Source organism: Carex rostrata, chromosome 17 (genome assembly GCF_964058835.1).
Source record: "Carex rostrata chromosome 17, lpCarRost1.2, whole genome shotgun sequence".
Lineage (NCBI taxonomy): Eukaryota > Viridiplantae > Streptophyta > Magnoliopsida > Poales > Cyperaceae > Carex > Carex rostrata.
Genome location: NC_135934.1, coordinates 9,529,297 through 9,669,963, shown reverse-complemented (window position 1 = coordinate 9,669,963; position 140,667 = coordinate 9,529,297). Strand labels below are relative to the sequence as shown.

At 34.3% G+C, this 140,667-nt stretch overlaps 12 protein-coding genes and 2 long non-coding RNA genes across 22 annotated transcripts; 5 read left to right on the top strand and 9 right to left on the bottom strand.

Annotated features, from left to right (window-relative positions):
* Positions 1-23,788: 23,788 nt before the first annotated feature.
* Positions 23,789-26,433, bottom strand: SDH7 (succinate dehydrogenase subunit). Its single transcript, XM_078318543.1, has 4 exons — positions 26,240-26,433; positions 26,074-26,142; positions 24,918-25,020; positions 23,789-24,102 (listed from the first exon to the last, which is right to left on the bottom strand). Exons 1-4 carry the CDS (start codon positions 26,279-26,281, stop codon positions 24,059-24,061), a joined length of 258 nt encoding a protein of 85 aa, XP_078174669.1. The 5' UTR covers positions 26,282-26,433; the 3' UTR covers positions 23,789-24,058.
* A 9,744-nt stretch (positions 26,434-36,177) lies between these two features.
* Positions 36,178-41,397, top strand: LOC144567907 (factor of DNA methylation 1-like). The gene is made up of 8 exons (XM_078318088.1): positions 36,178-36,386; positions 36,482-36,629; positions 37,412-38,326; positions 38,518-38,699; positions 38,981-39,070; positions 39,527-39,814; positions 40,029-40,241; positions 40,875-41,397. Exons 3-8 carry the CDS (start codon positions 37,432-37,434, stop codon positions 41,109-41,111), a joined length of 1,905 nt encoding a protein of 634 aa, XP_078174214.1. The 5' UTR covers positions 36,178-36,386; positions 36,482-36,629; positions 37,412-37,431; the 3' UTR covers positions 41,112-41,397.
* Positions 41,398-41,508: 111 nt separating this feature from the next.
* Positions 41,509-43,393, bottom strand: LOC144567909 (xyloglucan endotransglucosylase/hydrolase protein 2-like). The gene is made up of 4 exons (XM_078318092.1): positions 43,091-43,393; positions 42,364-42,464; positions 42,091-42,284; positions 41,509-42,004 (listed from the first exon to the last, which is right to left on the bottom strand). Exons 1-4 carry the CDS (start codon positions 43,314-43,316, stop codon positions 41,611-41,613), a joined length of 915 nt encoding a protein of 304 aa, XP_078174218.1. The 5' UTR covers positions 43,317-43,393; the 3' UTR covers positions 41,509-41,610.
* A 7,109-nt stretch (positions 43,394-50,502) lies between these two features.
* On the bottom strand, positions 50,503-56,102 carry EMB2004 (RNI-like superfamily protein). Of its 3 annotated transcripts, XM_078318089.1 has the most exons (17): positions 55,698-56,102; positions 55,029-55,235; positions 54,669-54,727; positions 54,332-54,469; positions 53,895-53,969; positions 53,703-53,786; positions 53,565-53,626; positions 53,410-53,479; positions 52,784-52,856; positions 52,565-52,695; positions 52,417-52,476; positions 52,035-52,109; positions 51,843-51,947; positions 51,641-51,736; positions 51,157-51,237; positions 50,973-51,074; positions 50,503-50,875 (listed from the first exon to the last, which is right to left on the bottom strand). In XM_078318089.1, exons 1-17 carry the CDS (start codon positions 56,026-56,028, stop codon positions 50,807-50,809), a joined length of 1,818 nt encoding a protein of 605 aa, XP_078174215.1. In that variant the 5' UTR covers positions 56,029-56,102; the 3' UTR covers positions 50,503-50,806. The 3 variants fall into 3 exon arrangements, 2 of the variants coding, with proteins under 2 accessions (XP_078174215.1, XP_078174216.1); XM_078318090.1 differs by lacking the exon at positions 51,157-51,237 and having other exon boundaries at positions 50,580-50,875; positions 55,698-56,097; XR_013515541.1 differs by lacking the exons at positions 50,503-50,875; positions 50,973-51,074 and having other exon boundaries at positions 51,174-51,237; positions 51,641-51,732; positions 55,698-56,097.
* A 6,309-nt stretch (positions 56,103-62,411) lies between these two features.
* Positions 62,412-67,622, bottom strand: LOC144568280 (Glycosyl hydrolase family 47 protein). Of its 2 annotated transcripts, none has more exons than XM_078318572.1 (15): positions 67,343-67,616; positions 67,199-67,241; positions 67,044-67,109; positions 66,549-66,610; positions 65,984-66,083; positions 65,440-65,622; positions 65,129-65,177; positions 64,869-65,048; positions 64,613-64,733; positions 64,442-64,523; positions 64,273-64,358; positions 63,825-63,925; positions 63,591-63,732; positions 63,353-63,506; positions 62,412-62,772 (listed from the first exon to the last, which is right to left on the bottom strand). In XM_078318572.1, the coding sequence occupies exons 1-15, from the start codon at positions 67,474-67,476 to the stop codon at positions 62,557-62,559; spliced, it is 1,719 nt and encodes a 572-aa protein (XP_078174698.1). In that variant the 5' UTR covers positions 67,477-67,616; the 3' UTR covers positions 62,412-62,556. The 2 variants fall into 2 exon arrangements, with proteins under 2 accessions (XP_078174698.1, XP_078174700.1); XM_078318574.1 differs by having other exon boundaries at positions 62,634-62,772; positions 63,301-63,506; positions 67,343-67,622.
* Positions 67,623-73,197: 5,575 nt separating this feature from the next.
* On the top strand, positions 73,198-74,560 carry LOC144568556 (uncharacterized). Its single transcript, XR_013515683.1, has 4 exons — positions 73,198-73,407; positions 73,794-73,845; positions 73,932-74,047; positions 74,192-74,560. It is a non-coding gene; the product is annotated as an uncharacterized LOC144568556 (long non-coding RNA).
* Positions 74,561-77,958: 3,398 nt separating this feature from the next.
* On the top strand, positions 77,959-79,621 carry LOC144568442 (peroxidase 65-like). The gene is made up of 2 exons (XM_078318798.1): positions 77,959-78,651; positions 78,728-79,621. Exons 1-2 carry the CDS (start codon positions 78,294-78,296, stop codon positions 79,375-79,377), a joined length of 1,008 nt encoding a protein of 335 aa, XP_078174924.1. The 5' UTR covers positions 77,959-78,293; the 3' UTR covers positions 79,378-79,621.
* Positions 79,622-81,626: 2,005 nt separating this feature from the next.
* Positions 81,627-86,719, bottom strand: ARL1 (ARG1-like 1). Its single transcript, XM_078318607.1, has 11 exons — positions 86,169-86,719; positions 85,567-85,690; positions 85,386-85,468; positions 85,174-85,285; positions 84,653-84,757; positions 84,247-84,297; positions 83,978-84,064; positions 83,795-83,903; positions 83,503-83,705; positions 82,818-83,079; positions 81,627-81,885 (listed from the first exon to the last, which is right to left on the bottom strand). The coding sequence occupies exons 1-10, from the start codon at positions 86,342-86,344 to the stop codon at positions 82,834-82,836; spliced, it is 1,296 nt and encodes a 431-aa protein (XP_078174733.1). The 5' UTR covers positions 86,345-86,719; the 3' UTR covers positions 81,627-81,885; positions 82,818-82,833.
* A 6,010-nt stretch (positions 86,720-92,729) lies between these two features.
* LOC144568741 (DNA glycosylase superfamily protein) lies at positions 92,730-95,674 on the bottom strand. 5 transcript variants are annotated; one of them, XM_078319116.1, is made up of 5 exons: positions 95,319-95,674; positions 94,388-94,588; positions 94,088-94,153; positions 93,775-94,005; positions 92,730-93,195 (listed from the first exon to the last, which is right to left on the bottom strand). In XM_078319116.1, exons 1-5 carry the CDS (start codon positions 95,622-95,624, stop codon positions 93,172-93,174), a joined length of 828 nt encoding a protein of 275 aa, XP_078175242.1. In that variant the 5' UTR covers positions 95,625-95,674; the 3' UTR covers positions 92,730-93,171. The 5 variants fall into 5 exon arrangements, with proteins under 5 accessions (XP_078175242.1, XP_078175244.1, XP_078175243.1 ...); XM_078319118.1 differs by having other exon boundaries at positions 93,775-93,996; XM_078319117.1 differs by having other exon boundaries at positions 94,088-94,144.
* Positions 95,675-106,116: 10,442 nt separating this feature from the next.
* LOC144568490 (U-box domain-containing protein 39-like) lies at positions 106,117-107,945 on the top strand. Its single transcript, XM_078318853.1, has one exon. It carries the CDS (start codon positions 106,289-106,291, stop codon positions 107,777-107,779), a length of 1,491 nt encoding a protein of 496 aa, XP_078174979.1. The 5' UTR covers positions 106,117-106,288; the 3' UTR covers positions 107,780-107,945.
* Positions 107,946-110,894: 2,949 nt separating this feature from the next.
* On the top strand, positions 110,895-112,355 carry LOC144568103 (U-box domain-containing protein 39-like). The gene has a single exon (XM_078318332.1). It carries the CDS (start codon positions 110,895-110,897, stop codon positions 112,353-112,355), a length of 1,461 nt encoding a protein of 486 aa, XP_078174458.1.
* Positions 112,356-113,650: 1,295 nt separating this feature from the next.
* LOC144568519 (Pyridoxamine 5'-phosphate oxidase family protein) lies at positions 113,651-115,235 on the bottom strand. Its single transcript, XM_078318881.1, has 6 exons — positions 115,024-115,235; positions 114,687-114,722; positions 114,384-114,585; positions 114,126-114,204; positions 113,910-114,027; positions 113,651-113,825 (listed from the first exon to the last, which is right to left on the bottom strand). Exons 1-6 carry the CDS (start codon positions 115,182-115,184, stop codon positions 113,807-113,809), a joined length of 615 nt encoding a protein of 204 aa, XP_078175007.1. The 5' UTR covers positions 115,185-115,235; the 3' UTR covers positions 113,651-113,806.
* Positions 115,236-131,103: 15,868 nt separating this feature from the next.
* On the bottom strand, positions 131,104-132,606 carry LOC144568322 (protein JINGUBANG-like). Its single transcript, XM_078318628.1, has one exon. It carries the CDS (start codon positions 132,489-132,491, stop codon positions 131,268-131,270), a length of 1,224 nt encoding a protein of 407 aa, XP_078174754.1. The 5' UTR covers positions 132,492-132,606; the 3' UTR covers positions 131,104-131,267.
* Positions 132,607-136,163: 3,557 nt separating this feature from the next.
* Positions 136,164-139,894, bottom strand: LOC144568478 (uncharacterized). 2 transcript variants are annotated; one of them, XR_013515667.1, is made up of 5 exons: positions 139,424-139,894; positions 139,209-139,326; positions 136,857-136,917; positions 136,642-136,746; positions 136,164-136,445 (listed from the first exon to the last, which is right to left on the bottom strand). It is a non-coding gene; the product is annotated as an uncharacterized LOC144568478 (long non-coding RNA). The 2 variants fall into 2 exon arrangements; XR_013515668.1 differs by having other exon boundaries at positions 139,209-139,316.
* Positions 139,895-140,667: the final 773 nt, after the last annotated feature.

The following is a 140,667-nucleotide window of genomic DNA, read 5'->3' as shown; positions in this document are numbered from 1 at the left end:
TCTTGGGACACACCGGTACCAGTGTTTGTATTGGTACAATGAACTGCATGTACTAATCTTCTCAGTGTGTAAATCTCCTTCTATCTAAACAACAAGGTCCCAAACAGATAAATTTTCCTACTAACACGTCCTGTCTCGCACCACCTATTTCCAATAACTCTTTTTTTTCTTAATAGATTTAACAAAAATATTTGGACTGTTTGTATTTATTGTTTCTATATAAAACAAACTTATTTGAACAAATGCATCTTTGTCACTGAGATTTTTCTTTTTTTTTCCCCTCGAAACTCTACTTAATTTACGAGATGATGAGAGATATTCAGAGAGATCAACAACCATCAGATGCTCAGGATCACGAAGTAAGTACCTTTTCATGATCCCAACAGTCAGATGCTCTCACACATGGCCCGAGATGACCATGATCAAATAAATTCTGGAGAAAATGCCTTGCAAATGACCGGAACCAGGAACAAAGAGGAAGTGATAAGAGAAAATAATAAGAGTCATAAGAGCAGGGTATGTTTAAAAAAGATGGATGGGAAACATAGAAGAAAATGAGAACCGTAAACTGATTAAAACGCAAAGAGATCAGAGGAGGGAGGAAAGGGTTAAAAATGTCATTTTATTTTTTTATTAATATTAACCACTAATTTTTATTGATTAAATCAAGGAATGGAAATATTAATAAATTAAAGGAATTTGGATGAAAAAATAACTAATTTTCAACTTTTTTTTGAGCCAGTTTTTTTTTTTTGAGCCAGACTAATTTTCAACTTTTGATGGGTAAATATTTAATTGATGAAATTATGATGGACATATATCTAAATTTCTCTATTATTATATACTATACAGTATACAGCAAGGAAACTCACTTCTGCTTGGCGGCACTCTATTAGTTGGTTCACTTTAGCTACAATTATTTACTAATATAACTATTAGTGTCAGCAGATAAGCGAAAACGACGCGTCAGTCTAAATTTTCATTGTCATGTATATTAGTTGGTTATGAGAAGTCCAAATTAATTTAGTTGCTATCTCACTTATTTTTGCACTTCCAATTTGAAAACATTAATTGATGGATCAGTATTCAGTAGTATACAACCAACGGTCCAACTAATTTGATTATGACTTTACAAATTCAATAGTTTTGAGGGGCACAGAAGAAAAAGTTGCTAAAATACACATGCCCGGAAAAGAAATTAGCTAGTACGTACGTGCCCGGAAAAGGAAAATGGCATGAGGTGATACGAAAAGGTGCAATGATTTATGATTGTTGGGTCATGTGGCGTTGTGCTTGTGCGTGCTCGTAACTTTTCTGTTACGGAGATGAGATGGGAAATAATGTCGGAGAAATCATTGTCTTTCTGGTGGCAATTGTGGAATTTGTGGAGGAAGATTTCATTCCAGAAGGTGGAATTAAAGGCAGTGGGTGGTGTTGGTGCCACTGTGCTGCTTATCTTACTACCTTTGTCGTTTGTCGTTGGAATGCATTCAATGTTTGAGGCTTTGAGCACATGTCTGTAGTTTAAAATTAACTAGTAGTTCAAAGTTCAAACAAAAAGTATAAAAAATAGAGACAAATCAGATCAAAAATTTATACATTTAACTATATTTATCTTTTTATAACTTTTCTTTATTTAATAATGAAATGAAATATTTTGTTAAGGATTTGGAACAGTTGAGCAAAAAAAAAAATACTAAATTTCTTTCTTCCTCCTCTCCGTCAGAGTTAAAAAAAGCACATGTTTAACTCTCACTTCTCTCCAATTGTCATGTCTCTTGGTTGCACTCAAATCCCATGTTTGGTTGTGGCCTAAAACTAAGGCGGTTTAAATTGGTTATTCCAACTTAGGCCAATATAAATTATTCATGTTTGGTTGAGGCCTAAAGTTAAATCATAGCTTTAGGCCAATATAAATTATTCATGTTTGGTTGAGTCTTAAAGTCAAATCATAGCTTAAAGTATTCTTTGTTTGGATAGAGTTGGTGAAGGACTAAACTTTTGAAAGCCTAAATTGGTTAATTATTTATAATAATATACTAATTATATAATATTAATATATTAATAATATAAAATATTAATTATATATTAATAATAAAATACTAATTATATAATTATAAATTATTAATAAAAAGATACTAATTATATAATCTTATTAAAATAATTATTTAATATATTAACAATATAAAATATTAATTATATAATATTAATATATTAATAACAACTATAATATATTATAATATTATTATAATAATTATTTAATATATTAACAATATAACATATTAATAATAATTATAAACAAGAAAATGCTAATTATATAATATTAATATATTATAATATTATTATAATAATTATTTTATATATTAACAATATATGATATTAATTATATAATTATATATTAATAATAAAATACTAATTATATAATATTAATATAAGTAATAACTATAAAATATTATAATATTATTATAATAATTACTTAATATATTAACAATATAACATATTAATTATATAGTTATATATATCGTTAATAAGATACTAATTACATGAGATGGGCTACGGTGAGTTGCGAAGTAAAGCGACTATTTTACTTCACACTCATATTTTGCGATTTGAAAATCTAAACGACCGATCCGAACCGCTCAACATGATCTCCTTATTGAAATGTGCTTGGAGATCAAATTTTATATTTTTTGGAATTTTTTTACTATTTATTAAGCAATTTTAAAAATCGCTGATCCGGTGGTCCATAAATTTTTACTGTTTTTTACTGTTCACAGCAAAACAGCAATTTTCAAAATTGCTTAATAAATAGTAAAAAATTCCAAAAAATGTAAAATTTGGTCTCCAAGCACATTTCAATATGGAGATCACATTTAACGGTTCGGATCGATCGTTTGGACTTTCAAAATAAAAATACGGTGTGAAGTAATGACGCGTTTTACTTCTCAACTCACCGTAGCTCATCTCCTAATTACATAATATTAATATATTAATAATAAGGGAAATTTTCTTTATGCCACTCCAAAACTTGGAAATTACCAAATTGCCACCCCAAAACTTAAAATTATCAAATTGCCACCCCAAAACCATTCAAATTATGAAATTGCCCCGTTTATACATCTAATATAGATAATTGATTAAATTTATTCTGGAAAGCATTGTATTAAAAACGTATTTTGATATTTTCAATTTTACCCTTCATTTGAACAGATAAAATTAGAAAAACAGACTCTCCAGTACCCTTCCCTTCCAGTCAAATTCGCCTCTCCTTCGCCTCTTTTCGCCATTCTCTTCGCCTTTCTTGTACCCTTCCCTTCCAGTCGGAAAGCTAAACTTGAGAATCTTTTCGCCTCTCTTTCACCCTTCCCTTCTCTTCGCCTCTCTTTCACCCTTCCAGTCGAAAAGCTTGTAAGAGTTGGAGAATCTCTTCTTCTTCGATCGGAAAGCTAAACCTGAGAATCTGGTGACTTCGGCATGGAGGAGCGAAATTGATGCAGCAGGGTGCTCCAGTAGTCGATCATTATGGTATTAACTATTAGAGTTACTGTTAGAGTTTGTTACTATTAGAATTTCCATTACTCAAAGTTAGTTGTATTAGTCTTAATTGAATTTTATGGACCAAATATAGTTAATTGAAATTTATGGTGCTCAAATTGAGAATTTGCTCAAAGCAATTGGCCATGTGCTTTTGAATTTGCTCAAATTGAGAACTTGCCTGTGTCTGTTATTCTGTTGTACTCAAAGCAATTGGCATTTCATAGCCAGTTTATGCAATCTTGCTACCCAACATCTATTTTATTTTAGGGATCGACTAACAGTACTCCCATATCAGTCTCCTAAACGTCCTCCGTGCTAAAAGACAAAAAATGTGCGACAGGGGATCTTTAACTGACTTGGACATCAGATAACTGTCGGCAACCTGCAGGGCTAACGCGATTTTTCATTATTAACAGGCATAGTATTCATACCTTTGGACTTAAGTAGTTTTACTTATTATCCATAATATCGGTCAAATGTAAATACAAACTATTGGGGGACCAGTAATGTCACACCCCGAGACAACCCGCCACGTATTTATACGTAAGGCGTGTGCACATCACATACATTATCAATAATAATTACTCATGCAACATCTTAAATTCAAACAAAGTCTTCTAACACCACAAATAGTTCAAGTACATGAAATGCATTCAACATGAGATCAAGACAAACATGGCCAGCAAACCGATAATTTCCATGTTAGTCAATGTATCCACTTCTAAAGAGAGAATTCAAGGTTTAACTAAAGAAATTAAAAAGATACTTGAGCCGTCAACTCGTTGACTTTTTGATTTGCATCCCTCCTATTCGTGCTCCTCGTAGGCTTCATCATTTCCTGGAATTCACATAAAAGTGGAACGGGTGAGAGATCAAACAGTCTCTCATGATCGATATGAAATAATAAATAGGATATAAATATTATATCCTTACATGTTATGCAATATTTAAAACACACACACACACTTCTTTAAATGTCTTTCAAGTTTTCTGTTAATCTATTTATTTGCCAATCCAGTGGGAAATCCATCCAACATTGGAAGACCGCCACTCCGCTGGGAAATCCATCCAACAACGGAAGACTTCTCACTAGACGGGGAATCCACCCTACGCTAGGTCTTGACCCGTGACGAGAAATCCATCCAACGCCACGTTGACGAGGGGTCTAGTCGAACCCAGACCCAATGTATACATTCCAACATGCATTCAACACATGTTGGCCCCTTTCCTTTAGCATATCTATTACCTTTTACGTTCGTCATTTAACACTACACGATATCATGCTCAACACACCCTACTTACAACTCATGATCGATATGAAATAATCCTATTGTAATTCTAAACAAGCCAAAGGGATCGTTTGATTCAACATGCACAATTCCAAACAATTAAATAAATAATATGCATACAAAACGGTAAGTATAATTTGACAAGGTCCAGGAAATCCGTACCTGCTATTGTGGTGTAGTTCGCTACCACTTCTTCATCACTCTTTACTTCAAAACTCAGACCTAGACCATATAACACGGTTCTCAAATTAATATCTATACATTTTATTTGTCATTTGTCCGTTACTAGACCGACAGTTATGGAGTACATATGGTCCGAATATATCACTAGATATAATTAAGCAGTATAATGTTACCCTAAGATTATACATATACTAAAATTGATTTTGATCCGAACGTCTGTACATATATGAATATAATGGAATTTATTTCAAATGATATATTAATGTATATCTAATGGAATTGATTGACCAGAAGGTCTGTACATATTTAAAAGTTGATTAAGATCATACATATAATGGAAATTATATTCTCATGATAAAAAGTATATATTATTTATAAGTTTTAGACTATAGTTCTTTGTAAATAAATAAAATAATTCTAGTGTTATCGGTGAAAATTTTCATCAAATAGAATAGTAGATGTAAATCAAAAATAGTTATTTGTAATAAAATAGTTCTAAGGTTATCCGTGAATAAATCTCTAGAGTTGTTGGTGAAAAATTACAATCTAATAAAATAATAGATGTAACTCCATAATTTTGATATATTTCGGTAAAGTTTAAGAACAATTGAATCTATATAGGATCTTTAACAAGATAATTACTAGATTATATTATAAGATATAAATCTGACAATCCGTGCAACTATGAAATTCAGATAGTTGAATTTATAAGAAATTGAGTATATTTTAATCAACGTAAGATAATTTCTGACAATCCAAAATCATCCGGAAGCAAATATATCACACAACCTTTCATTAAATTCTCGAAAAAAAACTTTAAGTTTATCTTCATGATAGAAATCAAACAATAAATTCAGTTCACATTTAGATCTATATAAATAATTACTTCAATTCTTTGAATTGCAACATAATTTTTCAGAAATTCCATCTAAAACAAAATAATCAATATAACGTGTGTGTATATATATATTATCTAAGTTGGCACAAAATAATTTATACCTTAAGTGTCAAAAGTTTCCAACCAAAGAAAGGGCTCGATCTACTGCTTGGCTTTTTCTTCTTGATCGGTTGTGAAGAGAGAGAGAGAGAGAGAGAGAGAGAGAGATACGGCAGAGGGAATGAGAGTTTGGGTTTTAATTAAACTCAAATATATTTATACAGATATGGGGTACGGTTATGAGATGCAAACAAAGAGGTTTTGATTTATAAGAGGCGGGAGTTATCAGGGGGGGTGCGTATATGGGAGGGAGTGTTTCAAAATGAAGGGGACAGGAACAGAGGGACGCGACGCAGGATTGAACCGGAGATTAGACGGTTTCAGGCAGAGACTTGGTTATATGTTTTTGTTATTAATTTTGTGTTTGTTATTTTGGAGGTAGCGATATTTAACTTAGAATAATTGCTATATTATTCGTGCCTGTTGAATCAATTGGTTATATTGAGCATCTTTTATTTAAAATTTCTATGGTCTATTATACAGACTAGTAATTTCATGATATAAATGGAACCTATGGGTTTTCTGTTCACGGTATTTTAATTTTGTTAATTTGTTCAAATTAATCTATTTAAATGTGGACAAAATAAAAATAAATATATATCAATTGTTTGCGTCGTATCTTAATTTAGTGTTTTCAATTACGTGGTGTTACATAATCATTTATATTTTTAAAATGAAATCTTCAATTAGATCGTACGTACATAAAATTACATGATGTTACAAGTAACGACCAGGGGACCACTGACGAAAGATCGCAACCGTCTGAAAGCAACATTTGTCAAGATTGGGGACCGCCAAGATTGGGGACCACTACAGCGAATCTATACAATGAAGTATTCATATCAAACTAATGAAATATTCATATCTAAATAATAAAGTATTCATATCTAACAAATGAAATACTCATATGTTGACAACATGAAGTATTCATATGTTAACAACATGAAGTATTCATACATATAAGAAATAATTTATACAATTCAAAATTAGACACCTCTTTTTTTTTTTTTTTGCAATCAAAAGCCCGTAGGCATTCTCATTAATAAATCACCCACAAAGGTAGCATTTTACAGATAGCTAGGATTACTCTAGGTGACATATCAAAAATTACAAGAAAAATCAGTTTCCAAACATAGGTAACGTGTACCCTGTATGATTCCACCCTTCAACTCTGCCCTTCTTAGCAAGAAAGTCAGCCAGCTCGTTGTGGCTTCGATCAACATGCATAACACTATACTCTGGCATTTCCCTGAAAATTTTCCAGCTATAGAATACCTCAGATGATGCTCTCCAATCCACGTGCATTGGGGGTGATAAATCTGAGCATGCCTTTGCTAGGATTTCACTATCAGTTTTGAACAGGCAAGATTGCACCCCCATTCCTTTCACCATGTCAATTGCCAGCTTGAGAGCACTTGCCTCCGCTTGTAGAGGGCTACAAACTTGAGCTTTTGCCGAATGGTACGCTACCAACTCGAAGCCTTTTATGAGAACCAAGCCTACGCCACCCTCCCAATCCATGAGCCACGACCCATCCACATTACATACCATTAGAGCCTGAGCATCATTCAAAGCAGTAACAGGTGCTGCCTTGGAGCGTCTCAATGATGCACTTATAGTAGTCTCATGTATAATACCACCCAAGAACTTAAAAAATTCTTGAGAGGTTGACTGTTTTGACGAGTAGACCATATCATTCCTGCATCTCCACAATGACCAAATTACATTAGCAACCATGGTCCAGTGGTGATCATCAATGTCATTGGAGAGTTGGGCAAGTCTTTCTGCCATCGTTCCTTGAAGGAAGTCAGATCTGAAAGCTAGTGGTGAAGCAAACCAACAGAGTCGCGCAAAATGGCACTCAAAAATCATGTGAATCACATTTTCTTCCTCCACACCGCAAGATACACACCTGGAATCAATTTTGATGCCCCTTGCAGCTAGGATGCCTCCAAGCGGGATGCCATTGTGCATCAGTTTCCATAAGAACAACCTAACACGGGGCGATACATGACCTTTTTTCCAGATGCCACGCCAGAGCTGGGAAGCTCCCTGTGCCACAACTGCACCCGATTCACTTAGGCTATTACAGGCTTTCTTAACTGAATAATCCCCATTTGTGGTTAGAGAGAAGATAAGTGCGTCACCCGTAGGGGCATTTGGAGCATGCTCATTGCTAGGAGGCCGGATTGAGGAGAGGATGGTCATGCAAGCCGAGTGCCCAAAGAGATCCACCATTAATTGAGCGTTCCAGCAACCACTTTCCTCATCCACTAGATATCTAATTTTTAACCTCCCCTGAGAAGCCGAGCTTGTCAAAAACTGCATGGCATTAGGAAACCACGGCTGGCCAAACACCGTACAGCTACCATCAACTATGTGCCACGACACCATAGGCAGCAGCTTGGGTCTAAGATACATGATGGATCGCCAAAAAATAGTGCAATCATATGTTCTACCCAACTGCCACATAAGAGATCGCGAAAAATATTTAGCTCGCACTACATCCACCCATTGAGAACCATGCCCTTTTGCCACTCTCCACAACATTTTCATCAGCAATGCTTCATTCACCATCGCCAAGTCCCTGATCCCGAGCCCACCCTCATTGATCGGTTTAGTGATCTTATTCCATGATACATACGCCATGTATTTTCCGATATCAGCTTTACCCCAGAAAAATCGCCTAACAATACCAGTTAACTTATTAGTGACATTCTTTGGCAGCATGGAAGTTGACATGTGATAAATGGGGATAGATAAGAGTACGGATTTGATCAGGACCACACGGGCAGCAGGGGACAGAAGCCGCCCCTTTCAAGCCTGTAGCCGTGATGAGAATGCATCGATAAGAAAATCATAAGCATCTCTACCTTCAAGAATTGGAGCTCCCAAGTATTTCTTAGATTGAGTTAGCTGCGACACCAACAGCAATCTAGAAATATCCTCACGTACCTGACTGTCCGTCGCATGACTCAACCATATGTCACTCTTCTCTGGCCCAATCTGTTGACCAGAAACCGCCATGAAGGCCTGGATGCTTTGCAATAGGACCCCCACCTCTTGTGTAGTTGCTGCACCAAAAAGCAACAAATCATCAGCGTACAGACAGTCTGTGATAGGGGCTGCTGTAGGTGCTATTCGAATCCCTTTGAGCTGCTTTGTCTCCACCATATGACTAAGACCTCTTGAGAGCAAGTCCATGCCCAAAATAAAAAGGTACGGAGAGAGCGCACAGCCCCGTGGAAGCCCGTATTGAGGCTTAAAAAATCCATCCCCACGGCCATTAAAAACCAAAGAGAACTCCGCTGATGTTACACACCCCATTATCCATTTAATAAATTTATCCGAAAATCCATATAGCGGAAGAAGCGCCTTGAGATAGTCCCAATCCATGCGGTCGAACGCTTTGGAGAGGTCTAACTTTAGGCAAAACTCCTTATTATTGTACTTCTTTTGCTTAAAAGTGTGAAGGATCTCTTTAAATAGAATAATGTTCTCTGAGATGTCTCGGCCCGGGATAAAAGTGTTAGTGTAATAATTTAGAAGTCAATAATACGATAATTTATCATAAAACTTTGTTCATGAATTGGATGATTAATATCAATTTGTTGCCTTGAGTATTATTGAATTTATGGATCATTTCGAGTTCATGACTGAAATTGTGAAACTCCATAATATAGATAATATATACTCTTAAAAGTCACTGACCAAGGTAATTAGCAGGAACACTAATTACCGCGATAAGGTTAGTATGTGGATTAAAAGATGGTTAAGTTTTACAAACCACCTGACACGAGATGTCATTTTAATCACATAGATACATGTTCTAGGAACATGGTATTTGACAGACCCCGAATGAAACATTAAATAGAATTGTGTTTGTGTCATTTATGTTTTCATTCAGTGTCACGTTCTACAGTATGAGGTATTTATCGTTCCCATTGAGAAATATGTATGTGTGATTGTTATCCACCGTTGTCCGTAAAAAGCAGTCATAACGGTAGCTTTTCCATATGTATAGCTTAGCTGAGGAAGTGATAGTTTACCAAGAATACTATTTGTCCCTCGTATCTCTATACGAGCTATAACATCACTGGGCCCCTTGATAGAGTTAGATTATCTGCTAGCGGTATAATTACAAGAGTAATTATATTTGATAATCTGCTCAAGATCAAGAAAAGATTCAGTTAGCAAGGATGACACACATCTACCTTGAAACTGATCTGATAGCTATGAGACAGAAGAACAGACACAAGTAAATTGTTTACTGGATCGTGATATTGTACAGTACAGCATCATCTGTGTAATTGGATGGTCATGATGTGTTGCCAGATGCCACCCATGATTATAGAAGTTAAAACAGTTTTAACTCTATTTACCAACATAACACAGATCCTATTGGGTCACACCATATAGGAGTTAATCGGAGAATCTTATTGTTATTGATTATAAATTGGTTATGATCAATAGTAAGATGGTTATAATTAATTATACGTGTTATAATTAAATTATAAATGTTATGTAAAAATAACAAGCAAAAACATTGGTTAATTTATAAACGTGTGTGACACGTTGTATAAAAGTTAACCGGTTAATTTATAAATGTGCAAGACACATTGTATAAATTATCGAAACAACAACCGCAAGAAAAATATATATAATTGTTCAGAATAATTATACGAATATTATTTGTGTTCGGGCCGAGGGCATTCGGGTCTTTTCAGATTCGTCCTTATCCGCATGACATGTCATCGATCCTATCCAGATGACACGTCATCGATACCGAAACAAACAACCGAAGAAAAATATATATAATTGTTCAGAATAATTATACGAATATTATTTGTATTCGGGCCGAGGGCATTCGGGTCTTTTCAGATTCGTGCTTATCCGCATGACATGTCATCGATCCTATCCAGATGACACGTCATCGATCTTATCCACATGACACCTCACCCCCTAGGTGGCATGCCTTGTCATAGGGGTATTTTGGTCTTTTCACACCATTTTAGAGGCTATAAATAGAGGGGTGCATGAAAGGATTAAATAGCTAATTCATTCGTACCGGTTTCGTGTCGAAACGGATCGGTATTTTCTCTCTTTCTCGGTTTCTCTCTCAAATAGTGTTTCGGTTGAGAAAAGAAAGTTATACGTAGTTGACGTATAATCTTGCGGGTTGTTGTGGAGTATATTTACGGGATCGATGAATAGTGTTTTACCGAATTTAGCGGTATGTCAGTTTTGCATATTGATGAAACTGAGCAACCGAAAATTCGTGTTTACGGGTTTTCGTCTTTTCCCCGTGAATAGTGTTTTTGCAGAATTCCGCGGTTTACGGTATTTCTGGCAGAAGAAACAAACCGCTCTCTGGTTAGTCCTGGTGGATAACCGATAGAGGTATCACACGTGTGATACTCCGAGTCGATTCCTTCCCTGGTGAGGCTCTACTCGCTCGGTCTGCATTCCAACTGTGATTTGGAAACAAGGTATAAATATGTTATATTAATCTATTTAATTTGTAAGTAGATTAAAGTTTTAGAAATCAATCATGGAGTAGATCTGTAAAAGGATTAAATTGGGTTTTGATGCCAAAGGAATACTGAAGGTGGACCGCCTTGGAAAGTTTCCTGACATACCCAGTTTAATCCTGAGCTTAAGTTGGTCATAGAAATTTTTGTTCTACGGTCATTCCGCACCTTAAGCCTAAAAGGGTTTTTGGTTAGCACCGCGAAACCCCAACAAAAAGCACATTGCGACCTCGAGATAAGGGACTGAATAAAAGACTTCATCCTTACTGTTAGGATCTTGGATATCAATTTGTAAGTGATGTTACAAACTGAGATAGGTCGAAAATGCCCAACTAGTTTAGCCTCTTCTGTTTTCGGCACCAATATCAAGTTGGACCTTGCCACTTGCGATTTCATGATCCCAGTTTCAAAAAAATTTAAGACTTCATTGGTAATAGCTGGACCAAAGTTTTGCCAATTGTCTTGGATAATTTTGGCATGGAATTCGTCAGGCCCTGTAGCTTTGTAGGGTCCTAAACTCTTCAACGCTTGCTGAATTTCTAGCTGTGTTGGGTTCTGCACTAACAGGTCTTGGAATATACCCGGCACCTTTGGCAAGGCCGAGAGCAAACAGGTTGGATAGGTATTTGCAATGAGGTATCTGCAATTAGACACCTCTTTTGGGACATCTCTTCCAATACATCTTCAATTCACTTAAAATCTTTTTTTATAGTAAGTATTCACACCTGACATTAACACTATTCATATTGAAGGTATAAAGTATTCATATCTAACAAATAATGAAGTATTTATAACTAATTAATGTAGATATGAAGTATTTATATCTAACAACATGAAGTATGCATATCCAACTAATGAAGTATTCATATCTAACTAATGAAGTACTCATATCTTGCACTCTGACAACCTTCGCTGGGCTAGCATGGACCCCCTCCAATGGTGCACCATGCTCTTCCCACCAGATCTCAACGATGCACCACGCTCTCCTCGCCGGATCTCAATGGTGCACCACGCCGAGAAAGAGAATAGGCGGAGGCTGTGAAGGCCGTGAAGAGCGCGATTTTTTTTTTGTTGATCGGGAGAGAAAGAGGGGTCAAAACAGTTAGAAAGACTAACTAGAATGGGAGAGATAGTTACCATAAGTAGTTAATGGCCATGGGGACTGTTAGGGGACTAGAATGGGGGGTGAAATAATTACTCTTTATTTTATACCCATTTTTTTTCATCCAACAACTTTTAACATGAAACTGGAACTAGTACGATTAAATACTCGTTTCTTGTTCAATTTGTACTGGGGCAGTGCCTAAAACTGGAACTGGTACGGATTTGGTACTGGATGGTGACCACAACTGGATATGATTTTGTTACTGGTAAAAGCAAAAGCATTCGGAACTGATAAATTAGAATTATTTGCTTCATTGAAACAATTCAAAAAAATGCTTAAGTTGGGTGGCCTTTACACCTTTGTGCAGAGAACACTTTAATAAGATTTAATTGATGTCAGTTTGAATGCTCGCTTAATTTGATAGTTTTTTACTGTTAAGCATTCCTTGTGAAATTTTCTCTTTTGAACTTAAGAAATTTTCACTTTGAGTTTTTGTGACTATTGCGTGTAACAATTCTCTTTAATTGCAGCTCACCATGACTTTGCCTTCCATGTCAATAATCCTGAACTAGCTAGATGCAACACTTTTAAAGCTGTACGAGTGCCAGTGGTTGTAGTACCTCCATAAATACTGGGAAAAAAATTTGAGGCACAACTCAAAACAATCAGTTCCAAGGAAACAAATGAAGAAAAGGCTTTTCGGTAGAAGGAGAGAGAGGACAGTGCTCCAGTTGAAGTACCAGTTTTGTATAGAGAGAATAATATTTTGTTGTAGAGATGCAACTTGTGTGCCATACTTAATTTGTGTGGTTTTAATTCAAATTGTTCTATTTAGTGTATTTAATCATTTTTTGTTACATGCAGTCAATGCTTGTATGAACTCTTGCTATAGAGATATTGTATTATAGGCTTTTATCCTATGCATTCTCTATTTGTTTTTTCAATGGATGATAGGTACGATATTGAAATTGATTGAACTATCTCATCTGAATTCATGCACAAATGAACAAAATTATTACTTGCATGAGAATTATTATTCTAAACTGAGTTGGTTTATGAATCGGTGAGAAAGCAGTGCATGTGGAGGATTCCTGAATAGTGTGTTTGTATACCAGTACTAGTTTACTACTTTTTTTTTACATATTGTCTCATTTTCAGGTACTTGTTTACTGTTGCTTTTTTGAGAGAAATTGTTTACTATGATTTTCAGAAACAAAAGGGTTCATTGTGTAAATTTCACAATACCCTTGTGTCAGAACTTTGCATAAATCGTGGAACTCAAAATTATTGATGAATGTTGATGGTTCTAGCAATTTGAATTGAATTATGTCATATATATTTGTTCCAGGGTGCAAGATCATATATATATTTGTTTTAGCAATTTAACTCAAAATTCCTTTAACTTATTCCATGGTGCAAGTTCATATATATTTGTACCATGACAGTGGACCTCTTTAGAAAGATGACTGTCAAAAGAAATAGAAACAAATCAACAATAATACTCTCAAAAGAAATATCATTTATTTGGCATCTCATTTTTTTCCTTTTCTTTAACATCTTTCATCACCTCCAACTCGCCTTCCTACAAAATGGCACTTGGAAGCCCACATAGAAACATGATATTCAAAAAGTGGTACCATAGGGACATGAAAATGGTACCAGTGTCTTAAACAAGAACCATCTCAAAATTTAACACACAAGATAAAATTATACACATTTAATCTATTCTACAAACAATAAATCACACACACTTTAAATTGTATATGATAGTAAATTATATTGAACATTGCGCAAAAATTACAATAAATTCATCAAATAGACATCAGTCTATTCTCCAAACAAGAACCATTACAAACAAATTAATCATACAGTGTAAAAGCTTGAGACCATTAAGCAACTAATTCTCATATATGTCTAGAACAAAAGCGGGACTTTTCACAGTTTGCCTCCCCAATTTCTTGCCAGAAAAGTAAATAGAAGGAATTATTTGAAGAAGCTTTTCTTCAGTATCGTTACTGGTTTGGCACTACAAAAGTGATACACAAAAGCATGCATACATTAAAATTAGTAATATACATTTCTCGTACAACACCAAAGTAGGATTGCATATCAATTAAATATAAATACAAAACAACATCATCCCTCGCCATTCATCATTCAGTGTCTTCACTCTCCATGCCATACTCTTATCCACATACCGACAATTCAACAAATGTCAGATTCAAGCAGCAAATTGATAATTGATGTGTATGGCAAATTAGAATACAATAGTTCTTAATTAGTACAAATGAAGCCAATCAAAAAGAAAAACAGAATTGACTACATGTAGATTCTCAAATACTAAAAACAAAGGGAACCTTGCATATTTTGCCCGGTGCAGTACCTACTACATATCAAATATTATTCCTGACATGAAATTCTTGTAAAATAAGTTTGTTTGTGGTCTTACGTTGCGTAAAATATTATCCCTGACAGCAGAGGAGAGACGGCGGAGATAGGTCGAGCAGAGACGGCGGAGAGGCGGAGGGGTTGATTTCGGAGCAAGAGAGGTTGATTTCGGGTTTAGGGTGAAAGAGAGGCGGAGGCAGTGAGAAAGACAGAAAGAGAGACGGAGGAAGGGTGAAAGGAAGGGTACTGGGAACCGAATCCTCTGCCCACCGGTGAGTAGGAAATTTCTGCCTCCAGAGTCACTGCAGAGTGGGCCCCCATTTAACTCTAAACCCAAAACTATTTTAACCCTAAACCCTTTAACAGTAACTGGGCCCACCCCGCAGTGACTCTGGGGCAGGAATTTTCTGCCCATCGGTGGGCAGGAAATATGATTCTAGGGTACTGGAGATATCAAGTTTCTAATTTTATCTATTCAAATGAAGGGTAAAATTGAAAATATCAAAATACGTTTTTAATACAATACTTTTCAAAATAAATTTAATTAATTATGTATATTAGATGTATAAATGGAGCAATTTCATAATTTGAATGGTTTTGAGGTGGCAATTTGATAATTTTAAGTTTTGGAGTGACAATTTGTTAATTTCCAAGTTTTGAGGTGGCATAAAAAAAATTCCCTAATAATAACTATAATATATTACAACATTATATAATAATTATTTAATATATTAACAATATAACATAATAATTATGTAATTATTTATTAATAATAATTATTGATAAAAGGATATTAATTATATAATATTATTATAATAATTATTTAATATATTAACAATATAAGATATTAATTATATAATTATATAACAATATAAGATATTAATTATATAATTATATACTAATAATAATATATTGATTATATACAAATAAAATATTATTATAATCATTCAAGTTAGGTCACGAGGTAGAATAAAATTAAACCATTATGTGAGGTGGTTTAATTTAGGTCGGCCTAAAGATTGGCTTATGCCATCTTAAGTCGGCTCAATTAATGCTCGTTTGATGGAATAATGAGACCTAAACTCCTTGTTTCACCCTTTAGGGAGAAATTAGCATAGGAGTAGACTTAGAGACGATTAATGGAGAGAAGGTAGCCTAAATTTTATTCCAGGCAGTTCTCCAGTGGTTCACGCATTTCATCGAACAGTTGTCGAACATCTTCGTTTTTCTCCGCATGATACTTCAATCTTGACTCCTCTTACTTCTCAGTTCGCGCAATCACACCCTCATTAGTCATTACCAGTTGACCATTAGCACTGTACCCTATTACCCAGACAAAAGTGCAAAGGGAAAAAAGGCAGACAAAGAGCTCTTGCATCTTTTCACCTAAGCAAAATTGTCTTTTACGAAATATCAAAGTAGGCGATATTGATCCGCTTCTCTCATTTTAAGATTTTCTTTTCTATCTAATTATTTTTTCTTTTGATCTAAACTCGTTTTATTAAGAGTTGTCTCAGAGAATCTAAACTCTGAAAAACCGGCCTGTAAGAATTAGTTAATGCACTTTGGCCATAGATGTGTTTATTTATGTTTGTACTCACTTGTCTCTCTAGTTGTTTTCAGCAAGATTCTAAATAACGTTTATAAGTGTATTAACAAAACCCGAGGCGGGCAGCCCGTGCCCGAGCCCGGGTATAGGACGGGTAAACAGGTACATGGGTAAGGGCATTAAACGGACCAGACCCGGTTTTTTGGTAAAATATCCGGGCATACCCGGACCGTAGTACCCGTACCCGTGCCCTTGTACCCATGTACCCTATACCCGTGTACCCATTTATATTCAAAATTTCCTCCACCCGTTTATATTGTTTTAATATATTTTTGATCTATATTTTATTTAACCTATTAAAAATAAATGAACATTTAAAAAATATATTATCAATTTAAAATGAACGTTTAGAAAATATATTATCAATTTAAAATGTAAACTAAAAATTTCGAGATATAAATAAATTATAAACACGTGTAAAGAAATAAATAAATAGATTTGTACTTGGCTGAATAAATATACAAATTTTTCGCACGAATAATTTTTATATATAAGTTACAAATTTTATTTATTTATATACACTATTTGATATTGAACTATTTAGATTTTAAAAGTCGAATTATAAACACGTAATAATATTCGTACAAGACTGTAAAAACAAAACAAAAAAAAACCGGACCGCCCGGCCCCCCACGGGTACAACAGGTACGGGTATAAGACGGGCAGGACAGGATTTTTGAAAAAAAAAAAAACATGATGCCCAGCTCGTGGTACCCGTATACCCGCCGTACCCGTGCTTGTGCCTACCCATGCCCGTCCCCAGGTATGCCCGTGCCCTGCCCGTGATCCAAACCCTAGCGTTTATAGCAGCATAGCGGGGAGTCAAAAAAAAATTTTTAGCGAATAGCGCAACTATAGTGGAAGCTATCATAAATAGCATTTTTTTTAGTTCAAAAATTATATTTTATATTTCTACTAATAGTAAACATGTCTCATCAAGAAAAAAAAACACTAAATTGATTAAGAAGTTATAATATTCATATTGAACCAATACAAAATTCAAATTGTCATTCAAAATATCTATAATTCAAAAACTATTGATATATTTTATATTCAAAATATACCACTACCATATATTAATGCATGATACAAAATTTAATTGATATAGCGGTATAGCCCGCACATGTTCCATTGTATTGATATAGCTTAATAAAGTAAAAAAAGCCCATATGAACATTTAAGGCCCATTAAAATGGCAAAATCATAAGTCCATATAGCATAGCGGACCGCTATTGCCGCTACGCACTACGTGCTATAGCGACCACTATTAGCGCTATAGCGGCCGTAGCTCGATTAACGCAGTTTTACCCCGTAGCTTAGCTTTCTAGATCCAAAACCGTTATAGCGCTAGCTATTTAGAACACTGGTTTTCAGTGATTTAATTTCGATCGATTAGCCGGGTGAAAATGGCAGGCTGGCAGCCTCTGGTAGGATTTTCAAAAAATAAATAATAGCGATTAGCTGAGTGAGGTGAGAGTTAAACAACTGCTTTTGAGAGAGGAAGAAGAACTTTCGTTTCTTTTTATTTTGCTTAACGGAAAAAAAAAAAAAAAAGGCTAAACGTCAAAAGCACATCTGTTAGTTTAAATTTGATTAATTTGGATCGTGCGGTCTGGAGACGCTTTGGAGAGAATGTCCGAATGACTTCTTAAATAGGAAGATAATCAATATTTAGTGAGTAAATATATCAATTACTTTTTTATTTTGTTGTAATGAATAACATAAAAATAAATAAATAAATAAATGTTATAAATTAATAGTTTTTATAATAACATTCGTATGAAGAAATTGCAAGGAAAAAATAAGTGTAGCGAGTGTTCAGAGGACTAAATATAAACTTCAACACAATAAATATCAATATATTGTCACATAAAATCACAATTGCATAATATGTTTATCTTAACCGTTCAAAATTTAACAAATTAAATCACAGTCTCTAGCGGATCATGACATCTACATACTTTTTTGAAGATAACAAGCCGGGAAGAAGACGGTGCATAGAAGCAAATACTGGAAGATGGCGCATAGAAGCAAAGATTTTATGTTTTAGACTACTCTGCAGTATGGCCAGCGACAAAAAACAAGCATGCACAGTAGAAGACAAATGACATGGGCAATTTTCTCATCAAGGTTGAATAGAAGAACAATATGGGCAATGATTGTTTGTGGACAAGTAGCAGCAACTTGAAACACCCTATTTGGATGGAGAGTAGAGAAAGGAATGAGAGGTAAAGAACAGAAGGGAATGGAATGGAATAGAAAGGAAGATTAACATATTTAACCTCTTTGTGTTTGGATGATTAATGATAGAAAATAAATTTAACTTTCCTTTTTGTTTTATTTCTTATTTGGTTGATTAAATTTTAGGAGGTTAATGAGAAATTCGGTGACTATTGTAGGTTTGATGAAAAAATCTTGTATGAGAATTATATATGTAAGATATAGAGTATGTCATTTGTGTCATTTTTTCTAAAAATATTTGTAACAAAATTTATTTCTATACGTTACACTCCAATTTGAGAGAGAAACCGATTCTATTAATTATAAGGGGAAATTATATCCATGCCACCCCAAAACTTCAAATTTAGAAAAATGCCACCCCAAAATTTTCCTTTTGCTAAATGCCACTCCAAATCACATTAATTCATTAAATTGCCACAAATACCATACTCATTATAATTTTAACTTAATAATTTACAGTAAAAATTAACTGACCGAAATACCCTTCTTCAAAATTGATTTTTCTCTTCTAATTAACGCGAGTCCGACCCTTTTCTCTTCTAACGCAATTCCCCCGTTTCTCAATCCGTGACAATGAGGATTCCTTTTCTCCAACCCTGAACCTCGCCTCCTCTCCGCTCGCTTCCTCTCCGCCCACCTCTTCTCCGCCGTCCTCTCCGCGCTTCCTCTCCTATAAACATGGACCTGTCTTGGGTACCTAGTGGGTAAGCATTAAATTTGTATTTCAATTCAATTTATATGAACTGTTAGTTTGCAATTTATATTTGATAGCATTAAATTGCATAGACATCGGTTTAGATCGATATGCTTTATTTTATCTCAAAAAAATCAGACTTAATTGAAATGCTTTGTTTAAACATCGGTTTGGAACATGAATTATGGATTTCTAAATTTAGAAATCCATAATTCATGTTCACTGTGCCTTGCTTTGTTTACTGCTTTGTTTAGAAATCCATAATTCATATTCCAAAAAATCGGACTTAATTGAAATGTCATTGTTTTTTTTAGAAATCGGACTTAATTGACCCTAATTTCTAAAAAAAACTGATTACTGATTTTTCTATTCTCCTATAAATATCTATTTGAAGAGGGTTTAAATGTCAATATTTTTTGTCTTTGTTTGAGTAGTTTAGATACTGGTAAAAGAATGAGACAGTAATGGAAATAATGAATCTTTTTATTTCAATTCCTTGATTTTACATGATTATGACAGTGCCTTTATATAGGCAATCTACATCGAGAGAGTGGTTAGCACTAATCAATCCTATAACCAACTCTGTTACAATGACTAACTATCTTTGACTAATAGTCTGTTACAACTAATCAACCTTTGACTAAAAGGTTGTTAGCACTAATCTAATCTGTTACAACTGTTGTTGGTTACAACTAATAGTCTTCATTATGTTTTTATTTTTAAGGCTATAATAATTGAAAATTTAAAATTTAAAGTCAAAATAAAATCATTAAATATGATATGTTAATTTTTTTTTTTATGCACATAAAAGATTAGGATTTTTAATTCTACAATTTTGTATAAGTTTGACCCGGAAACTGCTTTTAGAATAGAAATTAAGATTGAAGCATATTGGAACAAGCAAAATGTTGGTACAAAGGAATATGTAAAGGGAAAATTATTAAATAGGGTGGTGGATCCGATAGGTTTTCTTTGTGTGATTTTCTTAGTGATTTAGTCGAGCAGATAACTTGGGGGAGTTGTCAAACACCTAAGATTTGGTTGTTTGACAAAAATGAGAATAAGGATGTAGGAGTTTTAACCTAGTCTCAAATCTCACATATGTTTGAGATGTACAAAAAGGAAAGGAAAATCACATTTCTTGTAGTAGTGTGTGATTCTGATGGAAGTTCAAAGTGTAGTAGGACAAATGTCACTAACCCATGTACTCCGTCTCAACCATCACCAAGTATTGCACTTAGTAGCCAAGTTGGGAGCACTCAGGGATGCAATATTTTTGAGCAACCCGATGAAGTTGTTGATCGTGATGAATATGTCAGGATGTAATATTTCTGAGCAACCTAAGCATTTGTAGAACACCCTCCCTGGATTGTCGTCTGTACCGCTCACGAGCCTTAGCAATTGCTTCCCGCAATTCGGGCACCTCATACTCGCTTGGGTGGCTGCGGCTGGGAGGAGAGGTGGACAACAGTGACTGGGAGAACATGATCTGGGAGGAGAGGTGGACGACAGCAACCATACTAGGGTGGCGGCGACTGGGAGGAGAGGCTCGACGGAACTTCTTTTCGACTGGGAAGAGAGGAGACGAAGAGAGGATGCACAAATGGAAAGAACAACGGGTGAGGGTTTTGTACTGTTTAACCTATCAAATTTGGAACGGATCGGACCCATTAATGGTGTAGAAATGAAAGGGTAAGGGAATTTGTGGAATATACGAAAATACCACTCAAAATATAACATTTTATGTTTATTTTTTATTACAAATGTATAATAATTTGGTAATGGTGGCAATTTTCTTAATAAGTGAGATTTGGAGTGGCATTTAACAAAATCAAAATTTTGAAGTGGCATTTTTCTAAATTTGAAGTTTTGGAATAGCATGAATCTAATTTTCCCTAATTATAATGATATAAGGTTAAACATTTTACCTCATGTACCCTTCACTTCCGACATAATTTTATTAATCAAACATGATTCAACGAAAAGTTTTTATTTCTTTCCATTCCCTCCCTCCCTCTACTCTCCATCCAAACAAGATGTTAGAATGTTCCCACCGAACCAAAATCACTTCTGAGCTTATTTGAAAGGGGAGTGTTATTCTAAGAGTACAAATTAAAGTTTTGAGTGGTGAGAGAAAATTTTCTCCATAAATTATTTTGCCCTTTGTCTCTCATATTAAGTAAAGAAATTAATGCAGCGAATAAAAGAAGTGAGAGAAAAATCCGTTTTTAGGATATTGTCAAAGAAGACATTATTATACCAGCTACTAAAAGAAGATTGCAGTTTTGTCCGAAGAGTGGGCAAAGTAAATAACATTACAAAGAAAAGTTTCTTCATTGAACAAAGAGCAATCTACTTACTGATTCCAAAATACGCTTTGACTTTGAACAAGTATGAAAGACTTTGACAATTGAGAAAAGAATATGAGAGCCAGAGGGAATGATCAGTGTGGTATGAAAGATGAAAAACTTTGGTTGAGAATGTGTTGAGCAGAGTAGGTCCGATGAGCATTGAATCTATTTTTGGGTTCAATAGACTTCAAGATCTTCTCATTTGCTTTAAGATTTGTATGCAAGGAAAATAAAGCGGGTGAGCACGGATATTAAATAGGAGTGCACAAATCTTAAAGCAGACAGTTAGTCTTGAAGCCCATCTCCGCTCTAGAGAACATGGGGTATAACTAATTTCTTTGCTTCGTGATGAGGTCAGGTTCTCGGTGATGTCGACGTCAAGTCTCAGTTCTACTTTATAGGGTGCTGGAATTTAATGACGGAGTTCTTCCATGAAGAGGAACAAGAAGAATTATGAACACCAATTTCTACACTGAGATTGACAACACACGGCTACACTGGCAATTGCAGTAATTGCTCCATCCTCGCTTTTGTCTGAGAGACACCGAGCTGTTGCAAATAACTCTCTTTCATCTGGAACAAGTGGTATAGATTTTTTTTTTTAATGAAAAGCAACGTCAGAAGATGGAGTAAAGCCACGTACTAACTTCAAAAAAAAAAAAAAAAAAAGACATCAGAAGATGGAGATGCTAACACATATGAACTAGAATAGAATTACCATAGCTAAGTAGACACATGATTGAGGTAGTCTGATAGTGAGTGGTATCAGAACAAATCCAATCCAGAGGGTTACATGCCAGAGCTTACGGATGGTATTGAGCACGTTTGTAACTGTACCTTGATACCCTCTCGAGAACAATTGACTACAACTAGGATTATTGTTTGAATTGACCACATCTAGGATTTTAAGGCGAGCTTACGTATGCGATATATCTCACCTGAATTGTTTCAGTCATTTGTCTAGTTATATGCTGAGCTAAAATCCGGAGTAGAATAACAAGTGATCTGTTAAAAAATGATTTATCCGGAAGTTTGTCCTTTGTTGCATGAACTGGTGGATTTTGCCGATCAGAATGCTATAGCCGTTGTTATTATGTAGTATGCTATTGTTAATGTAGATGATGTTGAACACCTTACGTTATGATCCGAACATGCTTCAGTAGTTGAATATAATATTTAGTTCATAATAATAATATTAGTTAATATGAGAGAGAAAGGGTAAATTAGGTATTTGTATATAAAGTTTTCTCTCAACACTTAAAACTTTAATTTGTGATTTTAGAATAGCACTCCCTTATTTGAAATATGGTGGGGTCCTCTGCATTGAGATTCGTGTTAGAATAAACCAGACGACTCATATCACATACACGGTCCGGTACAGTGCTGGAAAGACCAGAGAGAGAGAGAGAGAGAGAGCTTAATAACTGTAAAACAACAGAGCGATTGGAGACGAATGCCGCAGAACAAAAGCATTAACAATTTTGGGATTAAAAATAGAACAGTAGTTTGACACTATTGAATGCCGCAGAACAAAAGCATTAACAATTTTGGGATTAAAAATAGAACAGTAGTTTGACACTATTGAGTCCGCATCCTCTACATTAATGGACTGTTTGAGTTTAGCTCCGGACCATCTGATTAGAATTCGGACGAATCCAGCCCATGCATGTAATGCTTGGTGTGACCTTTAAGATTCGTGCTAACATGTAATGTATGGATTGGATCTAAACTCAAAGGATGCGTTAATGCAGATGATATGAATTCATATCACAGATCGCACCAATGGTCTTTATAGGCCCCATAATTGAACAATGGAATTTGTTAGACACAGACCCAAAATGACAATATGAGTAGACAAGGAAATAATACATGTGAAATAACCAGAGCAGCCTCATATATCAACAATATAACTGTATATGATCAAAACAAAAAGGCAAATGAGATCATTTTTATTATCAAGTTCAAAACTAGCAAATTTTCTGCATAACCAGACAACTAAAGGTTTGCCCCATTTACAAAGGGTAACAACAAAGCTTTTCAAACATATCCGGAAAAATGAAACAAATTTGACCGAATTTGCCAATTTATTTTTTTGATCCAGCCACAGCATATCAGATTCATACTTCTTCTTTATCAGTTTTTGGTCATTGCTCTGACAACTAACTGGTAGCTGCAAGCTGAAAGAGAAGTGACTAAAGGAATTAGAAAAATGGAGAAACTTTGCACTACAGGTTAAAAAAATTAAAATATGTAATGGGCAACACTTTCAAATCTTATTTCTTTTCAATTCTTTTAGCCCAAATTGTTGTATCAAATGCTCAATTGAGATGCAACAAAGCATAACATCTTCGAAAGCATATCCTTTATCAAGGCTATAATAATAGAGCTCATAAAAAACAATAACAAAAACCGGAGATAAAATTGTAGTTTGGTTTTGAGTATCATAAAAAAGAGGTAAATTGACATTTTCATTTAGCTAACAATTTGAAACATGCAAAAGCTATCTGTCGTGCGCAGGGGCGGATCTTAATGCAACCCAAAGGGTGCTTAGCCACCCCCCTATGGTTTTAAAAAAAAATTAATTATATATATTGAAATTGAATTGAATTTTTTTTTCACAAGTTTTTATATAGTTCAGCCCCCTCATGAAATTTCAAATGCGTGCTTGTAGTCTAGTGGCTAGAGTTCCTCATTTTAGTTGTGGAGACTTGGGTTCAAATCCCACCTACCACACAATAATTTTTTTACATTTCAGTCCTATCTAAATTTTCTAGTTCCGCCTCTGCTCGTGCGGATAGTATGAACAGAAACATTGGACTTAGAAACTTTTGAGATCTACTTCATTATATCTGTACAGATAAGCTTAGTTAATTCGCTCCTAAAAATGTGCTATATAATACAGAAAATCATTCCTATTGGTTCCAGTTCTGAGTCATATGCAATTAGTTATAAAATAAAATAAAATAGACAAAGCAAGAAGAAGACGAAATACCTGTAACAGCGACAACTGTCAGTACATTCCCTATTTTCGATGCTACCTTGACACTGTTTTTGTATGATTTGAATTTCATCAGAGCTGGATCCACTTCCAAGAGCTGTCAAAAATGCACCAATTAATCAGATTTCTGTCACTACAAAGAATAAAAAGTACCTGATATTTATATGCCAAGGAAAGAAATCATGTGAGAAGTTTCTCTTATTGATAGGCAACCGGAAGAAATCATGCGAGTTTTGTATAACATGTAGGTTGACAAAGGACAAATTAGAAGTTTTACACACCAACATACTAAATGTGCATTTTAATTTTTTGGAAATCTACATTTCTACCACTCGAGCGTACGGTAATTATTCATTTTAATCTTGGTAATGCAAAATTTCCTGGATTGCTTTTTTTTTTAACTTTTGTAGACTTAAGTTAAAATTTGGGGCATATCAGAATATCTCATATGAGATTGACTAAGTAATAAACAAAATAGAAGCAAAAAAGAGAGAGAAAAAGAATATCTCATATGCAAAATTTCCTGGATTGTTTTTTTTTTAACTTTTGTAGACTAAAGTTAAAATCTGGGGCATATCAGAATATCTCATATGAGATTGACCAAGTAATAAACAAAATAGAAGCAAAAAAGAGAGAAAGAAAGAATAAGACCTGTATAGTAAGTTAATTAATCACCTAAATACAACCAAAATTTCCAGATAAATGATTAAACCAGCATAGGATATGAGTCATATGACACAGGTTAAGAGTAGACGGGTAAATCATAGCATCTATAGTGTCCTAAAAGAGTCTGTATCCTCTGAGATATCTCAAATTTTCAGTTTATCCAATGCCGGGCCAAAATTTTTTCGGTACCTATTCTGCTATTCAGAATGCAAGGAGACAAGTATTATTGTGTTTTGAGATCGTGCATAAAGAATTTGAACGGTCCGCGATTTCCACAGATCCACTAACAAATTTGAGATATCTCAGGGGATGTGAATTCGTCCTAAAAAAGGGATCACATAAATGGTGATCAATTTAAATATCTATTACTCAGATCATCAGAACCTATTCGTCAAACACCAATTGTCAAAGACAGCGAGTTTAGAAAAGAAAAATTATAAAATAGTGAAGAAAAGGAAAGAGGAAGGGTAAGTAAGGGACGAACCGTCTTCTCACGAGCTCCGAGTTCAACATGGTAATTGCGGCTTGGGAAATTGAGAAGAGGCCTCTCTACCTTTTGTAAAGAAGAAATTCAGATCAACACTCGCTCAAAATAGAAACAGCGAAAAAGAAGGGAAGAGGAGCGTAAATAAATGAGATCGATAGTTGACCTGAGAGGAAGAGCGCAAGGCGGAGAAGAGAGGAGCAGCCATGTCGTGTCGCGTCGTGTCGTCGGCGATTGAGAGAAGATGAGAGAGAGAGCGCTTAGCTGATCGGAAATGGAGAGGAAGGCGTGTGTTGGTGGGACCGCACTAGGGTTGTGTTGTGTCGAAACTATTATGCAGGATTATTTACGAATTCTTTTATTCCTGTGGGCGGTTATGCTTATTACGTAATACGTAGTAGGGCTGTAAAAATGAGCCGAATTTCAACTTGAATTGAGACGATAATAATGAGCTGTAAAGTTAATTCGAATTCAGTTCGTTATTAACTCGAATTGATTCGTAACTCGTTTATAACTCGTTTAATCAGTTAAGTTCTTAGATATTGTTATACACTATATATTTATCTATATACAAATAATTGAAATGGACCAAATAGCCTAGTAATAATTTATCTAAATACAAACAATCTAACACAGAGATAATATGTCAATTCAAAGCAAACAACAACTTAGAATCCAACAATTTTTACTTAGTACATAAATTGAGTTATAAATGAGCGAGTTATATAACTCGAGTTATAGATGAGCGAGTTGGGCTCAGCTCAAACTTAGCACATTTATTAAACGAGTCAGCCAACTCAAGTTGAAACTGACTCGAGTTGTAAATGAGCGAGTTAAAGAGAGCCATTAGCGAGCGAGTTATGAGCGAGTTGCGAGTTCAAGCAATTTTGTACAGCCCTAATACGTAGGGTCCGGTTTGAGCAGTTAGTCGGTTCGTTTCAGTTCAGTTCGCTTATATTCAGAGAACAGTTTTATCTGGTTTACACAAAACAAGAATAATAACATTTACCCATTAACCGAACAGTTAGGTTAAAATATTCTAGTATTTTTGTGTCTTCATCATGCCTCATATTTTTGTTTATGTTTTTATAGTTCAAATAGTTGATTCAAACTACTCAACTTGATTTACATATATAAATGCGCTTTAAGATCAAATTTTATATTTTTTTGGAAATTTTTCACTATTGTTTTAGGAGAGTTTAAATGCCTCTGTTATGCCTTCATTTTTTAAACATTAATAACTTAAAATTTTAACTCAAATATCAAAATAAAACTGTTAAATATTATCTATATTATTTTCTCTAGATCCACTTAAAAAATTATCATTTTTTCAATTTTATTTTCGTATGAATAAATAGGTTGAAAAATCAACGTTGGAATATATCAATATCAATGTATTTTTGCAAGATCTTGATACCGATCAAACAAAGTCAAAATGTCGTAATCTTTTATATGTACATCTCTGAAACAACATCAAACAAACTTTATCAAATTTATAATTTTACAATTTGAATCCTTGAAAGTCTTTATGATTTCTTCAGTCCAAGCACTATACATTGCAATTCTAATTGACTTGAACCTGCATATTTTTCAAGTAGAAGAAATCGTAAAATTCAATAATTGTATGTTTTTGCAAATTAGTCAAATAGATAAAAAAAATTATAGCTAGAATAACAATAATAAATTTTAATTGCAAATATCTGATCAAACTATCCACTCTTTTTGTTTTTTTCTGGGTTTCTCAAATTATGTGAAAATGGTTTGTTAAAAATTTTGTTCGGTTGCGCAAGCTCACATGTATTGCGTAAATTTAAAAGACACATGGCACTTTAAATTTAATTTTTTTTGTCACTTTTAGCACAAACCTAAATACAAACATAACAAAAAGGAAAGTTACAAAAAAAATAATCTAGACTCCATTCCTAATCATCAAAATACTTTTAAATCACATCTTCCAGAAGGTTATAGAACTGACATTTAACATGTATATCAAAATTCTGATTCGTTTTTAAAAAAATAAAAATAAAAACGAACTCGGCATCCGACATGAGAATAATAAATGAAATGAAACCTCAGTAAAACTAGGCAGAAAAAAGCCTAAAAAAATAATGTAATTAGCAGAAAAATTAAATTACCATTGCATAGCTTCAAGATTCATAGTAAGACTTCTCCAATTTTACAGAAATAAATAGCCCAACGTTTCAGTTAAGTAGACAAGACAATTAGACAAAGTTCAATTTATGATTGAAATGAAAAGGGAAATAAATTGGGTGCAACTCCTCGAAAGCATATAAAATATTTTGTTACCAAATTTTACTGAGTTTTCTGCCACATCGTGAGAGCTAGAAAGCACGTTTTGTGTTTCAGAGATGTAGAAGGGGTTTTTATAAGAATAAAGATTTCTTTTTCTCAGTCTATTTTCTCATTTCATCTCCCAATTATTAAAGGGGACGACCACAACTTTCAGCACAAAAGATAAAAGAAAACACGTATCAATCATTAATAATGTAGGGGAGCACTAATTATCTAGGAGACTACTTATATTTGAAAACAATTTATAACTGTCATGCGTAAATATGTATACTTATGTTAAGTATTCATATGTAAGATATCAAGTATTTCTTTAAACAATCTCTCTCATTACATACTCATTTTTTACGCATTTTTAAAGGTGTTTTTTTTTTCTTTGTTCAATGTTGCCCGTATTTCTAACGATCTATGAAAATTTCTACGAATCTACAATCACAAACATCTTCTACACAATTTTCTATTTCAAATGAGATTTACGACGAAGTACTTTTGAGTTATCTGTCACACAAGTATTCATACCTCGTCGTGCAAGTATTCATAACTCGCCGCGATCCTGAACCAGACTGCATCACCTCTGACTTCTTATTCGCCGGCTCCTATCGATCTGCCGACAACTAGGCTTTTCAGGTTGTCACAGGTGATTTATGAATACTTGCCCGGCGAGGTATGAATACTTGCATGACGAGGTATAAATACTTTCTCGACGTGGTATAATACTTGCTCGACGAGGTATGAAATTTGCATTACGAGATATGAATACTTGCGCGACAGACAACCCGAAAGTATGTCATCATGGATCTCATTTCAAAGAAAAAATTACGTAAAAGACGTTCGTGGTTTAGATTTACAAATTTTCTCACAGATTGTTAGAAATATTGGCGAGATTGAACGGAGAAAAAAACTCACTTCTAAAAACGTGCAAAATATGAGTGTGCGATGTGTACATTTTTTTTAAGGGGAAATTTCTGGTGTACCTATCCAAACTTTCATAATAGCCAATATCCCCATAAAATCACCATAATATCCAATATTTCCATCAAAACTTAACATTCTTTCTTATCTCCTCTTTTATTGATTTAATCTTTTATTTAATTATTTAAAAAATACAATTGACAAATATACCCTTCTTCTCTTTTGTTTAAGTCCCCTTTCTATTATTCTCTTTGCCAACGATTCCTTTCTCCGTTAGTCTGTTTACCTTGCTCTCACGCTAATTCAATCCAAGCAAGCTTTATTCTTCTTCTCCAACTCCAACTAACTGATCTATTATTCTTTTTGAAACAAATAAAGTGTGTCCGGTCTGTACTGACTTGCTGGCAAGTCCATAATTATTTACCAGACTAACGGAGGAAGGAAAATGAGACTTAAGATTGCACGGTATTGTAATTACTTTACTTGTATCTGCCACTAGATTCTTGGGTAGTATACATATTCTCCGAATAAAATTTACAAAATAAACTATAGATTCGAAACTTGACTCATTAATTATCTCCATTTTTAAAATTTGAAGAATTGTCTCCATTTTTATTTAAAAAATAATTTACAAAATGAACTCCGTAATCATGGTAGCATCATTGAAGATTGCACGCATTTTTATTTAAAAAACAATTTACAAAATGAACTCAGCAAGGACAAACTGATGCCACTCTACTTGATACATGAGTACTGGTATTGGTTACTATAGGAGTTCGATGGCTTGGTTAGTTTACAGGAGATAGATACTAAATTCCAGTGCTATGTAAACAATCTGTTGTAATCCGGTTTCTTTGAATGAATGGAAAAGTGCCTACGGGCTGCTAGCCAAAAAAAGAAGAAGATTGCACACATTTGAAGCATACAACCTGGCATTAGTCACAATTAAGCATGTAATTGGCAATTCCTTGTCCCGGGTCGGTATACCGAGTTCCTACCAAACTGTCTGTGAAGCATTAATCACATTAGGGGGGGCATGGTGGTTCGTAATTCTGATCAGCCGTGCAACCATTAATAATCACACTCATCCACCACCTTTGCCACCACCGACTTCCCATTTCCGTTTATTCTTATCTTCTTTAGACACCGTAGATACCGAGTTTCCACTGTTGTACCAACCAGTAGGCAGCGCAACTACCAGTTCAGTATCCTCGTGATAATTACCTAAGAACAAACAGGCGGTCTGGCAGCATGCGGCGTAGTTCTCGGTGGTGCAGAACCCGGCCTTGCCGGTAAGGAAACTGCTTGAGTGGCACGTGCCGACAAGTATGCGTATGGTAGCTCTGTTGAGGCTAGAAAGGGAGAGAAAGATAAGCAGAGAGGAGAGAAGGATGAGGGAATTAGAGTTTGGCATAAGTTTGATGCACAGTTGAGATCAATTTTTTGTAATTAAAAATCTAAAATTGAACAAAGCATCAAATTAAATACGAACGTATTAGAGAGTTAATCACTCAAATTCTAGATAAGAAATAAGAATGAAGGAATAAGATGGGGGTATATTTGTCAATTATATTTTTAAATTAACTAAATAAAAGATTAAATCAATAAAAGGGGATATAAGGAAAAATGTTAAGTTTTAATGGGGATATTGGATATTATGGTGATTTTATGGGGATATTAGCTATTATGAAAGTTTGGATGGGTACACTAGAAATTTTCTTTTTTTTTAAATACTTGATATATTAGATATGAATATTTGATATATTATATATTAACACTTGCGTGCATAAATATTCATATTTGCACGCGTCAGTTGTAAAATTTATAAAATATTAGGCTGTCCCTCAAGTAGTTAGTGGTCCACCCAGTAAATGAGTGGTTCGTTCACTTAATAACTGATAATGACTTATTTTGTTTTGTCTTTTAGTGTTGGAAGTTGTGGTCCCCTCTTAATTAGCAGTCAACAAAGATAATTATTGACCGGAAGATAATTGAGAGAAATGAAGTGAGGGAATAATTATTCGATCTCTTTTTATAATTAGACAATTCACAATTAAACTATTCACGTGTTTCCATTTGCATATATGATAAGAACATTTTGAGAAGGTGTTTAATTGTATTGAACGCAGATGATATCGTCTTTGAGTCTAATCATCAAGTTTCAACTGTGTTGTCAAAATAATATTATGTAGATGATAAATAATAAACTTTATATTAATATAACAAGTCATAATTAAATGGTGCTGTAGAATTCGATGTCATAAATTAATTTTAGTATGGACTAATAAATTTATTTTCAGTGCTGTAAAATACTATTATTAAATGGTTTTGTTATTTGAAAAATGTGTTATGACTTTGTCAGACACTAATTCCAATTTTTATGGGGTTGTTTGTTTTTGCAAATGTAATTTAATATGGATTCTTAAATTTATTTTCTATATTGTAGCTTTTTAATATTTAAAAAAAATATTTCTATACATAAAAATTTGAACGCAGCTATTCCATTTTTGAAATTCTATCCTACAATTCTAGAAACTTTGATTTCGAAATATACATTAAAAAAAAAGTTTCGCTGGGCTAGCACATTAAAATTGCCGATAAAATAGGTCAGTTAGTTTATTCCTCCATATTTCTATAAATCTTGATATTGTTGTGTCATGCAGAGAAGTTTCTTATTATATGTAATTTAATTTTGCTGAAATTTTTATAAATACCCAAAAAAATATCAAATTAGAAAATCTACTCAGTTTCTGAATGGATTTTGAAAAATACCGTACCCCTTCCAGTTATTAAACAACCAGATATATTTCTTCTTTCCGGTTACTAAACAACCGGATATATTTCTTCTTTCCGGTTACTCAACTGCCGGATATCCAAAAAAACTTACGGTTATTTGATAAGCGGAAATGATAAACGGATCCAGTTATTTGGTAAGCGATTCCTATGTTCGGTTACCAGATTAGCGGAAAGGCACTTTTTTAGAATAATTATATGAAACCCCCCACTCCCATCCCCCCATTTTTCCCGCACTCTCTCTCTTCATTAACTGCCATATATCCCTCCACTAATTTCGTTAAAAGTTTTCTTTTATCCCCGCATTAAATTAGACTATCATTTAATACCAATCCCTGCATTAATTATGCCTTCCTCTAATAACAATTCCCGCATTAATTATTCCTTTAAAAACAATCTCCGCATTAATTATACTGTTATCTAATAACAATCCACGTTAATAAATGTTTATCTGTTAATTGATGTTCAAAAAAGTATTTATCATTATTTTTTAGAAGTATTTACCCTTGTAATATAGAGTATTTATCCATGTAACATAGAGTATTTATCATTATGTCTGAGAGTATTTATCATTGATGTTTTACTGTAAGTTGCAATTATGTCTTAAAAGTATTTATCTATGTAATACAAAGTATTTATCCATGTAACATAAAATATTTATCATTATGCATGAGAGTATTTATCATTGATGTTTTATTGAAAGTTGCAAGTATGTCTGAGAAGTATTTATCCATGTAACATAAAATATTTATCCATATAATGTAAAGTATTTACTCATGTAACATAAAATATTTATCATTATGTCTCAGAGTATTTATCATTGGGTGAGGGGATTGTTTATTTAATGGTTTCCAGTTGTGCGGGGACGATTCAAAAAAAAAGAATTTTTGTGCGGGGACAATTAATGGATTGATTTATTCTTTCATAAATAGAGATCATTGCATAGGGTTTAATACCTGACAAATTCAAGTTAAATACTTTGATGCTTCAAGTTAAATACTAACAGTTTTTTAAACGCTCATTAATGATTGAGAGGTCCCCCCATGTTTAATGGTCCCCAGTTGTGCGGGGACGATTAAAAAAAAAAAGAAATTTTGTGCGGGGACAAAATTGATTGATTTATTCTTTCATAAATAGAGATCATTGCAGAGGGTTTAATACCTGACAAATTTAAGGTAAATACTTTGATGCTTCAAGTTAAATACCTGCAGTTTCTTAAACGCTCATTAATGATTGAACGGTCTCCCAATGTTTTTTTTGGCAATTTCTGCGGGAATAAGTGCGGAGTAGAGGTTGCGGGAATTGTTATCAGCGTCCTTTTTTTTATAAAGGGAATGATGACAGAAAGAAAGGCATTTGTTTGGTTATGCATAGTGGGTCACAAATACTTCTTTCTTAAGAAAAAACTAAATTGTATTTTATATATAGCATACACATGATCATGTGAAAGATAATTCTTGAAATTTGATATTACAATTTGAGGCTAGGTAGGCGCGTAACAATCACAATATCTCTAATTACAATAATAATTAATTCAAACTATTTAACATGATATTCATAGAAAGAAAAATGTACTTGAATATCAAATTTTACATTTTTTTAGAATTTTTATTTTTCTATATTGTTAAATAAAATACATGATCTAAAGATTTTCAATCATCGAAAGTAGTGATTTTTTACCTACTTAAAAAAATAGTAAAAATATTTTAAAAATATAAAATTTGATTTCTAAATATATTTTCATATGAAAATTATATCGAGTAGTTCAAATCGACTATTTAGACTTTAAAAACAAAAATCCATAGCACATATTATTCCACATTTTGCAACGTACGGTAGCTATAAATTCTAACTATTATATTAATGACCCATTTCAATGTTATTGTTATTTTTTTGTTAAAAAGACAACACATACCCCTTTCGTTAAAAAAATGAAACCACCAGTGTTTTAAAAATCGGCCGAATAGGCCGAATATTCGTATTCGGTTGGAATTCGAATAGAAAATGAGTATTCGGTCCAATATACAGTTTTGAATATTTGGCCGCATATTCGAATATTCAGTCGTATATTCGACTGTATATTCGAATATTCGGTCGCATATTTGACCACATATTCGAATATTCGGCCACATATTCAGTCGAATTGAGATTAATATATAAATATTTCAGTATTTCATTTAGTATGAGATGAGGATCGGTATTTTAATATTTCATCACCAGTTTAACATGTACAGTCAATCATAAATACTTTCTTTGTATACAAATTAATATGACTTTTTATTTTAAAATCCGCATATATAAATCCGAATAAAAATCCGTATATGCAGCCGCATACCGTATATGCAGTATGTGGTGGCTTTCCAAATACCGAATAAGAACCGATTATTAAAACACTGGAAACCACTACATACAAAAATGGAATTTCACCTAACAAAATATTAAAAAAAAAATCCAAGCAATAACCCAGTGGAAAAGTGATAAAAGGTTTTTCATTAATGTTTTTTTTTTAATTATCAAAATTTGTTTCCTTTTACTAGACATCAGAATAAAAGTATGAATATATACATGCCTAACCCATGACCCCAATTTTGATAATACAATTTAATGCGCAACTTTTGATATATTAAGCTGCAAAATAAAATTTGTGTGTGCTCCTGTATTTGCTCCTTCACGCCATTAAAAACTCATATGAATTAATATTAGAACAAATATGTCCCTTTCAACGCGCTTTCACAATTTTAATTTGATTGGGCTTCCCCAACCTTACTAATTCCTCTCCATATTGGATAACCGGTTATTAGATAATCGGACAATCTCAATATTTTCAGTTATTGGATAATCGGACATTTTTTTCATTTCCGAGAATTGAGTCACCGGAAAGAAATTGAAAATCCGATTGTTTAGTAAGCGGATTGGGTATTTTTCGAGATTCTTTCAAAAAATGGGTAGATTTCTTAATTTTGTTTTATTTTTGAGTATTTATAAAAATTTCGGTTAATTTTGTGTGATAATTGGAATTTCATTTGTTAATTACACAATTACATATACCAAGATAAATAAAATGTTTTGTTATAAATTAAAGATAAAAAAATAAACAAGATATTGAGAATGTATAAAAAATGACTATTTTTTATTTATATGCTTCTTATGTGTATAATACAAATTTACAAAGATTTTACTCATAGAGTGCAAATTGTAAAAAGTTATGGAGAGAGATAAAACATATTACTCTGAGCTCGAGGGAAATTTTTAAGATTAATGTTAAGAGTTACTAAACAAAAGAATTACAAATACATTATACATTCATTATTGTTTACTTGTAACTATAATTACTGTAGCATGTAGTAACATGTGTTCATTAGCGAAATCTTTATTTACCGCGAAATTGAAGCCTCCATTTCGATGAAAACGGAGAGAAAAAACCCCAAAAATATTCTGTCTGGAGAGGAGTTCGTGTCCTCTCAATACCTGAGGGAGTGAGGCTGTGAGGGATGCAATAAATGAACAGACGAACCAGATTAATCTCAGTCAGCTATGTCAAACTCAATCTGGTACCTACGGAAGGAACCACAGTCTACAGGGGTCCGTTTTGAGAATCGTCTGGAGAGTGGAATTCCGGTGAGACGGGAATTATTGAATGCACTTCCAATTTTCACTATCTACATATACCGCTTCCATTAAGAATTTTGGACCCACTTCTCAGAAGGTATGGTGGTGCACCAACTGGAATGCCATGTGTATAACAGAAAGTGAGGCTCTAAACAGAAATATTCTGTCACGTCAGAGGATATGGAGTCATGGACTCGTTCATAATATTTCTGCTTATATGCGGACCTTCCGATGAGAATCCGCACGAATATTTAAAGAACCTGTGCATTTCACTTCGGACCGGATTGGTCCGAATTCTGATCGGACGGTTTTGATCTAACATAAATATTCTGTTACCTCAGAGATAATTCACCGACATGCTCAGACCTCAGTCACAGCTTACAGCTCCTCGGTGAAATTAAAAAAGAATTCGGATCCCCTAAACCTCTTCACTCTAGTCGCCCGATCAACTACTTAAACCCTTATCGCCTGATCGGAAGCAAACGGAGGGAGACAATTTCAGTCGGGGCGACCTTTTCCCACGGTTCTCACCGTCAAACTCGAAATGGATTGGCGACGCTCGCGCGGTCGCGCCCGCGCCCTTCCTTCCGGTCGTTCATAAACTGGTGGTAGTATCAACGATTGTAGCTTCTGACCTCCGATAACATCGTCTATTTCTTCTCCTCCTCCTTCCTCCTTCCTCCTTCCAGGTAGTGATTTCGTTATCTGAATATTCCTCATTAGTGTGATAGTGTGATCGGAGCCTCAAATCCCCCAATAATAGCTGACGCCCGTTTTTTTCCAGCGATACCCTTGTAACCTTTCGCTCTGTTCAGTGTTCTCTTCCCTTCTACTAGTTTCTGATCGCAGCAAGGAGGAAGTAGTTGGGAAGAGTCCTACGAGCTTGACCAGCAAGAGACCCTTCTAAGCAGCTTGTGCGGTTCTTTAATCAGGTACGAATACCTCTTCTTATCCCTCATTATTTCTATTTGGTTAATCGATTATTGTATTTAATATTTATGAAATTAATTTGTTGTTAAGTCAATGGGTTATTGCAATTTTTGTCGAGATTCATTCAATTAACCAACTATGTACACCCGATCTGGTGCCAGATTAGTAAATTTTGCTTAAGATATGTATCATTTGTGTGAAAGAATTTTAGATTGATAGTACACTGTTGTTTGGACTACAAATCTGAGTGGAGAGGATCTAAATCCTTATTAAAGAGTTGGGATAGTACAATGTTGTACTTGGAAAAGGATATTTTACTCATTTGGCCGAAAACCAGTTTGCTGGCAAATGGAGGAACTTACCAGTTTAGAGCATTATTGCAATTAGGACTTCAACTCTGAAGGAAATAATAATGAAAGATAAAAGTGCAGATGAAGGCTAAAATTGATATCTTAGTTAGTTGTTAATTGATTAAGTATAGATGCTCAATTTTTATTTACAGTTCTATTAGTCTACCTTTGGTTCTTTCTTGCTTCATACCTGCAGAATTTTAGTTTCTGATGGATTATCCCACTATGAACAACTTTAGTGTATCTCAGTGGTATAACTAGTTCTTAAACAAATGAGTGTTGCAAGCATCTTTAATGTAGCTTCCGATCAAATAAAGTCAATTTGAAGTAAACTACATTTTATTATATTTTATTTTAATGAAATCAATTCAATTCTAACAGATTTAGCTTCTGATCAGTGTCTAATCCCCCCCTTATATCTTTGTCTTTGTTAGGTCTTGTTCTCTCTAATCAGATGGCGCATAGTGACTCAGAAGAATCTGAGGTCAGTGAATCGGAGATCGACGACTATGCTGAGAAAGCATATTCTAACCTGAAGGAAGGAGGGTTTAAAGTGAAGTACGGGGACAGTGCTTACAAGTGCCCCTTCTGCACTGGCAAGAAGAAGCAGGCCTATAACTTCAAGGACCTCCTTCAACACGCCACTGGGATCGGTGCATCCAACAGGAAAGCAAAAGAGAAGGCCACACACCTAGCCCTTGCCAAATACATGAAGACTGACCTTGCGGACCCCTCACTCTCTCTTCAGATGGTGGTGTTTGAACCGCCCACTCCTCCTTCGAGAGACAGGGATGAGAAGTTTGTCTGGCCCTGGAAAGGTGTAGTCGTCAATGTTCCAACTGAATTCAAAGATGGTAGGCATGTTGGTGAGAGTGGAAACCGGCTCAAGGAGCAACTTTCCCGGTTTAACCCTCTCAGGGTTCATGCCCTTTGGAATTACAAAGGGCATACTGGAAATTGCATTGTTGAGTTCTCAAAGGACTGGAATGGTTTCAAGGATGCCATGTCCTTTGAGAACCATTTTGAGGCAGAGAGGCTTGGCAAGAGGGACTGGAAGGAGAGGAAGTCCAAGACGATTGACCTTTATGCATGGGTTGCAAGGGAGGATGATTACGACGGTGTGGGCCCCATTGCTGATCACTTGAGGAAGAACGGAGATTTAAAAACGGTCAATGATCTGGCAGTGGAGGAATCCCGCAAGACGGAAAAGCTGGTTGCCAACCTGGCCAACCAGATTGAGGTGAAGAACCGGCACTTACACGAGTTGGAGTGCAAGTACAATGAGACCACGTCGTCCCTCAATACTATGATGGAGCAGAGAGAGCAGCTGTTTGTTGCTTATAATGAGGGTCAGCAGCTCTTTCATTTATCCTTTATTATGTGCACTTGTGTGTTTACTATTTATTTTCAGCCAAAACTTGGGGATTAGGGGTTATTTTGGTAAATGTTGAACTTTTTCTCAGTTTTATCATACAAACCAGAAACCATTTGCTCTTTTATGCTTGTCTAATCACATTCTATTTTTTTTTGCACTGTGTAGAGATAAAGAAGATGCAACAGCTGGCTCGGGACCATTCAAGAAGAATAATTGAGGAGAACGAGTCATTGAGGTTAGAGGTGGACAACAAGAGAAAGGAGTTAGATGAGAGGTCTCGGCAGCTCAACAAAATGGCCAACCAAAATAATATTGACAAGAGAATGCTGGAGGATGAGAAAAACAAGGTATGGGTTAATTTATTAAAGCATTATCTTGGTTAGGTCAAATTTTTAGTCAGCAAACAGACACCTAGCACTATCTTGGTCAGGTCAAATTATTGAGTGAAATTATAAAGCATTACTGGCCTTTTGACCCCTCTTATCATCATTGGTGGAAACTCCAGTAGCAGTCCTTTCTTAGCAAAACCCATGTGTTCTTTTGATTCCGTTAAATGAAGCTATTTATATTCATTGGTTAACAACAAATTTGTAAATATCTCTTATTATTGCTATTATTATTTTTGTAGAATGCAATGAAAAACAGTTCCCTTGATATGGCGGTGAAGGAGCAAAAGAAATCTGATGAAAATGTGCTCAGGCTAGTTGAGGAGCACAAGGTACAGTAGTGTGTAAGGGACTTTGCAATTATGTTGCTTTTGGTAGAGAATGACAATGAACCTTAAATTGTAATCGGCCTTGCTCCAGTGTAAAAATTGAATCTTTGTTTTTTGCTACATCTCTGAAAATTCGTAATCTACTTGTTTCAGCATGTATAGTCATTATGAAACCTGTACTTGTTTAGTGAACAATTGGATTCTAATTGTTGGGATGTACAGATAAGTAAATTCTTTCTATAAGATCAGTAAAAGCCCCTACAAATTGCCACTGTACCCACAATAGTACAAGTTCCGAGTACCACATCACCAGTATTTTCCAGTTTTTACCATTATGGAATGACAGCATCGTAGTCGACTGCGATCACTAATTATTTCACGCAATTTCACGAGTGGCAAGGCCAGAACAACAATTTATTTTACCATTAAATTAGAAGCTGTCTATTGATTAAATTGCAGAGGGAGAAGGAGGATGCACTTAAGAAGATTCTTCAGCTGGAGAAGCAACTGGATGCAAAGCAAAAACTGGAGTTAGAGATCCAGCAACTGAAGGGACAACTCCAAGTCATGAAGCACATGGGAGGCGATGAGGATTCAACAGTCAAGGAGAAAATGGAGGAACTCACTAGTGAGTTGAATGAGAAGATCGAGGAGATGGAAGACATGGAGGCCTTGAACCAAACCCTTGTTGTCAAAGAGAGGAAAAGCAACGACGAGTTACAGGAAGCCAGAAAGGAGCTTATCTCTGTAAGAAGAAGGATCATTAAGGCTAAAAATATTACTCCTAACTACTTACCTAATAGTATCTGTAAAAGTAACCCAAGCAAACATAAATCCAGAATACCAAGAAACAGACAGTTATCAAAACACCATACATCCGAAACCATACAGAGACCAGTCCTTTTTGCAGCAAGCTCCATTTTATTTTCTCCTATTGTAATGAAAATTTTTGCTGATGCAGGGATTGACTGACCTGCTGACTGGTCGGGCATTTATTGGCATCAAAAGGATGGGCGAGATTGATGAGAAGGCTATTCTTGAGGTGTGCAGGAGCAAGTTTCCCAAGAGAAATGCTGAGTTACAAGCTGCCATGATAAGCTCCAAATGGCAGGATGAGCTCAAGAACCCGGAGTGGCACCCCTTCAAGATTGTCACTGTCAGTGACAAAGCACAGGTTATTGTTTTTTAAATATATATATATATATATTTTTTTTTTTTGAGAAAGGAAATAAGCTCAATTGCATTACCAGTATAGTATGAGTCTGCATCCTCTGCATTAACGCATCTTTTGAGTTTAGCTCTAGACCGTCTGATCAGAATCCGGACCTATCTGGCCAGCCCATGGCTGTATTGCACGGGGCCTCTTTAAGATTCGTGCTAGTATGTAACAAACGGATCAGATCTAAACTCAAACGGTGTGTTAATGTAGAGATGTGAATTCGTTAAGTATTACATTAACAACTAATTTACTAAAAACTAAACCCAGTTAATAAAACCCAATGGGACACACAAACTAGCTACTGAACACATCTGGCTGAACAGATATGTAGCAAGGTTATTAACTTTTTATCAAGTTTTGTTGCATCATTGGTACTGGTGTCCCTCAAATTCAACTTCACAGTATCTGTTTCATGCAGAATTTTAACAACTAAAGCATCAACACAACGAAACAGCAACTTCAACCCTTCAAATTATTACAAAAACCATTCATTCAATTACTGGTACCAGTGGTATCATCTCACTGACACCATTTGTTGCTGGCAAGCATTTACATTTGCACACTGTATCCAACTGGTTTGTATTGTAGGAGGTGATTCAAGAGGATGATGAGAAACTGAGGGAACTGAGGGAGGAGCTCGGGGAGGAGGTGTACAAAACAGTGACAACTGCTCTACTGGAGATGAATGAATACAATCCAAGCGGCCGTTACACCATCCCAGAGCTGTGGAACTATAAGGAGGGGCGCAAGGCAAGTCTCAAGGAGGTCATACAGTACATTCTCAAGCAATGGAAGGCTCTCAAGAGAAAGAGGGGCTCCTCTTGACCTTCTTATATATAACCTTTGATGATCACTTTCTTGTTTTCTGATCTGTCTTACTAACCACTTTGCTGTTCTCTTGCACTTTCGTTCATCTCCTTTGGGTTGATGAATTTATCGGGATATTTAGGTAAATAACTAGTACGTGTTCATTCCACATTAGTGTATGTAATTACTTGCTGACGTTTATAAACTAGTGAAGTACTTTTGATCTGTCTAATTTCTTGTTGCCTTGCGCTAGATGCTTGTGTCGCTTGTCAGAAATGTGTTAACAAATTGTTAGATGCTGCTAGTTGTGCGCTCAAAAAAAGAAATAGCCTTAATTGCAATATTGACTTGTTCTCAATTTTATTCTAAAACTTGTTTGCACCACTAGTGATGTATTTTGTACATTTGTGCTTGATTTACTCAACTAGTTCTCAGCCATAATAAAGATACAAATGAAGCACAAATAATTTTTCAAATCACAAGTTCCCGAAGTTAATCAATGAGTATGAGCATTGAATTAATGCAGAGTGCATTCAGGTGGCAGGGTAGGAAACCTTGCTTTGTCGGTACAGTAGTCATAGGTCATGTAATTTTTCTTCACATTCTCATAAGCTGCAGTTTGAGCTGGGGTAAGTGCTTGATATTCGGCTGTATTCCACCAGTGGCCGGGAGATGCGCACAAGTTGTCTTTGCTTGTGTAGGCCAAGGCGATGCAACCTGTTACGTCGAACCCTTGAAAATGGGCTGTGAAGGGTGCATAAGACCAATTTGTCTTGGTTAGGCCTCCATCTGTGGCCCAACCATCTCCATTCCATAGACTTGCAATTATTTTCATCGGTTGGGACGGGAATTCAGCTCCTTTACTTGTTAAGTTCCTCAGAACCCTGATAGGTGTTTCATCCACCCAAAACCTGTGATGCATTTGATTTGATTTCATCAGTAACTTGTCGGTGCATGACACGTACACATGTACAAGTAGATGAAAGCAGGGACTTACACAACTTGATAGGGGTTCCAAAGGATTTTGTAGTCGTGGAAGTCGGCGGTGGGGTCAAACCAGAGACGGAGCCTTTGCTCTCTGCCTCCCTGGCCATTCATGTAGATGTTGGTCTGAAGAGTGATGGGCTTCCCTTGTTTGTTTCCCAAGAACTCAAAATCCACTTCGTCATGATTATTTGTGCTCGATGACAACTGTGAAATTTTATAAGAAAATTCAGTTTTTTTTTTTTTTTTTTTTTTTTTATTAATTTTATAAAAATGAGAAACTTGCATAATAGGCTGTGACAATTCCAGCAGTGTCTTTATTGGGCAGCTTTATTCTCATGTGGAAGAACCCAGAGCTATACGAAGAACTCGAGCTGAATCCCGCACCTGAGAAATGAGAATTTTGAATTCACAAATAGAGAAGGTAGCCAATGTAAATGTATATTAAAAAAAAAAAAACCATATATTTTTAAGGTGATGAAAGATCTCACCAGTTCTAATGTAATTCGATCTTTTGTGGTACGTTCATTTGATGTATTAACATTATCATGGAAACTAGGAATTTAAGATTGTAGAGGACTAGACTTGCTTTTTATTACATCTATATAAGACGCATATCAACTTTGGACTAATTTGAAAGGCTGTGAGGTTTCAATTAATTAAATAATAAAAGATTCCTACGATCTGTAAGTTCTAGTTATGAATTTAAAATTGCCACCTAAATATTTTATTCAGAAATGATTTAGTTAATTATATAGTTAATATCCTTGTAATAAGCGAGTGGCTACGTCACTAACTTAATTCATAGTTTGTTCTGACTTGTTAATTAATTAATTTGAATTTGATATATAAACTAGTATCTTAATTACATGTGAAGGTTACTTGCGAACTAGTATATCTTGACAAGAACATACTGCATATACATGCGTACGTAGCCCTTGCGCATAAAAATATTTAACGAATTTGTTAAGAGTCAAAATACAAGCACTCCAAGAGTGTATAGATGAATATACCTGAAGTTTGATCCATGTAGAGCTGAACTTCATTACCTCCGTCGAGATACGTCACGTGTCCGCCACCCCATGTGACCATGTAGTTCTCGTTGAATCTAATGCCGCTACCGGTACCAGAGCCAGAACCTGATAATATTCTGCTTGTCACACTTGCACTTGCACCACACGTGTGGTTCACAATAAATGATGTGATGAGGCACAGCCAACAACTAAGAACAAAACCCATATATGATGTGTGTGTATGCAAATTAATTATGTATGTCAAGCTTCTGCCTTTGTCTCACTAGCTAGTAAGCATGCACTGATCGATCGATAATTAATCCACACGTACAGTGTGAGTCTCTCCCTCTCTCTTGTTATATATATAGAGCTAGAGAGATAGAGAGAGGGTTTGGGTTTTGTTTGTAGAGGCGTCATGGTCACTACCAATTAGACAATTAGACAGAGACTTGGGTGTGAGCTGTATGACTAACATTTGATATCTACCTCCCATCCACGCAACCAATTCATTACTTAATTAATTCTCTCCTTTCGTTTCATCTCCATCGATATCCTTTTCTATGTAATTAACTGCATGATAGTTGAGTCTGATCGCCCATGCACGTAAGAAGCATCTCCAAAAATAAATGTCTAGAGAAAGTTCTTATATATTTTAAAAAGAAGTTATCCTAAAAAAGCAACTTCATAATTTTGATTGTTATATCTAAGTTTGTATCGGTTTATGTACTTGATTCAGACCGTGCGATAAAAATCGTGACAATATGTCTAGGTTATCCCGCTCAGGATCATCTCAGTTTCTTTTTTTTTTTTGAAGGTCAGCAAAAGCTGACAATTTGTGTCGTGAGTTAGGCTCAGGATCATCTCAGTTTCAACTTTCAAAACAACTGAGGTTCAGATCAATTTGTATCGTGAGTTAGGTCCAGAGGCACAACCAAGATTTGAACTACCAAAAATTGGGTTCGTTTTTTTTTTTAACAGGTTCGGGTTCAAATTGCCTTCATAATTCTCTTTTCGTCTCCATCCGTCTACCAAATTGTATATTTGTCTATCGAATCGGTTGTAATTTCTAAATTACTAATTGATATCAAAATTACTAAAACAATTACTTATAATTTATAAAACAATTGATATTAATTGGGCGAAGGAGAATCGCTGCTTCAAATTGAACAAAGATTTAAAATACCTTTCTCCCCTAATTAGATTAAACAACTCACACATCTATTTATGAAGTCTAAACTGATAATCGTTACTCCGAATTGAATCCAAAGGTAGGCAAAATTAAATTCAGATGTAAGTAAGACTAATTGAAGAACCTAGTAAAAAAAAAAAAAAATCTAGAGGTAGACAACTGCCTAGCTCTACAGCACTGTAGCTTCGCCCTTAGATCGATCCAGATCAATTTGAATGGCAAATCATCTAGATTTGGATCAGCTCGCGTGTTTGATCATAATTTGAAGTAATAATTAGAGATGCTACGGTAAAAATACTATGCATACTGCAAATCAATTTGTATTGTACCTTCATATCTCCGTATTTAAAATCCAAATGGTCGATTGGAACCGCTTAACATGATTGAATGCACTTGAAGCTCAATTTCATATTTTTCAATTTTTTTTTACTATATGTTTTTAGATAGATTAAAAATTACTAATTTTAAATAGCACATGATCTTCATATCAAGTGATTTTTTCACCTATCTAGGAAAATAATAAAAAAAATCTGAAAAATATAAAATTTGAACTCCAAGTATATTTTCATATAGATTTTCATATAGAGATGATATTAAGAATTCGGATCAGTCGTTTGAACTTCGAAAATAGAGACTAATGTGCGCTCTGCATAGTATCGTAGCAACCACTCGTTACAATTTTACTAATTTGGTTTGAATGAATATTATTTTTTTTACTAATATACGATGATGATGATGATGATGATGATGATGAACTGGGATGTTTTCCATTTAGCTCATTAGCTGGTGACACTGCATATATTGGGCCAAAGAAAACCTGAAGAACCGAGAAAAGCTCAACAAGACAAGACAAAGACAGCACAACTGTTAGTCAATCTTTACTTTTCGATAGGCGATAGGATATATAGGAGATGTATTGTAATATCTTATTCAGATATGAAAGAACCTCAAAATCTCAAATCTATAAATTTTGTAGTTCCACATAGTAATTAATTTGAACTGCTCTGCACCAGCCTTTTCTTCTCCGTGGTCAGTGCAACCATTAAACTTTCCAATATATATATGTAACAGTTCGTTGATACTTGATTGCTAACATATATAAGGTGCCGTTTGCGTTTGGTCATTTTATATTCTTCCATCGATTTTTGGAAATAATTTATCCACTCTATTTTTCTTTTTGTAATGATGTGATACCTTTATTTTGAAAGGAAAAATAATTAATTTTTTTATAAAATATCATACTTTCCACATTAAATTTTTCTGTGGTTATTATTGTTATATAATAAATAACAATAACAACAACAATAATAAGTGGGATAACTTAATAGTTATAATAATAATAATAATAATAATAATATTTTATATAATGACGATAACGATATGATTATTATGACCATCATTAATATAAAATTTCCAAATTTTATTAATATGTAATGAAATAAACTATATATGAAATATTACAACGCATTTAGATTATATTTATTATTATTTATAAATCTCTATAAAACTTTGTATTTTGTAACATTAGTAAACGTATTCATATTCTTAAATCATATTTTGTTCGAGGAGGGTTTTTACGGTTTAGGGTTTAGAGTTTAGAGTTTAGGGTATTTTGTAACATCAGTAAACATATTCATATTCTTAAATCATATTTTGTTTGTGGTTCATGGCTCGCATCTGACTCGCTTGCTAACAACTCGTTTGTTATTGGATCGAGCTGTTAATGAGCCAGCTCGCCGCTAGCTCGGTTTAGAATTAACGAGTTCAAGCTGGGACCTAGCTAGCTCGGCTAGGCATCAATTTGTGAATTTGTATGAATGTGTGTGCATTTTATACTGTCTAGCTCGGTTCAGCTCGATTCAAAAAGTTTGTAGAATTCATTTTCTTCTTAAAACAATCCAGTCAGACCCAGCTTGTCAACTCGCGAGCTAGCTTGGGCTAGCCTGTCACGATTTCAAGCTGAGATTTTAGCTCAGATGCCCTAGGTCTAGCTCACTCAGCTATAGCTCGGTCTAGAATTAACAAACTGAGCTAGGACCTAGCTCGGATTGAGCCAGCTTCTTGCCACCCCTAGTTCCAATACCTCATTATACCTCATATTTTATATCTTCGTTCCTGAAGTCCAAACTGTCGATTCGAACCGCTCAACATAATATTAGTACTAAAATTTATCTTGAGATGAAGTTTTATAATTTTTGAAATATTTTTACTATTTTTTAAGATATGTACAAAATCACTCTTTTGGACCGTTCAATAATAGTGTTTTTCTACCCATCTTAAAAGATAATACAAAAAAATTCAAAAATTCAAAAATTTCATTCCAACCGCATTTTAGTATGAATATCATGTTGAGCAATTTGGATTGACAGTTTAGACTTTAAAAATGAAAATATAAAATATGAGATATGAAAGGTGTGAGATATTGGAACCCCTCATTTTGTTTATGTATGAAATATTAATAACTAATTAAATACATGCATGGAATGATATAAAATAGATCGTATCTTGATTATATGGCCGTCTTTGAAGTGACTACATGTATGGATTGCTCATGATCCATGATATGATGAAATGAGGATATGTAGTTACCGACAATGTGACAACTTAACTGGAAACGACACCCGACCTCCAGTCTTTATCCTTCCACTTGTACAAGACAAAAATAAACAAATAAAAATAGAATAATTATTTTTGTACCCGTGCTACAGTACTGCACAGTATCTTCGCTACAGTAACCGCACAGTATCCGCGCTACAGTAAGAGGAATAATGTATTATAGTCCCCACTAATTATTATTTTAAAAATATATTATATAGTCTCAACTAATTATTATTCTAAAATCTCAGCAGCACCCTTTCAAAACCTCGGCACTAATTCTGCATCAACATTTCTCTAACAAAAATAGTTGACCTCATTAAAATAAATACTTCAGTGCATAGATATAAATACTTTCAATACTTAGATATTAATACTTTCAGTATCATATGTAAAAAGAGGAGGGATTCAATTACAACATTATGGCAGTTTAGGTCCCCACAAGCAGTTATGTAACTATATAGATATAAATACTTGTGTTTTTTGAACTATATACTTCAAGATTTGACTATTAATTTTTTTAAAAAAAGTTATAAATCTGGAAAGATTGCGGTCTCCACAAGCAATTATGACAGTTTAGGTGCGAGTATGACGTTAGAAATTTCAAAAAAAGGTGCGTATATGATTATTTAAAAATAATTAATTTATCATTTACATTGTTTACTATATATATATAAATACGTGTATTCTTTGAACTATATACTTCAATATTTGACTATTAATATTTTAAAATAAAGTTACAGATCTGGAACAGTTGCAGTCCCCACAAGTAATTATGGCAGTTTAGGTGCGAGTACGACATCATAAATTTCAAAAAAAAGTGCGGGTATGATTATTTAAAAATAATTAATTTATCATTTACATTGTTTACTATATAGATACAAATACTTGTTTTCTTTGTACTACATACTTCAATATTTGACTACTAATATTAAAAAAAAAGTTACAGATCTGAAGTGCAGTTATGACAGTTTGATCTCCACAAACAATTATGACAGTTTAAGTGCGGGTAGTCATATCAGCTTCCATAAAAATAATTGATGAACAAAATCTTCATTTATTCCAACCCTACATCATTGTTATTGTATCATTTTCCTAAGCAAAGCAAACAGCTGTCCATCTTTCATAATAGATATTTCTCATGAACAATCATTTATTATCCTATTTTTTTTGGTCACATAATTTTAATTTTACATTATCCAGTGGTTTTTCAATCTCTTAGTATGATAGCTTTTGTTGAGGGGTTACATCCGGACGCGCAAAATTAAGACGGATGATGCCACAGGTACCTAATATACATATACAGCCATCAATGCTAGAATTCGCATACTGAGATATCTCAAATTTTGAGTTGATCTATGAAATATCCGGACTGTTCAAATATTTTCTACACGGATCTCAAAGCATAAAAATACTAACCCCTGCATTACGAGTAGGCTAGTGGTTTGCAACTCGGGCGGGTACGGGTACCCCGGGTATACCCATCTCGGGTACGGGTACGTCTTGGGTACGGGTATACTCGGGTACAAGGGTATTCGGGTACGGGTATACTCGGGTACAAGGGTATTCGGGTACGGGTATGGCGGGTATAATTTTCAAAACCCATACCCTACCCGTCCTATACCCTTACCCGTGTACCCTTGACGGGTAAGGCGGGTACGGGTACGGGTATTTTTTTTTTTTTGTTGGTTTTTTTTTTTTTTTTTTTTTTTGCTGTTTTTTTTTCTTGTTTTTTTGTTTTTGTTTTTTTGTTGGTTTTTTTTTGTTTTTTTTGGTTTTTTTCTGGTTTTTTCCTTTTTTTTCTGGTTTTTTTTGTTGGTTTGGGGGGAAAAAAATCAGATTTTTTGAATTTTGAAATGGGATGAACAGTGGTCGGGTACTCGGGTACTCGGGTAGTCGGGTACGGGTTTAGTCGGGTACGGGTAAACTCGGGTAGGGTATGGTCGGGTATTGGTCCAAAATAACGGGTCCGGTCCGGTTTTTGCCCGTACCCGCGTACCCGAGTACCCGACCCATACCTGAGCTCGGGCACGGGTACCCCGGGCGGCGGGTACGGGCGGGTATACCCGACTGGGGTAAAATCAATCCACTACGAGTAGGCACAGAAAAAAAATTGGCCCAACTTTAGATAAAATGAAAATTCGAGATATCCCAAAGGAGGAAATGAATCTGCTACGATCCTAAGAAGATTGTAAGGTCCTAAAATTTCTTTTTATTTGAAAACTTGATAGTAGCTATCAAGGTTCGTGAGGGGGAATCGAACTCTCGACCTTTGGATATAACAACTTTAGAACATTTTCCTAGTAGGGTCCTAAAATTTCAAATTCAATTTTTCATTGGTTCTGGGATTCACACATAAAAAACTTCTATAGAGATTCGTACAACTCAGAAAATAAAAGAATGTATTTCAACTTTTAGAACCCTACAATCCCTGATCGTAGCAGATTTATTTCCGCCAAAGGATACAGATCCGCAATGCCACACAAGGAAATAGTAGACCCAGATATCTATCTTATCGGAAAAAAATAGTGACGAGTCATTTTAATTTGGCAATCCCGTTACTTCTTATAAGCGAAGTAAAAATATTTGAGATACCAATAAAATCAGACATTTCAATTTTAATCCACGAAAAATCTTTTAGTTAGAAATGACATATTCTATTATATATATATTATGTATATGAAAAATGATGAAGTATAATGCTTGTCGTAATATCCATCTTCTTGTTCAAAGTTTTTATTCTCAAACACGTTCATATAAACTAGAAATAAATTCAACTAGAATCAGCAACACAGACTTCTCAGGAGATCACCCATCCTAATATACTACTCTTGCCCAATTCAGTTAGGGTTTTGATTTTCATAAAGAGGTGGTTTTTTTTCCCTTAACATCCATCGAGTGATTAAAAAAAAATTAACACGTGAACTCGGTGATTTGATGCATCATCAAAGGATAGTTCGCTGGCGACTTGACTCGCAATGATATTCATGTCCAACATGTCTATAAAAAATTAAAAATACTTCCGATTTTGGCTTTTATTTTCGATTATTTTATGTATTGTTGAACATGCTTATGTAGTTTGCAAGTTACTTTGTTTCTATATGAAACGATCCTAGTGCCTTATTTCCAAAAATATATATATATATATTGTTGAACATGCACAAGTTATATCTTTGCTAATAATTATACCTCTACTTATTAATAGGAATAAGATTAGCCATTACTGGTAATTAAGGGAGCATCAATTAACAAAACTAAGTTACCTTTTTCTTTTTTCTTTTTTGCAACGATATGCATTGCTTCGGGATGTACCATATTCAGCTATTATCATTTGGACAACCAACTAGAAGTCTTAAATTGTGAGTTGCATGAATCATTTTACACTTGTTAATGTTATTGCAATTCTTTGTGCTGAAATAGTTATTAATTGTGTTTAAAAACTAAATAGGTTGGCCTCCGATGCATCGATTGAATCATACATCAGATCAGTGAACACATGCATCAAGGTTCTAGTCTAAACTTGGAAGCTTCCAAGTAATTTGTTTCCATGTAGGCCTATATCGGGTTTTAGTTGGGTCTTTACATAGTTTTCTTGGAAGAACTCAACCTAATTGCCTTGGGTTGGTGCTTTTACGGTGGGATTGAAATGCTGACGCAGGTCTGCACCTCTTCAGATAGGTATTGCAGTTACTGCTAAGCCATCATATATACCAGAAAAAAAAGCTCCTACAGCAGATTACATCCTGGACGTTAATCCAGTAGTAAACCTGAACAAAATTTTCCTAACCATCCAAATACCAATCTCTTGTCAATCATGAGATATCCCCCCCCCAAACTAAAATCTACTGATCACTAAAAAGAAATGTTTTGCTAGCTTGTACCTTGTGCCTGTGAAGCTAAAAGGGCAAAAATGGTAATAAAACAAATGGAGGCTAGAAGGAAATATCGATCTCCCTGTCGTTCATTTCATACACATGATCTATAGCCTCTGTTAGAGCAACCTGCATTTATTCGAGAAAACATATTTAACTCCACATTATCTATCATGAGAACAAAAGTAAAAACAAGATTTTTTTTAAACCAGCCCCCAAAGCTGACCTGTCCGTATTTTGTGAAGAAATTATTCCCGAGGTCTAGAGAAGTGACTGCAATATCTTCATTAGCCTTGAGTGCTTGTGCCAAGGCGAATGCCCCTTTGTCCTGTAACGCATGAATAATACAAGTTATATGTTTTTGTTCAATTGGATTTATTTTGGGACAAATAATATTTTCCTTGCCATACCCTTATCTCATTAAATCCCAAATCAAGAGAGGTTAAAACCTCGTTAACAACTTTTAAGCTCTGTGCTAAGCATATTGCTCCCTGCAAAGAAAAACAGGGAACAAAAAAGTATAAAAGAAACAAAATCAGACATCATAAAATAACTATGAGCGAGAGGCTATGGTAATATGCATATTATGGATCAACCCATGCTATGAATCCATATCTCTATTTTCAAAGTTCATATAGTCGATCCGAACCGTTAAACATGATCTCGATATGAAATTGTACTTGGTCTCCAAGTACATTATAAAATTATAAAATTTGGTCTCCAAGTACATTATTATATGGAGGTCATATTTAACGGTTCTTATCGACTGTTTGAAATTTAAAAATTGAGATATGGATCCATAGCATACGTCGATCCGTAATATGCATATTACCATAGCCTCACTCAACAACTATTTGATTAGGTATATCCCCAAGTATGTGTTTAGAAAATTACTTCATCTCCAAGGCCGTTAGCCCGTAGATCCAATGTAGAAATCGTTGTATTATACTTTAAACAATCTGCAACATACTGTGCACCTTGGGCACCTATCTGCAATTAAAGTTAGTACTAGTAATTTTGTACCACATTCATAAAAGGGATTTATTGTCTAAAGACCCCTACAAAATAAAGAAATGAAAATGGGATGAATGAATACCCGACACCAGCTAAGTTTTAGGGTTTCTATCTTTCCATGAAACTTGAGAACATTGCAAAGAGCTTTCACCCCGTCAGCTCCTATCGGGTTGTAACTCAACTCCAGCTGCATGCAATCCATTTCACATCAGTTTGATAATTTAACTAGTGATTAAAAAAAGATAAAAAAAATTACAAAATTATTTGAACTCACTGATTTCAACATAGCATTATCCTTCAAAACCTTAGCCAATGCAATAACACCGCTTGAGTGGATATTATTACCACCCTAATTAAAAAAAAAAAAAAAGACTTCAGTTTAGATGTATACTGGGGACAACAGATATTCCTTTCTAACGTACAGTGATGATTTGTTTTTCACCAAATAACATTATTTTCCCTTGTACAGTTTAACATTTTTCTATGACATGCTTGCATTAGACCTACTTTGTAGGAAGATAAGTACTCAAGAAGAACATACAACAATTGGAAATAAGATTAAAAGCATTGCCAAAATATTACATTCTGAAAAAGCAGCTAGCAATGGTAATTTTATTTTTCCAAGTGACCTAAAAAGGGGCAAAGGCACTAATTACCAAATCAAGAGAAGTAATAGTTTGATTCTCCTTCAGGGCATCGGCTATCTTTTCAACTCCCTACTCAAGTTCAACAAGTATCGAATAAATCAATCAATAGACGAACCTAGAATAATAAACAAAAAACGACACATATTTATGTGCTTACCTCATCACCTATATCATTCATGTAAAGGTTCAACCACATTAAATGCTTGGTCTTCCGTATGTACTTAGCAATATAAAAGGCACCCTGTGAGCCAATATCATTGTTCCCAAAATCTAGAAGCTTCATATCTCCTACAGTAATTCCTCTTTAAAAAACTGTGAACTCTTGTAGCAGAAAAGAAAACCAATCTCCTAAAAAAATGTAAAGAAAGGAGCTCACCTCTATGTGCCAGTCCTTTTGTGATCAATCGAATACCTTCGTTTCCAATGCCATTCCCGTGCAGATGGAGTTGCTGTAAAAGGAAAAGAAAAAAAAATGCAACCTTACATGTTTTGTACTGGAGTAGGGTTCAAATGCCTCTAGTCTTTCATGCCTCAAATACTTATCTCTGTTTTCAAAGTCCAAAAAGTAGATCCGAACTACTCAACATGATCTCCATATTAATATGTGCTTGGAGACCAAATTTTATATTTTTTGGAAAAAATTTACTATTATTTTAGATAGGTACAAAATCACTGTTTTTGGATGGTCCAGTATTTCTGGAAAACAGTGATTTTGTACCTCATCTAAAACAATAGTAAAAATTTCCAAGTCTCCAAGCACATTTTAATATGGAGATCATGTTGAGCGGTTCGAATCGACTGTTTGACTTTGAAAACGGAGATAAGGATGTGAGGCACAATTGAGGCATGAAAGACATGAGGCATTTAAACCCTTCTCTTTGTTCTGAACTAATAAGCATGGAGTTTTAATATAAAACAGGGCAATGACCCAGCATTTTATTAAAAGAAAATTAAAAAGCAAAAAATGAGAATAAAAAGAATAACAAAAGATAAGACAGATACCCTCAAAGAAGTGTTTAATTCCAAAGCTGTCCCTATACTAGCAGCACCAAGCGGTCCCCCGTAGTTACCACTAAATAATTTTCAAATCATATCACTCAAGTATCCTAGCTATAACAGCAATGAGAAATAACATTATTAAAGTAAGAGGAACTCACTTGAGATGAATAGATTCAATTTTGTTATTCTCCAGCAGTGCTCCTGCTAGACTCGCAAAACCCTATTTTAGTATTCAAAATCATGTCAGAAAATTTAACCAATCTTACTATTCAAAAGGATAAGCAAGAATGCTGTACCGGGTAATCAATATTGTTGTTGTTAAGTTCTAAGACACGAATTGTTGCATTTTTCTTCAGCATTTCTGAAAGGGCCTTTGCTCCCTGCAAAAGGTATAATATAATATCATTTCACTTAAAATTGGGAAAAATGTTTTCACTACATTTATTGATTCAGTATGAAGTTATTATTAATTACTAATTCAAACAAACCTCGTCTCCAATGCCAGTGGCATTCAGTTGCAGTTTTTGAATGCCTCCATTTAACACCAACAAATCTGAAAGACACTGAGAACATTATGAGTGTTATACTTGGGTATGTTAACTTCGAATTGAGATTTCATTGAAGGAATAGGAAAATAAGTAATTTCCTCAAGAGTTATTCTACTTGGAACAATCATACTAATCAAGATCATGGGCACATGTAATGATATTTCACTTTCTCTTTTAAAATACACACACACACACACACACAGCATGGTTTGAATTGTATATTATGGTTTTCATTTGAGCAGGAATCAGAGGCAGGGTAAATTTCTTTGAGATGTAATGATGCAAGTTGTAATACTCTTTTTTGGTTTAATATATCACTTGGCAGCATCTGCCAAGGTTCAAAGAGAGAGAGAGAGAGAAGTTAGTGAGAGAGGAACCTTTGCTCCTTCATCACCAATAGGGTTGCCAGACAAATCCAGAGCTTTTAAGGAAGTGTTTCTTTGAAGAACACCTTCAAATGCTCTCAGTCCATTTGCCGTGATTCCATTCCCAGATAAGTTTACATCCTCAGCGCTCTGAATTTTTTTTAAAAAATGTGAAAAATGAGAGCTCAGATCCCACAAAACATGATCAAATTTACTTAACAAAATTCTTCCATCTCTATTTTTCCATCTTAAATTTCCTAACACGGACATTTATGTAACCTCCAGTAACTGTATTGCATACAACTTCAAAAAGTTACTAGCTTTATAGCTGATGTGACCAAATAATGACCTGATTTTGAGCCAAGCTTTCAGCAAGAAAGAAAATACCATCATCACCAAAGTTATGTCCTGTACAAGTAATGCAATGTCAGAATCAAAGTTATAATCCCTACCCAAAGAGGATCTTGGGTTTTCTGATGAGTCAATAATATATTATAATCAAACATCACAGCAATTAAAAATGAAATTATGTAAAAAAATCCACATTAGAAAGAGGTTGAAAAGGTCAAACTTGCTGGTGCTTGAAACAAATAACACATAAAAATAAAAAGTATCAAGGGTGGGGATTGAGAGCTCAGTGCCCATCTTTATACTATTTCGTATAAAATGCATCAAAATGTTACATAGAAACATAGCTAAATTAACTCACCTGACAAGTTTACCACTTGGAAGTATCTAAGCACTTGCGCAAACTCATTTAGCTTCTTCCTTGACTCCCTATCATGCTTCATGGCAGGGCTAGGAGACAGGTTTGACCCTGGTGAAAATGAAAATGATATCCCTCGAGATACACTTTTTTTGGGAGCTGGAACTTTTGCCGTTGTCACGAGCAAATTGCCGATCACCTTCCATGCCACTGTACTCTGGAAGAACAAATTAGTAGCTCTCCAGAATATTAAACTATTGAAATATACATGATTTCTGGTAGGGGTGTCAATGGCACCCTTTTATCCATTTACCCGACCCATACCATATTCGATAAGATGGGTATGGTTAATTTTTTTTTTTTTTGTTAGCTTATAGGGTGTTGGTAATCCTAAAGTGGCTTTTTTTTCATTTTTTTTTTTTTTTGTTAACAACGGGTACGGGAATGAAAATACTTCCATCCGACCAGTATCGTACCCATTGACACCCCTAATTTCTGGTGTATCTGGTCTATTCATGCGCATTGGTTCAAAAGGGAAGATAAATCATAAAAATGTACATTCTAGTGCTTGATATGGCTTAATTAACTGATGTAAGCTCCTATTCATGCAACTAATTTACTGAAAACACAAAAGAAGAATAAAGAAGAATTGACAGCGAGCAATCACCGTACCAAAAGAGAAAATGAGAATTGCTCCAGCAGGGAGAAGAGAGGTAGAGAAGTCCTGTAAGCGTGGAGACGGAGAAGGAGAAGGAGAAGTCGCCTGGCCTTGAGACAGGACATAGACTCGCCGGGAACCACCTCCGTTGAGCGCAGCTCTGGACACAAGAGAGGCGAAACCTTTCCTTCTGCTCCTCCTCCAAAGAGAGAGCTGATTGCGAGAGGGATGACAAATCGAACGGCGCGATACTTGAAAAGAGGAAGAGGAAGAAGAAGAGGCGACGGGAGAGGCCATGCGAGGGGAGGATTTGAAGTAGGAGAAGAGAAGGGATGATGATTCCATTTTCCTTTTTGCAGAACACTCAGAACAGAGATGGAGCAGGGAGAGATGAGAGAGATGAGAGAGAGACGCATCAGATGCGTAGCGTGGGGGTAGGGGAGAGCAGAGGTTTATAAATGGGCCGAAGGAATGGCCCATAAAGTGTTGGGCTTTCTAACCCACTGTGAGAAGGAATTGGGTAAAGATTTTAACAGAGAATTTTGGGCTTTAAGCAGGATTTTACAGTCTTTACCCAAGGAATCAGATGGGCTTTCAGCTGGATGATTTCTAAATTGAATATCAAACACCCTAATCTGAATACAAAATTCAAAACGGAGATCAAACCTATCAAGAGTTCAGTCACACTTAAAACTGAATTCGAACATGTTAAAAACCCAGACTTAAAACTTTCTCACATTTCTGAACTGAATTAAAAACTGTCACATCATCTTAAAAATTCTAATAGTTTCAGGGATGTAAATGCTCTCATATCTACTATATAAAAAATGAAGGTTTTTGTTGGACCATTTAGTGGATCTTGACCCTAAACAAGCATGAACGCCAAAAATTTATATAATCACATTAGTTGAGGGAGGATATGCAATGCACGAATAGGTGTGTACTATGAATCAAATTTCTATTTTTAAAATTTAAATAATTGATTTCAACAACTTAATATGATCTCCACATAAAAAGATACTTGCATACTAAATTTTTTTTAACCTTTTATATATTTTAAATAGACAAATAAAAAAAAACTACTTTCAGATGGTTTAGAAATCTTTAGATAGAGTGATTTTCACCTATCTAAAAAAATAGTAAAAATAATCTTAAAAATGTAAATTGTTGTCTCCAAAAAAAAAAATTCATATGAAGATCTCATTGAATAGTTCGGATCAACTGTTTGAACTTTGAAAAAAATTATGAGTTCATAATATGAACCTATGTGCGCATTATATATAAAGTCTTATAACCTTGTTCTCACTCTCATAAATAGCTTGAAGAACAATAAATAGAGGTCAATTGATTTTCATTTTTAAAAAAAATGTATTTATTTATAATTTTTTGTATAATTTAAAGTAAATGTCATGAATACTGTACTTGACTTGTATTCTCATCTTGGAAATTTTATATGATACATTCGTAATGTGTATTTGATCCTGACAATTCGAAAATCTAGCCTGACGTGCTCACTCTTACACTCTTATCGCTTGTATATAAAGTTTGTCATTTTCTTAGTTACTGACTGACTGTACATTGAAGACTTACCACTTTTATAATTTATATTTTATCTATTAAGATGATGTAGAGAAAAATTAAGAATCGTATAGACATTTTAAAATATTAGACATGGATACTTGCCTAAACTTATCTTACCTCAAGTACCAAATATGTAAAAGCTTTGAATTTTGTACAAAGTTCGTACTTATTACATATAGTGACACATACCAATTAACAATTCACCACAGCAATTAGGGAATTAATGAGTGTAGGACATTATGTCCTCAAGTCATTAGCACCCCTCAAGCAAAAATAAGATATGTATGATCAGATCATACTTTTATGCAATTTATTTGCAAGACCAACTTTAAACAATATGCATAAATAATAGTTACTTACATGGTATTATCTTTTAATGAGGCAAAAAGATCGTGTAACAAATAATTTGCAATAGTTATTCCATTGAACAAAAATATATTAAAACGCTTTCAAAATTGTTATCATATATGTAATTTTTTTTTTTTTTGGTTAAAATTTATTTCGAGATAGCAAAGAATATTATAATTTTTTTCTTATTTGTCACAATAACTAGTGTATAAAATCAGCAGCCATCATATTGTATTATTTAATCTTATATAACTATTAAATATCATTTTTTTTAAACTTAAATACTATCATACACTTCCAAATTAATTATCATAAAGACAAATAATATGAGATTTTATCGATTCAGCTACAGATTTATTACCATAATGAAAGATCATACGAGATTTTATTATCGTTAAAAATTCATACAATATTTATTTATCACCACTACAATAGAGGAATTGCCATTTTTGGATCTAAAATTAAGAAAAACATATAATAGATAATTTGGATTTCGTTTTGGTTCTGAATTGTTTATAAAAAGATTCATATATATCTTAATGGATCTTAACATGTATTTTTCCCGAGAACTTTTATTGATAGGCATAATATTTCTTTAATTTTAGAATTTTGTTTCCCCAACAAAAAATAAAAATTAATAAAATATGATTTTGGTTGGTTGTTTGAACAATAAATATGGAAGAAGTGTAAGAGATTAGAGAAATGACCAATTATATTTGGAGTAGACAATATTTTGGAATTTAACATCCTGGTTTCTACATTTTATGTTATATATAATACATAATGAAATTTGAAAATAAAAATATGCTAGAGAAATTAATCAATTTTCATTTTTTTGGAATATTTATAATATTGTGATCTAGTTTATATTATTATATATACTTATTTTCAAATTTATACACAAGTATTTAAGTATAGAACTATATATCTCTTGAGGGTTCAAATGCCTCCATTTTTTATGCTCCCACCATGCCTTCATTTTTAAAAACTTTAATAATTCAAAATTTAAAACGTCAAAATCAAAATAAAACCGTTAGATGTGATCTATGTTATTTTCTCTATATGCTCATAAAAAATTATTGCATTTCAATTTTATTTATATGTGAATAAATAAGTTGAAAAATCAACATCTAGAAATTATCCACATTAGTGTGTTTTTTACAAGCTCTTGATGACAACCAAAACAAAACTGAAATGTTATAATTTTTTACATGTGCATAGTTAAAATGATGTAGATCATATCCAACGGCTTTATTTTGACTTTTAACTTTTATATTTTAGGTTATTCATGTTTTTAAAAATGGAAGCATGGTAGAGACACAAAAAATTGAGGCATTTGAACCATCCTCATATCTATAATATTAATAGTAGATTGTTCCAAAATTTTTATAAATGCCAAAAAAAAACAAATTACGAAATCTACCACAGTTTCAATTGAATTTTGAAATCTACCCAATCAAGTTACCAAATAACCGGATTTGGCCCTTCTTTCCGCTGACTGGGTGACCGGACTTGGAGAAATGGTCCGATTATTGCATAACCGAAAATTGGAAATATGTTCGGTGGTTTACTAACCGGTTATAGGTCCGGTTATTGGATTACCGTAAGTTGGAGATTTTGCCTCTTTTTTTTATAAAACAGAAATTTTTAAAAAAAAAATATTTTTTGTATTGAAATATTAGAAATGTTGAATATATTTCTTTGAAAATAGATGAAATATAATATAATTTGATTTATTAGAAAGACTGCAACAAATAATCCGGATCAATATTTTTCAGGTCGGGTTTTTCGCGGCTGTAAGAAAAATTAATATATTTCTTTATGTGTTATTGGAAAAAAAAATGCTTAGATTCTGAGTTATTGATCCCGGTTCAAAAGTCACTTCTAAGTAATCCATAAAATATTGTGATCCTTCTAGAACATTTAATTTATAAAAAGTTGTATCTATTTAGAGAATTATTTTTGAATAACAATCATTAAATAACTTAAAGTTTTTGTTTTTTTCAAAAATAGATACAACTTTTCATAAATTAAATGTCCTAGAAGGATCACAATATTTTATGGATTACTTAGAAGTGACTTTTGAACGGTGATCAATAACTCAGAATCTAAGCATTTTTATTTTTTTCCAATAACACAAAAAAAATATTAATTTTTCTTACAGCCGCGAAAAATCCGACCTGAAAAATATTGATCCGGGTTATTTGTTGCAGTCTTTCTAATAAATCAAATTATATTGTATTTCATCTATTTTCGAAGAAATATATTCAACATTTCTAATATTTTAATACAAATTTTTTTTTTTTAAATTTATGTTTTATATATATAAAAAAAAATAGGTGAAATCTCCAACTTACGGTAATTCAATAACCGGCCCCTAACATATTCCTAATTTCCGGTTATTCAATAACTGGACCATTTCTCCAAGTCCAGTCACCCAGTCAGCGGAAAGAAGGGCCAAATCCGGTTATTTGTTAACCGGATTCGGTAGATTTCGAAATTCAATCAAAACTTGGATAGATTTAGTAATTTTTAATTTTTTTTGGGCATTTATAAAATTTTTGGAGATTGTTAGTGATCCATTATTTTTTTAAGAACGTTTTTATTAGCCTGAAAAATTCGACAACTCTCTTCTCTCTCTTTCAAAAAATTTCAATTTGGCTCTTAGATATCATAATTTTGTGAGAATTCTAATTTTTGTCTACTAATTTTTTTTTTAAATTGAAGAGTTCAAAACACAATTTTGCAAAAGCAAAGGGTATTAAACTTCTAATCAACTGTGTTGTTAAAAAGGTTTGAAAATTTTCAGAACTGAGCACTTCAAAAAGGCAATTTCAATATTTTATTTTTTATTTTATAGCAACCAAATATGTAGGGCGGACGCAAGATTTTTGTCAAAGAGGGACAAGATTCAAATATCTTATCGGGTTCAAATCCATTAGCTTATCAGGTCGATTGAATATTTTAAAATCTAATTTTTTTGAAATTCACAAAAATGAGATTTTGATTTATTGAAAATAAAATCCATAATAATGTTCTATGCGTTAAACCAAAAATTTTGATAAGAAGAACGCGAAAAACCTCCAAACAGTTGATTTTTATATAGATTTTAAAAGATTTAATGATGACAATCCGACCAGTGGGGCCCACTATTATAGAGCCATCATTTGAATTAATTTAAACTCCTCATTTAATGTGACCCCTTCATTTTAGGTACACTAACACCACAGAGATCAAAACATGAAAAAGCCATGGGCTCATCATAAACTAAGCCTATCAAAAAATTAAAATAAAACAAGAATCATTATATTGGGTCAATGACATGTGGGACTCATTTGTAAGATTCTTCTCTCTCCTTTGTTATTTGAAAGTTGGCCTAAAAAAGATGATTTTGATAACTATAAAATTCAAGAGAAATATGAAATCTTATGGCTTATTTTCACCAACAATCAAGAGAGAAAAAACTTGACCCGTTTTTCTTCAGAGAGGAACAACCCAATTTTCAGGGGGAGGAAAATCGAAATCAACCTATTTTTTCCACTACTTTCGTAAATCCAGAGAGAGCAGCTTCCCCCCTAGACCATACTGGGTCCGCCCCTGATTACGAGTGTAATGAAGTAGAACTTCGAAGCAAACGAAACTCATAGGTTAGTTTTTAAAGTACTTATATATACAATTTATATATTATTGTGCCAGGATGACCTTTCATATTTTACTCCTGAATTACAACAAATTTGCAACACAAGAGAAGGAATAAAAGGTGATACAGACTATGTGGGAGAACAGTAGCGCCGTACTACGAGATCGGATTTTGGACTCATCCCCCTCGTGGAGACAGACAGGCCGAGATGGAAAGAGTAGAAGGATAGAATCGGGAATTTGGGATGGTAGTTGTGAGATACTCAGACTCTAATCTATATGGTATCTTAATTGAAAAAATGTCATCCCCAACTTAGTGGAACTGTTTGTCTTAAATAGTCCCTCCTCTTACTGTCATTCTGCGTTGTCAGAACAGTCAGGGGAGTTCTCATAAAGGCGGCGACATTCCCGCAGGTAGTGATGACGCTTGTACATTCGAGCTGCGGCGTCCGCATAAAGCATGGTGACATCCGCATAAGACATGGTCACTAACTCACACCCGCCTTGTACAAACATAGATAGCGGTGACCGTAAGCCGAACTAGGACTGGGCTTTCTCTCAGGCTAGGCCTTGCGAGGCCATTATCATCACAGAAACTGTTCTCGAGCCCTAGGGCTTTTAGTCAAGACGTCGCTTTCTCGGCCCGAGTTCGATACGTGGTCCAATTTGTCTTTTGGTCTTGGGCCTTTTGTTTGTTATTGGGTTGATCCCGCAAGGGGGATCCTATTCCTAAGCTATTCTTTTGACCCCAAACTTATTCTATAATGGTCTTGGGCGCATGGTCCTATCAAAAGGAATATACGTTGCATAGCATTCCTCGAAATTATATATATATATATATATATATATATATACATATATAGAGGTTGGCTACTCTACTTCCATAAGCATATGAGAGCATATGCTTATAAATCATTTTTGCGTTTTTCATATCCAAATGATTGATTTGAAGTGCTCAATATGTTCTCCATATTAATATGTGTTTGGAGACCAAATTTTACATTTTTTTTGAAATTTTTTTACTATTTTTTTCAGAATTTTTCAGAATTTTTTTAATATTTTTTATGATTAGGCGATATAAATTAAGAATAAAACAAACAAAAATGAAAAAAAGAAATACTTCAACATTCCTCTGATTCCATCTTAAATTACGCTTGAAATTAACTATTACGAAAAAAAATGGGTGCCCGGATCTTCTATTTAACTATGTCCTTTACTTGTTTATCATCTAATTACACAGAAAGAATTATTAAGTACTGAAATAAAAGAAAACAAAATCATGCCCTGATATGAAGGATTATCAGTTTAGTGTACAAAGGGCCACAGGCCGCAATAGCTTGCTGCACTGCACGTCCTTTTCCTACAGTTGGTTGAATCAATCCCGCACTCAGCATCGCTTGTGCATCTGTGGTTTACTCGCAGATCAGGCACATGACATGCACTCTCAACTTTAGATCCGTATATCATTTCTGGGCAAACTTGTGATTCCAGAGCGCTTACTCGAGTTGCCTTTGTGTCATCCTGTAGTCAGATATTACAAAATAACAAAGACAAATGTAATTTTCTTTTCAAAGAATGTAATTGCATGGTACAAATAGTAGTGCAAACAAAATGGTTTAGAGAGGTGTTGTTAGTGATATACCACCTTCATTTCTGATATTCAATCCTCGCCCCCCCCCCCTCCTAACCCCCCATCCATATCCACTGAAGGTAAGAGAATATTTGAGTTTAGATCCAGTTGGTCCAATCAGAATCCATGCCAATCCGGCCTGAGGTAGAATGCAAAGTCCCCATTTTAATATTTGTGCCAAAGCACATCAAACAGTCCGAATCTAAACTCAAAATTTATGTTACCTCAAGTGATGTGAATCCCCCCCACCCCAACACTTGTGTGGTGCACCGGTAAAACAAGGAACAAAAAAATTTGGATTATAACAGCAAAACTACTTTCATGCAAAACCATTGACATATTTGTCCTAACAACCCAACTAGCATTGTAAGAGCACAAAGAAGCAATGTTTTTTTTTTTTTTTTGGGGGTAGAACGTACAAGCAATGTTGAGTGTTACTTAGATACGGAAAGAAGAGTTTCAAACTAGTGCCTTAAATGATGATGTCCAGTTGCTTGGATTATATGTCATAGGAAGTCTCTCATGCCACAAGCTTCTCACTGGGAGAGGATGGCCTTCAGTAGTGAATACAAAATTTCGACCAGCCAAGAATGAATCATCATAAAGAAGATATAGATACTTGCATCTGAACCGAAAAACTTATATTATATAAACATAACTATGAGTTTGTTTCGTATTTTAAGAATATACATAAATCAATATAGCTCACGTCTCGGAGAGAAAGAAGCTGTGTTGATGGTCCTCGTGTTTCATTGTAGAAACATCTCTAACACTTGCAAAACCACCATCTACTTTCGTGTGGTTGTTCAAAGAGGAGATGATTGATTCTCCAACCTCCAGGTACCATGGATCTGGTAAATAAATATACTATAGGTCATACGGGCACCCACAAATAGGTAAAAAAGAAACAAGGGGTAATAAATAATACGGATATAGTTAGCACCTTTTGTTGCTTGATAAAGATAATATGTAGACTCAGCAAATTCTGGCCGCAATGGATAGTATTTCTCTGTCGGATGTAATGTAGCATGCTCCAAAAGATACCTATAAAAAAGAATTGGAATGGGATATTGCCATATTGGTGTCTGCATTCGCTGTCACAGTTGTAATGTGTACTATCTAGACTGTCCAATTTGGATTGAAAGCAAACGGCTTGATTTTTTTTTTGGGGGGGAGAGGGTGATTTAGATTTGTGCAAAGCATCAAAATAAAAACTAGAAGTAAACTGTAAATTTTTTAATCGCTCAATTAATGACCAATTAAGTTTCACAAATTTCATCAAACAGACTATCAAGATCATAGAGAATATCTCTAAAAAAATTTATATCTTCATTTTGATAACCATTATGCCAGCTGTTGCTGTTGCTGTCGTCAGTATAGATATAAATTACCTTTCAGGTAATACACCATACTTCTTCCATACATAGAAAAACTCTCGGTGTGATAAATTAGCAGCTGAAATGTCTCCTACAAGAGTCTGATTATTTTTGAAATATATAAAATTAGGACAGAAATATGCAAATTATTAAGTTTCTAATTCTAAGATAATGATTTAACAACCTGAAGCCCAGGCCAGAATGCTTGAAGGCTAGTTAGTTGCCAATAAGTTGCTTTTCCGGACCGCATATCAGCCTCGTGATACCTAAAATATTGGTTTAAAAAATAAAAAAATGAAACATTCTCATCCGAAATAAGTATAATTACATTTAAATCAAAAAGAGAAGTATATACCAAGGGCCATGCCGAAAGTACTTTTGAACTGCGAGATAAGCCGAATGGAACATATCCCAATACTCGTCTCTTCCAAAAAGGATGTATGCTTTCATCAAGTACTCATAAAATGAATCAACTCCTAAAATCAAATGCAAGAAAATCAATATAAAGTAGAATTATCGCTACATAAACAAACTTGCCAAATTAAACATAGAAAGAGAAGGGCGTGATCCCTATCTCTTTCCTAAAAAAAAACATAGAAAGAGAAACATACCAGCTCCAATGCCTGATGAGTACTCTATCCATTCACCCGTTAAAACATTGAGAGTGGTACCTAAGAGGTTCAAAGAACTTCTCATACTCCACAATTTACGCAAGGCGCGAAGAGCTGCTCTTTCAAATCTAGAATCACCGGTTAGACGTGACAGAGCTCCCATTTCAAGGATCAGAGAGCCTACAAAAATTAGTTACCATTTTAAGAAAATCAAAAGAGATTTAAATGTAATTCATAAAATTGTGTTTTAATCTTCTTACCGCATCCTGATGTGCTCGTTTCTGTTGTTTCATTCTCTATAACACCATGCTACATATAAACAAAGAAGAAACAAATATTTCTTATACCATGAAGGAAAAAAAAATACAAGGCAAAATAAACAAAAGTATGTAAATACTGTTCAAATATATTTGCCAACAGAAGGAACTATCCTCCATATTGATATCTACTAGCTCAGTTACACCTTACTACTGACATTAGTCTAAGAACCTAATGCACAAAATACCTTTATAAATATGTATTTCGCCACATATTTCATAAAATGAAATGGAATAATATTTCATAAAATCACCTTGAGATTAATCAACGCATATGGTAAACCAGTAGGAGTTTCAAATGCTGGTAGGAACCGCTGGCCTAAATCTTGGGCAAGATGGAGTAAGCGTTCATCATACAAACTATTAGTAAACAAACTTTTATTCTCAGAAGCAAGAATATGGGCTGAGATTAAGCCCCCAAGAACTCTTATGTTACACTGTTCATCAAAGAGAAAAGGAAAGAAAAAACAAAAGAGATGTCATAGAACATATTTATTAGAGCTTGATTGGCAGCAAGGTCAGGTGAGATACCCAAACTCTACTACTGTTTTGGTCAGGTCAAATACCAGTGCGAACTGTTACATATAGCCTTTCATGCTACAATATTTTCCCAGCTATATCTGTTAATGAAATCTATGTCCCATTATGGTCTGTTTAACTGCACACTTAACAGGTGTTGTACTGGTATTTACCAGTTTTTTTTTTTTTTTGTACCAACTGTGATTCCAAACATTTAACAAAAAGTTGGAAAAACTTTGGTTCTCTGACAGCCAATTTAAGGTTCACTGACATATTTACCTCAAACAAATTTACACGAGCATCCACATCAAATGTAAGGTTCTCTGACAGCCAGATAACTCCTCTTTCGAACTCAGTAAAGTTACCTAATACAATAAGACTGCATAAGCCAAACAAAAACTATATCACCTAAAGAAAGAAAAATGTGGGGGGCAAGCTGAAACACATATCGCACAACTATAATATAAGATGAGTAGGGTTAAAATGCCCTATTGTTTTTGTGCTCCAATTAGGCCTCATATTCTTATCTCAGTTTTCAAAATCCAAACAGTCGACCTGAGCCACTCAACATGATCTCCATATTAAACTGTGCTTGGAGACCAAAATTTATATTATTTTTGGAAATTTTTTACTATTTTTTATATAGGTACAAAATCACTTTTTTCGGAAGATTTGGTCTCCAAACACATTTTAATATGGAGATCATGTTGAGCAGTTCGGATCGACTATTTGGACTTTGAAAACAGAGATAAGGAAGTGAGGTATGATTGGGGCATGAAAACAATGGGTCATTTTAACACTACTCGTATAAGTTTAAGCAAATTAGTTTCATCTGAAAGTATACCTCGACAATGATTCAATTAAGGACAAGGCTGATCCATTGTAATTTTGTGGCAGGTACTCAAGCTGTGATGAGGGAAAATAAGTTTTAAGCATCACAAAAAATCTCCTCAAGGCAGATTTAACTGGGAAGTAAACTGAGTCAGATCTAGATTACCCTAATTTAATTGAGCAACTGCTCCAAAATTGGTGTTCTAGTTTAGCTAAGCTTTGAAGGGACTGCAACCACACAAATTTTTGGAGGAATTGCTCAAAAAGGTTGATTTTCAGTCTTTATTTGGAAATATCCTTGTTTGAATCCCCATTCCTGTAGTAATTGATTTGTCTCCAAACAGGGAGATCATCAAACAACAACAGAAACCGAATCAATTGGAAGCAAACTAGCATTACTATCATTTAACCCTTTTTACCAATTTGCCTATTCAATTATTCCCCAGTAAAATCCGCCCACTTCAATTATGTTTGAAATGCAAAATATTAACTGTGAACAGCTGATTACATTTAGATTTCCGAGCTCACTGAGGGAATCCGTGAAAGTCTTCGTAAGTGGTTTCAGCTCATCATGCTGTAACCAAAAAAAGCACTTAATTAGCACGAGATCAACTGATCAAGCACAATTTATTGGCACAATAGCTAAAAAAGAAAGATACAAACCGGAAAAGCATGTGCCATGTAGTTATCGTAAGCATGGTAAAACCTGAGAAAAGAAGAAATCATATCGTACTGACAATTAGAACCCATTTGAGCAATGTTTTTTTTTAAAAGAGAGAGAGAGAGAAAATGGAATAATAAACTTACATCTTTCGAACCTTCTCTCTCATCTGCACCTTCTTTTTATGGGTGAAGGCACTACCCCTGCTATTTACAAATGCAAAGAGAAGTAACACAAGCAACGCAACAACAAATCTCTTCTCGCATCGAGAAGACCCCATGGATCGCTGTAATTCGATCTATCTCTCCTTTGATATACTAACCTATTGCTGTTCGTCTGTTCTTCCTTGAAGCCTTAATTGTGCCGGCAAGAGAGCAGAGAAGGTTTCGAACTTTCGATTGCTTCGTTAAATTCGAATAGAAGGGGTAAAGATTGTAACAGAGTTTTTTTGGCTTCAAACAGAGCACGAGCAATATGCAGCTGTTTTGATTCTATTGTCCGTGCACTGCATGAAGCCAAAAGTGCTATGTTAAACTCTTTGCCCGATAGATGTCCATGTGACCCCGTCCGACCCTTGGTCTTAACTGGGGTCTGGGGGTAGGCATAGTCACAGACAAGTGGACCCCACCCAAAAATGTGACTTGTTGAATTGATAACGAACTCCGCGAGAGGGACCAGACGATAGAGTGAGTGACGCCAACGCCGGAGAGACAGCCAATGAGAATTTGAAAAAGCTGCTGACGTGGCCACGTAATGAGCAGGGGCTAAGATTTTAACAGAGTAGTATTGGCTTCAGACAGCACACAGACTAAATCAAACCAGAGCTGCGTATGGGTTTTGCGCTGCATGAAGCTAAAATTACTCTGTTAAAATATCTACCCATTTATACAAGGGAAAATTAGATTATGCCACTCCAAATCTCTGAATTTAGAAAAATGTCACTTCAAAGTTTTCATTTTGCTAAATGTCACCCAAAATCTCATATATTCAGAAAAATGTCACCAATATAGTATTAATGTATAATTTTAATTTAACAATTTACGTAATAATTGAAATTACCAAAATAACCTTGATCCAAATTTCCTTTTCTCCTCAGAAATTTAGAAGTATAGGGATCCAAATTTCCTTCTACCAGAACGAAGCTATGAAACAGATGAAATGCCAACCCTAAACCTCTGCTCGCCTCCTCTCCATTGGCAACCTTGGGCTCGCGTGCCTCCTCTCCACTCCGCCCTTCCTCTTCTCTCCGCCATTCCTCTAATGTGAGTCCTTCCTCAATTATGGAATGTAAATTGCATGAAGGATTCGGTCATGACTCATGAAGGATTCTGTCATGACTCTTGGAGGAGGCGATACTTCATTTCTATATTAATGGTTGAGACCGATTCTGTCATGACTCATTTCTATATTAATGGTTGGGTCTCAAGTGAAAGTATAATATTTGTAGCTTGATATCAGGCCTATTATCGTGACTCATTTGAATTTAATTGTTTTGCTTGATTCATGAATTATAGGTAATGACCAGTGATAGTCGTTCATTCCTTTTTGTTTCTGTGATTGAATCATCTTATGCCAACACCGAGCACATTGTACCAGTGTATCAGGAACCAGTACATATTTATTCGTAATATTGCAATAAATAGGAAAACTGAGAGGAGAGGCTCGACGGAAGAGAGGAGAGGATCGACTGGGAGGAAAGAAGACGGGGAAGAGAGGAGACGGTGAGGGTATTATTGGAATATACGAAAATACTACTCAAAATATAATATATTATGTTTATTTTTAAATACAAATGTATAATAATTTGTATAGGGTGGCATTTTTCTGAATATATGAGATTTGGGGTGGCATTTAGCAAAATGAAAACTTTGAAGTGACATTTTTCTAAATTCAGAGATTTGGAGTGACATGAATCTAATTTTCCTTTTATACAATTATACTAGAGTACAGTTTAAACAAGACTGTTAACCAGTACATGCAGGTATAATGCATGCATCCATCGCTCTAGGGACAGTGGGGAGTCACTTCCAGCTAGGACTGGCAAAAAAGCTCGTGGCTCGTGGCCCGCTTGGTATTCGCCCGTGACTCGATCGGTAACAGCTCGTTCGTTAGTGGATCGAGTTAAAATTAGCTCGCTCACTACATACTCGAGCCAGAATTAATGAGTTTGAGTTTGGCCTGGCTCGGCACGAGCCAGCTCGGTATTTAGCGAGCTATTTAATATACATAGTTTAATAGTTTAATCGGATCCGTTCACTTTAGATTAGGGATATTATGGTCTATGGATGTTATAGTCAATGTTATGACAATTGCACTTTGGACTGTGTTTAAGTTGATTGGTAATTTTGTATGGAATATGTGTGAATTAATTATAAGCAATTAAGTTAATTTCTATGAATTTGTTTGATTTGGTATGCATGAATTTATTCTGTGAATATGTTTGTATGAATTTAGGATTTTGATATATTTGTATGTATGAATTTAGCTGTAAAGTTAATTTATAGTAGTTGATTTGCTTAATTATAATTGAATTAAGAGTATTCCTCAGTAATTAGTTATATAAATATTATTTTGTTTTAGCCATAATTGATAAGATGTGTTATGAAAATTTAAGATATAGCAGGAAAGAAAATATACAAATTTATAAATCTGCCAAGCTAGTAACGAGCTAGCTCGGCTCGCTCGGACAAGCCACGAATCGGTCTTGAGCAATAATTTGAGCTTGGTAGCTAAAATTCAAACTCACTCGCTCAGCTTGATACACCAACAAGCCGAGTACGAGTGTGACCTAGCTCGCTCTTTAGCAACTCGTTGCCACCCCTACTTCCAGCTGCAGCGTAAATTTTGCATTTTTGCTCTTTAAGTTTTGCACATATATTTATTTAGGGAGAATTTCATGTATGTCCGTCAAAAATTCCTAATATGATATTTCAACCTTTCTAAATTTCAAAAACTCATCCATTTATTCAATTTATTAATTTTCTATTAAAACTCATTTCAAATATAAAATATTCATTTTATCATTTATTTAAAAAATTAAAATATGTAGTTTTTATAAGAAAAATGCTTCGTCTTCTAATTAATCGGTTTTTTTTAGGACAAATACTTCATTTCTCTTTTTGTGACGCATGCACAATAGTATTTAGGCGCATGCACAATAGTATATAGGCGCATACTTGTGTCTGGGTCACAACTCACAAGTAAGGGTGTGCTCCAATTGGGGTTACGCGGAAGGAGAGGAAGGAACAAACATTGTGCAGAGGGGAACCATGCCTCAGACCGCAATTGCCCGAAGATTTCACCTGTTCTAGAACTGAAGAAGCGGAAAGGAAGCGGAGGTGAACACGTACTGATTTTTGGCGACAATCTTCACCCCAAATCGGGGTGTAAAGATCACCGTTCGGAGTAAGCTTCTTCCTTTCCCTTCCATTAATGAGGGTTTTCACCCTTAATTACATAGCACACCCTAAGAAAATGAACACTAATTTGCTATCAAAACTGATCAATTAGAATACTAAAAAGTTCTCGTAAACACACTACATATTTTTTTTAATAAATGGTAAAATAGTTACTTTATAATTTTAAAAATAAGTTTTAATAGAAAAGTCAATAAATTTGATAAATTTTTGAGTTTTTGAAATTTAGAAGAATAAATATGATATTATGAATTTTTGATAAGAAAATATGAAATTTTGAGGTTTTTTAGGTGTATACATTGAAATTCCCCCTTTATTTAAAGTCAGCATTTGTAATTCGTCCATTTTTATTAATAACCAAAAAAAAAAAGTTTTTTACAAAAGTAACATCAAAATCTGAGTTTTTCCAAATATAACCAAACCGCCAGGCATGCTGGCGGTCCACTTCTATAGCGGACCGCCAGGCACACGGGCGGTCTGCTAGGGACCCGACCGCCAGCGTTCTGGGCGGTCCGCTTTTTTTTTTTCTTAATATTTTCATTTGTTTTAGTTTTTTTTGCTTAGGGTATTTGCTGATGCACGAACGATCAAGAAATTGGAAAAAAAAAGTAATGGAAAGATAGATTTGGTTCTGAGATCACACAGATTCTCAATTCTTTAATAAAACTGATACATCAAGAACTAACTTCTGCCAAAAGACATGACGTCTGTTTAAATACAAACCCTAAAAACAGAAAATACATAAAAAAAAAAACATAAAAGACCCTAAAAACTCTAAAATTATAAAGAAAGGTCCAAAAGTCCATGAAGAAAGACTCGGATCACGAATCTGAGCCCAAAAATGGGCGAAACGAATCATATTGCATGCGCGAAACTAAAATTTTGGGCTGTGGAGTTCCTGTCAAAATTTCAGCCCGATCCGACGGACGGATCAAAAGTTACGCCCTTTTTCGTGAAGCATGCGCAGGACCATATTGCATCATATTTGCCAAAAAATAAAACATTTGATATATTTATAAGTGATGTTGTTTAATTGTAGAAAAATCCAAATAAATTGAAATTTGTATCAATTCTGTGTATTTTTTAATGCTCTACATGCTGGTGTAATAACTTTTTCAGTTTGGTCCCTGTATCAGTCCAGACTTGCTGATTTACCAACAGAGGTCAAATTTAATGTTTTTAGTGCATTGCACTATACCAGCAGCTTTTGCCTAGTGCTTGGCTGCTGAGTTTGGACTTGGTACCATACCAGAGGTCAGTCTAGGGTGCTTTGTGCATGGACAGAGATCTAATTTGAGGTTTGAACATATTTTAGTATCTCTAAACTATTGTTTTAGTACCATAAATATAGAGAAGAAGATCAACAAGCTGTCAGAGGTTGAAATTTTTTGAATCAAGGCCAAGTCCTTAATTAGTGTTATCTTTAGACTTGTGATATCCAACTGACAAATCAATTGAAAGTTATAAAGAGTTACGACATCACTTATAAATATATCAAATGTTTTATTTTTTGGCAAATACTCTAAGCAAAACTAAAACTTCACAAATGAAAATATTAAGAAAAAAAAAAAAAAGCGGACCGCCAGCAGACCGCCCGTGTGCCTAGCGGTCCGCTATAGAAGTGGACCGCCAGCATGCCTGGCGGTTTGGTTATATTTGGAAAAACTCAGATTTTGGGGTTACTTTTGTAAAAAACTTTTTTTTTGGGTTATTAATAAAAATGGCCGTGTAATTTGTTGCATTGCGATTGTAGTGCCAGCGTATTATCATAATTTGATGACAGTTCGATTTAAATTAGTTCAAATTAAACTTTGATTTTCTTAAAAGGAATTATTTGATTTTTATCGTACAATCTGATCATATGTTCATGTACTTAATGACACATCTATAGCCAATTTTTATTATAGCAGGTGTTTTGTCCATATACATAAAATAGTATTGTATTCTTGTGTTAAACCTTCGTCCGATTTTTTTAAAAATATCCAAACAAATAATTATTTTATTAAAAATAACCAGGTTTTGGATGAAATTTTAAAAATACCCAGGCCACAGATTTTTTCTGTGCTCCGGAATTTTTATTCCGGGCCGCAGAAAAAATTTGCGCCCCGAAATTTTTTTTTTTTTTTTTTTAGAATTTTTTATTCTGAGCGCAGATTTTTTCTGCGGCCCGGATTTTTTTTTTATATTTTTTATTTTTTATTTTAGAGTTTGGAGTTTGGAGAAAAAATATCCATCATGTATATGTATATATATGTATGTGTATGTGTATGTGTATGTGTATGTGTATGTGTATGTGTATGTGTATGTGTATGTATGTGTAAGTATATGTATATGTATGTATATGTATATGTATATGTATATGTATATGTATATGTATATGTATATGTATATGTATATGTATATGTATATGTATATGTATATGGAGTAAGGCTACTCTACTTTGCAAAGCAAAACACCTCTTGTGCTTTGCATTTCAAACCATTGGATGTATTTCAAAAACCGTGCAGATCAGATTGATTGGATTTCATTTTTTTCGGAACTGGACCCTCCATTTCATTAAACCCTCCCTCCAGTGACCCCTCTCTCTCTCACGCGACCCAGCCTTTAGAGAGGCGATTTCACCCCCAACTCTCTCGGCGCCACCTCCACCTCCAGTGACAAACTCCTCCCTCTCGGCGCCACCATCTTCCCGATGCTCTCCTTATCCAGTGATCTCTCTCCTCTCGGCGCCACCTTCTCCACCGATAACCACTCCTCTCCTTCTCCAGCGACAGTCGCCCAGACCTAGGGTTTCGGTAAGCTCTCTCCCTCAGAAGTTGTTTTCTCTAATTTTCTTATAATTCATAGCAAAAAACTTCTAATTGCAGACTGGTTTGCTGAAATTTTGAAATCTGTTTGCAAAGAAATTGGTTTGTTGATTTTTGTTGAAATTAGTCGTTCATTAGCACCTGTGAAATTGGATGAAGTGTTTTTGTCCATTCAGGTGTAGAGTAGCTTTATATCTGGGTTTATGGCATCTTCTATACATTGTTGCATCAGATTAATCAATGGTAATAGGGCTTGATTTGGGTTACGGGCAAAATTGGGTAAAGGGGTATTCTACCATACTGAATTCCACTAGATTAAATTGGATATGTTTTCTATTGATCACCTCTTATATTCTTTTGTAACCTTTGCTAAGGTGTGAAACAAGAGGTTAGCATCAACAGCCTTAAACTTGAGTGAAGTCAGGTGTAAGTGTTCTTTTCGTCCATTGAATTCAAACATGTACAATATTTTTTTAACCATTGAAAACTAATTATTGTTGGTTTTAACATAGTAGAACCGGCGTACAAGAAAGCCACTGTGAACTCTCTTTCAGAAGGAATCAACAGTGGTTCAGCAGTTCTAGCAAAAGTGCTTCTCTTTATAAAAGCATGATAATATTGCTCCATTGTGAGTCCCTTTAAGGATCTTGTTATGTTAAGAACTTTATTATTATTATTTTTTTTTTAATAATGAAGGGTTGGCACTGCTGTTGATACCTTGCTCCAGACTGTATATGATGTGTTAGTTTAATAGATTTTGTGCCTTTTTTAGGTATTATTTGCTGTGTCACTCCAATATGTGCTGCTTCATTCTATCGGTTTTTGGGCTCCAGTTTGAAGCCGTAAGAACAATTTATTTCCCCAATCTTGGTTAGAGCTAATTGGATTTCAATATGAAGCAGCATTATCAATTCAAACTGATACGTGTCGACTTTGCTGAACAAATTCTGATAAATGGGAAGCGGCATGTGAAAGATGTTGCGATTGGAAGCAAGAGTTAATTTGATGTAAAGAGAGTTGTAATACGATTAATTGTTGTTTAAACTGATATGTTTTTCAATTTGATGTGGCAATTGGAAGCAAGAGTTAATTGGATGTAAATGTTTGAATACTTTGGATAATACAATATATTCTTCTAAACATGTTGTGCTTAAACTTGCAATATGTTGAAAGCATGTTTAATTTATATTGTTCATTAAAATTGCAATCAGATGATAAAAAATAAAAAATTAAAACTGGTCCTTTCTAAATGCTTGCTCTTTTTTATTCTTGGTACATGGTCTCTTTTTTATGCTTGGTACATGGTACTAATTATAAAATGCTTGCTTCTTATATTATCAAATATCTTTACCTTTACACGATGAAGACATGTTGCAATAAATAAATTAGAGTTGCTAAGTCATGTTGTTCATTTTAGGTATTTTAGGTGTAACCTTTTAGTTACAAATACTTTGTCTCTCTTTTAGTCACAAAACAATAATTCTTCTGTCAAGGTAATTGTTTTAATTTAAGATTTTTTTTTTTTGGCAAAAAATAACACCACCATGACACTACAGGTTTCATTACCACATGAAACACCATCTTCCCCCTTTACAAATTACCAACAAATCTTAATTAATAAAAAGACCTTAAAAACCTTGAAATATAAACTACAATAAGCCCAACCAATCTTAATTATTCGTAAGAAATTAATAAATTCATTGACTTAGCCACGTTTAAAGACAGATGAACTTTAACAAAATGAAACTTGGATTTCAACATAAAACAAGAATAGCAACAAAGATATTTGAATGATCTTGTATTTTCTTATTGTATTTACAATCTGTCTGTACATGGATTTATATGGCAATCAATTACAGAGTCAAATAATAGTCAACCTAAAACTATTTTATTTTTACATTCAGTAGCGTAGCATACTAGTATTCATAAATGCAAACTACAACTACAGAAATTCCTCGTACCAGTATTTTTTTTTTTTAAAAAGGCTTTTGAGCATGTTTTATTAAAGAAACTAGAATCCATTACAAACCAAAACCCTTAGCACACCTGATAGACCTAAATCATAACAAGAGAAATAAAAGAAGTTCATCAAAACAACAACTGACAACCATAAAAGGCACAAGTCTGTAATGAAACGGGCTACATACATCACTCGTACCAGTTTTCAAACACACAGCTGCATATATTCATCGGTGGAGAAGGTGGTGCCGAGAGGAGTGGTTATCGGTGGAGAAGGTGGCGCCGAGAGGAGAGAGGTCACTGGAGAAGGAGAGGATCGGGAAGATGGTGGCGTCGAGAGGGAGGAGTTTGTCGCTGGAGGTGGAGGTGGCGCCGAGAGAGATTGGGGTGAAATCGCTTGGGTCGCGTGAGAGAGAGAGAGAGAGAGAGAGGTCACTGGAGGGAGGGTTTAATGAAATGGAGGGTCCAGTTCCGAAAAAATTGAAATCCAATCAATCTGATTTGCACAGCTTTTGAAGTAGATCCAATGGTCTGAAATGCAAAGCACAAGAGGTGTTTTACTTTGCAAAGTAGAGTAGCCTTACTCTATGTATATGTATATGTATATGTAGAGTTAGGCTGGGGTGCTATGGATAGCATAGTGGCTTCTATGCTACGGCTCAATATTTGAATTTTTAAAATCCAAACGGTCGATCCGAACCGTTCATCTTATTCTCCATATTAATATCTGCTTGGAGACCAAATTTTACATTTTTCTGAATTTTTTTACTATTTATTAAGTATTTTACAAAATTGTTGATCCAACGGTGGCTGCACAAAACAGTAAAACCGTTGGATTAGCGATTTTCAAAGTGGCTTAATAAATAGTAAAAAAATTCACAAAATTATAAAATTTGGTCTCCAAGCAGATATTAATATGGAGAATAAGATGAACGGTTCGGATCGACCGTTTGGATTTTGAAAACTCGAATATTGAGCCGTAGCATAGAGGCCACTATGCTATCCATAGCACCCCAGCCTAACTCTGTATATGTATATGTATATGTATATATATGTATATGTATATCTCTGTATATGTATATGTATATGTATATGTATATGTATATGTATATGTATATGTATATATGTGTATATAATATATGTATAACTCATTTTTTTTTATAATATATGTATAATATATGTATATGTATATATAAATATACATATATATGTATATAATATTTATGTATATGTATATGTATATGTATATAATATTTATGTATATTTATATAATATTTATGTTTATGTATATGTATATAATATTTATGTTTATGTCTATGTATATGTAGATGTATATGTATATTTTTTTTTTTTTTTAGAGTTTGGAGAAAGAAAATATCCATGGTCTGATTTTTTTTAATAATATATGTGTATGTATATATAATATAATATGTGTATAATATATGTATATGTATATGTATATGTATATATGTGTATATAATATATGTATATGTTTATATGTGTATATATGTGTATACATATACATAAACATAAATATTATATGCATATACATATACATAAACATAAATATTATATACATATACATATACATATACATAAATATTATATACACATATATGTATATATATATGTACATATATTTGTATATTTATATATACATATATATACATATATATACATATACATATACATATAGATACATATACATATACATATACATATACATATACATATACATACATACATATACATATACATATACATATACATATACATATACATATACATATACATATACATATACATATACATATACATATACATATACATATACATATACATATACATATACATATACATATACATATACATATACATATACATATACATATACATATACATATACATATACATATACATATACATATACATATACATATACATATACATATACATATACATATACATATACATATACATATACATATACATATACATATACATATACATATACATATACATATACATATACATATACATAATGGATTTTTTTTTCTCCAAACTCTCAAAAAAAAAAAAAAAAATCCGGGCCGCAGAAAAAATCTGCGCTCGGAATAAAAAATTCTAAAAAAAAAAAAAAAAAATTTCGAGGCGCAAATTTTTTCTGCGGCCCGGAATAAAAATATCGGAGCACAGAAAAAATCTGCGGCCTGGGTATTTTTAAAATTTCATCCAAAACCTGGTTATTTTTAATAAAATAATAATTTTTTGGGTATTTTTAAAAAAATCGGAACCTTCGTTAATATCCATATTTTTTAGTTGAAATGAATAATAACCTGAACTTTTATTTATTTCTCTTCATTTTTGAACTTGGAATTGAAAATCTCTATACGAGTTTTTCAATAAATATGGTACTTCAATTTTCAATTAAAATAAGAAAAATCAGAGTTACTCGCATTGCTCTTTTCTATTTCGAAGAATTTGAATTCATACTTTACATGTTGAACCTTGATTTTTAAATTTGAGCTACATTTCTTCCACCGACTTTTACAGTATCCGTCGTTGACACCCCTACTTGGCTTACTACATTAAGGAGGTAAGAAATTGCCAATTTGAGGAAAGGAAAACAGTTAGAAACCATTGATGAAATTAAATGTGTGTGCGCTGTCAAGAAGAGCTCTAAATTTAAACTTGAGCAGTGCAGTTTGTACCTCCTTAAACCACTCCGGTCCTTTGAATCCTCTTTCTATTCTCTCCTCACCTCCAAAACAGAATCCTCTCTGTCAATTCTCTAATCACACGCCTTTCTTCTCCCTTCCTCTCACCTCTTGAGAGGATACCCCCATCGATCTTCCCCCATTATCAAGCTAAACATATTTCCCATCCACGCCGCTATCTCAAAAGAAAGAACCAAAATGGCGCGGCGCCACTACGCCTTCACGACCTTGCTCGTTGTAGCAGTGGCTGTTGCTTGCCTCTCCTCAGCCGATGCCAAGCTCACGGTCAACTATTACAAGAAGACCTGCCCCAGCATGGAGAAGATCATATCCGAAGCCGTGACCAGCAAGCAACTGTCCAACCCGACAACCGCCGCCGGCACGCTCCGTGTCTTCTTCCACGACTGCTTTGTTTCTGGCTGCGATGCATCTACTCTCATTAGCAGCAACCGGTTCAACACGGCAGAGCGCGATGCTGATGTCAACCTCTCCCTCCCCGGCGATGCCTTTGATCTCGTCATCCGTGCCAAGACCACGCTAGAGCTCGAATGCCCGGGTACTTACTTGCTACTTAATTTGATCCTTATCTGTTTGTCTATATTAACTTGTGAATTAATTTTGTAATGTTGCAGGGATTGTCTCCTGTTCTGACATCCTTGCTCTGGCCACACGAGATCTTATATCAATGGTAGGCGGGCCCTTCTACACGGTGCGTCTTGGCCGCAAAGATTCGCTGACATCAACTGCCTCCTCCGCCAAAGGCCACATTCCCCTGACGAACCAAACCATGACTGAAATTATAGGTGTTTTTGAAAAGAACGGCTTTACAGTGCAAGAACTCGTCGCTCTCACCGGAGCACACACCATTGGTTTCTCTCATTGCAAGGAGTACATCGACCGCTTATACAACTACAAGCACGGAGGCCCCAAGGCCTTTGACCCATCAATGGACCCGAGGTACGCGAAGGGGCTCCAAGCGGCATGCGCAAAGTGGAAGTCCGATCCGACCATTGCAACGTTTAACGACATCATGACACCCGGAAAGTTCGACAATTTCTACTACAAAAATATAGAGAAGGGACTGGGTCTTCTGAGGATTGACGAGGCCTTGTTCCAAGACAAACGGACGAAGCCAATTGTGCAGCGGTATGCATCGAACCAGACGGCTTTCTTCAATGATTTTGCACATGCAATGGAGAAACTCAGTGTGCTCGGTATCAAGACAGGCCGGAAAGGCGAGGTCAGGCTCCGGTGCGATGCCTTCAACCATCTCTCTACATAAAGCATATCATAAATATTATCATGAAGAGAAACATTTGACAAAAAGAAAATATTTTTCTAACAATGTTTAAAATTGTTTATCGTGTTGTGAATTGTTGCCCGTAATGTCGTTATTATTGTTAATTACATCGCAAGTGCAGCAAATAATCAATGATTTTTAGTTCAGAATTTTTGTAGCAGAAACGCAGATTACCATTGTCGAGCTTGGATTACAATTTTATAATTCACAAGGTTTGTGTGTTTGTGTGTGTTTTTAATGAAACACGAGCTTTTCTGTGTTCTCTGTTTTTCTTCTTTGGTTCCATTATTTCCTATAACAATGCCTCCTTCACAGGGAGGCATTGAAAATATGAAATTTTTAAGGAGTATGATAATTATACCTCAAACAAAATTTTCGAGCGTGTCCCCTAAATTGTTTAACAGAAAAAAAAAACTTTTAATATTATATAACTTTCATTTTCAGCGCTAATATCCAAACATTTAAAGCTCTGTTTATAACATTTTACAATGCTACTCGCAAGTATTTAAATATCTGTCTACAAGCATTAAAATTTTAAATCGGTATAGTTTTAACTTCTAACTACTTTTGTTTCCAAGCAAAAAATGGAAGGATTCATTTCACCCACTTTTTTTAATTTTTTCTTTGATCATTCTCATCAATTTTCTCGATGATCCGTGATGAATTTTGCGAATCTAAAAATATGAACGTTTTTTATTCAATTTTCTCTTTCAAATGAGATCCATGAAGAATAACTTTCGAGTTATATTTGTGTCGTAATTTTTTTTACCACTTTAAATCTTTGTGACTTTCAGTTTTTTTTTTTTTTGTTTCAAAATAATTTAAACCTCTGTTTACAAGCATATAAACCTCATGTACAAGCACATAAACTCCATTAATAACACTTTAAATCTCTAGAATAAAACATATAAACCTCATGTACAAAGAATTAAAACCTCAACAATAACACTGCATTTACAAAGCATATAAACCTCATATAGAAAGAATTAAAACATTAACAATAACATTTCAAAGCATATAAATCTCAACAATAACATTTCAAAGCACATAAACCTCAATAATAACACTGCATTTACAAAGCATATAAACCTCATGTACAAAGAATTAAAACCTCAACAATAACATTTCAAAGCATATAAATCTCAACAATAACACTTCATTTACAAAGCATATAAATCTCATGTACAAAGTCTTGAAAATTTTAATAGTTGCAGACTGAGATTTCAAAACTTGAAAATTTAAAGTGCTCATGAGTTTTACTTTAAAAATAAATAAAAAAAAATGACTTTAAAATTACTCAAAAGTATTTCTTCATGGATCTTATTTGAAAGATAAAATTGAATAGAAAACGTTCGTATTTTTAGATTCGTAAAATTCATCACAGATCATCGGGAAAATAAATTATAATGATCAGAGAAAAAATAAAAAAAGAATGAGTGAAATGAATCTTTCCGTTTTTAGCTTGAAGACAAAAGTAGTTAGAAGTTAAAATTATACAGATTTAGAATTTTAATACTTTCAGACGGAGGTTTACATGCTTGTGAGTAGCATTATAAAATGTTATAAACATAGCTTTAAATGTTTTGATATTAGCGCTGAAAATGAAAGTTAGATAACATTGTAAGTTTTTTTATGTTAAACTACTTGGGAGACGCGCTCGGATATGATGGCTCAGGGTACCATGACATTTCTCAATTTTTAAATAGTTATATAAATGCACGCTTGATTAAAAAAAAAATTGAATGCTACATTGATCATGTGGTCAGCCACGATTAATTCGTACAAATAAATATAGCACTCGGAAATAAATAGAAGTCCTCAAATTGTGATAAACACAACTCTCTATACTTGATGGAGCGTGCATAATTAAATTTCTCCATGTCATAATCAGTAGTCAGTTGCCAGGATCTAAGAAACCCGCTAACACAATTATAAAAAAAAAAAAATACGCCATGACTTATAAAATATTATAAGAACTCAAAGAACATCTTTGAAACCCACATCAGACAAGTTGCCAAACTTGTGTTACTATTAATAATACTTTTCTTTATTTCATTTTCATTAACCGCCGGTTTCTTTTTCTTTGTGGAAAACAAAATCATTTTTTTTATAATACTGTTCTGTTCATTTAAATTCTGTACCCTTCTTTTCTATATGATATCGTCGCTTTCCAATAACGACGTCATTAACAAAACATTGCAACAGAAGGATAATCAAATTTCAATTGAAAGTTTGCAAAACTAACGCTACCATCTTTTAAATGAAAGGATCTGGTACTGATACAAGCTAGGAGTCTATCATATATCATATACATGCAAGGAAAGCACTTCCTTAATTTAAAGAGAGGCTAGCATATCTTAAAATGAACCCCCCTTAACTTTCCTTTACATCAATTCTTCATGCTAAACTCCTGATCGAGGAAAAAAAATTCAGGAAGAAGGCCGACAAACATCGGAATTCCAAAATGTGCCACTTGCCATGAAAGAGCCTCTAAAAAGTGGAATGAAAAAAAAATGAAAGCAGATTAAAGTAAAGTAAATATATACAACTTATAATACAAAAAAATTACTTATTAATCCTAATGAAAATTTCAATTTACTTCTACATGTTTAAAATATAATGTATACTTTTGCAATATATAATCAATACAAAAGTGCAAATCTGTAGTATGGTTTGAAGTATATAACAAGGTCTGAAACCCCTTTCTCTAGGCTACAGTCAACTATAAAAGGTCATTTGATGAATCTTAAGGTGCTATGGATATAGCATAAGACATTCTGTGCTATTGCCTCAAAAACCTATTGGATTGACTTCACGAATCTAATCCGTTAAAACTGATGTACTTCATCATTGATGTGTTTACATACAAAACTTGTAAATTCTCGAATTCATTTACCATAAAGTTGGTAAAAAAAAATGATTTTTAAGTTTATTTTAGTACATTCATTTTTTGACCACTTGACTTTATATGAACTAAAAAATTTATAATTTTTACATGTAAACACATCAATGACGAAGTATATCGGTTTTAACATATTCAATTCGTCGTTTGAAGTCAGTCTGATATATTTTCGAGGCAGTAGCACGAGACATCTTATGTTATCCATAGCACCTTAGCCAAACTCTCATTTGATACGTACCTAACATGTAAGGGGGCACCACCAGACACTATCACTCAGAAAATATGCATTAGCTTCTATGGTTTTCCTCAGAAAACAGTAGAAGAAAAAGCAAATAGGCCAAGTTTCTTGTTTAAACCATCGACAAGGATCAACTTAGAATTAGAGGCTTAGCGCAGTGGCACAAGTCCTGTCTCTCTACGGAGACACGAATGCTCAACTCTTGCAAAAAGTATCTAAAGAAGATGCAGGGGTATACCGGGGCCCTTTATTTAAAAAAGAAGAAGATAAGGATCAACTTACAAAAAGTTTAATTTAATCAGCAGGGCTTCTTCCTGTCCATTTTAACATGAATGTTGAACCATTTTTTCTTTCTCAACCGATCCTTTACTCTCTCTTTGTCTTTCTCTTTTGTCTCCTTTCCGCTGTCTTCCTCATCCTCCTCTCCACTCTTCGGCCCCTTTGCAGAGTTCTTGACCTTGATACTACTTGAACTTCTTTTAAGACCAGGGTTCGTTGTGTAGGCAGCATGAATTGTGCTTCTTTCACCAAGAAGTTCATCTATCTGCACAATTCATGTAACACGCTTAGTACATTTCATCATAACAAGTATTAATATAATATAATATCCACACGCAAGAGCACACGAGCCCACAGAAGGAAATTAAATAAAAGGGGAAATTTTATGTATACCCCTCAAAAACTTTAAATTACATATCCCCCTCCCCCTCTAGAATTCATAATATCATATTTACCCTTATAAATTTCAAAAACTCACAAATTTACCCAATTTATCTACTTTTCTATTAAAACTCATTCTAAACTTATAAATTACCTCGTTTACCTTTATTAGAAAAATATGATATTATGAATTTTAGAGGGGGGGATATGTAATTTCGAGGTTTTTGAGTGGTATACATGAAATTCCCCCTAAATAAAATGTTCACAGCTTCACACAAATTAGCGGTGGGAGAAGGGTTGAACATACTGCTTGCATTTCTTGTGCATATCTGCTTGTCATCTCAGTAAATTTTGCCAATACTTCTCTATATTCAGACTCAAATTTGGAGAGCTCAGCTCGCTTAGTGATTATCTTAGCTTCTACATCTTTTAGCTTTTCCTTCTCCTCTGAAAAAGGTTCAGCACACATGACCTCTATCGTGTAGCTTGCACTTTTGAAAAAATTATCACCTGCATTAATCAAAAAATAAAATTTAGTAACTGTCCAATGCACATGCTAGTATATGCAACAATCATAGACATGAAAGGGGATAGTATACCATAGACAGCAAATACATGAGTGCCAGCTTTTAGTTCATTTATCTCACACGGCTGGAATCCATCCAATTTCTTGAAAAATGCTGAGTCAGGGTCTTTTGCAGCTGACATCTGAATATAGAGAATGGTCATTGTTACAATGTTTAAAGAAATTTTGACGCCAGTCAGTCAGGTAGCAATCTTACCGAGTTATTTTGCTCAAAGCGGTAAACAGTGAAGCCCAGAAAAAACATGCCTGCTGAGGTAACTTTTCCAGCTTTTATACTGTCCTCCTGTTGAGATAAATAAAAAATTACATCAATCATGGGAGATTGGAATTTCTACAACAACATCAAAATCCTCAAATATTATCTGAGAAAAATAATGAGAGTATTGTTCTGTTCCTTCTAATATTTTACATAGTACAAGGAAAATCAATATACCAGGTTCATTTCTTTTTACTAGACCCCATTACCTGTAATGCAAGGCTCAATCCACCATTCTCTTCTTGCTCAAAGTATAGCAGCTAAAAAGAGAAAAAATGGTAGTTACGAAAATGTACACATGATAGTCCCACAAATAGCTATTATAAAACTCCACACCAAGCAGTAAATCTGTGTGAAATTAAAAAGAGAGCTAAAATATTGTGTGCCTATTCCAGCAAAAGTATTTAAGCAGTGATTAGGAACAAAAGAATATATGCAATTCGGCATCCAGTGAATAATGTCAATATAAACATATACTTTGTTACAAAGCATCTAAAACAAACATTAAGCACATGAAACATCAACTACAGAGATTTTGTCAAAACGGATGATTACCGAGTAATCAGTATAAACATATACTTTTGTTTTTCAGGATAACAAAAATAAATGAAATACCTTAAATTTACTTTTATTAGAAGAATGTACTCTGCAGACAAGTCCCAATCTAGCTTCCTTTTCTGTTATCTGAACCGAGTAGAAATCAGCAGTTTGCTTCTCCACCTATTGATATCCAAAGATTTTAGTTGTGATATATCCTTAGATGAAACATCACAGATGTAACAAAAATACATAGAGAGTTAATATGTCAAAAGCAAAAGGGGGAAGTATCTTGTGACGCATACACAGTGGCATTTGGGCATATGCTTGTGTGTACGTCACAAGTAAGAAAACGAATTTGCTCTTAGAACCGACAAATTAAAAGACTGAATATTTCTCTTAAACATGTTCCATATTTTTATTTCTTAACAAAGGGTAAATGGGTCCTTTATAAATTAAAATATTTTTAATAAAAAGTTAATAAAATTGGATAAATTTGTGAGTTTTTGAAATTTAGAAGGGTATACATGATATTATGAATTTTAGAAATTCGGACAACTTGAGCTTTGAAACCAACTGGCAGGTTATATAACACTAACCTTTCTAACAAGAGACTGCCCCAGCTGAAGCTCATTAACAGTAACAGCTCCGTTTAATGCTTCCTCCAAAACAGTTGCTGAGACTGTTGTTTTTATTGGGACACCAAGTTTACTGACATTAAAAGAAAACCAGTAAACAACATTGTTAATGAGAAAGAAAGTAAAAAAAAAGTTTAATCAGGGATAGTATCAAAGATTTACAGTGTGTTTACCTGAAAAGAGCAGCAAATACTGTATTAACTGTATTTAAGCTAGATAAATCAAGCTCCAATTCCTGATTATCTCCTTCTATAGCCTTGATCCAGAAGGTAAGAAAAATAGTCACTTCAGAACCAGCATTTCATGTAAACAGTATAAATTATCTTCAGATTTAAAAGGCAGATATGAGATTACCTCAAAACCAGAATTATCAAACTGGCGTCGTTTATCCGGGTCTGAGAGAATGTTGTATGAAAATGTGACCTCCTTGAACATGTCAGCTGCCACCGGGTCATCTCCATTTTTGTCTGGATGGTACCTGGAATAAGGTGGAACACTCAAATATCTAGTTTGTATTTTGTTTTTTCCCTAGAAAACTACAAAACACTCACTTCAACTGACATGCATTACAAATTGCTAAGCTAAGATAAGTTGACAATAGAACACCAAACAATAATGCAGAACAACTAAGTTTTGCCACTGTTGAAGTTCATAATTTATTAAATTGGTAAAAAAAGTTTATTTTCGTTTTCAATAGGCATTTGCATTACAAACGGTTCAAACCTAAGCTTAGTTAGAAGGCAGGATACTGCATTTCACTGAAATCAAATTTAAAAATCAGAAACTTATAAAGTACGTTATTTCTTATTATTTTTCCAAACTAAGGGCTAATCCTATTTATTTTGTTTGTAAAATCCAGCTTAAATTGCACCAGAAGTATCTCAAATTGCTCAACAGCAACACACTGCCCAACCAAGGTAACAAATTAGAAAAGTAATGAAAACAGAAAAGAATACTTGAGAGCCATTTTGCGATAGGCGCTTTTTATTTCTTGATCTGTGGCAGTGCGACTGACAGCAAGGACCTCGTACGGATCTCTCCGCTCTTGCTGTTGCGTCCGAGGCTGCTTCTTCCCGCCGGCCGCCGCATCTCCCTTATCCGACTTGAAAAAAGTGGATTTCGAACCGGGCATTTTGTTTAACTCCCGGGCCAAAATAAACCTCGAAACCCTAACCCTAGACTCTCAGTTTCCCGATTGAATCCGTCCCCTCAATATCAAAACGCCAAATGTACAAAATCACGATTAGAGATCAGAATTTGGCGGTGGGAAAACCCTGCCCCCACCGCATCTTCGCATTTGAGCTGGAGGTGACGCAACGAATACAAAGGAGATAAATTTAAATTCAAACCAGACAAAGGCAGTAAGTTATTCAAGAGCTCGATCTAATAATTATTTTTTTGTAAAGAATTGAATTGAAAGGAACCTTTTGAGGTTAAAAAAAATAAAAAGGAGCCAAGAAGGCGAGGAGGCGAACGAGTGTGCTGTGCTCCTAGAGCAGGAGAACACGATAGCTACACCTGTTCCATTACGTATTACCAACAACCGAGGTCGTAATAAACTAATAACTACATTAGTCAAAAGTTACCGGAAATTGATATTTATACATCTTTGATCCATGTGCAGTCAATATATTTTCTCAATAAGCGAACTGTTTAACTGTCTCTCTCGGAGAATATAGTCTGGATTTGTCTGATTAGGAGTTATTAGACCGGGTCATTAACAGAAGGGTATCCTCTGCGGAGTGATAAGCTGCGGAGGTGCGTGGAGTTTTTATTCTGGTCCGTTTATTTTGATCGGACGGATCAGATCAGATCTATGTAGTTTTTAGTTTAAATTTTGAGAATTTTTTAATTCGGACAAGATTTGATTTGATCCGTCCGATCAAAATGAACGGATCAAATTAAAAGCTCCACAGCTTACGACTCTGTAGAGAATACGTTTCCGTTCAAAGATCTCCCGTTGATTAGCTCTTGTAATGATAATCCAACGGTTAGATGGAGCTTTGCATAAAGATCCACACAGTACGTGGTTGTACGAGGAAGACAATATTCATCATTTTCTAGGCCAACCGAGCGGGGTCTCTCTGTCGTTGAGCGAGTTGGTGAAGATGCGCTCCATTTCGACCGTCACCAAACTTCGGGTAAATAATTTAACAGAATAGTTTTGGCTTCATGCAGCGTATAAACTACATGCAAAACTGTTTTAGCTCTACAGTCCGTGCGCTGCATGAAGTCAAGACTAGTGTGTTAAAATCTTTACCCCGAACTTCAGTGTGGCTGACGCCGTTCGATTAGATCTAACAATTAAATTCTCTTTTTTTTGTTGGTGCCTTGGTGGAGATCCACAGCTATTAATTATTATGGATGGGTACGATATTATCGTTAAGTATAAAATCCGGTCGGGTTGCTTTACTTGTGAGCAAAACTATTCCATTTGAAGAAATAAAAAACCGGACATATCCACTGTGATCCTGTGACTCTTTGACTGTGAAGTCAACGAACGCTGAAAACGAAATGACCAAGCTTCTCGTTCTCGTTCAGGGCTGTTGCATTGTGATCATGTGTTGTGCCCAACGTTTTAAATAGCGCGCTACAATGCAATAGTGCTGCTATAGCATTTTTAGATAATTAAAACTATGATATTATTGGCGCTATAGCACTATTATATGGACATAGCGCTACTTTTTTAGCCGTTCCGCTATGATGCGATAAACGATATTTAAATCTTTAGTTGTGCCCATGATTTATTTCCTTAGACATTGGCTTTCCAAAATACACACACAAAAAAGGTAATTTATCTATTTTTGAAAAAAAGGACAATTTTATCAAACAAAATAATTATTGAAAAATATTTTTGTGGGACTCAAATATACATTCTCCGTTAATCTTATTTTTATACTGTATATCTAATCCTTGATCCAGAGCTACAGTGTAATGAACAATATAACTGACAATGGATCCCACTTTTTAGCGAAAAAACTCTGTCCGAAATTTTCTCCTTCCCGATGAGTAAAATGGGAATTTGGAGAAAATTTTGTTTACCTGATTTGCAATTTTGGTTATCCGAAAAAAAAATTACATGAATTACATATGTCTATTTTTCATTTTATGGTCTTATTGCAGTTCCATAAGGTATGGAGGCAACTTATGAAGATTACCCGAATTCCCATTTTACGCATCAGGTACTGTATATATTGCATCAAAGATAAAAAATAATAATATTAAATTTAGATGATCAAGTACAATATAAAATATTGCATCCAAGATAACAAAAATACACTATTAAATTTGGATAATTTGATCCAAGTACAACATATAAAAAAATAGTATGTTCATATTCTATCTTTCATGCACAGGTCGAAAGGTTAGCATGTTTGTACAGCAGCCAAATAACAAACTTCAGCTTATATTCTCCACTAAGACAGAAGAAATCGGTGGAGAAGGATGTGTAAGTTGATACAGTGAAGAAGGATTGCTTAAGGTGATTTCTGCAAAGCAGAAATTAAAATCATAGTTACAAATTTTGAACTAAAAAGGACCAACATAAGCAATTAATACTCACTTTTTTTTGTAGTACTAGGATTGAAAAACCATTAGAATTCAGTACCATCTTGCTGTGTTTCCCCTTTTCAATATCTTATGTTTTTCCTTTTTGTTGTCACTGGCTTGATGGGTAAACTCATTGCATCAATGTTGGAAATGGAGGCTGCATTTGGTTAATGAGACAATTGCAAAATTCACAAATCACAATAGAATGATGCAAAATAGTTAGATTGAGGCTTAAGTTTAGTTCAATTCTTCGGTTGATTTTGTGCGTAATTGAGGCCCAATTATAATATTTCTCTGGAATATACATGGAAAAAACTCAACTGTTTGGTTAGTGGTTACTGAGATGGTCCGTACAAGTGCAAACTGACTGATTAAATATTGAGGTCTCACAGTATTTATTTTGGTTAATTTTTGTTTTATCTAGGTCTAATAAACGAGTGAGTTAGTCTTGCTTAGAGTGCTACCGGATCCAATTCAGTATAAAATTTGAATATGTTGAGCTAATCAACCCCTATATAACAACAGTGGTCAGACAGATAGTAAATGTTACAAGTTTATGACATACTCATTTATTTCAGTATATCAATTGGAGATGTTCAGCTAATTGGCCCCTATTGTGAATAAAGGAACTAGAGGAGTTTATCCGAAAATAATAATCTTTCCACCTATTTTCCTAAATGTAAAGGTTGTACTTCTTTTCATTTCTTATCGAAAGGCTCTTTGCTGGTAAAGGATGAATATGTCTAAGACACTCTCTTCTTGAAAGCACTACAACTGTGTGATACTTATGTTGTTAGTGGGTTGTCAAAGTAGATCCAATGACATCTATATTTATATATTTCATTTCAATAATTTTTTTGAGAAAAAAAATAAAAAAAAACGTTGAGATTGATCAACGTTGAGAAATCAAAGAAAAACATATATACAGTTATTCAGATACTAGCAATTATTATTGAATTTGCAATTTACAGTAAGTTTTTAATTTGTTTCTGTGCTATTCTATTGTGTAAGCTAATGCCTGCATGACCAAAATTATCAACATTAGTGGATAACACATATTTTCACACTCCAACTGACGAGTGGCAAAAAAAATACAGATTATGAGCGACATTGGATTCAACCAAAAGACATTGAAATATTGAATACTTGTTTGAAGTAGCATCGGGTCCGTTTTTATCTTTTGAGGACGTAAAATTAACTGATAAGCTCTCTCTGAGTCAAAAATGTTCATGCCTATCTAATTAATAAATTGACTTGCAGAAATTATTTTTTAAAATATTATATATTATGCTCATAAGCATCAACTTTCCATGCTACGCCATGCGCTTTTAGAACAATAATGCCATGCTCATAAGTTGCTTTGTCTCGCCTGGGTAGTGCCAGAGAAAAAGTTTGTTTTGGTTTATGATACTCATATTCATAATTTAAAATAAAGGACTACCATGATAACTAAACGTTAACAAATAATATATAACAAACAAAAAAATCAATTTGAATAAAAGACGGGATTAGATAAGAATAAATAGGAGGAAGCGGAAAGAAAATAAAGAAGAGTATGCATTTGAGTAGGGCTGCAAACGAACCGAACCAAATCGAATCTGCCCTAGTTCGAATTCGAATTCGAAATAATTTCGAACCAAACCCAGTTCGAAATTGAAATAGATTTCAAACCTAAAAGGTCAGTTCGAATTTGGTTCGGTATAATTCGAACTAGTTCGATTTGATTCGAAATTAGTTCGAAATTAAGACAACAATTCGATTAAATGATTGATTATACAGATGTTTTTTGAAACAAACAAAGTACAATCTAAAAGGAATTGAGATCTATTACAAATCTGTTACAAATCGAAACAAACAAATTACAATCTAAAACAAATAAACAAAGAACGATCGAAACAAACAAAGAACTATCGAAACAAACAAAGAGCGAAGGAGAGGCGACGGCTTCCTGAAAGAGCGAAAAGTTGATTTTTAGTCGGCTAGGTTTAGGCGAGACTGGGAGCGAGAGAGGAAGAGAGATGCGATGTTCATCACAAATTAATTGGATACCTTTTTCCGCCAATGCAAATAGTATTTAATAGTCACAGAATTTCTTTTATGTGGGGCCCACAACCCAAATTTTAAACTCCGGAATCGAAATCAACTATTAAATGCAATTAAATACAGCTCATAAAGAATGCGCAGCTCCCAAGAATTTGAACTCGCTTACACGGAAACGAGTCCAGGTTACAACCCATCTCCCAAGAATCTGAACTTGCATCACAGTGTTACAGAACTTGCTACATACAAAAACATAAAACAACCTACAGAAAACCAAACCGCTGCCCACTAGCCTTCTTCTCAAATGTAACGCTTTCAAACAGTCAAAAACTTAATTCCAACTCATCTCCCTCTCGTTAGGAAACGAGTCGAGCTTACCTTTCGAACCAAAAATATTCGCGAATCTATTTCGATCGAATCTGATCAAGTTCGAATTCGAAATTGAATTAATTTCGAATCGAACTGGTTTGAATTAATTTCAAACCGAATTACTTTCGAATCGAACTTTTTTCGAACTTCTTCGAATCAAACTCGAATCGAATTACGAACTACGAATTTTTTGTGCACCCCTACATTTGAGTTTCACAAAAACATTTTGTTAATAAATTTTGCATCATTCGGACCGTTAAAACTTAAAATTGAATCAAACATTTTGATAGCTATGACAGCTGGCTGCCATAACAGATGTGGTCCATGTGGAGTCCTCTACCATCACATCAACAAGAGCAAACGAAACGGTTTGCCGTCTCAAAATATAGTACATAGTACATCCCAAGTCTATCGTGATTTCAGCAGAACTAACAAACACATCATTTGGACAGCTTACTGTCATTTATCTGTATGATTGGATGCAAATTAAAGAAATAATTTTACACTTTGACTTAAATGATTCCCTAATTGATAAACTTATTTGGAAATGGTCTTCCAATCACTTAATTTTAGTTAGGTCCTTTTATAAATGGCTGCAGTATGGAGGGATTTCAAATAAATAATATTTGACTATTTGGTCCTCTAAATTGTCATTTAAAATAAAATAAAAAAAATTGACTTATTAGACAAAACAAAATTCTAACTAAAGTAAACTTATCCCAAAAGGGGCGGCAGGTTAATCCAAAATGTTCATTTTGTTCACATAATGAGACAGTAGAACATTTATTTGTTCAGTGTACTACTGTACTTATATAAGACAAATTTGGAATTGAATTGCAATCTTTAACAACTTTTCATTTAATTTTTATACCATTGATGATTTATAGTTACTTGATGCTGTAATTCCTCTAAAGGATAGACGGTTACTTGAACTCATTAGGGAAGCTATTCTTGGAACTGTCTAGTTAGAAATGAATAAAGTTTGTTTTAATAACACCAGACTAGCCTCAGCTAAATAATTGGGTACAAGAATTATTGCATTATTATCTTTTTGGTGTCAATCTAGAAATGATAATTTTTTTTAAAACTCTCTCTGATAATGCTCTCTGATGTCAAGGATCTTCCATATTAGTTGACCACAGAGGAGGAGGCAGTGGATCTACTCCTTGCCATGTCCACCATGGAGGAGGACCTGTAAGAAGATGTTGTTGCCACCATAGCACCTATTGAAAAGGATGGAACGTCTGAAAACGACCAAGTTCATGAAGAAGATGAAGACTATTATCTGGAGTGACTTGGAGTAATTTAGAAGTAGCAAACTTTTATTATGTTGTTGAGATTCTAGCTGGTTTCTTATTTCTGTTTTATGTTTAATATTTGTCATGTGTTGAATTCTGAATAGATGTATTACTTGTGCTTGTACTAGGTCTCCATTTTGGACACCTTTGCAAATATTTTTTTTGGTTTCGTAATAAAATCGGTGGTACCAAACTATCTTTCAAAAAAAAAAAATCCTTTGTAAAAGCTTAACGAGGTGGAATGAAAAGGGAGAATCAATCTTTGGCACCAAGAACTGATATATAGAATATTTTACATGTAAAAACAATAGCTGCAATTGCTATTCGAGAGATTACAAACAAAACGGAAATTATATAGTAATTACGTATTAACCCAGCCATTTTCCTTTCTCATCTCCTCCAATACTTGTCACCAAATGGAACAAGCTAGTAGTGGTGCAAGGATGAAGGCACATAGCATGAAGGGTCATACCATACCACCATGGTACCGCAAAACTATACAAACAGCTCAAGGTTTAAACCAGCAGGTGCCTTTGTTGTTTGAACCTTGAACCTCTTTTCTTCAACTCCCTTTTTTATGTGCATTTTGGTGCCCCCCCCTCCCCCCCCCCACAAGATTGTGAACACCTTTCGACAGAACTGACATGCAAAGTGCTTTTCAGCTGCCTTGTCTTTGTGATTGGAGTTTACCTAGTAAGTGCTTTCAAGAATCCTTTGTTACATGCATCTGCATTCAAATATAGTAAAAAACATTAGCTGAGGTTGATAAATTATTGTTTAAAAATAAATCAAGGTGATCTGGGATATGACCTCACTAAAGCAACCTACCAACAGGAAAAAAACAGAGAAAAACAAACAATGACACCGGGGTCCAAGAGTGCATAATGACACCTCAAATTGCTATCATAGGATCTAAGCCTTTCTGATTAAGTATAGAACGTACATAATATTGTGGCAGCTATTTTATTGGACCCTTTTAAGTGCATTTAGAATCTGTTGAGAGTGCTTCTCACTAGTTGTACTGTATCTCGTTCCAAAGCTCTCATCTTAAAAAAAATGGTTAAAGGATATTAAAAGGTGGGCACTATCTTAATCAACTTAATTCTAATGCCATTAGTCAGCAGTGGCAACACTTAATCTACTTTTCTGCTTTTTACATAGCATTTCACCAAACCTTATGTTCAATGATATGTTAGATTTTAGTTTTGAAGTACCCTCCAAACTACTGAAATATAAACAAGAAGAAATACAAAAAGGGTTTATGATAACAAAAGAAAATGTTTGAGTTGGAATCCGAGAGTCGTACCTCCTGCCTATTTACATAAGTGGAATTAACAAGAGGGCATAAAGCACTAGAGTTGTCTATTGTTTTGTTATCTTGCTGTTTACACGATCGACACAGCTTTCCATGTGTAACAAAAAGACAGTTCAAATCAAACTTCAGTTCATTTGGGATTCTCTTGTTTAAATGAAGATAAGCTGTTTCCCTGCTTGCTGTCGTTGGTATCCAGCCAATACCCTTTGTTATCTGAAAAACCTGAAGTAAAATACACCTACTTTTAAAAATTATGAATGCAATTTTTGTTAAAAAATTGAATTGAGGTGAATACAGTACTGACATGAGTGTCCACTGGGAAATCGTTTTTCTGAAGATAGAACATGAGCACACAAGCTACCTGCAAAAACTTTAGTTAAAATTTGAGCTTTTCTGTTTTGTTCGAGATATTATAAGAGACTGTTTGACATTATCTTGATTGCCCCTTGACAAAATATGCAATAAAATGAAAAGGGTAAGTTAATTATGATTATCTCTTGATAGAACTCAAAAGACATGATACAGTTTTGCAAAGTAATGTGCAACATTGGTTTGGGACTAAAATATTAATCATATTAACATTTTTATTGAATTGAATACATACTGTTTTGGGGCCGATGCCTTTGAATTGGGACAGCTCGGTCTTGACCACCTCAATCGACAAGCCTCTCAAGTATTCCAAGCAGAAATCACCCTTTTTCTCCTTTAAAGTTTTCAAAATGCTCTTGATCCGACCTGCCTTTGTCCGGGCCAATCCACCACATCTGATGGCATCCTCTAGAACATCTGACTCTGCATCAAGTACCTCCGACCAACAAAAAATTGGGAAATTAGGTTTTCATCTGAATAAAATGCGCCAAAAGGAGAAGTAGTAATTAGTGTAGAGATTACCGTCAGATTTTGGATGATGTTCCCAATAGACTAAACTAACAGTTACAGCATGATCTAGAACAAGATAAGCTAACAATCTAGTTGCACAAGATATAGAGATAATTAAAATGTAGCTTAAAAAGAGTATGGCTATGTTAATATGCATATTATTGATTGACCCATACTATGGATCCATATCTCTATTTTTAAAGTTCAAACAATTGGTCGTAACCGTTAAACATAATTTCATATGAAAATGTACTTGGAGGCCTACATTTTTTAGAATTCTTTTACTATTTTTTCAAGATAGGTAGAAAATTTAAAAATCATGAATTATCCGCAAGCAGTGATTTTCTTCCTATTTAAAAAACAGTAAAAAAATTCTAAAAAATATAAAATTTGATCTCCAACAACAGTTTGGAATGACTATTTGAACTTCAAAGCTAGAGATGTGAATTCATAGCACTGGTCGATCCGTAAACTCTAGAATTTTGTATGATTGACCCTGTAATGCGTTTTAGACCCCGAAAGCTTGAAAGTCTGGCTCCGGCACTCTGCCCCCGTTCCCAATAGACAAAACTAACAGATACAGTGTGATCTAGAACAACATGATAAGCTAACAATCTAGTGATAACTAAATGAAGCTTTTAAAAATGTATATATACTTGATTCCAAGTGGGAAAAGCAGATTTGAGGCGCTCAAACGCCTTGCGTGAACTAGAATCGGTTGTGTTCTGCGACAGAAGCGTGATAACGAGGCCGTCAAGTACGGATTCGGATTGAAGACCCGGTTCGTGGCGGATCCGGCGAAACTCAGCGAACTCCTTGGGGAAACCGTGGAGGGAGAGGAGGGAGTCTCGTACGGAGAGGCATTGGTCCGGAGTCGGGGCGTCGAACTGCGGGTATGGATCCTTGGATCCGCTTGGAGCAATTGCTTGGGTTTTAGTTTTGCTCTTGGGTTTTCGAGGCATTTTGATTTGGAGGAAAAGGCCGCGGAGAGGGAGGAAGAGTGCCCTCTCCAATGTGTGTAACTGTGTAATTCTATGCTTGGTTGTGGTGTAAAGAGTGAAATAAGAAGTTTAGAATTCATTATTTTATCAAATGTGTTTTAATTGAGTTGGACTAAGATAGTATAAACTAATTTTTAGATCGATTTAAATTAAATAATTTTATATGATGGTTTAATTTTTATTCCACCTCGTCGTCTAACTTGAATGATTATAATAATATTTTATTTGTATATAATTAGTATATTATTATTAATAATTATTATTAGTATATAATTAATATCTTATATTGTTAATAGAGTAAGGCTACGGTGAGTTGCGAAGTAAAACACGTTTTTGCTTCACGCAATATCTTCATTTTCAAAGTTCAAATAGCTGATCCAAACCGTTAGATGTTTAATCTATATTAAAATATGCTTGGAAACTAAATTTTACATTTTTTGAAATTTTTTTACTATTTATTAAGCCACTTTGAAAATTTGAAAATTCGGGTGAACAGTCAAAAACAGTAAAAATTTCTGGACCGCTGGATCGGCGATTTTCAAAGTGGCTTAATAAATAGTAAAAAAATTCCAAAAAATATAAAATTTGGTCTCCAAGCACATTTCAATATGGAGATCATGTTGAGAGGTTCAGATCGACATTTTGAACTTTAAAATCGCAAAATATGAGCGTGAAGTAAAATAGTCGCTTTACTTTGCAACTCACCGTAGCCCAACTCTTGTTAATATATTAAATAATTATTATAATAATATTATATAATTAGTATCCTTTTATTAATAATTATTATTAATAAATAATTATATAATTATTATGTTACATTGTTAATACATTAAATAATTATTATATAATATTGTAATATATTATAGTTATTATTAATATATTAATATTGTGTAATTAGTATCTTATTAACTATATATAACTATATAATTAATATGTTATATTGTTAATATATTAAATAATTATTATAATAATATTATAATATTTTATAGTTAATATTAATATATTAATATTATATAATTAGGAGTTGGGCTACGGTGAGTTGTGAAGTAAAGCGACTATTTTACTTCACGCTCATGTTTTGCGATTTTAAAGTTCAAAATATCGATCCGAACCGCTCAACATGATCTCCATATTGAAATGTGCTTGGAGACCAAATTTTACATTTTTTGGAATTTTTTTACTATTTATTAAGCCACTTTGAAAATCGGCGATCCAGCGGTCCAGAAATTTTTACTGTTTTTTACTGTTCACCGGATTTTGAAGTTTTCAAAGTGCCTTAATAAATAGTAAAAAAATTCCAAAAAATGTAAAATTTAGTTTCCAAGCATATTTTAATATAGATTAAACATCTAACGGTTTGGATCGGCTATTTAAACTTTGAAAATGAAGATATTGCGTGAAGTAAAAATGTGTTTTACTTCGCAATTCACCGTAGCCTTATTCATATAATTAGTTACTTATTATTAATAATTATTATTAATATATAGTTATATAATTAATATCGTATATTGTTAATATATTAAATAATTATTATAATAATATTATAATCTATTAATATTATATAATTAATATTTTCTTATTCATAATTATTATTAATATGTAATTATATAATTAATATGTTATATTGTTTATATATTAAATAATTATTATAATAATATTACAATATATCATAGTTGCTATTAATATATTAATATTATATAATTAGTATCTTATTATTAATAATTATTATCTTATTATTAATAATTATTATTAATTTATAATTTTATAATTAATAATTAATATTGTTAATATAGTAAATCATTATTATAATAGTATTATAATATATTATAGTTGTTATTGATATGTTAATATTATATAATTAGTATCTTATTATTAATATATAATTATATAATTAATATTTTATATTGTTAATATATTAAATAATTATTTTAATAAGATTATATAATTAGTATCTTTTTATTAATTATTATTAATTTATAATTATATAATTAATATTTTATATTATTAATATATTAAATAAATTTTATAATAATATATAATATATTACAGTTATTATTAATGTATTAATATCATATAATTATTATCTTATTATAAATAATTAATCAATTTAGGCTTTCAAAACTTTAGTCTTCCGCCAACTCTAATCAAACAATGAATAGTTTAAGTTATGATTTAACTTTAGGTCTCAACTAAACATGAATAATTTAGACCGGCCTAAGTTGGAATAACCAATTTAGACCTCCTTAGCTTTAGGCCACAATCAAACATGGGGTAAGAGATTCCCTTCACTTTACATTTTGACATTTACTCTTAGCTGCTTTGAGATTCGGGCTAGTTCAGGGGGCAATACTATTTGGGCTTTGGAATTCGTACAAATTTGAAAGAACGGTCCGGATCGATTACTTCTAAAAGATTCCCTTTTACGGTACAGGATGTGAATTCGGAGAGGGAGGCATTTTGATTTGAGGAGATAGATCCAGTTTAACTAATTAAAGGGCCGGATTTGAGAGATTGAGATTTTAAGCTCAAATAATGGCAAAAGCATTAATGGGCTTGCTTTTAGGGGTGCAAACGGATCGGATACGGATACGGATCCGTCTTTTATAACAGTAAATAACATAATTTTTTTTTATAATATAAATTAAATTATATAATATATATTTATTATTCGGATTTGAATAATTAAAATTTAAAATCATATTCGTATATCATATCCGTATTTAATTTATAAATGTAGATTCAGACGGATAATATCTGATTCGTTACATTTATATATCTTTTATTAAAAAAAAAATCAGATCTTAGATCTTAGCATAAATGTAGATCTTAAATCTACGCATTTCTTTGGAATGATAACATGTATCTAGTCTGCATATCATTTTTTTGGGTACAGGAAAGTGAATTTTTTGTCCACATGCAGGGGTGGATCCAGGATTTTTGTCAGGTAAAAAAATAATATTTTGACTTATATTTTTCAATACCCAATTTATAATTTCTGATCCTATAACTTATAATTAATATTACCAATCATAATTCAAGAAATTTATTTTGATTTTAACACTAAATTTAATCCGAATTACAAATCAAACATCCAGATGGAGGCAAAAAATTTTTCAGAAAAAGACAAAGTCAATCGTACCAATAAATCATCACTAAAACTCAAAATCAATGAGGGGCGGCTGCCCCCCTCTCTTGTGCTACAATAGATCCGCCCCTGTCCACATGTGGTAGAAAAACCCTGTCAATGAGGTCAATCTATCCATTCATCTATGATTTGAACGGTCGCAATTAAAGTGGGCAGAAATATCATGCTAATGAGGTCAGAAAATCCTGCCAATAAAGTCAATCTATATGTTGTACGGTCGTAATTAAAGTGGACATGAACAACTAGTTCAATTTGTACGGTCAGTATTGAGAGTATTGGATTTTGACAAATCATAACTCATACTTCAATTGAGATTTGAGACCATTCAAATCATGAATGAATGAACAGATTGACTATGTTAACAGAATTTTTCTATTCACATGTAGACTGAAAATTTGATTCCGAAGCGGGCAGATTAAGAAATGCATTGCATTTCTGCTGAGATATGATCATTTTTCAAATTCTGCTCTAAGATTTTCTATTTTTGTTTAAGGAAGCAGCTAACAGTTCTCCAACTCCAGTCCTCCAAAAATCCCTGGAGATTTTCAACTAATTCTGTAAGCATCAATACTAAATCATGTAAACTAATTCAACAAATCCTGTAAACATAAAAACGCGTAAAAGCTGTTAAAAACGCGTGAAAACTGTTAAAAACGCGTGACAGCTGTTGGGGACCACCTTCTGTGAACATACACATATTATCCTATAAACATACACATATAATTCTATAAACATACATAGTGTGCTTGAAATTATAGCAGTTGAAATTATGGCAGTTGTGGCAGTTAAAAAATGAATGCTTTTATACACGGGAATTTTTAGGGGACTGTAGCCCGGGGACATTACCTTTTCTCTTTTTTTAAACTAAGAATAAAATATTTGGCTTGATCATGAGCGCTTAAGCAGGCTCCAAATTCTCCAAAAACCACTATATGAAATTCTTTTTCTTGAGAGATAATCCACATACACTATTTTTTAGTGACATTAAATTACACTTTATATTTTTTAAGTTTTTAAAGTTCAAACAGTCGATCTAAATCATTCAACATGATGAATATATTTAAATATGCTTTCAGATCAAATTTTATATTTTTTTTACTATTTATTAAGTACATTACAAAATAATAGTTTTCAGATCATTAAATTTTTGTACTCATCTTAATAAATAGTAAAAAAATTCAAAAAAATATAAAATTTGATCTGCAAGCACATTTTAATATATCCATCATGTTGAACGGTTTAAATCGACTGTTTAAACTTTAATAATGTAAAATGTAATTCAGTGTCGGCAAAAAAAAAGTGTAAGTGGATCCCTCCTCCTTTTTTCCTTTCTTCATTTTAATAGATCCACGAAATGTTGTACGTGGGCAGATATCAAAAATTATTATAAAACCAACTAGTAGAAAAAAAAAAAAAGGAAATGAAATAGACACAAGGCTTAAAAATTGAAAATAGTACCAGGACTGGTACACAATCCACACAGTCCGAAAGAAAAATAAGGGATATATTAATAGAAAAAATGATTAATCTAATATGGACTCGGCGTCTCGGCCTAATAAGAAACAGAGAGATTGAAAAAACAAATGGGGGAAAAAATAGAGAATGCAACAGCCTGTGGTGGATTCAGGGAGTGCAAAACAGCTCAAGTTTGAGTGGCAGGGTTTTTATTGCCTGCTTTGCTTGATTATTCCATTTTATTGAAATAAGCCAGGCTGCCTGACGCAAGCAAACTGAAACGGAGCTACGTAATCAAGCAGTTTCTATATGAAATAATCTATTAAACAACAACAATAAGCAAATAAAAGCATTTAAATATATTTTATTGGTTAAATTATGTTAAATATACCTCGTCAGTATTAAATGTATTATGAATCTAATGCGATATAATTTGTTATAACCAGTTACATAATTTTCGCATATTGGATTAAATTTAGGTAGCTAAAGCAAGAAATAATTATAAATGGTAATTTTTTAAGTGAGATTATAAACAATATAGCATTGTTTTATGAAATTAAAATTTTCTGATGCCACCATTTGTTGGTTAAATGAATTTAGTCGTCCATATATATTTTTTTAATAAAAGTGGTTGTTAACAACCACTTTCATTAGAAACTATTGCATAATACAAAATGTGCACTGAAGCAATGTTTAGCTGCTAAGTCAACAATCAAGAGGATCACTTTAGTTGTGAAGCAACTAAGTGATATCTAACAGTAAAGTTTTAAAAGCAACATAGAGGTTATATTACAAAACAACATCAAGTAGTAGTAAAAGCTGATCAAGGTCCTAGTAGAAATTAAGAAGCATCATGAAGAGTCAACAAAGGAGGAGCTAGTTTGGTTTCTGTCTGAAGATACTGAGATTGGTGCATCCAGTGCTGCAAAATCTGCCATGTCTTGTAGATACTCAGAGAGGTCTGACCCCTCTAGTCCATGAGAGGGGTCTTCCTCTGAATCCCAAGTGCTGTTGTTCTCCGATGACGTATATGTCCCCGAGGGGATTATAGTTAAAAAAGTCACATTCATTGGCAAAATTAATGTTAATTTGAACTAAGTATCATCAGATCTAGTTTGACACCAATACGAGATAAGAGAAATAATATGACTACCAATGTTTTGAGGTATGGGGATTACAGTGCTGTTAAAACAAATTTTATTCCTTGCTAACTAAATAATTCAAAGGGTGGCAGCTCTTATCAATTCAACTAATAATGAATTCTTAATTGGTATAAATTGGTCAAGAGACCAGAGGTATGAAATAGTAGAACAGTTGAAAACAAAACCATTGTGGTTTGCTATCCAAGACCATATGGCATAGGCTAGGGGACAAGTAACAAAGAGATAGTCTGAAGTTTTATATTGACCACAGAATGGGCAGCTGAGGTCACCAGTCCAGCCTTTGGTTACTAAATTTGCTTTGGTTAGAATCTTGAATAATCATTTTAGTACTCGCTCTACAGTACACGTACAGTACCCGCACTACAGTACCTGCGCTATAGTAATCGTGCTACAGTACCCGCACTTAGAGAAATAATATATTATGGTCCTCACTAATTATATAGTCTCAACTAATTATTATTCTAAAATTCCAGTAGCATCATTTCTCTATGGTCCCCACTAATTATATAATTTCCTCACTCGTTCTCGCGTCAACCTTTCTCTAACAAAAATAGTTGACTTCATAGGAATAAATACTTCAATGTATAGATATAAATACTTTTAGTACTTAAATATTAATACTTTTAGTGTCATATGTAAAAAATACTTAGATATGTATACCTTCGTAGTTATAATAGATATAAATACTTTTAGTACTTAAGTATTAATATTTTTAGTGTCATATGTAAAAAATACTTAGATATGTATATCTTCGTAGTTATAAATACTTAGAAGATAAGATATTAACACTTAAAAAGTATTAATACTTTGAAGTGTGACTTGTTATGATTATCTTTTTTGGAGTTCTCCAATCATCCTCGCGTTAGCCTTCATCTAACAAAAATAGTTAACCTCATACGTATAAATACTTCAATGTATAAGTATAAATACTTTCAATACTTAGATATTAATACTTTCAGTGTCATATGTAAAAAATACTTGTACGGCGAGGTATAAATACTTGCGCGACGATGAGTCTGAAAGTACGTCATCATGGATCTCATTTGAAAGAAAATATTACGTAGATATTAATAACATGGGAAAAAAAATTGTGGAGATTTTGCAGTCCCTGCAGAAAGTTATCTTTCTGCATTTAATTTTTTGTGGTTCCCCCGCGGGTACAGTGATGCGGGTCCTATTATCTTCGCGCTATAGTACCCGCACAATAAATAATTGTTCACCTCATAGATATAAATATTCCGTATATAGGTATAAATACTTTTGTACATAGATATTAATACTTTAGGAAAAAAAATGAATTGTAGAGTTTTTGTGATCCCCACAAAAAGTTATTTTTTTCACATTTAATTTTCAGTAGTCCCCTTGCAGATATAGTGCGGATACTGTAGCGCAGGTACTATTATCAGCTTCCTAGAATCTTATCTTGTCTTAACAACCAAATATTAATTAATTATCTTATATTAAAAATAGTTAAGTTTACGGGGGTAAAAAATAATTTTCAAAATTGAATAAAGAACTATCTAAATCATGTGCTTATGATGGTATATATCTAAATTTCTCTTATATGAAATAATCAAACAAAAACAATACGCAAGTATGTTGCCAGAGAATATCACTAACCATTTATCCAAGTGCTTTCCATCCTTCAATGCCAAGTCAGTTTCTGTTTTCGCCTTAAATTATTACACAAAAAGCATCAATTAAGCAGTCCTTGGATTAGGACTTCGGATCATACTTCAAAATATTTATGAATAAAAAATAATTATATAATTACACAAGTATCATATTACCTGAACAATAAGCTGATCATAATCAGAAGGGAACTGTACATCGTACGCACTTGATAGTTGATACATTCATTACCTTTTTTTTTTCTTTTTTTTTTTTTGCAAATAAACATTGGAAACAATGGGAACTATTAGAGAAAGTAAAATAAACGCTAATTAATTTAATAATTCCCGCCCATATTTGGGACTTGATCATGATCAGTCACTAGAAAAAAGAAATGTGAGATTATATTTAATGTGTAGTTAAAATATTATCAAAAATTTCATGTGTAAGCTTAAATTTAAGTAGCCGAAGCAAGAAAATATTATTAATGGTACTTTGATAAGTGAGATTATAATAATATAGCATTGTTTTGTGAAATTGAATTTTTCTTTAATATAATAGTTATTGGGTAAATAATTTTACCCGCGAATACTGTAATTAACTGTCTTAAATGGCCATAGGTTGTGCATAAAAATGAATCTCATTGGTGTGATTAAATTTGATATACAATTCTTAATATTGTTTTAAAATTGGTTAAGAATCAAACTATAAAGAATTGTCTTTCTTATGAGAAATCGCATTTTGAAATCAAATTCCTACAATACAAGATTAAAAAAAAAAAAATTGACTCATCCTGTCTCACGCTCAAAAAGAAGAAGAAAAAAAAAAAAAAGAATACAAAAGAATTAAGAACTTGAAATATTTCCAACTGAAAATTAGATGAAAGTGTTTTAAATAGCGTGCTATGGCATTGCAATAGTAACGCTATAGCGTTTTCGGACCTTAAACGCTACGCTATGAGATGAAAATGTGTTATTTTAGCTACGACCGCTATAGCGGTAGTAGCAGTCCGCTATTTGCTATACATGCTACGCGCTATAGTGCATGTTATGCTACATAGGCTTTTATTTGAAGGTCCAAACTAATTTTTTTTAAGAATTAGTTTTTTTCAAGGTCCGAATTATTTTTGCTTTTGAATATAGTTTATGCCATTATCCTTAGTCTTAGGTTTCTTTAAATAGAAAAATATATATAGTTTATGCCATTATGTTTATGTTTATTTTGAATGGAAAAAAGATAGATAATTTATAATATTATTAGAAATATTTTGAATAGCAATTTGGACTTTGTACTAGTTCAATATGAATATTATAATTCTTTAATCAATTTTTTGTTACTTATCGTTCTATAAGACTTTAAATAATGTTAATAATTAGTAGAAATACAAAATATAATTTAAAAAATATACTATGTATGATAGCTTTCGCTATAGAAACGCTATCTGTGATAAAAAAAATTTAATCTTTCCGGATGACGCGATAATCACTATTTAGAATCTTGAATGAAACACTTTTTTTTTTGCAGTTCTTCTATTTCTCGAAATCCCCTATTTGATTTTCCTAAAAATTTAATGTAGGTTTTCAATTATTAAATAAAAAAATTGAAAGAATGAGCTCGATTTGGACATATTCAAAGTTGCTAAATTTTTTGAATTCCTTATAAAAAAAAAGGAACGGTTAAGTTCTGACCGCCAGGATTTCGAAAAAAAAAAAGTTCTGACCGCTACTATTGAGATGTTGCTAAATTTCAAAGAATAGCACTATTGAGATCGAAAATTTCAATAAATTTAGACAATTCATTTCATAATAACACTTAATACAGACTATTCAATTTGATATAGTCTTAAATATTTTTATAATTTGTCAAGAATTAAACGATAAAGAACCGTCTTATCTTATGAGAGGTCGCATTTTTATAATTTGTATTTAGCTTGACGCAAATACATTGGAAGTTTTCGTATGTGACATCTTAACTAGAAGTATTTAGCTTGAAGCAATTCAACAAAGAGGTTGGCTATCATATCTGTCTTGCCTTGAAGCAACAGACACAAAATTTTCCACTTCTGATCAATTTAAAATTTCTCAGCTGAACTATACAGATCATTTTCAAATTCAGGATATAATACATTTGGTTTAGAAGAAGATTTGGATGAGAGCAAGTAAGCAATACAGATAAAGATGAAGACAATTTTTTGTTTAATTTAATTTTCATTAAAAAAATATATGACGAACTACATGGATGGCATTTACTTTAGCTACCGTTGAACTCTGTAATTTAATACATGTTTAATTTATTAATAGATGTCTAATAAATTATTTGCCGTTCATATTATAATAGTGCGGAATGACAAAATAATTCCCTTTAAACGCAACTTGCATTAAAATAAAATAGTGATCAAATAAAAGCAACCCAGTTCGGATCTGTTAACAAAATATGATGTGCTGTTGACTAATTCAAAATTTTCAAAGTCAACATTTTAATACCACCAAAAATGATTCCATTTTGTTTATTAACTGGTAACTCCAGGCAGAGGCAGCGCTCTAAAGATTTTTGATAAATATCACATCATTGCCTCGTAAGTTGAAAGTAACAGTATTCTAGTTTGACTACTTATTTTGGGGGAGTTTCATGTTAATCCCTCAAAAATCCCGAAATTACATATTCCCCCCTCTAAAATTAATAGTGTCATATTTATTCTTCTAAATATCAAAACTCACAAATTATTCAATTTATTGACTTGACCTTTAAAAATCTTTAACGATAAATATAATATTATAAATTTTAAAGGAAAAAATACGCAATTTTGAGGTTTCTTAAGGGTATACATGAAATTTCGTCTTCTATTTTTATTTATTTGGATGTGGAGCTAAATCTGAAGTCTTAACTAAACAAATTGCAAAGTAAAGAACAAGAGCAGAGAAATTTGCATTAATTCATCAGTCATCATCATCATCATCATCATCATCATAAGATTCATAACAAAATCAATATCCTACGTGGATTCATCCAACCGCGTGCGTTCTCTCTCTCTCTCTCTTGTCGATCAAGAAAGAGTTGAATTGACTTGGCCTTTTTGTCTTGGACTATCCTCCAAAGTCACCCTTCAAAGTCTAAAACCAAACAAAACAGAGAAGCCTCCACCTTCTCAATTCATGGAAGCGAAGGGAGGCACGCAATTGAGACGATTGCAAGAACACTGAGAGAGAGAGACAGAGGAAGAGGAAGAGGAAGAGGAAGAGCACTAGAGCAGGATGAATTCAATGGGAATCACGGCCGAGCCGCCGGCGGAGTTTATCTGCCCGATCTCGTGCTCCCTCATGGCTGACCCCGTCATTGTGCCCTCGGGACAGACCTTTGAGCGAGCCTGCATTCAAGCTTGTGCTGCCCTCTCCTTCACCCCTCCCAATCTTGAGTCCCTCGACCTCTCCCGCTACTCCGCCTCCTCGCCTCTCCTCCTCATCCCCAATGTCAACCTCCGCAATGCCATCCTCAATTGGTGCGCTCGCATTCACATCCCCGCTCCCGTCGCAATCTCCCCCGACACTGCTCACAGCATCGTCCGACGCCTCAGGACAACTTCTTCTTCTTCTTCCTTTTCCTCGCCTTATGATCAAAATCAGAATCAGTATCAGAATCGCTTGGTGCAAGAAAACCTGCCGAGGCAGCAAGCCCCTCGAGTGATGCCACAGCCTCCCAGAAGCCCAATGAAAGGGGATTCCTTTGACGAACTCAGCCTTGACGGTCTAGCCGATGCCGATCCGTCAGAGCAGGAGGCCGTAATGATGTCTCTCCGCCAAGCCACCAGGGAAAACCCAGCTCGCCGCAAGTCCCTCTGTACTCCCCAACTGCTTTCCATACTCCGACCGATGCTTCTGTCTCACAACCCTGGGATCCAGATCAATGCATCAGCGGCAATGGTGAATCTGTCTCTCGAAACTGAGAACAAGGTCAGAATTGTCAGGTCTGGTGCCGTCTCACCTATAGTCGAAGTGCTCAAAGCAGGTCACCCGGAGGCACGGGACCATGCCGCAGGAGCAATCTACAGTCTAGCATTGGAGGATGAAAATCGCGCCGCAATAGGTGTCTTAGGAGCAATACCTCCTCTGCTTGATCTTTTTGCCGACACCTCCGCAGATTACCGTGCACGTCGGGAGGCTGGGATGGCCCTGTACTATGTCTCGCTTGGTGACATGAACAGAAATAAGATTGCCCGGGCCACCGGGGCAGTGCGGTCTATTATTGGGTTAGCAGCAATAAAAGACGGGGTGGCACCGGCAGAGGCAGCCGCGATCAGGAAATTGGCGTTGATGGTGCTAGCGAACCTGGCAGGATGTACCGATGGAAGGGCGGTGCTGATGGATTCTGGTGCCGTAGGAGTTGTAGCGGGGCTGATGACAGAAGGACTGGTTGGCCCCGGGTCGCCCGAGGAGGAATACTGCCTTTCAACACTGTACGGGCTGAGCAAGGGGAGTCTCAGGTTTCGCGGGTTGGCGAGAGCGGCCGGTTTAGAGGCGGTGCTCATGAGGGTGGCAGAGGGGGGCGGCGAAGGCGCAATGAGACGGGAGATGGCGAAGCGCACATTGAGGGCCATGAGGGGAGAGGATGATGAGGCAGCGGCCGCCATGGCAGCTGCCGGGTTGGTGTTTGGGGGTGACTATGACGACGGTAACATCGTGTCGGAAGGGATGATGTCGTTCAAGCGCCGGCCAAAGGATTATGGATCAAACACAACCAGGTTCTGATTCTGATCAAGTGATAATTACAGAATGATTTCATTATTAATTTTTTTTTTGTGTAATACGTAGTGTTGATTTCTTTTGTTCTTACTTGTTAAGAATCATGTATGATGTCATGAACAGGGCAATTGTAATGTAATTTTATGAATGAATGTTGTTGGCTTTTGTTTCCTATTTTTATTCAGTTTTAAATTCTTTATCATCTTTTTTATTTTTTTTGGTGAAAGCTCATGGGCATTTGATTAATAAAAAAGTCGGATTATTGCTTACTAACAGCTACCAGCACATCTGTTGCCATGTAGGTTGACTGGAAATTATTGTAGTAGTAGTACAAAATAGCAAAATAATAAAAAACCAAATACAGGATGTTTCGGCCCGGACCAATCTGTTTTGGTATTTCCAGAACAGTTCCTTTTTGCACATTCCCTGGAACCGCCCGGAACAGCCATGTTCTGGCCAGAAACTGGATGCTTCGGCCCCTGTTTCGTCCCGGACCAATCTGTTTCGGTCTTTCCAGAACAAGGCACTTTTTGTTCATCCCCAGGAGCAGCCCGGAACACATATGTTTCAGCCAGGAACATACTCTGTTTTGTAAAAACAAAATATGGTGCATGGAAGTAAGGGCGCTAGTGACAGTGCAGTCTTTCGCATGGCATTGTGGCAGGTAATTCATATTGTAGGAAGAGGGTATGTATGACCAACAAATTGCGTTGTATGTTGTCTGGCCAGATTTGCTAACAAGTGAGACTGAGAGTTTTCTTCCCGTGTTATATAAGCGCATTGGAAGTTTTGATTACATGCAAGGATGTTTGCAATTTGCATGATTTCGTTATAGGCTCGCCAATCAGCGTATTGTAGAGAGGTTGGTGTGTGAGTGGATAGGACAAGCTCTTGGCAATCTGTGGAGAAAGATAAACAAGATTTTAGATTTTGTTTATTATAATTTGGTTATAAAAAAACAGAGTTAAAATTAAGCTGACTTTTGAATCGGCTGTTCAAGTTAGGTTAGTTTTCCTCCCTGGCTTGTTATTTAATTGACATTTAAATAGAAAGAATTTAGTTCTTTCTTTCACAACCCTTCGCGAAACTACACAATATATCATGGTTTTCTCTGCTAATTATCCAAATCGGAATACTTTTACCTTGGTATCCGGTATCCCTACTTTTTGGAAAAATTGACAAGCACCATATTTTTATCTTTTATATCAATTTTTTTGCAAAGAACATGTCATTCTACTTCATTATTGTTAAGCAATTATGATTTCTTGCACAGACAATGAATGGATTTCCTTTCTGTAAAAGAGACCGAACAAAGCTAAATTTATGTTTTCATCGTAAACACTTCATCATCTTTTGCAAAAGATAGCTGCTGATTTATACTTTTTGCCAACGTATTTTGACGTTTCATCATGATGTTCAGAACACTTCTATTCTTTTTCAGTACTGTGCGTTGAATTACGAATGATACTATTAATATAAATCATCTTAATGTATATAATATCTTTGCAGTTTTTGTAGACTGATTTGCAGTATCTACATTTGTTTTTCTATGAGAAACCGAGACTGATATGAGTGCTGAATGGACTGGTTGTCTGGTTTGCCAGTTGTGCTAAGAAGGGTAGTTTTGAAAATTAATCGTATCAATAGGTCTGAAGAGTATCTTTCATCTCATGAACTAATGTTTTAATATCATTTTAATTACATTGTTAATTCATGAAGAAGGGTTACTCATTGCTATTTCACAAATTTTGGGAATCAATTTTTCCTGGATCGGAATATGTAATTATTGTCCATGTTGCATAATGTTTGAACAGGTGCAGACTGTTTGATGATCCATTATTCAGAGTTTTTTTTTTTTTATCAGTGATCACAGTACGTTAATAATTTTCTACTATGCCTTTTAGTTTATTACATTTTTTATCTGAAGCATATAAATGATTGCTAGTGATAGAATAATTTTCTACTATGCCTTTTAGTTTATTACATTTTTTTTATCAAATAATTTATTGCAATTACTATTACTGATAATAAATGGAAGAAGAAAAGAAAAAAAAATATAAGGCGAGAGAGAAGGAAGGTATTATTTGCAGAAGTTTCAAATTTGGTTTTGCTAAACGCATCCAAGTTTGTCATCGCCAGTTGTTAGCAGAATAGTAGGACATTATTTTGAATGAGGAACAAAATTATCAATCTAACTTTTAATTTATTAAATAGTATTTTTTTTTAATTTCTAATTAATAAATAGGGATATAATAAAACATTTAATTTAGATGAGGAAATGGCTAATTCTCATAATTTGAATAAAAAAATTAAATCATATATTTATAATGAGTATATATCTAAATTTTTCATATTTTTATTATTTAATATTACTCGGTTACCGCTTAATTTATTATCTGTGAGACTAGAAAACAATTAGGTCAAAATCAGCCCATTGTTTTTCAATAACAAGTACAGAAGTAGATTACAAAACCAATGGGCAAATAGTCTTTAATTGACCCTGTTCTATCCAATACACAATTTTAGATTATTTCCGGATGATGATATATGTTTCCCAGCGGGAGACGACACTTGTATTATTAATCAGACAGATTAATGTGTACAAATGTCTATAATATTTTAAAAACCGGATGCCTTTTGTAAAGATAAAAACAAGCTCAAAATATTCCATTAGTTCCTTCTTTTTCTCATTTATTTTCTTATAATATTAACGTAATATCTCAGTTCCCCTGGGTGTTAATATGATTACTGGTGGTTTAGCGTCCGTGGGAGACAGCAGCAAGCAAGATTCGCACCATATTAATGTAATGCTTGCAAGCCAAATAAAATCCAATTGTTAATTAGTCAAATGCAGTTATGACATGGTTATAAAAAAGTCAGTAAAAGGGCCAAAAATCAAATATTAAAATAAAAATAAATAATATGTCCAAATCTCAGGTTGATTGCTCACTTAAACTCAACAGGCAATGTAACTTTCAAAGAAATTCAATAAAATTATGTAAGCATTTGGTCAATATTCAAATTGAACAAGGTAACTGAGTATATACTTAAATCCTTTCAGGAATTAATCAAGCCATCTCAATTCAATTCCTTTGTTTTTCTACCAACATCACAAAATCTAATGGAGGATTCCTCATTGGAGCTGCCGGAGGAATTCACATGCCCGATATCTGGCCTTCTCATGGCGGACCCGGTGATTGTCTCCACCGGTCACACCTTTGAGCGGGGGTGTATCCTTTCATGTGTTGATCTCGGCTTCACTCCATCCTTGCTCTCACCGTACCTTGACCTCTCGGCTATCTCCAAGCCATCGTCTCTACCGCTCTTCCCTAACATTAACCTGAAAACCGCCATCTTAAATTGGTGCACCAAAACTGGCTTCCCGAAACCGTTTCCGATCACCCAGGTAGCAGCCCGCGAGATAGTACATGGCCTTATTGCCAGAGAAAAGATCCCCACCGCAGAATCTCAACCATCATTGACCATTGCTCGAGAAAACATACCGTATTCTTCTCACTCCAGACAACCATCTTTGGAATTAGTGCCTGAAGTAACTCAAGTTGAAATGAAAAAGAGTTCTTTAGAAGACAATTTGCTGGTAAGGCTGATTGATACAGAGCCGGGCGAGCAGGTGGCTGCACTGGTTTCACTACGAGAAGCCACGAGAGAAAGTCAAGAGAAGAGATGCTCTCTCTGCACGTCAAGGATGCTTGGCGTGTTGCGCCAGCATCTTCTCTCCCGCAACGCTGCGGTGCAGATAAATGCTGCTGCTGCTCTAGTCAACCTCTCTCTAGAACCTTCCAACAAGATAACTATGGTTCGAGCCGAAATCGTGCCACCACTTGTAGAGTTACTAACACATGGTTCTTCAGAGTTACGTGACCATGCTGCCGGCGCAATATATAGCTTGGCAGTGGAGGAGAAGAACCGGGTAGCAATTGGTGTTCTCGCCGCAATACCACCACTTTTGAAACTCTTTTCCACGACATCGGAGGGTGTGCGGGCCAGGCGGGATGCCGGCATGGGGCTTTATTATCTGACTCTGGATGAGTTAAACAGGTCAAAAATAGCGAGGCTACATGGCGTAGCCAGGACCCTTCTAGAGATGATGAATGACGAGGCGGAGGTGAGGCGGCCAGCATTAATGGTCTTAGCAAATATGGCAGTGTGTAAAGAGGGAAGGGAGGTGTTGATAGACTGCGGGACAGTGGAGGTGCTGGTTGGGGTGATGCGGGACGATGAGGTGGCTGTACCGGGTTCGGTTGAGGAGGAAAACTGCCTAAGGGCTCTGAGATGGATGAGCCGAGCAAGCATTAGATTTAGAAGCATGGCACGAGCTGTGGGTGCAGAGGTGGTGTTGAGACAGGTGGAGGAATCTACTGTCGATGGGCCTCGCAAGGAGTATGCTCTGCGCACGCTCAGGTCGATTGCAGGGGAAGAGGAGGATGGTAGTTCGAGTTCGAGGTCCATGTGTGGTAGTGGAGATGGTATTATTATGGTTTCTTTCTCTGATACATCGCCATTTCGGCAACTGTACAATGAACACCACAAGCTTGCAAAACTCAAATCGGCACAGTTCTGAATTTCTTATCCTCCGTTGTAATCAAGTTTTACCTTTTGCCACTGGCATTTGAAGCACAACTTTTGCCAGTATCAGTCCAGTAGCTGAGACAAAGTTGAAAAAAGTTTGTTGTATGTTTTCTGGTAATAACAACATTTTTTTATATTATTTTACTGCCTCTACCAATTTTCCCTTTCTTATAATTTTATTGCCGTCTTTTCCACCACTCTTAGTTTCTTTATAATAAAATTTGAACATATACATCATTGTACGTACATACATGTGGGTGCACTTTGTACAAAATATTTATAAAAGTATGAATCCTGTTCAAGAACTTTAAATCAAAACTCACGCTTATTTATACTTCTACAAAAAACAAGCACTAATTTGGGCAAAATTGCCTTAGCAGGTCCTAGGGCACACAAACATTTTAGAACTTCTATGACAATATTTTCTTTAACAACAAGCATCTTGCATTCTTTTAGTCAACATTTGAATTTCAGGGAACAAATAGCTCAAACCACTGAAACATAGTTTTTAAATTATAAAAAATAGATGGCTCGAAGCAATCGAATTTTTGTTCAGGTAAGCAAAGACGCAGGCAGCCGAACAAATGGAAGAATTATATATATTTGTATTCCATTTGCACCCGAGAAAATTCTCACCTTTTCTGTTAAATTTGATTAGAATTGTGAGCTATACTTTTATCCCAATACTTCTGTGATACTCACAATAACCAAATGGTTTCTGTTAATAAATTATGATTCTCGCCGTTTCTTCTCTTCTTAATTTTTTTTTAATTAAAATATAACAACAGGATTCTTCTTCTTAAAATAATATAAAGCCTAACTGCCAACATAACCACCTGATAATCGGTCCAGATTTGGAGAAGCTTTTGGATGATAAACTTCAAAAGGGGGCATAGTTAAAAATTGATAAAATTCTCCTTTCTCAGTACCAGGCCTGTAAGCCTTGTACTGGTAAGTAACAGTAAATACCAGAAGGTGATGTTAGCTGCTGCAATCCAAATTGAATTCAACCGATAAAACCCAAACAACCATTGAATACTCAAACAATACGGGTTTGTTTCATCCGAACCATGCATCATATAGACCCTGACTGAACCATTGAATTTTTCTGTTTTTGTTTGTTCCATTTATCTGGGTTTGAACTCTTGAAGGGCAATAACATACAAATCTGAATTATTATAAATGTCCGCGGACCAAGGGGCTAATTTTTTTGCACCGGTTATAATTACATACAAATCTAATATATTATAGATATGATCAATCATCCAAAAGGGGGCACTCCAATGCCCTCTCATGACCTTATATTTATGGCAGTCACAGATTAAATATTCACATATGAAATTTATGAACAACGAAGCCAATATTTACACCTTAACAAGGGATGTTTAAGTTGTAACCTGAGCGTTCAACACAGAATAGGCCAACTTCCCACCACATAAGGCCTCAGATAGAAAGTCGATTTCTGCATTGTAAAAAAACAATTTTAATACTCCACAGAAATTCAATGAAAAATACAAAGAAAATAGTTATGAAGATATTTACTCACATCACACTTTCCAAGTACTCAGATGGAGAAAGAGGTTTGGACCCACCAAACCAATCGATGAGGAATATATGCTCTATATCCAGTTTGAAGATTCTGAACTTATGGTTCTTTGGCCAACCTATATATATGAAGCACATTTACCAGACATTTATTTAGAAGAAGATAAAAACTAGTGTTATATTTTGTAATTAAGCCAAAGGCTCTTATAATTATAACCTATCATTTCAGGATGCTTGGAGAACAATGCTTTCTTAGCAAACTCGCCTTCCGTAGTATTCAATTCCACCAACTTTAACTGCAAAAGTTTTGTACCTCAATTAAAAAAAAAAGTTACATTATGTTGCATATTGTTTCTTAAATAAAGTCAGGATCACTAATTCACTATTTAGCCTAATGCAAATGATGTAACTATTACTATTAACAATATCTATAAACTGCTTTCTCTATACAATTAAGAAAAATAGAATTCGGTACCTTCCCAGTAAGAGTAAGCTTTGAACAGGTAGGATTTTCAGGGTCTATATCGCCACAAGTGCCGAGAGGAAATTCACTAAGAGTGAAAGAAGACCTCGGATCCTGTAACGCATCCCTTGCCGTAGGATCCAATGCGGTCAGATAGAAGTAGGGGACCCCACAGCCTTCCCCGGGTAATCCATCACTATATGAAACAACATTTCTATACAAAAAAAGGAAAAACAAACAATAATCATCCATTACATCTAAGAACACACCGGGTCAATTCTTCGGGCAAACTTGAATAAGGTGAGGTTTACTTACCCAAATGGAGATCCCCCTAAATCAGTTGAGATTGTGCTGGAAAAAAAAAAAGTATATGATTACAATCAGTATCGTACCACAATTATGAAATTAATTAAACGTTCCTGGTCATTGATAAAGAGATTCCAATGGAATTCAGCACTTCTAGATTATAATCCTAGCAGAAGTATATTTTAATCTATCAAAGAAGCAGTGAGGTTTTCTAAACATGCTATGATTCTATCAAATAATAGAAAGATCCTTTTAAAAAAAATATATAAAAAATTATGTAGCTACAGTCGATAGCTTTATCAGATGCTTCCGATTTTGTTTTCAACGAATTTTTTTTTTTTTATACCTAAGAACGCCCCAGGAATTCTGGGAGGCGAGCCATCGAGCGGTAGCCGCGGCGGCGGAGGGATCGGGCTTGGCCAGACGGAGAAGTCGACCGGCGGTGGAGACGGAGGAGAGGAGGAGGAGATTGAAGAGGAAGATACAGTAGCAGAGAGCTCGAGACATTGATTGAATCGGAGTTTTTTGGGTTAAAACCGATTGATCAAACAATCATTGGTTTTGTTCCAGTTTTATACTATCATTATAGTTAAGATAAGACGGATAGATAGTTCACATCCAACTATAAATCTTGCGGCGCTCTCAGTGTATCTTACGTGTAACAAATACATCCATTTTCTTTGTGGCGAGTTGTGAGTTGTGACCATAGTGACTAGGTGCGTCAACGAGTACGATACAGGTAGGGTGAAGCATTTTCATATCCATATCCTCTAAAAATGATCTTATTCATATCATATTTTTATTTATTAATAATTGATCTTACTCTATCATTATCCTATCTTTATCTGTTAAATTATCAGGTAATGAAACGGTAGCGGGTGAATAACGAATAATACTAGTATACTAATTAGTTTTATTATATTTTACAAATAGAACATTAAAACTCATTTATTTTGCACATATACAATGATATTACTAATAAAAAATAAAATTAAATGTACAATTAATTTCAACTAAATTGTATTTTTTTTATAAAATAAGAAAATTTAAAAACAAGAATATATTTTCCGACAAATTTAATTATCTAATTAAAGAACAAGACATGCAAATAAAAATAATATATTTAATATTTTTCTTACAACAAAAATAATACACTAAATAACAAAAGTACTCACTAATTATTGCTCAAATATTATTATATTTTATATAATTACCCTATTAAACGAGTCAGGCCTGCCCATGGACTTTGAGTTGAGTTCTTTAATGAGTCAGTTGAGCACGAACTCAAAATAAATCATCCCTAATCTAACCAAGCCGGGCCGCCCCGAGTCGATTCGAGCCTCTCATTGAGTTGAATCGCGCACCGCCTCCTTCCTCTTCGTTCCCAAGCTGCTCGCCTCTTTGCGCACGAGAACCTCCTCCTCCTCTTCGCCTCTTCTTCTCCTCCTCCTCCCCAGATCGAGATTAGGTTACACAAGAGTCTCTTGCTCGGTCGCTATCTCGCTCTCCAGTCTCCATTTGCTCTCTCGCTCCATCCCTCTCCAGTTTCCATCTTCTCTCTTCTCTCAGGTGCTATCTCTCTCTCTCTCTCTCTGAATTGTTCAATTCAAGATTAGATGAATAAAATGGGTTTGTGAGTCTATAATTTGACTATTTCTCTAGTTTCTTAACGTTTCAATTTGGACCCGTATCCGCTTCTTTGCACAGTTGTTCCACTAATTGAAATTTGATTGAAGCATCACTATTGTATAAATTGCATGGTTCTGTACTGATTTTGATGTTGTACCAATATACTAAGCCTGTACCTGTAACATTTACCATAATATTTAACACTATTTGGCTTGAGTGGGGTTGTACCAGTCTTGTACCAGCACATTTATCAGTATTTGTAGTTTGTTGTATTATTGGTTAAAACATGCTGAACAAATATTGATTTGAGTACTGGCAGAACTCAATGGTAGAACTTAATGGGCAAAATTAAGTAGTTAATTTTGTTCTCTTTATCCAGTGAGAGTACTAGCAGCGAGCAACCCAGCAGTCTAGAAGAGAAGAACCGACCCCACACATTATCTCAAATTATGCGGCTTACAATATCATAAAAGGTACTACTCACTGCTTATGTATTATGCCTTTTCTATTTGTTAAGTTATTTTATGGTAGAATTAGTTTAGTTTGAACTTAAGGAAAGAAATGGACTCATGAAAACAGAGGCACAATTGACAATATTAAGGGTTGTGTATTTTGTATTATGTCTTTTTTAACTAATTATGTAATATTTATCAATTTTGAATGTGGTTTTAATTATTTATTGGTAGGTTCCAAATGGTGCAGTTGGGCACTTATCTTCTCGGGCTGATTTACATGTTATTTTTTTTCCTATATTTTTAATTTGCAAATTTTTTGTTTATTTAAAGGGGTATGTGTAACATTCCTTATGTTGGGTGGTAGAGATTTCTACCTATTGACTGTTACACCCTCTTACTAGATTTTACTGGAATAGTGTGGTAAACTAGCAGCTCTTAATTTATTTATTTTTGGATATTTGGATTATAGTGTATTAGTGGTACCATGTGTCACACCCCGCAGTCACGGGTAGCGACAGTGCCCCACCGTAAGCATACAACTCCGTGTATACTTACAAGGCAATTCAATTTACATTCAATAATTCCCGACAAATTAATATAAAACCAAGTTTATAGATATAAATCAGAGTACACAGTCTGGTCAGAATATAATACATCAAAAGTATCTCATCCGGATACCAACCCTGAGGCCTACCCTAAAGTTATACAACAAAACATATCTATGGTCATGTGATGGTAAACTACTAAGGCCTACTACTCGCGTGCCTCTCTGGAATCAGTCGCACCAGTACCTGTAAAATAACCCAAAGGGTGGGGGTGAGAATAAATTATCAGTGCGAATTTGCCACAGTTAGATTATTGGACTTGCAATCAAACTCCATATTCAAAAATGAAACCCAAACCATGGCAATTCAAATCAATTCATATTCATAATAAAAAGGAATGCATATGCTCGACAACAAATAATAAACCGAATCACAGTTTACGGAATTTCCAAGATGGATTTCAAACACAATACATATTTGGCTTAACTTGACTCATTAGGACTTGTAACAACTACAGATGTTCTTTTAAGCTGGACCCTTTATCAAACCCTCGTCTGTAGGGTTACTGACACCTACAGACGTCCCACCGAGCTGGACCCTTTATCTGACACCCATTTGTAGTTGTTTGGCTTAACCATTTCCTAAAGTCTGGTTCCAAGTCAGCTATACAGCTCAACTTTACAAATGCATTCACACGGAATCAAAGTCAGCCATACTGCTCAACTTTGCAATTTCATTCAAATATGATCAAAGTCAGCTATCAGTCTTGCAACAATTCATAAACAGGTCAACGGATAGGTCATCGCCACCTTATCCAAGCCACCTAAACAGGTCAGCCTGGCAGATTCATTCACACATAGATCAATTCCTAGAACACATCAATCGACAACCATACGAATATGCAAATCAACTATCTCACAACAATTCAATTCTAATTTAGTTGGGTTATGCACATAAGTTCACGTAATTCCAATTATGCAACAATCAACATACAACATGAATTCCAAACTATGCATCAACCAAATATACAACATGACAATCGAATAAACAGTTTAATTCCTGAAAATGAAATATCAAACAAGTCCAAGAATCCCGCACCTGATTAAGATGAGCGTACCACTTAGTTATGGTTCAGACGTCTCGAAATGTCCCACAGGATCTGTTAATGTAATAATCTAGAAGTCAATAATACGATAAATTATCATAAAGCTTTGTTCATGAATTGAATGTTTATCATTTTGTTGCCTTGAGTATTATTGAATTTATGGATCATTTCGAGTTCATGACTGAAATTGTGAAACTCCATAATAAAGATAATATATACTCTTAAAAGTCACTGACCAAGGTAATTAGCAGGAACACTAATTACCGCGATAAGGTTAGCATGTGGATTAAAAGATGGTTAAGTTTTACAAACCACCTGACACGAGATGTCATTTTAATCACATGGATACATGTTCTAGGAACATGGTATTTGACAGACCCCGAATGAAACATTAAATAGAATTGTGTTCGTGTCATTTATGTTTTCATTCCATGTCAAGTTCTACAGTATGAGGTATTTATCGTTCCCACTAAGAAATATATATGTGTGAGTGTTATCTAACGCTGTCCGTAAAAAGCAGTCATAACGGTAGCATTTCCATATGTATAGCTTAGCTGAGGAAGTGATAGTCTCCTAAGAATACTATTTGTCCCTCGTATCTCTATACGAGCTATAACATCACTGGGCCCCTTGGTAGAGTTAGATTATCTGCATGCGGTATAATTACAAGAGTAATTATATTTGATAATCTACTCAAGATCAAGAAAAGATACAGTTAGCAAGGATGACACACATCTACCTTGAAACTGATCTGATAGCTATGAGACAGAAGAACAGACACAAGTAAATTGTTTACTGGATCGTGATATTGTACAGTACAGCATCATCTGTGTAATTGGATGGTCATAGTGTATACTGCCAGATGCCTCCTATGATTATAGAAGTTAAAACAGTTTTAATTCTATTTACCAACATAACACAGATCCTATTGGGTCACACCATATAGGAGTTAATCGGAGAATCTTATTGTGATTGATTATAAATTGGTTATGATCAATATTAAGATGGTTATAATTAATTATACGTGTTATAATTAAATTATATTTGTCATGTTAAAAATGACAAAGCAAAAACTAATGGTTATAATTAGTTATACTTGGTATAATTAATTGTACGTCATTTAGAATGACAAACAGAAACACTGGTTAGTTTATAAACGTGTTTGACATGTTGTATAAAAATTACCAAACGAAAACCGTAAACGAATATAATTGTACATGACAATTATACATATTTGATTTGGATATTTACTATTCATAATGGGTTTGGGTTAATGGGTTTAGAATCCATTAAACTAATCTAACTAATATGAAGTTGCAAAATCAAATTTGAATGCCAAAATGGCATTTTGGTAATTTTGGCAACTTCGGGGGTATTTCGGTCTTTTGCGAACCTCCTCAAATGCCTATAAATAGAGGGGCATAGGTGAAAGAGAAAACTCACTAATTCACGTGTTAATCTGATTACTTCGTTAATTGGATTTCTCTCTTTCTCTATTTACGGTTTTTTGATTGGTGAATAGTGTTTTACCGAATTTTCGCGGTATTTCAGATTTGGTTTAATTAGCAAATCTGATTGAAACAAATTTTTTGGTGAATAGTGTTTTTGCAGAATACCGTGGTTTATAGTATTTATGGCAAAAGAAATAAACCGCTCTCTGGTTAGTCCTGGTGGATAACTAATAGAGGTATCACACGTGTGATACTCCGAGTCGATTCCTTCCCTGGTGAGGCTCTACTCGCTCGGTCTGCATTCCAAATGTGATTTGCAAACAAGGTATAAACATGTTATATTAATCTATTTAATTGATAAATAGATTTAATGTTTTAGAAAATCAATTATGGAGTAGATCTGTAAATATGATTAAATGGATCTTCTTGATTCGTTTAATCTGTAGCTTAAGGTAGATGTAAAAGTTTTGTTTTACTCTTTCTGCACCTTAAGCATATAAATGGGTTTGAACAGTCAAAACCCCAACATAATTAATCAATGGGTTTGAACAGTCAAAACCCAACAGGGTCTTGCTCAACCGAGCCTACGCCTATATTACACATATATTTGGTTTAACATTAGTTCACAATCGAGATGTTTACTCGAGTTATATTAGGGCTTATACTTTCCTATTCCTCTTTCTCGCTTAAGAATCTCACATTTGCATCCAGGTCCTCTAAATCATATACAGTTCAATTCGGTAACAATCTAGGTATCGGTTCTCTATTTTGATTCCCGCAACAATTCAATTTACCGAGTGGTTAACCCTAATTTGGTCAAAACCTCAAATTAGCCGTTAAACGTTCTAGCAATTCAAGATCAAGAGGTAACCCTACCGATTACAAGTCTAATTGGTTGGATTAAACTAATCAATTCACGATTATGCCAAATTTCAATTTTGGCACGAAAACCCTAAAAATCAAAATCTGAAATTGAGATGAAATCGGGAAAGGATCGACAAACAAACGATCAAAGAAGCTCAAGGAACTAGTCTACAAGCAATTCAAACACAAATCTCGGGTTTAAAACGAAAACTCGAGCAATCGAGAAATCCGAGATTTTAGAGAGAAACAGGAAAAGAAAAGATTACCGAATAGGAGGGTTAGGAGAGATCTACGGCCACTTGCTCGGTTCCAACTTCGATTTCTCACAACAATCGGGGGTTTGAGAGGGAAAGGGAGCTCTCTCACTCTTTTTCTTCTCTCTTGGGCAAAAATCACCAAAAATAGGGAAAGGGGCAGAGGGGAAGAGAGAGAAAGGAAAGAAAATCTGGTGTTGGTTAAAAATGTTAGTTTGTAATAATCTAGAAGTCAATAATACGATAAATTATCATAAAGCTTTGTTCATGAATTGGATGATTTATATATCATTTTGTTGCCTTGAGTATTATTGAATTTATGGATCATTTCGAGTTCATGACTGAAATTGTGAAACTCCATAATATAGATGATATATACTCTTAAAAGGTCACTGACCAAGGTAATTAGCAGGAACACTAATTACCGCGATAAGGTTAGTATGTGGATTAAAAGATGGTTAAGTTTTACAAACCACCTGACACGAGATGTCATTTTAATCACATAGATACATGTTCTAGGAACATGGTATTTGACAGACCCCGAATGAAACATTAAATAGAATTGTGTTCGTGTCATTTATGTTTTCATTCCGTGTCAAGTTCTACAGTATGAGGTATTTATTGTTCCCACTGAGAAATATGTATGTGTGATTGTTATCCACCGCTGTTCGTAAAAAGCAGTCATAACGGTAGCTTTTCCATATGTATAGCTTAGCTGAGGAAGTGATAGTTTACCAAGAATACTATTTGTCCCTCGTATCTCTATACGAGCTATAGCATCACTGGGCCCCTTGGTAGAGTTAGATTATCTGCATGCGGTATAATTACAAGAGTAATTATATTTGATAATCTGCTCAAGATCAAGAAAAGATTCAGTTAGCAAGGATGACACACATCTACCTTGAAACTGATCTGATAGCTATGAGACAGAAGAACAGACACAAGTAAATTGTTTACTGGATCGTGATATTGTACAGTACAGCATCATCTGTGTAATTGGATGGTCATGATGTGTTGCCAGATGCCACCCATGATTATAGAAGTTAAAACAGTTTTAACTCTATTTACCAACATAACACAGATCCTATTGGGTCACACCATATAGGAGTTAATCGGAGAATCTTATTGTGATTGATTATAAATTGGTTATGATCAATAGTAAGATGGTTATAATTAATTATACGTGTTATAATTAAATTATAAATGTTATGTAAAAATAACAAGCAAAAACATTGGTTAATTTATAAACGTGTGTGACACGTTGTATAAAAGTTAACCGGTTAATTTATAAATGTGCAGGACACGTTGTATAAATTACCGAAACAACAAACCGCAAGAAAAATATATATATAATTGTTCAGAATAATTATACGAATATTATTTGTGTTCGGGCCGAGGGCATTCGGGTCTTTTCAGATTCGTCCTTATCCGCATGACATGTCATTGATCCTATCCAGATGACATGTCATCAATCCTATCCACAAGGGCAAAATGGTCATTTCACACCTATGCCACCTTGCATGTGTAGAAACATGGAGAAGAGTGTGGAAGGGTGTGGAAGGGGTATTTTGGTCATTTCACATATAAAAGGATGAGGTGTCAATGGCATACCTTGTAAATAGGCCGAACTTGGAGGGCATTTTGGTCTTTTGCAACCGACCCTAAACACTATAAATAGGGATAGAGGGGTAGAGAGAAATTCACTAATTCATTCGTACCGGTTTCGTGTCGAAACGGATCGGTATTTTCTCTCTTTCTCGGTTTCTCTCCCAAATAGTGTTTCGGTTGAGAAAAGAAAGTTATACGTAGTTGACGTATAATCTTGCGGGTTGTTGTGGAGTATATTTACGGAATCGATGAATAGTGTTTTACCGAATTTAGCGGTATGTCAGTTTTGCATATTGATGAAACTGAGCAACCGAAAATTCGTGTTTACAGGTTTTCGTCTTTTTCCCCGTGAATAGTGTTTTTGCAGAATTCCGCGGTTTATGGTATTTCTGGCAGAAGAAATAAACCGCTCTCCGGTTAGTCCTGGTGGATAACCGATAGAGGCATTAGACGTCTGATGCTCCGCTCCGAGTCGATTCCTTCCCTGGTGAGCCTCTACTCGCTCGGTCTGCATTCCAACTGTGATTTGGAAACAAGGTATAAATATGTTATATTAATCTATTTAATTGGTAAGTAGATTAAAGTTTTAGAAATCAATCATGGAGTAGATCTGTAAAAGGATTAAATTGGGTTTTGATGCCAAAGGAATACTGAAGGTGGACCGCCTTGGAAAGTTTCCTGACATACCCCGTTTAATCCTGAGCTTAAGTTGGCCGTAGAAATTTTTGTTCTACGGTCATTCCGCACCTTAAGCCTAAAAGGGGTTTTGGATTAGCACCCCGAAACCCCAACAAAAAAGACACCTTCAGTGCGGACACACTCAATTCAGTGCGAGTCGCCGACCCGCACTCAGCACTTGGACAGATTTTCAGCAGTTGAAAATACACAGAAATATACACGAGTGCGGACGCGCTCATTTTCAATGCGGGTCGATCACTCGCACTCAATACTTGGTAGAATTTCGGCAGCTTGGAAAACACATAAAAGAATACCCCAGTGCGGACGCACTCAGTACTTGGTCAAATTTTCATCAACATGGCACTGAACAAGAGAAAGTCTGAGCCTAATGCGGACGCACTCAATTTCAGTGCGGGTCGGTCACCCGCACTCAGGACTTGGTTAGAATTGGAGAAAAAGAGAAATTGGAGTCAATGCGGATCACACATCCGCACTCACCACCAGTGCGAACGCACTGAGGAGAAATTCAAAAAATAATCTAAGGAAAACAGAGGCCAGTGCAGGTCAGCCACCCGCACTCACCACCAGTGCTGAAGCACTGAGCCTATAAAGTGTATAAAATCTCGAAATTTCAACGCGGTTTCGATTCACACTCGACTTACTTATTTAGAGAAACATTAATTAAGGTTTAAACTTCTATTTTGTTAGCACGATTTTCGATTCTTGCTTTTAAATCATTTGAAATTTAATTGTTAAAATTCCATAACGTAACACCATGAAAGAGAATTACACCACTGGAGACCAAGACAGCTGCTGATTCACACAAGTTTCTTTTGAAGGTCACTTTTTTTTTATTGTTTAATTGTACTAGATTTAAATGCAACTCTTTGAGAACCTTCTCAGCCAGGGGTTGTTTGTTGTTTTTGAATTCTGGTTATTTGTTGTTTTTGAATTTATTGATTATTTAGTTTATTGTTATAATTTGAACTTATTTGTTGTTTTTAAATTTCTCACCTCGCTGAAAACTTTAATTTGTAATATTATAGAAATTATTTTTCTTTAAGTCTACCTCTTGTTTCATTTAAAACTCAATTAATTTTACTGTAGTTATGCATGAAAAGAAAGTTTGTGGAATTTATGTTTGAAAAGAATCCAAAAAATGTAAACATTTACAATTAATTGAGTTTGAGCCGAGTTCGGGCCAAGCCTAAAGAGTCCAATGGACCGAGCCTAAAGAGTCCAATGGACCGAGCCGAGTCGGGCTTTACTCTTCAAAGTTGAGCCAAGCCGAGTCGGATTTTAATGAAAGAATGAATGGACTGGGCCGAGTTTTGAACGAGTTACCGCTCATTAGCAGCAGGCCTACTATAAGGTAACACCGTTACGGTACGAAATAACCTTTATTCGTACCCTTACCCATTTAGCTAACAAAAGAAAATCCTTACCCATACCCATACCTAATAAGCTAACGAAAAAAAACTTACCTATACCCACCTTATCGAATACGGTACGGGTTGGATAAACGGTCAAAAGGGTATCATTGACACTCCTAATAGTGACAACTTAATGATTCGGGAAAGATTTGACGGGGTCAAAAGTTTGTGATCCGGATATAATTCGAAAATAATTTGGAATTATATATTGAGTCTGGACCGGAGATCTTAGTCCAAAAAAAAATATCACGAATAATTTGAGAAAAAAATCAGGAAACCAACTAATACACGAATTGATTCGATAACCGCTTAAATCTGAATTATTCGCGATTAATTTGTGAACCTTGTTATTATAGTTGTGACTTGTGATCGGTCACGGGCAGAACTCATATCACATGAGGTAACAGAAAATTTTGAGTCTAGATCTAGATTGTTCGATATGTTTTGACACGAATATTAAAGGGACCATGTACGTTCTACTTCAAATTGAATTGGTTCGGATTGATCGTACGGCTGGATTTAACTCAAATACTCTGTTACGTCAAGGGATATAGACTCTCACGGGCAAACAGTTAACTTGAAACATACAAATTAGCCCCTGATCTTGATTTATGGATTCATTTTGGTGTAGGTCCTGTAGGCCTACTTAAGACAATTCATATTTTAACAATATTAATAATATTGAAAATAAGAAAAGGTATTATAAATATATTGTTGGACTTATAAATTGAGTTGTGTTTTGAGTTTCATGCACTTGTAGTATTTTCTGATATTTCTCACCGTAAGTTTTCAGTCACTTTATGAAAAGGTAAAACTTATATTGATTTATTTATTATTCATGTGCGCAGTATGAATAAATTTTGACGGACTTACACGAGTGAAAGCTATATAAGTATATGAGAACTGAGAAGTCATTTTTGCCAGTTTGACCCAATTTTGACCAGGAAATCCTCCAGCATTCCTCCCAACTCCCAGTGACTAGAGGTTGAATTGAAGGCATAGCCGTATTTTCCTCACCACCTTCTTCTTTTATCCGCAAGGAATCGAATTACCAGGGCTAATTTCTCTCCTCCCTTTCTTCTCCATTGACTGCCTAATTCGATTTGTCTCCATGTTCTGAGGAAGGAAGAAGGTCTCTTCAATGAGAATGGGAGCGGCGCACACCTATTGAGAGACTGACAGAGAGCCCGAACCAAGCGCGGTCTTTGCGCTCTGCGTCCAAGATTGAAGGGACGGCGGAGCGCTAGATTTAAAATCAGCATTGTTTCGCTGACTAAAGGGTCCCATCCGGCAGGTAGCGTGAGATAGGGATACCCATCCCTCTCCTTTCTTTTCTCCAGCACCGACCGAACTGCTCCTCTCCAGTTCCAACAATTTTTTACCTCTTTTCGGACCAGTGTTGGCCCAACCCCTTTAATTTCTTTTTCTTTTTTTGGGTCTAACCCAATTCATTTGAATCAGCTCATTTCGGCCCTCCTCTTTTCATTTTTTTTCTTCCTCCCCCTGTTTTTATGGGTCATCAGCTACAAATGCATTTCAAATGATAAAGCATTCAGTTTGCATTTCTTCTTTCTTCTTGTATAATTGGAAGTTGTATATCGATATTGTTTCTTTAATATATGTAGCAGATGCATTCCGGCCTTTCTTCGAAAAAAGAAAGAAAGTTATATCATATATGATTTTACTTACTTTACTGGTGATTAGTGAATATTAATAAGCAATATGAGTACATAAAAATACCTCTTTCAAATTTAACAAATTTTGTTTTTACAGATATTGGAGAAAACTCATATATATTTTATTTTTTTTGGCAAATTTGGTCACCTGTAAGCTATAAGAATGAGTGTCCATACTGAAAAAGTTTTCTAAGACATTTCTTTTTCTTGTCCTAAAAAATTGCTTTAGATGGCATTTGCTCCATATAATTGACATTTTGTAAGACGGAGGCGGTTCGATACATATCGAGAGTATTGAAACCTTTGAGATCATATGAAATATGGTTATCATAATTACCAGCCATAAAATTCTATATAATAATTAATTTGATGGTTGTCTTGCTTTCTATCATTTTTTTTAACTTAATAAGAAACACACAAATACTAATAGCTATTTAAGACACTATTGTATGTGTGCTTCACCTTACCAAAAAATAAAAATAATATAATACATCCGTAGTGTTAAATTAAATCTACACGTGTGGTTTCTTAAATAATAAATTATAGAATCCATTATATGTACTCACTGTGTAAAGTTCAAGTATCGTTACAACCTGCGTAGTTTACAGTTTTCAAGTAATTTTTTTTTTTTATACTTTTATCATTAGTTTGGTTTGAGGTCAATTCTCAGTAAGACGGATAAAATAGTTCCCATCTAACTAGAAATCTTGCGGCGCTCTCAGTGTGATCTTACCTGTAATAAATATATCCTTCTCTTTGTGATCGGTCACGGACATGCAGTTGAAATTACAAATTAGCACCGCTCTTGTTTTATGGATTCGTTTTGGTGTAGGTCATGTAGGATACTTTACACAATTAATAAACAAAATTAATAATATTGAAAATAGGAAAGGTATTATAAATAAATATATTGTTTGACTTTATGAAAAGTTAAAATTAAATTAATTAAATTATTTTTTATGAGCGTAGTATTAATAAATTTTGACGGACTTACACGAGCAAAAGCTAGAGAAGTGGCTTTGAATTTATGAGCGTAGTATTAATAAAATATCCTAGAGTTTGCTCGAACCTCTATGGCAGTGGCTTTGAATTTAGTGTCATTTGCTATCATGCAAAAATGTTCCGTGACTTGAGAAGTGAACTGGGTTTTCAGGAAGATGACTACGTTAACTCGCGCTAGTAGTCTAAAAAATAAAATGCACAAGATCAGAATAACAAAGTCCTTTTTATAATGATCTAGTAACAAATGCACATGATCTCTATACGAGAGATCATGGGTTTGAAATCCGAATAGAGAAAATTATTTATTATAATAACAAGGATAGTAGAAAGTTGGGTAGCTTGACCTCCAATTAATCTTTACTAAAAAAAAATATCATTTTTATAAAAACTACATATAATCACATGTAGGGGTGGCAACGAACCGAACTGAACCGAACTTACCTTAGGTTTGAGTTTGGTTTGAATTAATTTCGAACCGAACCTGGTTTGATTCGTTTCGAACCGAACCCATTTCGAATCGAATTAATTGCGAACTACACATTTTTCGAATCGAACCCGAATCGAATCACGAACTAAATTATTTTTTAGCAGCCCTAGTTATACCGGTAGTTTGTACATTAATTTTTTCTCGCGGGACAAAATTCACATGACTTCCTTTTACCGGTATGAACTATGAAATAAGTGTTTTAAGTTGAAAAATTGTTCATGAAAAAATACATCAGAGGCGGCTTTCTTGGTATGAACTATGAGAGACGACTGAAGAGAGATGAGAGATAGTCATCTAGGCCGGAGAGACAGCCAGTCGCTGAGAGCGTCGGCTAGATTTTAGAGCTAGAGGGAGAGTGAGTTAGGGAGAGGTGGAGAGAGAACTAGGTTATTGAGATTTGAGAGCGAGGGAGTGTCGGCTAAGTTAAATTATGACTCTCTATCTTGGATTTTAATTTCATCAGGTAAATGGATGGCCGGTGATTTTATGAGATTCGAACCACAAAAAAATCACGAACCTATTTCAATCGAACCAGGCTAGGTTTGAGTTTGGTTTGAATTAATTCCGAACCGAACCTGGTTTGGTTCGTTTCAATTCGAACCCATTTCGAATCGAATTAAACTCGAATCAAACCGAATCAAACCCGAATCGAATCACGAACCTCGAATTTTTTTGCCAGCCCTAATCACATGATCGTCTCATATTAAAGGAGATTATTCAAGATATAAAAATCTCTAACCAACCTGGAATCAACATGCGGCCAAATATTTCTCGCATCTTGAAAAATGCACGGCATCCAACACGCCTACGTATCTGGTAATGATACTAGAAATTTACGCAGTGAGTACTATAATAAATTTCAAATTTTATTATTTAAGAGACGACACAAATAGATTTACTTCCTAGCATTACATATGTATTGTATATTTTATTATGTAGGTATTGAGTATCTCGATTGGATGGGATCGATGCATGTAGTATATATAATCTGAAACAAAATTGCCTGTAAATAACTTTTAATCAATCGAAATGCCAGCTTATGCTGACCTTCAAAAAAAAAAAAATCTGAAACAAAATTGATAAACTTATGTTGAACAGTTGAAGATGAAGGAGAGTTGCATGTGTTCGCACACTCACACAATGTGCACGCTCTAGTTACGTCCAGTCCAACCAACTCAAAACTGAAATCATTCACAACCATGTCACAAAAACAAATATTGATTTCTAGAACAATACTGATATATTTTTCTCTTAATTTATCTCATGCATGTCTCGCTAATGTATATTTTTTTTTGAAATAATTTTAGAAAAAAATGTGTGAGAAATGCACAATACCCCTAGCAAGTCATATTACTAATTTTATAATAAAAAAAAGTACATGTTACGATTAATTTGTTACCAAAAAGACAGAAGATCCTAATTTATCGTTAAGAAATAAGAATTACTAATTTATCATTAGAAAATGAGAAAGTTATCTATAAATGGAAATGACCCCAACCTAATTAAGTTCAGAATCCTCGACGTGAAATTGAAGATATATATTCACATAAGAACAAAGGTTTTAAGAAAACAGTAAATCATTTATATGAAATTGTTCTTATATATGGTCATTGCTTCATCGACGCACTCAAAAGTTGTATTACTTTAGGTAGCCTTAATTTACTATTTTTTTTTTATCGTACTGATTAATTCTTATTATTAAATTTAACAAGATTCACAACTATGTAGCAAGAAAAAAAAAATATTGATTTCTGGAACAAATACCGATTTTTCTCTTCTCTCATGTCTCGCCAATGGATTTTTTTTTTTATTTGACATAAATTTAGGAAAAACTCTGTGAGAAATGCATGATGCTTGCATCAAGCCATATATCAAATTTTACAAGCAAATTAATAAGGCTTATCACGATTTGTTAATAAAAAAGATAAAAGATCCTAATTTATCGTAGAAAATGAGAAAGTTATCTGGGAATGGGAATGACCCCAATATAAGGCTAAGAGTTCTTGATCTAAAGTTGAAAGTACTACCATAAGAACAAAGGTTTTAAGAAATTAAGCAGTACATCATTTATTTGAAGTTGTTTTTACGGTTATTGCTCAATCGACGCCTTCAAAAGTTGTACTACTTTGGATAGCCTTAATTTACTCTCTTTTTTCATCATAGTTATTAATTTTATAATTCAAGATATATAATTCTCTTATGGAATCAATTGCACTCTAGTATATCTCGCATCTTGAAAAAATGCACGACGTTCAACACGTCTTCGTGTTTTGTAACGATAATAAGACTTTACGTGGCGAGTATATATATATAATGGATTCGAAATTTTATTACTTAAAGACCACGCATATAGATTTATCTTCTTACACTACGGTCTACGGATGTATTAATTGTAAATTTTAATATGCAGGTATTGTGTATCTCAACCGGATGGGATCGATGTAGTATAATCGAAAACAAAATTGATAAACTTTTAATTGTTGAATAGTTGAAGTTGATGGAGAGCTCGCACACTCACACAATGTGCAGACTCTAGCTAGTTAAATGCCAGTCCGACCAACTCAAAACTGAAATCATTCACAACTATGTCACAAAAAAATATCGATTTTTTCTCCTCTCATATATGTCTCACTAATGTATATCTATTATTTGAAATAATTTTAGAAAATATTAAATCTGTGAGATATGCACGACGCCCTAGCAATTAAGCCATATAACAAATTTTACAAGCAAAGAAGCCTTTTTACTTTACGATTTGTTGATCCAAATTTAATTTTGTCTTTTGTATTTTGCCCCTCCGTGTTTCATTTATCTAAAATAAGTAGCCTGACAATCAATTCAAATCAGATTTAGCTATTGGGAATCTCCAAATGAAAGAAATTGGTTCCGATTCAGAGTAGGCCCATAATGGTCTCAAGTCACCGTCCGATCTGTATTGAAATGTGTGTTCCACTTTAATACCGTACAAATTTGTTTAAAATATATAGAAATTGAACGGTATTGAAACTCGCTAAACCTAAAAGTAGATCCGATGGCATGAAACCTACTCCGTTCTCAATTGGTTCTCTCATGTCTGCTCGAGAAGAGCATATATAGAAGACAAAGTTATTCCCTTTTGTTTGTATACACTGTACAGTGGTCAGTGGGAATTATTAAAGATAGCCCCTGAACTTGGACCAATTGCATGCATCATCTCCTCACAACTAACAGGAATCAAATTAGTGTCAATGTCACGTTCATACAGCTATTAAAGAGTCAAATTGAAGACCGCTTAGGGGGATTTACAACAATTTATAAAGACAAAAATAACACAGACGGACAGACCTATGCTTCAAAGTAAGTTAAGTACTGCATGCAACTAGTTAATTAATTAATTTGCTCCTGGCCTTTAATTTTTAATTTTTTAGTTAGGAAGTAAAAGTTTCCATGCCTTGATGTGGCAATCCAATGCTCCACTATACACAACATATGAATCGCCATTATTTCTCTTATCACTTAATTCAGACTCACTATCCCGGTGACTGAATATTGCCAAGCTCTTAACCGCTCCGGCATGGCCTTCTAACACGGCCAAACACAAATAGCAATACCCTCTCTCCGTCTCCCGTCTCCATATTCTAATCGTTTTATCCGCCGACCCGCTACACACGACATCTCCCTTCACTGCCAAGCACAACACCGCCTTTTTGTGCCCTCTGAGCGCCCCGACTGCTGTCATCTGACCACGAAATCCTTCCCACACGACCACCGATCGGTCACATGCCCCGGAATACAAAACCGACCCGTCTTCACTTAGGACTAGTGCATTCACGGCTGATTTATGCCTCTCCATCGTTGCCACCAAGGAATGGTTCTTTTCACCGGGAAGCCGCCTCCAAGCTTTCAGTTTGGCGTCTGCAGAGCCGGTGTACACAAAACCATCTTTCGACACTACAATTGCATTGATGGCATCTTCATGTGCTCTGGATATGGATTCAATGCACTTGAAGTTGCACGTGCGCCAGAACTTGAAACTGCGGTCCCACGAGGCAGAGTAAAGAAACTCGCCATCGTTCGAGAGAGCAAGTGCCGATACGGCATCGGCATGGTTCACCCAGGTGCAGTGCTTGTGCCGACGCAGCTGGATATATTTTTTGGGAGAGAGGATGCTGAAGAGTCGATCTTTGACCGTTGGTAAGACCGCAAGAAGCCGGAGCATTTTACGATCCCTCTCTTGTAGATTTGCTTCCCATGCTCGGATCTTCCCGTCTTGGTGGGAGGTGAAAATGATTTGATCTTTCGTGACAAGTACAGATTTTACGGGGCTTTTGCTAACAGCCGATGCAATAACAATATTTGAGAGCTCGTGATTTTCATTTTGGTAATTACTAGTACACCAGAGCTTTATGTTTTGATCTGGAGAACAGCTGATGAGGGTTCCGGAGTCGTATACAGCGAGACCAGAGACATAGGAGGAATGAGCTGTGACGGTGGAGGCGCAATGGCAGAGAGGTGGAGGTGAGTCGGAGGCGTGGGAGTCGAGAGAAGGGAGAGATGGAAGGCTGGGTTGTGAAGACAATGAGGTGCATTTAGAGATGAGGGAATTATCAGATATTTTACATTGAACAGTGTGGTCGATTGTTATCATCTTCTTCTTTTCTCACTTCTCAGTCTCACAAGGAGAAATAGAAAGAGACTGCTAGACTGCTAGTTTTGATATGCAATTAATTGATGGAGGGGAGGGGGTATTAATTGGTCTATAGTACTATATATATGGAAAAGAGGAGAGCTACTGATTAATTCATATATATAGTTGAGATCGAGGTCTTACGTTGTACGTTGTATGTAGAGTTGTAGACAGCATAACAGGGATGGAGCTTAATTATATATAGTTAGTAAATACCAATTTCAGTTTTTAAAAAGGAAGCAGACTTTTCATTGCTGTTGATTATGCCAGTGAAGAATTTATTAATTTATTACGCATCTCTGGATAAATCATGCCTTTCTATGCCTAGCTAGTTACTAATTTGTTTCTGATTCCTCAAGCTTAGATACGGATACCACATACCAAATTCATGCATGCTATCCAATTAAATCTTGATCGTCTAATCTCAAAGGACTGGATGTACATGATTTGATAGCATTGCTGATGTCAACTGACAAAAGTTTGAGTTGAATTGAACAGTGACGCACTCTGTTCTTCTGGAAACAGGTGCTACATGTAACTCATGTTATTGGGTAAGGCTAAGGTGCTATGGGTTGCATAGAGACCTACGATGCTACAGTTCAATATTTGAGTTTTTAAAATTTAAATGGTCGATTCGAACTGTTTATCTTGTTTTTCATATTAATATGTGTTTGGAGACCAAATTTTACATTTTTAGAAATTTTTTTACTACTTTTTTAGATATGTAGAAAATCAAATATCTGAATGGTGTATAATTTTTTAGATCAAGTGATTTTTTACCTATTTAAAAAAAATAGTAAAATATTTTCAAAAAATGTAAAATTTGGTCTCCAAACACATATTAATATGGAGGACAAGATGAACAGTTTGGATCGACCGTTTAAATTTTGAAAACTCGAATATTGAGCCGTAGCACCGTAGGTCTCTATGCAACCCATAGCACCTTAGCCTAATTACCCCATGTTATTTATTATTTTTGCTCTCCGTTGAATGTTATTAAGGTAGTGCTTTGCAGTCTAGCAATTATTTCAACCAAGTTCACGAAAATTGGTGTGCAAAGCTGAAAACGAAATATATGTTATATATATATTTGGATTTTAATTAATACAACTGAAATCCTTTTCAATATCGATCGCTAATGGACAACAGGACAAGTCTTGTATAGTAGTCCCAATTTTGGACATATAAACTGTCTTTTATAGTTTGTTTTTATTTTTTCTTTTCAAATTTTGACTGCAGATTAGTAGACCAAAATTTCACTCTGTATCGAGTAATATCGGTTGTGCCAAGTCTCGGAAATGAACAAATTATACACAGCCAGCCTTTGAGGGATCGAGATTCGTACCGTGTCATAATATATTATGAGTGACTAAATTGGAAAGAGCACGTTAGTCATGCTGTAATTATAAATATAGTGTTTAAATATAATTGGTCACAATTTTTTTTTAGTGATTTAAGTTAGTTATTTAAAATTTATCATTTGATTAATATCACATGACTTGCGTGATCATATATTGTACCGTATTAATTTTAAAAAAAATAATCACGTTATGTGAATAGTTACAGCACGGGATACATGACCAAAACACATACCACCTTGACGTATCCAATCACGGCGTTGTAGATGTAATCGAGACGATTAAATGAAAGGAAGCAGCTAATAGTCCCCCAACTCTAGTCCCCCAAAAATCCCCCAGATATTTTCAAAGATCCTGTAAACTAATGGAGCAAATTTGGTAAACTTCAATACTAAATCCTGTAAACTAATTCAACGAATCCTGTCAACATAAAAACTTCTCATTTTTGTGTGGTCCCCAATAACTACTTTAATTTCCCCTTCAACTACCACTTTAACCACTTTAACTTCCACTTTAACTACCACTTTAACCACTTTAACTTCCACTTCAACCTCCACTTTAACCTCAACTTCAACCTCCATTATTTTTTTCCAAATTTTTTTTTTAAAAATTTCTTTTTCAAAAAAAAAATTTTCCAAAATTTTTTTTCCAATTTTTTTTTTTCAAATATCCTTCTAGATACTACTTTCAATTATTTTAATTTCTGTAAATCTCATCACATAACTCTGTAGATAGTTTCATTGAATCCTGTAAACTGATAAAAAAAAAATCAAATTTTAATTTTTTTTCAAAATTTTATTTTATTTTTCAGATTTTTATTTTTTTAAATTTACATCTAAATGATACTTTCAATTGTTTTGAATTCTGTAAACATATTCACATAACTCTGTAGATAATTTCGTTGAATACTGTAAACTAGTAAAAGAAATTCAAATTTTTTTTGTTTAAATTTGCATCTAGACGCTACTTTCAATTATTTTGAATTCTATAAACCTTATCACATAACTCTGTAGACATTTTCATTGAATACTGTAAACCACTAGAAAAAATTCAGTTAACAGTCCCCCAACTCCAGTCCCCCAAAAATTCCCGGATATTTTCAACTAATTCTGTAAACATCAATACTAAATCCTGTAAACATCAATACTAAATCCTATAAACTAATTCAACAAATTCTGTCAACATAAAACTTTCAATTTTGTGTGGTCCCCAATAATTTCCACTTTAACTTCCACTTTAACCACCACTTTAACCACCACTTTAACCACTTTAACTACTTTGACTGGGACCACTTTTAGACCTTTGACCAGGACCACATCTAAAAGATCTCTAACAGCTTTTCAAAACTAAAAACTAACCATGACTACATTAAAACTTTGTAAACGGAAATATGTAAAAAATATTCGAATTTTTTTTTCAAATTTTTTTTTTCAATTTTTTTTTCAATTTTTTTTTTCAATTTTTTTTTCAAAACTTTATTTTCGAAATTTTTATTCGGAATTTTTATTTTCCAAAATTTATTTTCGAAATTTTTATTCGGAATTTTTTTTCAAAACTTTTTTCAAAATTTTTTTTTGAAATTTTTCTTCAAAATTTTTTTGTCTCCTTCTAGATACTACTTTTAATTATTTTGAATTCTATAAACCTTATCACATGACTATGTAAATAGTTTCATTTAATCCTGTAAACCGGTAAACAAAAAATTTTAATTTTAATTTTTTTCAAAATTTTATTTTTTAAAAATTAAAAAAAAAATTCGAATTTTTTTTTTCAAAATTTTTCTCCAATTTTTTTTTTCAAATCTCATTCTAGATACTACTTTTAATTATTTTGAATTCTATAAACATGATCACATAATTCTGTAGACAATTTTGTTGAATACTGTAAACCGGTAAAAAAATTTCAAATTTTTTTTTTAAATTTGCATCTAAATGCTACTTTCAATTATTTTGAATTCTATAAACCTTATCACATAACTCTGTAGATAAGTTCATTGAATCCTGTAAATGACAAAAAAAATTCAAATTTTAATTTTTTTTAAATTTGCATCTAAATACTACTTTCAAATGTTTTGAATTCTCTAAACCTTATCACATGACTTTGTAGACAATTTCGTTGAATACTATAAACCAGTAAAAAAATTCAAATTTTAATTTTTTTTTGAATTTTTTTTTTAAAATTTGCATCTAGATACTACTTTTAATTGTTTTGAATTATGTACATCTTATCATATCACTCTATATAAAGTGTTGTTAAATATTGAAAACATAACAACTAATCTCAAAACACACATGCTATTACATCTACCAATGAGACATCATTCTTATCACTAAACAAAATAAATTACCTATAAATAACATAAATGTTTTCCACCAAACATAACATTTCATACAAATCAAAGCAAACATGAAGAAGTATAATATAACACTACTTATAAAACATAAATGTTTTCAAATTTTCTCCCTCTTTGATTCTAAGATAGAGTGACCGATGAAGGTGATACACTTTCGGCCCTCTGCCATCAACACCATCACCTCCAGATAGCCATCAAGAAATTCTGTAAACATAATACACGAATTCTATAAACCTAAGATAATCTCAAGTTTTTAAAACCCAAAATAACAGGTCAAGAATTCTGTAAACCTAAGTCACCAATTCAGTAAACCTAATATATGAATTCTATAAACTTCAAATAAGACAACCTAAGATGAGGCATGCTCAACATGCTTCAACCCCAATTTATAAGTTCATACCCGACAGTGTACCAATGGCACTTCTCTTTTGAAATGGGGAACATTTGCTGAGGTAACAAGACTGTAAAGACCCAAGGGTACCATGAGATGTAGTGGCAGCCATTCCTATTTGACAATAAAAGCAAGAGCAAATTAAAGCGGCAAATTCAACTAAGTACTTCAATTTGACATAAACTGATTCAAATCAATAGAAAATATCAATGTAACAAGCTTACATCTGACAAACTGTCTAATCGAAGACCTTCATCAAATCCATGGCTCAAAAGTCGAGAAGACCTTCATAATATTTAAATCATAGAGTTACTCTCTATGAATCCTATAAACCTAATTAAAGAATTATGTACACTGGTAGTTTCCATCCTGTAAAATATAAATCTCACCTCATGGTGCATGCGGTACTGAAACATAAAATACAGGTACATTAGGCACAAAAAATAGCCCCCCTAAATAGCATGTGCACGATCTGTTCAGTCCTAAATAGCCCCCCTATAACTCGAATGAAACACTGAGCCAGCACCCAACTCAAATACAGGTACATTAGGCACAATGCTCATATAAGAAAAAACTCAAAAGACATTCTTTGGAAACCAGAACATGACAGACTAATACAAAAAATCAAATCAAAAATCTAACTCTGCAGTTAAATAAAGGACTAAAAAACAAGCAAGTTAGGATTAAAATTTACATTTGTAGTATTTTTCTATAATTTATTAGCTATTTTTTATAATTCAAAATTTCAAAATACAAAAACTACTATTATTTTTCTGCACAAATTACCATATATGTCCCTACATTCAAGCATCCGTTAAACATAGCTAAAAAATTATAAAAAATCTAAAAATTAACACGCATATAGCTTTGACTTTCCTCTACATTTCCACAAAAAGAACTAAAAAGTTGGTTCAATGGATCTCTCAGAAATATAATTTGAATTTGGCCTGACAGTAAATAAAGAAAAAAAAAATGGCATTCATCCTTGTAAATAAAATAATGATTAAGAAAAGATTCATCTGTTCACTAAATTAACTTACAGCATGCATTGCCATAATGAATGCACTTACAGTGCTACCATAAGGAAGACGGTAACCTACCATAAGGAAGGCCAAATCGTGGTTTTAAAAGGGAAAATATACAGCCAAAACAGGCTGCTTCTTGTGTGTGTCTCGTGTGCTTTGTTTAGTTCAATTAATGTTACGCTAGTCATCTACTATCTACACTAAACATTTTAATATCAACATTCATAACAAGGCCAGTGTATACCAGTTAAGACATACCGTCAGCGAACTGATGGTATTATTTACTGGCAGCAACATAGAATCAAAACTGATCATGACATCCACTGGTACATTATAGATAAAAAAGAAGGATACAGACAAGGATGGCACGTGAATATATATATATATATGTGTGTGTGTGTGTGTGTGTGTGTGAACTTACCAAATGGACATCAAGACAAGTTATTTTTGTACTAGAAGAAGCATTGACAAGGTCATGATTTCCTAGAAACCAATGCAGGATTAGCAAGTTCACATTAAGACCAGTAAGGGAATAACATGTAACGATTTATAATTAAGGTTCTAATAGCAAAACAATAAGTCTGGATACAAGACCAGAAATCAATGGATATGCTAAGACGCCCTATTTCATCTTCAGATTCAAAATCTAAACAGTTGTACAAGAAACCATCTTCAGATTGAAATTTAGCTTTGCTCTAGTGAAAAACCTCACTGCAGCAGCACATGTTTTGGCCCTGATGCATTTGTATAGACGGGATGACAGGTCATAGATGAACTGTAATTTTGTAAAAAGGAGGATTTGATATCGGAGTCCACAAAATACTAATGGTGTGGCTTCATCAACTTCTTCCTGACAACCAATAACGCATTTTAACCCCATGCGCATTTTAACCTTATGTACTTTAAGCTGTTCCTTAACAACCTATTAGTAGAATATTAGTTCTGAAATATAAAATTTAAATCATAAACTTACTCTCCATGAATCCTATAAATCTAACTAAAGAATCCTGTACACTGATAGTTTCAATCCTATAAAATATAAATATCACCTCATGGTTTGGATAAGATTTCTGATAATCTCCCGCAAGGAAACATATACAAAAATCCGATCTAATAATCCCCCGGAAATCCCCTGGAAATCCCCGGACTAATAATCCCCCGTCTAATAAAAAAAAGGAGCATTGGTGGTACTGTATTCTAAGTAGGAGCATTGGTGGTACTGTACTAGTCGGTAAGTTGCAGTATTGGTGGTACCATACCGGTAACCGTAGTTGCAGCATTGGAGTGTACAAGCCAATTAACATGCCAGTACACACAAGTAGCAGGGTTGTATTAAGATAAAAAAGAGAGATTGAAATCATTGATATCCATACTGTAATGTCTCTTTGAGACATTTTATCAAGCAACTTACGTGCACACCCAAAAACCCCAAATTACACATAATCTGTCTGAAATTCACTCACCTAAAGATTCACATACAGTCAAAGGAAATGAACAAGTAAATGCAAAAATCCTCTCATTAATCAATGAAAATGAAACAAAATAACTCACTGCTCCTTTTCCTTCGTGTCGAATCATCACAAATTCGTTCTGCTTGTTGTTATGTCGACCATACCTGCATCAGATTTGGACTCATGGGATGCCTACTTGCAAATTTACCTAAAATAACCTGAATTTTCGTCAGTTAATTATTCAACCATGAATTTTGCAATTGACAATCCGTTCAACTCAAATTATGTCCTTTCACTCTCAATTATACAGATTACCTGATCCTTGAGAGCTTGTATTTCTATCTCCATCTCGTGCCTCATCTCTGCACCTTTTATACTACATCTCGTGCCCCATCCTTGAGAGCTTGTATTTCCATCTTGTGCCTCATCTCATCTTGTGTCTCATCCTGGCCAATGCCTCACGGTACTAGTCTAATTCTTCATCCGTACGATCAAGGTCACAGGAATAAGAGAAATTAAACACAGATTGATTAGCGCCAAAGAATTACAGATTGTGCAGTAGAGAAGGGGCCACGAAGAGAGGAGGGAGATCTGATCTTGGAGACCGACTCCCGTAAAAGATAGAATCATCGATGAAAATCAGAGATTGTCAAAATTGGAATAGGAGATCGTCAGATTTGGAAAGAACGTAGGAGAGATTGAAAACAACGGCAACTCAGAAACTTCGTTTATATAAGGAAAGTGGGAGGAACGGTCGAACCGTTAACATCAGTTGAAACTGCGTCGGCGGACTATTGAAAACGCGTGAAAATAGAAGGCGGGGATTTTCCGGGGACTGACCGTCGGGGGATAATACCTTTTCTCTAAATGAAATGGAAATTAGCAAAGTTTATCATCATGTCCATTCAATTTATTTTTTTCTTTTAAGATTTTGTTTCCCATTTTTAGTTAGCAACCTCCAATATTCTCTTCTCTTTCTTACTTTACTTGTAGCCCATTGCACAAAGCAATTACTCCTGTTCTCCACTTTCCAATTCCACAAAGGACACAGCAGATTCTTCCACCCAAAGGCCAAAAGTGCTCTTGCTATCATGCCTCCTCTCTATTGGCTGTTGCTGTTATGTGGCCATGTATGCATACTTTCTCTTTTGCAATAATTACTTACTTTAGAATCCAAAAAAAAAAAATAATAATTACTTACTTTTAGCTAGATATTTCTTTCTAGTAATTAAGGTGCTAGCTGCTAGAAGCACGGGATCTAGGAAACCGCTTGAAAAGTATATCTACTCTTTATTAGACAGATGTCGGAATTTAATTGGTTGTTTGAATTATGTTATTAAGTCTGATAATATAATGACTTAAATCGATTAAATAATCCTGATTCATAATTGAACAATCAGTTTATCAGTTTGATTCATATTTTGAACGTTTTACGATATTTCTGAATATATTTGTAGGTTCATCTGTGGAATTAAATTTGTGTCATTTTTGCATGTCATATTTCAGCTTAAATTGTTGCAACATATCCATAGCACTATAATTACATAACTGAATTGATT

Coding starts and splice junctions, on each gene's coding strand:
- LOC144567909 (XM_078318092.1), bottom strand. CDS start 43,316: ATGGGTTTTGTTCTTAGTTGTTGGCTGTGCCTCATCACATCATTTATT. Junction 42,285..42,363: donor GAATTGTCACAGCCTATTAT/GCAAGTTTCTCA, acceptor AAAATTTCACAG/TTGTCATCGAGCACAAATAA. Junction 42,005..42,090: donor TGGAACCCCTATCAAGTTGT/GTAAGTCCCTGC, acceptor AATGCATCACAG/GTTTTGGGTGGATGAAACAC.
- LOC144568103 (XM_078318332.1), top strand. CDS start 110,895: ATGGAGGATTCCTCATTGGAGCTGCCGGAGGAATTCACATGCCCGATA.
- LOC144568490 (XM_078318853.1), top strand. CDS start 106,289: ATGAATTCAATGGGAATCACGGCCGAGCCGCCGGCGGAGTTTATCTGC.
- SDH7 (XM_078318543.1), bottom strand. CDS start 26,281: ATGGCTGCTCCTCTCTTCTCCGCCTTGCGCTCTTCCTCTCAG. Junction 25,021..26,073: donor TCGGAGCTCGTGAGAAGACG/GTTCGTCCCTTA, acceptor CATTTTTGACAG/CTCTTGGAAGTGGATCCAGC. Junction 24,103..24,917: donor GACAGTTGTCGCTGTTACAG/GTATTTCGTCTT, acceptor CTTCTCTTTCAG/CTTGCAGCTACCAGTTAGTT.
- LOC144568741 (XM_078319116.1), bottom strand. CDS start 95,624: ATGCCTCGAAAACCCAAGAGCAAAACTAAAACCCAAGCAATTGCTCCA. Junction 94,154..94,387: donor AAGGCATCGGCCCCAAAACA/GTATGTATTCAA, acceptor TTTTAACTAAAG/TTTTTGCAGGTAGCTTGTGT. Junction 94,006..94,087: donor ATTTCCCAGTGGACACTCAT/GTCAGTACTGTA, acceptor ATTTTACTTCAG/GTTTTTCAGATAACAAAGGG.
- ARL1 (XM_078318607.1), bottom strand. CDS start 86,344: ATGCCCGGTTCGAAATCCACTTTTTTCAAGTCGGATAAGGGAGATGCG. Junction 85,691..86,168: donor TATCGCAAAATGGCTCTCAA/GTATTCTTTTCT, acceptor ACCTTATTCCAG/GTACCATCCAGACAAAAATG. Junction 84,758..85,173: donor GGCAGTCTCTTGTTAGAAAG/GTTAGTGTTATA, acceptor GGATATCAATAG/GTGGAGAAGCAAACTGCTGA.
- LOC144568322 (XM_078318628.1), bottom strand. CDS start 132,491: ATGATAACAATCGACCACACTGTTCAATGTAAAATATCTGATAATTCC.
- EMB2004 (XM_078318089.1), bottom strand. CDS start 56,028: ATGGAATCATCATCCCTTCTCTTCTCCTACTTCAAATCCTCCCCTCGC. Junction 55,236..55,697: donor AATTCTCATTTTCTCTTTTG/GTACGGTGATTG, acceptor TCCAGAGTACAG/TGGCATGGAAGGTGATCGGC. Junction 53,787..53,894: donor CCACTGGCATTGGAGACGAG/GTTTGTTTGAAT, acceptor TACCTTTTGCAG/GGAGCAAAGGCCCTTTCAGA.
- LOC144568519 (XM_078318881.1), bottom strand. CDS start 115,184: ATGTCTCGAGCTCTCTGCTACTGTATCTTCCTCTTCAATCTCCTCCTC. Junction 114,723..115,023: donor AATTCCTGGGGCGTTCTTAG/GTATAAAAAAAA, acceptor TTTTTTTTCCAG/CACAATCTCAACTGATTTAG. Junction 114,028..114,125: donor CAAGCATCCTGAAATGATAG/GTTATAATTATA, acceptor TCATATATATAG/GTTGGCCAAAGAACCATAAG.
- LOC144568280 (XM_078318572.1), bottom strand. CDS start 67,476: ATGGGGTCTTCTCGATGCGAGAAGAGATTTGTTGTTGCGTTGCTTGTG. Junction 66,084..66,548: donor TTAATTGAATCATTGTCGAG/GTATACTTTCAG, acceptor TGGCTTATGCAG/TCTTATTGTATTAGGTAACT. Junction 64,359..64,441: donor CATTCTGGCCTGGGCTTCAG/GTTGTTAAATCA, acceptor AAAAATAATCAG/ACTCTTGTAGGAGACATTTC.
- LOC144568442 (XM_078318798.1), top strand. CDS start 78,294: ATGGCGCGGCGCCACTACGCCTTCACGACCTTGCTCGTTGTAGCAGTG. Junction 78,652..78,727: donor GCTAGAGCTCGAATGCCCGG/GTACTTACTTGC, acceptor GTAATGTTGCAG/GGATTGTCTCCTGTTCTGAC.
- LOC144567907 (XM_078318088.1), top strand. CDS start 37,432: ATGGCGCATAGTGACTCAGAAGAATCTGAGGTCAGTGAATCGGAGATC. Junction 39,815..40,028: donor CCAGAAAGGAGCTTATCTCT/GTAAGAAGAAGG, acceptor TTGCTGATGCAG/GGATTGACTGACCTGCTGAC. Junction 40,242..40,874: donor CTGTCAGTGACAAAGCACAG/GTTATTGTTTTT, acceptor TTTGTATTGTAG/GAGGTGATTCAAGAGGATGA.